Source organism: Aulonocara sp. 'chitande type north' Nkhata Bay, linkage group LG4, assembly GCF_057382095.1.
Source record: "Aulonocara sp. 'chitande type north' Nkhata Bay isolate Kocher_YH1m ecotype deep benthic linkage group LG4, A_spYH_male_GT1.1, whole genome shotgun sequence".
Lineage (NCBI taxonomy): Eukaryota > Metazoa > Chordata > Actinopteri > Cichliformes > Cichlidae > Aulonocara > Aulonocara sp. 'chitande type north' Nkhata Bay.
In genome coordinates, this window is record NC_141347.1 from 5,308,064 (window position 1) to 5,452,242 (window position 144,179).

The 144,179-nt window shown below is 44.1% G+C and overlaps 6 protein-coding genes across 13 annotated transcripts in view; 4 read left to right on the forward strand and 2 right to left on the reverse strand.

Moving 5' to 3' along the window:
• Nucleotides 1-2,869, forward strand: part of LOC147331819 (single-strand DNA endonuclease ASTE1-like) — a 26,882-nt gene extending 24,013 nt beyond the window's left edge. For all 4 annotated transcript variants that reach the window (XM_086288095.1, XM_086288097.1, XM_086288094.1 and 1 more), the window contains one exon: nt 1-2,869. This exon is cut by the window's left edge and continues 1,687 nt beyond it. The gene's annotated coding sequence lies outside the window, so the exon portion shown is untranslated.
• Nucleotides 2,870-14,293: 11,424 nt separating this feature from the next.
• hao1 (hydroxyacid oxidase (glycolate oxidase) 1) lies at nt 14,294-37,798 on the reverse strand. The gene is made up of 8 exons (XM_086288104.1): nt 37,605-37,798; nt 36,694-36,845; nt 29,637-29,907; nt 29,353-29,525; nt 27,453-27,544; nt 24,385-24,543; nt 24,212-24,281; nt 14,294-16,348 (listed from the first exon to the last, which is right to left on the reverse strand). Exons 1-8 carry the CDS (start codon nt 37,733-37,735, stop codon nt 16,281-16,283), a joined length of 1,116 nt encoding a protein of 371 aa, XP_086144230.1. The 5' UTR covers nt 37,736-37,798; the 3' UTR covers nt 14,294-16,280.
• Nucleotides 20,239-22,869, forward strand: LOC147331823 (uncharacterized). The gene is made up of 2 exons (XM_086288103.1): nt 20,239-20,417; nt 20,496-22,869. The coding sequence occupies exon 2, from the start codon at nt 20,751-20,753 to the stop codon at nt 22,539-22,541; it is 1,791 nt and encodes a 596-aa protein (XP_086144229.1). The 5' UTR covers nt 20,239-20,417; nt 20,496-20,750; the 3' UTR covers nt 22,542-22,869.
• Nucleotides 37,799-46,929: 9,131 nt separating the features above from the next.
• On the reverse strand, nt 46,930-107,429 carry smg1 (SMG1 nonsense mediated mRNA decay associated PI3K related kinase). Of its 5 annotated transcripts, none has more exons than XM_086288101.1 (64): nt 107,189-107,429; nt 104,986-105,134; nt 104,437-104,589; nt 103,859-103,995; nt 102,912-102,970; nt 100,436-100,649; nt 99,724-99,849; nt 99,548-99,620; nt 97,081-97,178; nt 96,303-96,476; nt 95,435-95,656; nt 94,898-94,999; nt 94,268-94,546; nt 92,646-92,776; nt 88,470-88,631; nt 88,194-88,312; nt 88,021-88,108; nt 87,802-87,903; nt 84,605-84,745; nt 84,128-84,354; nt 83,748-83,947; nt 82,827-82,988; nt 81,942-82,096; nt 81,695-81,828; nt 81,168-81,479; nt 80,762-80,903; nt 76,357-76,507; nt 75,998-76,118; nt 75,325-75,573; nt 72,252-72,403; nt 71,428-71,563; nt 70,001-70,145; nt 69,711-69,849; nt 68,879-69,097; nt 68,577-68,757; nt 67,396-67,557; nt 66,814-67,028; nt 66,525-66,679; nt 65,252-65,474; nt 63,500-63,746; nt 61,645-61,874; nt 61,286-61,531; nt 61,028-61,166; nt 60,560-60,669; nt 59,718-59,936; nt 59,130-59,323; nt 57,970-58,142; nt 56,835-57,114; nt 56,197-56,469; nt 54,944-55,178; nt 54,632-54,843; nt 54,377-54,533; nt 53,572-53,761; nt 52,978-53,258; nt 52,184-52,393; nt 51,801-51,938; nt 50,886-51,038; nt 50,621-50,800; nt 49,799-50,026; nt 49,398-49,609; nt 49,189-49,289; nt 48,875-49,048; nt 48,477-48,583; nt 46,930-48,135 (listed from the first exon to the last, which is right to left on the reverse strand). In XM_086288101.1, exons 1-64 carry the CDS (start codon nt 107,263-107,265, stop codon nt 48,058-48,060), a joined length of 10,953 nt encoding a protein of 3,650 aa, XP_086144227.1. In that variant the 5' UTR covers nt 107,266-107,429; the 3' UTR covers nt 46,930-48,057. The 5 variants fall into 5 exon arrangements, with proteins under 5 accessions (XP_086144227.1, XP_086144225.1, XP_086144226.1 ...); XM_086288099.1 differs by having other exon boundaries at nt 61,639-61,874; XM_086288100.1 differs by having other exon boundaries at nt 72,252-72,406.
• A 14,674-nt stretch (nt 107,430-122,103) lies between these two features.
• Nucleotides 122,104-124,318, forward strand: LOC147331825 (tripartite motif-containing protein 16-like). Its single transcript, XM_086290524.1, has one exon. The coding sequence runs from the start codon at nt 122,316-122,318 to the stop codon at nt 123,807-123,809; it is 1,494 nt and encodes a 497-aa protein (XP_086146650.1). The 5' UTR covers nt 122,104-122,315; the 3' UTR covers nt 123,810-124,318.
• A 6,449-nt stretch (nt 124,319-130,767) lies between these two features.
• Nucleotides 130,768-132,537, forward strand: LOC147331826 (endonuclease domain-containing 1 protein-like). The gene is made up of 3 exons (XM_086290465.1): nt 130,768-130,778; nt 131,088-131,370; nt 131,959-132,537. The coding sequence occupies exons 1-3, from the start codon at nt 130,768-130,770 to the stop codon at nt 132,535-132,537; spliced, it is 873 nt and encodes a 290-aa protein (XP_086146591.1).
• The last annotated feature ends 11,642 nt before the right edge of the window (nt 132,538-144,179 follow it).

The following is a 144,179-nucleotide window of genomic DNA, read 5'->3' on the forward strand; positions in this document are numbered from 1 at the left end:
AGTCTGGAAGTCCGCCATTTTGAATGTAAAATGATATTTTGGCACGTTTTAGTGTTTTCCAGGCATCGCTGGTTTACACATTCGCCTGCAAAGTGAGAGGTCACTGGTTAAATTCCATTTGGTTACTTCAGGAACTTTTTGGGGTTACTTCAGAAAGGGACATCTTCATCAAAGTCATGTTTGTGGTGGAATTTTGATCATTTACCACTGAACTTAAGATTTTCATCTCTAAAAATGTATTTTGTCCAGTCTGTCCCAAACTTCACATGTTTGATGACAGTCTGGCGACGACTACATGCCAATATCTGGTCACACATGGTGCCACAGTTCTCATATAACATTTTAATCAAGACTGTGATTGAAGTATTTCTTGCAAAACAATCATAACCAAACAAAACCTGTCCTGTACTGTAAATGAACAGTAGGACAAAAAGATTTCTAGTCATTACGGAAAGCAATGTTTTTGTTTACATCGTTGGAACGAGGAAAAATTCCCCCACCACAAAAACACAGAAATACTCATGAAAGCAACCTGTAGTGCAAACACGAGGGCTGAATTTATTACTTCCTGTGCTAGAAACCTGCTGATGTTCCTGATATGAATAGATCACCAGTCTTCCTTGTCTTTATCTTATCTCCTGTTGAGATGTTGCAGCAGAAAATGTTTTTAAAAGCATTAGTATGTCAGAAAGAAAGACCATTTTCTCCATGGGAGTGATAAACTCCTATATTTGTGGTTTATTGCACTGGGTAGCATCTTCATCTAAATCTACTGCTGGAAAAGGATGATGTCACCACTAAAGGTACAGTGCGTTCTCAGGGGGAGTAATGTAATGTTGAAAATGGCATTTCACTGTGACTGAAACACAAAAAGGAACCAGTCCCATCCCTACATACACAAGTGGGCATCCATAGCTGCGATTTATCAGGTGGGTGCAGTGTGTGTTGGCAGTGGACTCACTGTGCCTAAGCAGCCATGAATCATAGAGGACTTCATGCTCCTCCATCATAAATCCACTGGCACCTACCAGCCAGTCACTGTGGGTTTGTCATTGTAGAAAGCTGAACATACAACCTCTGCATAGAAGCACAGCTACAGTTAATATGTTAGCTCTGTATTTGTTCTAAAACCTTCTATCACTGTGTGGTGATGGATACTGGTTGGATATTTTTAGCTGCTTCAAATGTTGAGACAATCAGCTCCATTATCCATTTGCCGATTTTTTTAACACAGGTGAAACCAGTTACTCATTTCTAGTAAATCAGTTGCCTGAGAAATTTTCCCTGGAAGCCAAACTGTGGCAAAGAACGACCCTGAAGCTGGCTGACCTGAACAAAGTGCAGCAACACTTAATAATTACACAAGCACATGTAAATATGTCTACTGCGCTGTTGCATAATTTTGGTTAGGTTGCAAAGCATGACAATAATGTTAATATCATTTTTACCAACTTGTACGTGAAGTGGGGAAACTAATTATTAAATTGCACCGAAATAACAACAAAGAAAAGAAAACAAAGCTGCCTTACTGCACTAACAGAGAAAGTTAGAGCTTCATGAAATTTCCCCTCTTTTGTATTTGACCCTTCACCCTCAGTTTTTCCTGTTCTTCGCTATTAGAAGCTGACCGTTTAAACCTCTGAGTTGGATTGAAATGTCCTAGCTCGGCATGTCAGACGGAAGGAGAATCACAGCTGAAACTATATATCTTTTTTCCCTGCAGAGCCATAGAAATGATTGCACTGTAATGTTTTTAATAAACGTCTATGGCAGGGGTCGGCAACCCGCGGCTCCGGAGCCGTATGCGGCTCTTTAGTCTTTATTTTGCGGCTCCGGGTGGTTTGGGAAAATAAATTAGAAGTATTTAGCTGAAGTGTATTTTATTTGTGTTTATTTCTTTTTTTAACTTGTAGTTCTAAATTAGAAGATTATTGTGATATTGAAATATAAAAATACAATTATATTCTATTATTTTTTTTCATCGCTCATAATAAGCGTCACACTCGCAGAAGCCGGTGTACCCGCCGAAACGCCTGCATTTATCGAGACTTTCAAACCCAGGTAGGCCAATTATGGATCTTTGGATCCACATTATGTCAGCAGCTCCACCGTGAACTATGTTAAAAACAAACATGCTCACGCCTCACAGACGACAGCTTACAGTCCTGCGTAAACTGACTTCGTACAGCCCCGACCTGCTGTACACACACAGCCGGCTGTAGCTTTGCAGCTCACAGCCCGACACACACCAACACAACAGCAGAGAGAGCACAGACTTTCAGGCGGCGAGGCGTGATTGCGGGTGCCGCTCAGGTGCGTCGCCTCCCCTGCGGCGGCGCTGCAGACCACGCCCCGCCACACACATTAACCAGGTAAAATACATATTTAGGCAGAATTTTGCAAATATCTATTTTTCATTTTTTAGCAGCATAGTGCTTTTTTTTCCAAATATTTTTAAAAGTCGGTTCAAGGCTCCAAAAACACAAAGGCGATATAAGGGTGGCGACTCACAACAGTTTGTTTGCTGGATCATTTTAGTTCAGCTTTCCTTTTGTTATGTTTCTTTAAGAGTTCAAAATGTGTTAATTACATAAATAAAATGTAATTTTCTCTGTAGCACTTCATGGATTTCATAAGCAGCACACCTTAGTTGCTCTGTGGATTCTTTTAAAAAGCAGTTAAAAACTTTTCTTTTCAAACAAGCCTTTTGTTGATCTACATATTTTATATTCTTTACATTATGTACATTTGATCTTTTACATTGTGTATAATGTCTATTGATTGAATTGTTTATTTTAATATTTGTGTACAGCGCTTTGTGACTGCCTGTCTGTGAAAAGCGCTTAATAAATAAACTTTACTTACTTACTTTAGTTGTTCACACAAAGCATAAAAGTAAAAAACAATATATACAGTGTTATCTTCATTTTAGATGTCAAAAAGTATTTGCGGCTCCCAGCGTTTTCTTTTGCGTGGAAACCGGCTCCAAGTGGCTCTTTGGTTGTTAAAGGTTGCTGACCCCTGGTCTATGGCAAGTATGACAGAAGATTCTTAAATCATCTTAAAAAGGAAAGTCTCATTTTGCTCAACTGTTTCTGGAGGTCACAGCTCACGATTGAAATGGAAAACATTAAAGGAAGAAAGTGCACATTCTCTCATTTTTAAGGTTTGACATATAAGAACATAATAGAAATGATCTGGTCTTCACGAGCTCAGATGAACCACAAAGTGTGTGGAAACTAAGAACACCCCATGCTTCAGTAGCTTGTAGAAGCAGCAATAACTTTATCAGGTTCTTAAATCACTGTTGATAAGAATGTTGGCCTTCACTTCATTGAGGGTTTGAAGACATTGGTTCATGCACAGCTCTCTTAAGGCCCAACTGCAGCATTTCAATCAGGTTGAGGTCTGGATGTCGACTGGGCCGTTGCAACACCTTGGTTGTTTTTTTACATTTATCTTTTCACCTAGCCATTTGGTTGCAGATTTGCAGCAGAATGTGTTTGAGATCATTGTTTAATCAGAATCAGAATCAGAATCAGAATGGGTTTATTGCCAGATGTTGAGGTTTACAACATTAGGAAATTGCTGCGGTGCTTCAGTGCAAACAATAAGAATTAAAGTGCTATGTAGAAAGAAAGATATGTGCATGAGATATACATGTGATATATACATGAGAATAAGAATTATGAGTGCTACTTAGAAAGATATATACATGAGTGCAGGTGGTGATCAGTGCCAGACATGAAATGATGCAGTGACACAGCGTAGGGTCATGTGTTAGTGGCGGGGACAGTCATGTGGTTATTGTTCATGTGTCCAACAGCAGAGGGGAAGAAACTGTTCTTGTGGCGAGAGGTTCTGGTGCGAATGGACCGGAGCCTCCTGCCTGAGGGGAGCAGGTCAAACAGACTGTGTCCAGGGTGAGAAGGGTCAGCTGAGATCCGGGCTGCACGCCGCAGAGTCCTGGAGGTGTACAGGTCCTGCAGAGATGGGAGTCTGCAGCCAATCACCTTCTCAGCAGAGCGCACAACACGCTGCAGTCTCTGTTTGTCCCTGATAGTGGCTCCAGCGTACCACACGGTGATGGAGGAGGTGAGGATGGACTCGATGATTGCAGTGTAGAATTGCATCATCGTCCGTGTTGGCAGGTTGAATTTCTTCAGCTGCCTCAGGAAGTACATCCTCTGCTGGGCTTTCTTGATGACGGAGGTGATGGTGGGCTCCCACTTCAGGTCCTGGGTGATGGTGGTGCCCAGGAAGCGGAATGAGTCCACAGAGGTGATGGGGGTGTCAGTCAGGATGATGGGGGGGAGTGGGGCTGTGTGCTTCCTGAAGTCCACAATAATCTCCACTGTCTTCTGGGCATTCAGCACCAGGTTGTTGTGGCTGCACCAAGACACCAGACGTTCAACCTCCCTCCTGTAGGCAGACTCATCCCCGTCAGAGATGAGTCCAATGACGGTGGTGTCGTCTGCGAACTTGATTAGCTTGACAGACTGGTGGGTGGAGGTGCAGCAGTTGGTGTACAGGGAGAAGAGCAGAGGAGAAAGAACACAGCCCTGAGGGGAGCCGGTGCTGATGGTCCGGGAGTCCGAGACATTCTTTCCCAGCCTCACGTGCTGCTTCCTGTCCGTCAGGAAGTCAGTGATCCACCGGCAGATGGGATCAGGCACATTCATCTGGGAAAGCTTGCCTCGGAGATGGTCTGGAAGGATGGTGTTGAAGGCAGAGCTGAAGTCCACAAACAGGATCCTGGCGTAGGTTCCTGGGGAGTCCAGATGCTGCAGGATGAAGTGTAGGGCCATGTTGATGGCGTCGTCTACAGACCTGTTGGCTCTATATGCAAACTGCAGGGGGTCCAGGAGGGGGGCCGTGAGGGTCTTGAGATAGGAGAGAACCAGGCGCTCAAAAGACTTCATGACCACAGATGTCAGAGCCACGGGTCTGTAGTCATTTAGTCCAGTGATCCTAGGTTTCTTGGGGACAGGGATTATGGTAGAGGACTTGAAGCAGGCAGGCACGTGACATGCCTGCAGTGAGGAGTTGAAGATGCCAGAAAACACTGGGGCCAGCTCGTTTGCACAGTGTCTGAGGGTGGCAGGAGACACACCGTCTGGGCCGGGAGCTTTCCGAGCATTTAGACTCCTAAACTGCTTCCTCACATCTGCTTCATGAATATGAAGAGGTGGTCGGAGGAGGTGGTGTGAAATCCTCTTTTGTGTGGGGTGAGGGGGCGGGTGTTGCAGGTAAACAGTTTGAAGGTGGTGATGGCTCTATGGAGGGGGGAGAGGTGGGGGAATGAGTGTCCAAAGTGCCTCTATTGTTGGGGCCGTTGGAGGTGTGAAGGCTGCCTGATGGCTCGTCAAAACGACAGTAGAAGTCGTTAAGGGTGTTGGCTAAGAGCAAGTCATCAGTGGAGTGGGGGGTTTTAGGCTTGTAGTTTGTAATGTTCCTAAAACCTTTCCACACAGAGGCCGAGTCATTCTCTGAGATCTGCTGCTGCATCTTCTCAGAGTGCTGATGTTTGGCAATGTCCACTTCCTTAGTGAACCTGTACTTGGCCTCTCTGTAGCAGTCCCTGTCTCCGCTTCTGAACGCCTTACTCTTTTCCAGCCACAGCTTTTTGAGTTTAGGAGTAAACCAGGGTTTGTCATTGTTATAACTCACCCTGGTGCGTGATGGCACAATGCTGTCCTCACAGAAGTGGATGTAGGAGGTGACAGTGTCCGTAAACTCGTCCAAGCTGTTAGAAGCAGCCTTCATTGTGTCCCAGTCTGTGGTCTCCAAACACGTGCGAAGCTCCTCCACAGCCTCGTTGCTCCACAGTTTTTTGGTCCTCACGACAGGTTTGGAGAGCTTCAGCCTCTGTCTGTTATGTTGTTGTTCATCTGAGGTTGTGTGTACCCAATTTGAGCCAAGCTTTATCTGTCAGGCAGATGGCTTCACGTTTGATTCAAAAATACTTTGGTACACAAAGGAAAGGTCCTGTGGACTTGCTGTGGATGGTCCTTTCTAATTGTACTGTCATGAACATTAGCATGTAACATGCTAGCAGTGGCCTGAAGAGTCTGAGATGTAGCTCTTGGGTTTTGTGCAGTTTTCCTGAGTATTGCACAGTTTGATCTTTGGGCATATTTGCTGGGATGTTCACTACTGAGAAGATTAGCAACTGCACTGAATGTTTTCCACTTGACAATCATCTGTCTCTCTGTAAAATGATGGGCTTCTAATTGTTTGGCCTCATTATAGCCTCATAACTTTTCCTAGATTGATGGGAAGCAACCATTTCTTCTCAAAGATGATTGTTGATGTCTTTTCTAGTTGGCATTGTGTTAATGTAACGGGTGTATTAAAAAATAATTTATATTTCACCAAAGATCCATCCTGCAGTGTTATCTCGCTTTGTCAGTATTGGTTATGTATATGTGTTTATTTATATATGTTTATTTTTTGTATTTATATTTTGGGAGCTTTTATTTTGTTTGTGTGACCTTTGACTTCCCACGAAGTCACTTCCTGTAGCTGCGCGCTATTTTCCTCAGTCGCCTAGAGGCCCCGCTGAGGAAAGTTCTGGGAGAATAAATCCACCCAGCTGGCAAAGTGAGAGCTGACTCCTCTGGTCATTCGCACAACACAACGCAGAGAACTAATGGCAATAAGAGTTTAAGGCCAGACCGGCTACAGTGGTGCCGTGACCCGGATCCACATCACTTCAGACTTGCTCATCGTGGTTCGTGGAGACGCGATCAACATCAGTTTGGTCACCAGAGGTTGCTGTAATGGACAATGTAATGTAAGCTTTGAACACAAATCCCAAGCGTTCGAGGAAACACTTGCACCTTTTTTTTGGACTGTTGTTTACAAGGTAAATTTAATTCTGCTGTTTGCATTGTACATATGTTATAACAATGGATGATGAAAAAGTTTTAAGTGACGGGTTTAGCTTTGCCATGGGAAGAGGGAGGGTAATTGAGGGGTTGCCTAGTACACCTGTTCGTAGTGCAGGCTCCCCAGCTTTCTGTTCCACTCGCATACTTGGTTGCACATCTTCCAGTAAAGGTAACTCATTCTCAGACCCTTCAGCCACAGCAGACCCAGCATTAAATGACCTGATAACACATATAGCTCAACAGGTGGGGCAGACCATTAGGGATCAGTTGAAAAAGGAATGTGGGGAAAGGGATGACGGGGCCGCACAAGCTCAGAGCAGTGTAAGCCAGCCACCCAGCGAGCCCACTTACCTTAACCTGACTGGGGCAAAGCTAGTCCTGCAGTCAGATGTGAGAGAGCCTCCAGTCTTCAGAGGAGATGGGTCGGATAAACATACAGTCTGTGAGTGGGAGGAGCTGATGAGAATGTATGTCAAGAAGCGAGCAACACCCCTTCAGGAACAGTACCAAGAAATAATGTTCAAGTTGATGGGCAAAGCTAAGGACATTGTAAGAATAACTCTGAGAAGCACCCCATCGTTAAAACCTTGTGAGAATCCAAATGTTATATATGACATACTGAGGCAACATTTCAGTGACATGACATATTCGTGTATGCCTATGGCCGATTTCTACAGCACAGTTCCAGTGCCAGGAGAAACTCCTGTAGAATATTGGGTCAGACTGAATAAGGCAGTTGATGCAGCAGAGGAAAGCCTGAAGAGACTCGGACGGCACATGGAGGATCCCTGCCAGGAGGCAGCCATGATGATGAAGTACTGCCCTGATCCCACCCTTGCTGCTGTTTTCAAGTTCAAGGCACCAGATAAGTGGACAGCCAGTGAGATTCAGGAGCAGGTGAATCGGTACCAGCTTGAGATGAAAGAGCGTATGCTCCCCAGGTCTAAGTGTCTCACACCAGTTAAAGCCAACATCCAGACCCCTGCAGCTGATGGTCTAGCGACATCAATGCACCCGGGAGAAACACAGGTGCAGGCGGGATCAAATGAGACAGTAAAGGCCCCTTGTAATGACAGTTGCCTGAAATTACTAATCAGCCTTTTTGACCATGCTTTATCGCAGAATAACCAGGTTGCAGACAAGCAGCTTCCTCCAGGTCAGACCCGACCCAGATGTTGTAGAGTATGCCAGTCCCCTGAACATTCTACCCTTGTGCATTGTAGGCAGAAACACCTATGCCTTGCATGCTTTGAGCCAAACCATATTAAGAGAAACTGCCCTCGTCACTCACCGATTCAAAGGCACCCTGCCTCCCAACCTAATGACACCCAGCCTTTAAACTAGCTGGCCCGCATTTGGTGAGGGGATGTGTGGGCACAGATGTTGAAACCCTCGGCAGTGATGATGTTGAAAAGCATTACATTAAAGCATGTGCAGCCGCACCAGATGGTGTTAAGGTGGTAGTACAAAACACACAGAGAGTTGGCCCGTTTGACAAACTGTTTTACACTCCTGTCAGCATTAATAACAGACACCACATGCAGGGTATGCTTGACTCTGGTTCCATGGCGTGCACACTCAGTGAGCAAGCAGAACAAAGTATGCTGAGTGCGAATACACTGCCAGAACCCACTCCCCTGCCTCAAGAAATAGTGCTAGTAGGCTGTGGTGGCACACTTACCAAGCCCAAATGCATGTATGAAGTTGAAATGAAACTGTATGGAGAGACCTGTATTGTTCCCATCCTTGTAGTGCCAGGTCAACGTGATGATATAATCATTGGCACAAATGTCATCCGGTTTCTCATGCACCAGTTGAAAATAACCAATTGGCGCCTCGTGTCAGGTGGCGGTTGTCCCCCAGAGTGTGAGCAGTTTCTTGACCTCATGGCTAATTCATCCCGATGGAGAGGTGAAGAACTCCCAGACAAGATCGGCACAGTCAAGCTTCAGCAGTCAGTCACCTTGTTAGCAAGACAAGAGCATCTAGTCTGGGGCAAGCTGCCGAGTAATGTTTCTATGTCACCAGGGAGCACAGTGATTGTTGAAGCCACTTCATCAAAGTCCATGCCACGTAACATCATGGTTGGCTGCATCATAACGCCATTGTGGGGTGATAGGTGGGTTCCCATGAAGGTCACTAACCTGTTGGATAAACCAGTCACCCTGAAAAGAAACAGTAAGTTGGCTGACGTGTCCCCTTGTGTTGCTGTTGAGGATTTTGAAGTTTTCCAGGGCACCTGTCGACCCCAGAAATCTGTGCAGGAGGAAGAGAAGGATGATGCCCACCTCACTGATCTTAAACAGAGACTAAAACAGGTTGGGCTCAGCGAAATTGATATTGACCTGTGCCATGTTGGTCAAGGGGGGAAGGAGAAACTGGTTAAAATGCTTGAGAAGTACAATGACATTTTCTCCAAGCATGCACATGACTGTGGCAAGGCCGAAGGCTTTGTACACTGCATCAGGCTCACTGATGAGAGGCCATTCCGCCTTCCTTACCGCCGAGTCCCTCCAGCACATTATCAAAAGCTGCGACAAGTTTTGTCTGAAATGGAAGAACAGGAAATCATCAGAAGGTCCGTGAGCGAGTATGCCTCTCCACTGGTGTTAGTGTGGAAAAAGGATGGTAGTTTGAGAATCTGCACTGATTTCAGATGGCTGAATGCAAGGACCCTCAAAGATGCACACCCACTGCCACACCAGTCTGACTGCCTTGCTGCATTGGGTGGAAATACCTACTTCAGCACCATGGATCTGACCTCGGGATTTTATAACATCCCTATGGCAGAGGAAGACAAGAAATACACAGCATTTACAACCCCAATGGGATTGTTCGAGTACAACAGAATGCCCCAAGGACTCTGTAACAGCCCCGCCTCATTCATGCGAATGATGCTCAGTATTTTTGGGGATCTGAACTTCAGTAGTCTGCTGTGCTATCTCGACGATCTGCTTGTATTTGCTCGGACAGAAGAGGAGGCCTTGGAGCGGCTAGAGACTGTGTTTCAGCGCTTGCGCATCCATAACCTCAAACTAAGTCCTAAGAAATGCCACTTAATGAGGTCATCAGTCAAGTTTTTAGGCCACATTATAGATGGCAATGGAGTGGCTGTGGACCCAGCAAAGGTTGAGGTCATAGCAAAGATGACAAAGGCTGAATTGATGGAGGATGATGGCTGCACCCCGTCAGTTAAGAGGATTAAGTCATTCCTGGGGATGATATTCTACTATCAGCATTTCATCCCTAGCTGCTCCTCTATGGCCAAGCCTTTGTTTGCCCTCACTGCTGGACAGAAGAGGAGAGGGAGAGTTAAAACAGGCACCAATGCTGGTGTATACAGAAAACTGAAGCCCTCTGACTGGACAGATGAATGTGACGCAGCTCTGTCTAATCTGAAAGAGAAGCTGTTGAATTGTGTAGTCCTTACACATCCAGACTTTTCTTTGCCTTTGATATTGTCCATTGATGCTTCATTAGATGGGCTCGGTGCTGTATTGTCACAAATACCAGCTGGACAGCAGAAAGCTCGTCCAATTGCTTTTGCAAGTAAGACCCTGGGCAATTCACAGAAAAAGTACCCAGCCCACAGGCTAGAGTTTTTGGCATTGAAATGGAGTGTGTGTGAGAAGTTCAGTCACTGGCTAAGAGGTCATCCCTTTACAGTGTGGACAGATAACAACCCTCCCACCTACATCATGACAAAACCAAGGCTTGATGCTTGTGAGCAGCGTTGGGTGTCCAAGCTTGCTCCTTACACATTTGATCTGAAGCACATACCTGGTACCAAGAATGTCGTAGCTGATGCTCTCAGCAGAGACCCCTTTGCAACAACAGTCAGCCATAGGCTGATCACAGAGCAGTACAGTCACCTCCTTGCTGAATCTGAGAGTGTCAGTTCTGAGGGAATACAAAATGCATTCCGGTTGAAGGTCCAAGGTCAACACGTGGACACACCACCTTTCCACACCACAGGACTGCAGACGCCCTCGTCTCAGCCTGGGTGTGATGCTATGGATGTTAAGGCAATCCTGGATTTTCACAGTGAGTGGGATCTGGCTGCTGAAACAAGGGCTGTGGAACTGTTCCAGTCTGTTCAGGACCTAGTGTGGCCAGGACAGGAGTCATTTTCTGTGTCCACACTAGAGGAACTCCAGCATAGCCAGGAACTTGATCCCAGTATTTCAAAGATCTTACCATTTGTCACAAGGAGAAGGCGACCTTCCAGGCGTGAAAGGGCAGGATTTGATGTGAAAGCCATGGTGTTATTTAAACAGTGGGAAAGGCTTAGGATCCAAAATGGAGTCCTCTATCGGATCACAAAGGAGCCCCTGAGTAAACAAAGGAGACATCAGTTTGTTTTGCCTGACAGTCTCAGAGCAAAGGCACTGAATGGTGTCCATGATATTGCAGGACATCAGGGGCAAGCGAAGACTTTATATCTGGCAAGACAACGGTTCTTTTGGCCGAAGATGGAGTCTGATATAAAAGAGTATGTCAAATGCTGTCAAAGATGCATCCTGGCCAAAACACCAGAACCCTCTGCTCGAGCCCCACTTGAGAGCATCAGAACCTCCGCCCCTATGGAGCTGGTGTGTTTGGATTTTTGGAGTGCGGAGGATAGTAAGCAACGCTCAGTAGATGTTCTTGTCCTTACAGATCATTTCACTAAGCTAGCCCATGCCTTCCCTTGCACAAACCAGACTGCAAAGCAGGTGGCTAAGAAACTATGGGACCATGTTTTCTGTGTGTATGGGTTTCCTGAGCGGATTCACTCCGATCAGGGGGCAAATTTTGAAAGTGAGCTCTTGGCAGAACTGCTCAAGTTCTCAGGGGTCTCCAAATCCCATACTACGGCATACCATCCCATGGGCAATGGAGGGACTGAGAGGTTCAATAGGACACTTGGCAACCTGCTTAGGTCCTTGCCCCTCAGAGAAAAGAACAAGTGGCCTCAACAAATACAGAGTCTGACATTTGCATATAATGCAACTGTACATGAGACCACAGGTTTTGCCCCATTTCAGCTCATGTTTGGCCGCATTCCGAGGCTCCCCGTTGATGTGATGTTTAAACAGGTGCTCTGTGATCCTGTAGTTGTGGATCAAAAAAGTTATGTGAAAACACTCATGTCACATCTTCATGAGGCAGCTAAGATTGCCCAGACTCATGCCATCAAGGAACAAGACAAACAGGCAAAAGGATATAACAGAAAAGTAAAGGGCACTCATCTGAACATAGGAGACAGAGTACTCATTGCAAATAAGGGTGAAAGAGGAAAGAAGAAACTTGCTGACAAGTGGGATGCAACAGTGTACACAGTCAGAGACAGAAATCTGCAGACTCACACATACAAGTTGGAAGATGACAGAGGCAACATAAAGGTGGTACATCGCAACCTGGTTTTAAATATCAGCTTCCTGCCAGTAGTGACCGCTGAACTGTGTGACACTGGATCAGAGGGAGGGTCATGTGCGTCAGACCAGTTAGATTCCTTGGATGAGGAGACTGCAGAGGACAGGACCAGTGCTTGGATCAACTCAGATGATGATGAGAGTCAGGAGACCCTGAGTGAGGGACTCTCAGGATTGAGCAAGACAAGTCAACAAGCTCCAGAGGTGGTTGCAGGGGATTCAACCCAGTGTTCCCTGGTAGGAGAGGACTACCCAGACAGAGACACAGACTTGGACAGTTTGGTAGCAGAACCTGACTTGGACTCCCCGTCTGTGTTAGACACACTTTCAGAAACTGCACTCACTCACTCACATCCATCAGACACAGATCGTGATGCACACACCAAGCCCCTATCAGTAGTCCCTGTGCATGTCGCCGACACGCAGATGCCTCCAACGGATGTATGTCATGATGTGGGTCCACAAGGACAGCCACGGGCAGGCCCGGACAATGTTGTCATGACGCGAGCCGGCCGAGTTAGTAAAAGAGTTAATCGACTCATTGAGTCCATGGTTCAAAAGCCTTTTGGCTTTAAGCGTTTGGCAAATTCAGTTAGCAGAAGGTCTCAGTCTCTTCTTACGCTGTTTTAAGTAAACCCAGGTGTTTAGAGATCTTTCTGTATTTTGATTCTGAGGGACAGTATCATTATGGTACAATTAAATACATAGTGTGTTTTTAAGGTATTGATGTGTGTGGATGGCCGGGAATGTGTGTGGTGTAAATGGCATCACACTGATCTAAGAAAGGCTGAGGCCTGATCACCCTCATGCTCTTTCTGAACCTATCTGGTAGGTGGCTTATACAGCTGATACTAGAGCTTATAGCTCGGAGGTTTAAACCCGTGCCCAGGAACCATAAATTCTGTAGATTTGTCCCTGTGTTCCAATTAGATTGTTCACCTGACTGTTCTGGATTTTGGTGAAATCTAGGAGGGGTGGATGTAACGGGTGTATTAAAAAATAATTTATATTTCACCAAAGATCCATCCTGCAGTGTTATCTCGCTTTGTCAGTATTGGTTATGTATATGTGTTTATTTATATATGTTTATTTTCTGTACTTATATTTTGGGAGCTTTTATTTTGTTTGTGTGACCTTTGACTTCCCACGAAGTCACTTCCTGTAGCTGCGTGCTATTTTCCTCAGTCGCCTAGAGGCCCCGCTGAGGAGAGGTGTTCATGCAGAAGTCCAGTAAAGTGAAGTTGCTGTACTGTTTTGTTTTTATTTTAAACAGTCGCCTAGAGGCCCCGCTGAGGAGAGTTCTGGGAGAATAAATCCACCCAGCTGGCAAAGTGAGAGCTGACTCCTCTGGTCATTCGCACAACACAACGCAGAGAACTCTGTCAGTGCGCCCCAGGGTGGCTGTGGTTACAATGTAGCTGCCATCACCAGTGTGTGAATGTGTGTGTGAATGGGTGGATGACTGGATATGTAAAGCGCTTTGGGGTCCTTAAGGACTAGTAAAGCGCTATATAAATACAGGCCATTTACCAATAAGAGTTTAAGGCCAGACCGGCTACATTAACAAACAGCTTTCAGACCTGCAAGCTGACAAAGCTGCTTTCACAGCGGTGTGCACACCTACTGTTGTGAACACCTCTTAATCAAGTACATTTGATTAGTAGCACCTGGCTGCAACATATCTTCTAAATTCCTATTAAAGCAATAAAGGTGAACTCAGTTTTCAACACACTGTAAATTGCATTTTGGCGTAGCTTTTTAAAATAAATAATGACACAGTGTATCATATCAGTGTTATACATGATAACATGTGATATATGTATGTAATATGTAGTTCATCTGACGTTGTATTTACCTCATTTTAAGACCTGCTAAGAAACAGATTGTTTTTATGGTATTTTTTTTTACTATGACTACAAATAAGGATTTTAGCCATCTAGAGCATGGCAGAGTGAAAGATGGAAAACAGAACATAGAAAAAAAACAGAGGTTAATGTTATTTATTGTCTCAAAATATCTCAAAACACCCACAGATCAAACTGGAAGAGGACTTACACCCTGTAACAAAAGAAAAACGGCAGACGAATGAAAGAGAAAATCAGAGAGATAAAGGCTGAAAAAAGTAAGTATACCTCTGAAAACACTCTGTAAACTACACGTGATTGGACGTTCAACCCTGTTATTGCAGTCAGTGTTCGTAAAGACCATTTCAACGTGCAAAGCTGTCAGGTCAAAATTCCTCGCTACGTAACACGTCAGCCAAAACTGTCATGCGCGCCCCCACTGTTTCGTGAACTGTTCATGAAAAAAAAGTGTGACGCGGTAGCTCTGATTGCATTCAAATACTGTAGTAATTTTAAAAAAGAGAAACAACCTCTCTATAGGAGTTTATTAATAAGGTAATAACTTGGCATTTTTATTACTTGTCGTCCTTTCCAACATCTTGAGACAATGTTCCACATTTTGACTGGCTCTGCAGGACATGGCTGGCTTTTAACTAATGCAACATTGCAGTCAAGCAACGGTTCGGCAGTCCAGTGCTATGCTGAAAGTTACGAGTTACCAGAAAGTCACAAGTCAACATGGTGGGAAGTAGATAATTTTTTTCCCATTTCAATGCGGTGTGTGTGTGTGTGTGTGTGTGTGTGTGTGTGTGTGTGTGTGTGTGTGTGTGTGTGTGTGTGTGTGTGTGTGTGTGTGTGTGTGTGTGTGTGTGTGAGTATATAATGACTAATACATGAAATCATATAGGGAACAAAATTCAGCTTCCTGTTATTATTATTATTATTACTTGATTTGGAAACGTTTCATTTAAATATAATGTGTCTGACTGTTGCGCCACACAAACTCTGTGCTAGTTTGTTGGGGTCTGGTCGCCCTGGTCAGCCTGTACAGTCTGCTTAGTATTTGATATCAAACACCGATGTAGCTTAAAAGCAAATGCAGTTTCCACAAAGTGCTGCTCACGGAGTTCTGTTTTCCTTCGTTTCCCCATTTTAACAAATCAGCTGGTGTGTTACGGAATATGACATATTTTAAATATTGTCACAAACGAGAGGAAGCGTTGGTGAATATGTTTATTGAGACTGGGATATCTACACAACTGTGTGAGTCAGTTGCCTTCAAAAAGTTTAGCAATGCACCCGGTGCTGTAAGAGTTAATAGTCTTATTGGGGCCAAGATATATCTTTTACAGTTGCCTGCTATCAATGGTTGTTCATCTGCCCTCATTTTTTATTTTTTTAAAGAACCCATAGGTTCCCCTTAGGTGGGAATGTGAGTTGTCTGTCTCTGCGTGTTAGCCCTGCGACAGACTGGCGACCTGTCCAGGGTGCAGTATGGTAGCTGGAATCGCAACATACCCAAGGATGAGCAGAAGAGCATGACTGATATGATGAAACTGGGATTTTGTTGCACTTAATTATTGCAAACACAACTAAAACTATAACTGAAACTAATCAAAACTAAACTGAAACTAAGGATGTTCAAAAAAATAAAAACTGAACTAAGCTAGCAAACAATTGGTAAAAACTAATTAAAACTGATATAAAATTGAAAATCTGAAGTCAAACCTAAATAAAAACTCTTGATTTTCGACTTTGCTAACGAAACAACTTCATCCTTAAGTGTTTTTGACGGGGCTAGATGTGATGTGATTCGAATGTGTTTTTCTCAATTAAACAACATATTTATATTAACAATTCACAGTTAGATTTAATCTCAATATTGAGCGTTTCAGTTAAAAGATGCTAAATACAAGTTCATTACTCACAATCAGCTCCAGGGCTTGTCTTATGGGAGACTGTATGTCCAAAGATTTACGGCCCTGTATTTTGTATCAGTTTTTACATGCTCTAGTCAAAAGCACCACTTTAAAAACATTACCTTTTAACAGGAAACAGCACTTTGTTTTGACATCAAGAATTCATTTAGTGATTCATAAAAAAAATGATTCGTGTATTCTTCAGTTCTCTCACATCCTCGAGGTGAAGTCCATTCTCCTGACCAGGGACCTGCTTACTTCAGAAACTGAACGACAACCTGGACACAAACACACAAAACCATGTTTGTCAAATAGTCTCCAGTGATGACAAAGTCTGAAATCTGAACTGATGTAAATGTAACAAGACTCAATCAGGTTAAATATATTGATACAATAAAATAGCTTACTTCATCTTGTGTTTTCAAGATTGGAGGAACCAAATATTCTAGAATAATTTCTCCACTTTTAACAACATATCACAGTCTTTGACTTTAATGTTTTAGTTCTGTTAATTATACATTTCTAATCAGTTTGTTTTCATATTCCTTCTTACATCTCTCATTCCCAGCAGAAAAAAACCCTAATCAAAGTCATATTCTGAGGCTGACTGAGAGAAAGTCTCCGAGCTTTAAAGTATTTAAGGACTGGGCAGTGGGAATGTTCCACTTAATACTTCATTATGTTTTTTGTGGATTCTTCAGTTTAGAAAATTACATGGTGTCAAAATCCTGAAATGAAAAAAAAAAACATCAATACATATGAATGAAATTAATATAAAACAATTGCAGTAAAAAGGCACATGTAATGTAAAACTAGCTAAGCAGATCCACATAATAAAACAAATGTTAAAGCTTCTTAATAAAAAAAGATCTATTTGAGCTGCATCATCAACACATGCTGATCACAGAGCTCTACAATCAGAACAATCAGAGCTTTATATTCATGTTAGAACTTGGCTGAAGGTCGACAAATATCTTATCCATGGCGTAGAGACAGAGCCTCTGAGAGTCTTCACCTGGAACTCCATGCTACTGTTTTGGGATATTGTGGGTGAAAACCAGCAGGAGGCAGCAGAGACCTGAGCAACCCAGCAGGAGCGTTTGAGATTTGGCATACACAGGCCTCCTCAGTCTGTCATACGGGAGATATAGTAAAGATGGGCCTAATCTGGGCTGTCCTTTCTTTTAAATCCGTTTATTGAAGATTGTTTTTATCCTTGCATCCTTGTTTATGCATTTAGTCATAGACATTGGCAGCATAGAACATCTAATGATTGATTCCACAACAGTTCATTGTTGGCATGTAGTTTGCACAATTCATCTGTTTTTAGAGTCATTTTAACAACAGATAGGTAAGGCTGTCTTTGGCAACTTCGAAATATTAAAAAAAGGAAATATTTATAGCCAGAGGTGTTGCCAAATGAGCACCTGGGGAGTTCAACACTTTCATTTGGACAATGTCCACTGTCAACTTAATTTGCTTATTCTGTTGTCAGAGATATGAGGGGCGAGGGTCCAGCCTTGGCATGTACACACTGGTTCTTTTGAAGTGTAACTTTCCAGTAACATATAACACTTTAAATATTTTTTAAAGGTCTAAAGGGATTCCATCTGTGCTGGGTGTTTTTCCTGTGTTTAACGTCTCTGTGGCATTTGAATGTTCACTCACTGATTTCTGTCTAAGCGCTTTAGACCAGACTGTAATGTTTTTATCTGCAGTTCATTTATTGTCCTCTCATTCACTAATGATTTTATGCGCCATACCAAAGGCTTGGTTTTATGTGCCAGATGGGCTACAACTAAAAGTAACATCTGATTAATGGAGTAGTCAGATAGGAGAACTTTTTTATATGAACAACTGTTAATTCTGGGGACAAGAGAGTTCTAATTAAGGAAGTAACCTATAGGACTCCAGCTATTGTGTCTGGTTGAATGACAAAAGTATTTTCTCATTGTTGGGTTTTCTAGTCTCCGTATATCTTTAGTTCGGACATGAATTATTGGATAACCCGTCTGCTTTCCAGATGAGAAGAGTGTAAATCTATCACCACAAAGAGCTGCAATATAAAGAAACAAAGTGTTGTAAAGACTGGGGACCATACAGATTAACTAAAGTCAGGTTCATCAGTGAGCTTTGTATTATGATGAATCTCCCTGTGGGGTCTAAGATTTGGTTTTGTTTTAAATAAGTATTGCTACTCGCCTAGCATGTGATGAGATGTGTGCTAGAAAACACCTGACTTGGCCATGTTGTCCTTAGTAATTTTACTCACAAGTAAGTGTGTTTCTTGGATAAAGACTACTTTTGAGTGATACTGTTTGAGTCTTTTCATAACTTCTTTTAGTTTGATAAATTTCCTAAGGCCTCTTACATTCCAGGAGATTAGTTCAAGATTGGAGTCACTACTCATTCATTTTATGCCCTTAGTATCTTAACACTAACTGCCTTTTTGTCTCAACGGTAGTGGAAAAAGCTCTAATTACATCCTTTATTTCTTGATGCGATGTTACAACTTCCCGTAGTTCTAGACAGCTCTAGACAAACAAGCAACTGCTGGTCAGCCATCCAGATATAATGGGGGTTAACAAGAAGCAGAAGATCAGTTGTAGTAATCCCAGTGGACAGCAGATAGGAGGAGCATACTGGGAACAGAAGGCAGAACTGGAGCAGGTGTGTACAGTCCAAAGCAATCCAAGTGGTAATAGGAGCATTAGGAGCTTTAACCTCAGCAGATTCCAAGCACAACATCAGAGGTTTCTGTCCAGATGAGTGCAGTCCTATGAAAAGCTAACATACTCTGCAGAAATCTCAAACTCATAAGCCTGTGGTAGTGGACTCGAGCTTGAGGAATACTGGCATCGGACCAGGCAACATTGCTCACAATCTTCTACAGTTCACATGGTGAACCCTGTTCTTAGCTACTGGAGTGATACTGGTATGTTCTTTTGCTGTTGCAACCCAATGTGCTTGATAGATGCTCTTCTGGATACCTTGGTTGTAACGGGTGGTTATTTTTCTTAATATAGCTAATATACTTCCTGTGAGCTTTAAGCAGTCTGGCGATTCTCCTCTGACATCAGCAAGGTATTTCATCGATGTTGCATTATCAAGCAGTTGAACAGGTATACCTAATGAAGTGGCCGTGAATAAGTATATGGTTCACATAAACTAAATAATAGGGGTGCAACGATACACAAAATTCACGGTTCGGTTCGATACTTTGGTGTCACGGTTCGATATTTTTTCGATACAAAAAAAATGTTCATGCCTTTTTAATTTGTCATTTATTAAAATTATGAATATATATTTTAACTCAAAAGTACAGTTTTAAATTTAATATGGATTTATATGGACGCAAACGCGCGTTTGCGTCCATATAAAAAGCACTGTTTTTGTCCTAGAGTGGGATTTTCACGGCACATTCTGCACCACATCTCTGTGCGTTCATCATTTGTTTGAAGCCAGCTCACCTCCTGCAACCACTTTTCCGAGAATACGTGCTTCTTTTGTGGTTCGGACTCCTGACATTTGTTTGGAGGTGGAGGAACATCACAGTAATTGCTTAAAGGAGCTTCTTCGACATCTTTAAGAGTTCTAAACAAATGTCTGTCCTCCTCCAGAAAATCTTATGTACGCAAACACGCGTTGCAACTTCTTATCTTGTGTGTGTTTTTTATTTTGACAGCGAATGCGCACCTGCGGACCACTTATGTGCAGCCCTGGTTATTTAGCTCGTCATATTGCAGCCACAGAAATTCTTTTGTCCATGAAACCATAAAGCTGCACTTTCTTTTTGCCTTATAGTCTGATTTGTCATAACTTCTCCGTTTTGTGGTAAGCTTTTCTTTGGCTGTCACTTCTTCACCCTGACCTGTCTTATTTGGCTCAGCAGAACTAAAATATATATCCTGCTGCTTTTACACACGCACTCACATAAGCTCAGCGATTCTCTGCAGATCAACCTCTCACATGTTTAAGCTGCGGGAGATTTCACTTGTCATGTTTGCATAGTAAGCTAACAATTGATAATGTCACGGACCCGGTGCCGGGGACTCGGGGTTCGTGAACAGTGTGGACCTTTATTGTTATTAGTGTATTGGATGTATGTTTGCTGCACTGTGCTCTTGTGTTCCATGCTTGTGTGTGTGTGTGTGTGTGTGTGTGTGTGTGTGTGTGTGAGGCTGGAGGATGAAGGACAGCCACCTGCAGGCCTGATGGGTGTGGCCCTGCCAGCTGCTGGTCACGCCTAGCTTACCACACACCTGCTTCTGATCAGGATCGTCGGGGGAGCTACTTAACAGAGCGATGGAGCTTCCTCCGGTGCAGGATCGTTGAGTTAGACTCCATGTCAGTGTCTCTAGTGTTGTTAAAGTGTATGCCTGCCGGAGTTGGTGCCATAACGGCTGTGTCTGTGTTTTTCCCCAGGAGGACAGCGGAACACAGGACTGCAAGACACACGGGGTGTGTGAAGGCACAGGGGCAGAGAGCACGGGATACCAGCACTTGGGAGAAGACACGTCACGGGAGTCGAGGGAGCACTTTTGGAGATTTAATGTGTGGTGTACAATTACCTCACTGTAAATAAACCCACTGTTCATTCCATTAAGTCTGCGTTTTGGGTCCTTTCTCCTACATCCCCCACGGTCTGCCCTCCAGACCGTGACAGAACGATCCTGCCAGATGGACCCAGCGGACTTTTCGGAGAGGTTCAGGAGGGAGGTGACAGACAAAGTAAATCGTCTATGTGAACTGTGGCTGGAAGCGCACGCGGAGGGTTTACGTTGTGCTGTGGAGAAGCGGTTGCAGGAAACACTGACTTGTTTTCCCTGGGTGTTGGACAATCTTTTTCCGATTGTGGCGGATTTCCTGCTCAACACCCTTCACCTCCACTCTCCGATCCAGGCTGCCCCCCCACTCGGCCAGCCTGAGGTTCTTCAGCCTGATACGCCGGCCCCGACGTCTACCCGGAAACGGCGTTCGCGCCGCCGGCGTTCCTCACCGCAGCCGCCCTCCCGGACATCTCAAGAACCGGCTGTGGTGAGTAATAAGGACACTTTTTCATTTCTCACCCCATCTGCTTTTTTGTTTTCAGTGGATGGTGACACCGCTGACGCTGCTGCAAGCCGGCCAACAGTACAACTAGCGTGGCCTCATTCAGCAGTCTCCACGCCACTGGCGGCTTCACCATCTGCGGTTGTAGCGCCGTCATCATCCCATCCGCATGCAGTCACCCCTCGGCCATCTTCTTCACCGGCTCTACCTTCACCTTCCCCACCTGCGGACACCGCATCACCATCTTCGCCTCCGGATCATCCATCTGTGGCTGAAGCGCAGCCAGAGGTGCCCGCACGGCCAGCTGTTGAGCCCTGCGAGCCGGAGCAGGAGCCCGGAGAGCGGGAGGAGCTGCTCAGCGAAGCGGAGCAGGAGCTCAGGGAGCGGGAGGTGCCCGCACGGCCAGCCGTGCAGCCCTGCGAGCCGGAGCCCGGAGAGCGGGAGCAGCGGCTCGGCGAGCGGGAGCTCAGCATGCCCGAGCAGGGGCTCAGCGAGCGGGAGGAGCTCAGCATGCTCGAGCAGGAGCTCAGCGAGCGGGAGGAGCTCAGCATGCTCGAGCAGGAGCTCAGCGAGCCGGAGGAGCTCAGCATGCTCGAGCAGGAGCTCAGCGAGCCGGAGGAGCTCAGCGAGCCGGAGGAGCTCAGCGAGCCGGAGGAGCACAGCGAGCCGGAGGAGCACAGCGGGCCGGAGGAGCTCAGCGTGTCGGAGGAGCTCAGCGAGCTAATGCCGGAGGAGCACTGTGAGCCGGAGGAGCTCAGCGAGCTTATGCTGGAGGAGCTCAGCATGCCGAAGGAGCTCAGCGAGCGAGGGGAGCCCGCGTCGCCAGCTGTGGAACTCAGCGAGCCGGAGGAGCTCAGCGAGCCGGAGGAGCTCAGCGAGCGAGGGGAGCCCGCGTCGCCAGCTGTGGAACTCAGCGAGCCGGAGGAGCTCAGCGAGCCGGAGGAGCTCAGCGAGCCGGAGGAGCTCAGCGAGCGAGGGGAGCCCGCGTCGCCAGCTGTAGAGCTCAGCGAGCCGGAGGAGCTCGGCGAGCCGGAGGAGCTCGGCGAGCCGGAGGAGCACAGTGAGCCGGGGGAGCCCAGCGAGCTAATGCCGGAGGAGCACTGTGAGCCGGGGGAGCCCAGCGAGCTAATGCCGGAGGAGCACTGTGAGCTGGAGCAGCTCAGCGAGCCACCCACTGAGAAGCCCGCACTGCTGCTGGCGGACCTCAACGAGCCGGAGGGACCGGCGTTGCCAGCAGAGGAGCTCAGCGAGCCTGGTGAGCCCGCGCTGCCACCGGAGGAGCTCGGAGGTCCGGAGGGATCCGCTGAGCCAGAGCTGGAGCCCGGCCGCCACGTCCAGCAGCCCGGCCGCCACGTCCTGCAGCCCGGCCGCCACGTCCTGCAGCCCGGCCGGTACATCGAGAATCATGGGTTGTGCTGAGGCGGGAGCTACAATGCCGCCGCCACCGGACCCGTGGCAGGCCGCCGGAGGAGCAACGCCGCCGCCACCGGACCCGTGGCAGGCCACCAGAACCGTTCCACCGCGGCTGCCGGACCCATGGCCGCCCGCCGGAGCTCCTGCGTTTCCATCAAGGGGTTAGAGGTAGGCCACCTGAACTTTTTTGCCGCCACTGCCTAACCCGCAGCGGGTCCCGCTTGTTTTGCCGTCCTACAGGTCGGCCGCCAGAACTGTGTTTGCTGCCACTGGACCGGGGGATTGAACTGTTGAACTGTGTTTTTCTTTTGTTGCTTTGTGGTGGCTGTTTAGCGGAGTGGTCAGAGTGTCAGAGGAATTGGTGCACAAATTATCACCACTCACCAATCAGTGCTGTCGCTCTCTATACACAGTTCGCACGATTGCAAAGTGAAAGCAAAAAACAAGCCCAAATTCAAACGCGATTTCAATATGTCACATATTGACAGTGGCTCACCGATGCCAATGACATAATTACCCAGCTACATTTCTGAAAGAATGCAAAAGCATTGACATATATTTTTCCTTCCTACAATAGCCCGACGGGCAGGGCAAAGATAGATTTTGGTAGCCCGACTGGAAAAATCGCTAGCCCTGGGACGTCGGGCTAGCGATATTGCGAGCCCTGTATCTGATTGAGGAATCACTCATCTTTGGAAAAGAGAGTTTATTACAGAGAAATGTCTCTTTCCAAAATAAAAGCTATACTATACGCTTCTTCTGGGCTATATTCTCAGCAGCATATTAAACATATCAGGTCCCCATAAGGAGAATCCTGTGCTAACGGCTGTCTAAATGACTCGGGTAAAGTTTGTAGCATGGTGCTTGTTGTTTTTGTCTGCTTCCACTTGTCTTTGCACTAGGATGCTGTCGGAGTAAATGTGCAGTCATATTCGTTGTGTTCCCACTAGTGCTGTCAGCGTTAATCTGAAATGACGTTAACGCCACAACACAGCGAATCTCCGTTAACGAGCTACCGCGGATCGCCCCGTGCGTGGGGCTGGACGGCTAACACGTTAACGAGCTAACTGCGCTAACACACTAGCTCCCACCCATGTAATTGAGCATTGCATGGCACATCCGACATACTGTTTTACTTTAGTCCATGACGCGCTTACCTTCAGGGTCATACGTCACATGAAAACCAAAATAATTCCAAACGCCAGATCTGAATGAGGATGGGGGAGGTCCATGTTGCAAGGAGAGCTTAACTTCTGTCTGCTAGCTTGCCCTGCGCTCAGTGAATCTGCGTTCGACTACTCCGCCTAGGCTGCACTGTCGAGCGCAGATCCACTGAGCGCTCAACGCAGACAGCATAGTCAGAAGGAAAGTTGATAAAATAAATTAAAAATTTTGTATTGTTCGATACATATGCGTACCGAACCGAAAGCACTGTATCGAACGGTTCAATATCGATACGAGTATCGTTGCACCCCTACTAAATAACATACAATATAATTCCTTTTTAACAAATTAAGATAAATTGCTGCTTTCTGAAACCAAACCTTAACCCTAGTCTTCACTTTAACATACACAATGTGTTTTTTTTGTCCACATTTGTGTTTATATTCAACGGGTTTGTAAAAATAGTTTATAGGTGACTTTTCTGCAAAGTACATTTCCTGTGTTTTTGTTACCTGACAGGGCCATAGCCAGTCGCAGTTCATCTTTCAGAAGCTCCAGAAGCTCAATAACTCCTTGTTCCCCCTGGGCAGACATAGAAAATCAAGATGATGTTTTTATAAATAACCATCTTTATTTTGGAGCCCAAAAAATGTGATGGTGGAAAAAAGCTACTGAAGTGCTTCACCTGACAGGCAAGGCCCCACAGCACAGGTCGACCAATGAAAACAGCCTTTGCTCCCAGAGCTAAGGCCTTTAGGACGTCTGTCCCGCGTCTCACTCCTCCATCCATGTAGACTTCACATCGACCCTGCACTGCCCTCACCACCTCCTCCAAGGCATCTAGCTACACACACAAAACACACAGTGATCAACTACAATGACAATTATTAACTCAAATCATATCCTCAAATTCTAATGTATCAATGTTCCAAATGAATTTGGTATAGATGTTTAACATTTTGTTCAAGCACACGTCAAGAAATAACACTAGTGTTGACCTAAAAAGTAAACTAAATGTCTACAGGAACTAAAGTTAGCAAATACTGAAAACTCCGACAAGAATTCAATAAAACTTGAAAAGAAAAATAAAGACTTCTAAACTAAACAAAGAATTAATCTAAAGCAGGGGTGTCAAACTCAACCAAACAGTGGGCCAAAATTCAAAACTGGAACAAAGTCGTGGGCTAACGTTAATATTTATTGAAATATATTTATTCCTCCAGATATAAGAATGAATCTACAGCTCTAATAGTAACTTGTTTTGGCTTCGCGGGCCAAATGTTAATTAGGCTGCGGGCCAAATTTGGCCTGGGGGCCAGAGTTTGACACCTATGATCTAAAGCAACAACTTCACAAACATTAAACCAGATATCAAATAGAATAAAAGACAAATTGACTCCAATCCAGACGAAAACCAAAAGTACACGACACAAATTACAAACTAAATGAACTTTAACAAATAGTAAGGAAATCTGTGTTTGGTTGATTATTCATTGCAACCACGTTTCCTGGCAATAAACAGTCTTTCCAACAGTAAGATTCATTTGCCCTTAAATGTTGCCACATTCTTAAAGAAAATACATCGATGGGTTGAGCAGAGGACTTACGTCCTCTCATACACCCCTTCGTACATCAAATTACTTTTTGCACAGCCCATTGTTGCATTTGCCTGCATTGTTCTGTTCTGTCTGGTGTTGCACTGTCTTTGTTTTGTTTCTGTTGCAATTTTTGCACACTTGCACTTTATGTATTCCTGTGTTGATTGCCTGTTATATGTAGCACCGCGGTCTTTGAGGAACGTTGTCTCGCTTCACTGTATACTGTACCACTGCACATGGCTGAAATGACAAGCCACTTGACTTAAGTGACTTGACTTGTTTTGAGCTGCTGGTATCCCAAGTGCTGACAATTAAGAGTCTGGTTGGTGCCTGAGTGAGCATGTCAGCAGTCAGTTGGTGTCTGCTCCCATCATGCTAAGTTTGACTGATCTGGATAGGGCCTGTGCCAGAGGGCATTTTCAAGCTGCTGTTCCTAAAACAACCAAAAACCCCAAATTACAGCATTATTTGGAGTGCCCTAGTACCATCTTCAAATTGAAGGCCAAGTTGCATATAACAGGGGATGTCAGACACAGGCCATGAAGTGGGCGTCCCAAGATGACGACACCACAAGAATAACATTTCCTCTCCCTGTCAGCACTTAGGAAACATAAGCAACCTTCAACAGATTTGCAGTCAAGGTTTTCAGGACAATATGGTTGACTGCTCTCTACCCAGACAATCCAGAACAAACTGCACACAGCCAATGTCTGGTCTCTGCCAGGAGTCCTGCCATGACTGCCCTTCATCGTCAGGCCCATATTTCAGCGATGAGTCCAGATTCTGCCTATGGCAGGTGGACGTGGGTGGGTAGAAGTGTGGAGAAGACTTGTTGAATGCAATACTGAGGGCAACATGTTTTGGTGGAAAAGGTGTGATGATGTGGGGTGCTGTCTCCCATAAAGAGACAAGGCTTGTCATCATCTGAGGTGTTAGAAAGCACACCGTTTACATGTTGGTTATTTCTCTATAGTATTATGTTTCATCCACTGATAGTCTGTGAAAGCCATCTCTATACTGGAGCTCCTTCAATGCACGACCTGTGTTTGATGCCATGTGGTGAATGTTTATAATGTCTACTTTCTCCCATTACGGCTGCTGATAGCACACATCTTTTTCTTTTGCCCTTTTTACTGGATAGCTGTATTTCCTTGGTTAACTGCTCTGTGTGAATGCCAGAAGGTGAGTTCTGATGATGTCATGTAGATTAAATATTAGCACATGTATTTGTTCACTTGTGTATACACTAATCTTATGCTAAGGCACCATTCATGCTACTAAGCTAATTTATGCTAGTTTTAACCCTCCTGTGAGGTCATTGTTTACGTTACTGATACATTTGATTGCTGAATACAGTCCTGTTCTGTAATCTTATGTTTGTGTATAGAATATATGTCGCTTGCTTGCTGTACTGATTGTTTAGTTGTTTGTATTATTACTACAGACCACAGCAGAATCAAGCCAAACCTAACCAAGCTGCACCACTTTAGAGGACATGTCTCCTCTGTTCTGTGCCTGTCCTTGTCACGAGGCAGTCTCTATGCAAAGCGATATTAAGATGAGATTGACAATCCTTTATCTCCATAGTCTGGAACCAAACTCCAACCACGCTTGTGCCCACAGAGTGTGGTTTTATTAAAGACTACCTCCGGTGGAAAGGATGGAATGGTTTCCTGCAGTTCTGAATTTTATATGCAAGGCCACAAGAGAGTCACAAAATGATAACTACAACCAAAGCCCTCAAAGATAAATCACTTCCAAAACCAAAAGGAAACATGAACTCAAACTCAAAACGGTCACCGTAACACTGCACGCAGAGTAGGAAATGAGAGTCTTAAGAAAAGTAGATAAGATTTCATATTTAAACATATTTAAGACAATCCTGGGTTCAGCAGTCAGGTCCTTCTTCGGGAGCCCCAGTTTTATCCAAAACAATCATTTCAGGTCACCTCATGCATCTGTGAAGACACTTTTACTGGATGGACGCACCGAGTATAAAAACAGATTCAGGTTATACATTTTTAATATTATTATTATTATTATTATTATAAGATCAAACATTTAGGGCTGCTTAATGAAAACTTGTATTTGTCAGAGTTCAATTGCAATCCACCCAAAAACAGAAAAATTCAAATGCACACACACACACACAGACCGTGGCAGAAACCCCGTCCAGTTGCCGAGCTCCGTGATTGGACACCAGGATGCCACTGACACCACAGTTCACAGCCTTGGCAGCATCCTCACCTGACACACAAAATCAGAGAAATAACCTCAGGGTTTCTGTGTGATGAGCATATTCTGTATTTGAATACAGTTACTCTTGATAGCATTGTTTTCCTAGTACACCTGTGAGGAACCAGTGTGTATGTACCTCACCAAATGTCTGCGACTTTCATTTTCCTAATACTGCCAAAATATAACCACTGATGTGTGCAGCACTGGATGCTTTAAAGTCTACTTGAAAAGCATCTTAAGTCAAATTTATTTGTATACAACTATCCAGACAAGCCAACTCAGAGGGATAGAAAGGAGTATAAAGATACATGTATACAGGTCATGATATAAACCGTACAAAACTAATCAGAGAAATGGAAAAGTCTTGTTTCTTTTTTGCTTCTAATCGGAAGAGTTGTTTTCTGTGTTTGCAGATCTGCAGTAATATATATTTATTAGAGATTAGAGGTTATTTCTGCAACAACTTTGGTAAAAGTAATGTCAAAACAGTTTATTAAGAGAAGATCCAGTCCTCTGTAGCCAACTCTTAGTCTGCTCTCTGACATCTAACTTTTAGACCACAAAAAGGTGAACATGAGGGACCACCCACTAGAAATTAAATGGAATCAAATCAGTTTGCAGATGTGGTTCATTAATAGGCTACTTCCAATAATAAAACGTTTTGAGGCCTGATTTAAACGAAGTAAAACTCGATGATTTCAGGTTTTCAGAAAGTTTGTTCCACAGTTGATGACAAAAAAAAGACTAAATGATTTTTCTTTGTTTTTTTCTTGATTGGGGATATTTTGAAGGTCTGTTACTGCGAGTTCAGTACATAGTGTAAGTTACAATGGATGCTTTAGTATTACGCTGATTCAGTCCAAGTCCATTTAGTTCTTTTTAAACTAGTAGAAGAGTTTTAAAATACATCCATTGTGACATCAGATGCTAATGTATAGATTTGAAAACAGGACCAATGTTCTCAACATTTTTGAACCTGGTTGATTCAGCCCCCTGCATCTGAATAAGCTGTAGGAGATCTTTTGCTAAGACCCGTAAGACCTAAAAACCGTTTTATTTTCTATAAACGAGGGTAGGAGCTATGGTCCTGAGTTGATGATAAAATATAGAGTTGTGTGTCATCAGGACTCTGTGCCTGCCAGCCAAGTTCTTCCACACCACACTCACTTAATCTTGTGCGTTGGTGCACAGACATGTTGGAACACAAAGAGGCCATCCCCACACTGTTCCCACATAGTTCTAGGTATGTTCTAGGTATACTGAAGCATGAGTTCCCTTCACTGTAACTAAAGGGCTGAGCCAGCTCCTGAAAAAGAACCCCACACCAGAATCTTACGTCGGCACAGTGTAGTCAGACAAGTCTCCTGACCACATCCAGACTTGTCCATGGAATTGCCAGACGGACAAGCATGACGCGTCACTTCAGAGGACATGTCTGCACTGTTCGACAGTCTAGTGGCGGAGTGCCCCACAACACTGCACTTTGCACTTGCTCATGTAAGACTTAGATGCAGCTGCTTGGCCATGGAAACTGAGCTGAGAGCGACCCATTCTTTCACAAATGTTTGTAGAAGCTGCCTCCAGGTACCTGATTCCATGTGGCCATGGAAGTGACTGGAACACCTGGATGGGTGAGTGAACAGTTTTGGTAATATGGTGGATATATGAGTGAGATGGTGAGACTGTCATGATTCTCTTTCCTCACACTATGATCTGTAACTGTGTGTGTGTGTGTGTGTGTGTGTGTGTGTGTGTGTGTGTGTGTGTGTGTGTGTGTGTGTGTGTGTGTGTGTGTGTGTGTGTGTGTGTCCATCTACCATTTAATACTCCTTTTACAATCACAGGGAGGCGTGTGTGTTTTTTCAGCCACGTGATGTCATCCCAACAGATAGAAGGGTCTATGGCGTTTGCAACATAAACAGCCAGGCCACTGTCATTGCCGTAGTCTCCCTCGGAGAAAGCCAGGGAGGCTGTTGAGAAGTTAGCCATGCTGGAATCACACATGCACAAAGACACAGAGAGAAAGAAGAGTTCAGAGTTCGATGCTACAAAGGAACGTGGTGTAATTACACAGCCTGTACTGTTCTTTTTGTTTCCCTACCTCAGGTGTGGGGGCATCTTAAAGCGGTTGCGCACATCATCCAATCTCTTCCCTAGGTATGGTGTATCCACGGTAACAAAGATGGCTTTATAGCCCGCCTTCTCGGCCCGGCGCACCAACGACAGCGTGAGCTCCCTGTCTTTATAGATGTAGAGCTGCAGCCAGAGGACACCACCACTGCCCAGTGAGGTAGTCATTGCTGACATCACTTCCTCTATTGTTGAGGTGGCCCAGGAACTCAGCATCATCCCAGTTCCCATTGCTTTGCATGCTGTGAAGAAATGTTATATTACTGGTGACAATGGTCTTTTCCAAAGAAGTTTCAAAGGAGGTTATGGTAATACTTTAACTTAACTAACCCAACTCAGGTATTCAGTAAAGATCTCGCCCTCTCCCCTTCCTCACCTACCTAATAATTTTTCCATAGATCTGTCCAGTTGCCTTTTGCCCACTAGTCGTCTCTACAACTTAACTGAACCCAAATGAAAAGCTATGGAGAAATATTTCACTCACTCTCTTGCTTCCAGTATAATCCGCCCCTTTCCTCTCCTATTGGTGATGTTTTTTCTTTGTTGAACAGAGGCAAAGATAGATTTCTATGGCCTCAACAAAATCACAGTAAAGAACAAACTCCTAAACACCTCTAAACTCCTACAGGGGCATGTCATACGTGTGAAGTGTGAGGGTTGTGATGCCCCAAATGCAGAGGCTTTGAGGCAGTGTAAATTTAATCAAAGACTAGCCGCTTAGTAGGCTGACACAAAAAATGAAAAGATGAAAATAAATTAAACTTGAAAACTAACCTATGAGTAGGGAGCAATGGACCGAGAGACACGAGGGAAATGTCCTCATGTCAGGTTTTGGGTTTTTTTTTTTTAAATGATGTGTCACTGTTTATACAGTGATACTTAACACTGAATAATATATTAATCATGCAAAGACTATAATTATTTAGGATTAGAGAACAGAACAAGATAATTATCAGAACAAACTTATAGAAGACCTTGATAAAACTATTGCCATATTTTATAGATATATATGTTCTGACAACTGTAATTCCTTCATGTTCCTATGATTTTGAAAGCAATCACATGAATCCATCTTGTAAGTAATGTACTTACTTTTTCGGGGGTAGTATTTGTCTTCAATACAGAACTTTCGAATAATCGAAACAGCCACCGTGAACATGTAGCACACATGAGGCACAGCAGGGAAGAATGTACCTTTTTTATCTTAGTTCTGTTAATTAACTTTTAATCAGGACACAGTGTTTTTCTGTGTGCTGATGCTGTGTTCATGTCTTCAGCGTGCTGGAATATTCATGTTCCTCCCGTGGGGGGCACTCTTGAGTCACACAGAGAAAAAGTGAGTGAGAGTTTTGTCAGACAGAGAAATGGCCAGTGTTGGGACTAATGCGTTATTAAGTAACGCGCTACAGTAACTACGTTATTATTGTGGTAACGAGCACGGTAACTAGTTATTATGCCAAAATCAGGAACGCGTTAGTCGTTACTGGGATTTAGATAGGCTCGTTACTCATTACTTCGTGTGGTGGCTATCGCGGAGCTTCCACAGATTCAGTAACATTAGCAAGTGGTGGAGGCCAGCAGGTGGAGGAGGGAAAGGGAGGCAAGAGGAGAGACCCGAGGCGGGCGCTGGTCCGAGAGTGTCAGGTGAACTGAACTTCAGGTAAGAAGTTATGACCTGCAGTCTCTCTGGGTCAGATATGAACCAAGTTTAGGTGGAGTTTATTTTCGTTAGGCTGACTTTTTCGTGCTGCGTGCTAGCTAGCATGATAGAGTTTCTGTACAGCTGGGTGGGTGCTATGATGTTATTGATGTTGAACTTTATTTTGTTTATAAGGTTAATTATTAGAGTTGCCAACCGTTTCCTAAAAAACGGAATCGTCTCGTATTCAGAGAAAATATTACACGTTTCGTGTTGAGGTGAAAAGGAACAGTTTGTTCCGGACTTCAGCTACGATGAAAAAGACAAAGCTGGAGTTATTCTGTGTTTACGCTGCACAGCTGCCTCTTCTTCTCTCATTCTCTCCCCTCCCTCTCCCGTTACTGCTTCAATCATGAAACTGATCAATGATCAGCTGATCGGCTCTCTCGTTTGTTGATCGCCCACTTTGCGCCAGAAAGAGGAAACCAGCAGATGTCGCGCTAAACAACAGCAGCACGTTTAAGCTTGATCAGCTGTTGTTAGTAGAGATGGCACGATACCACTTTTTTATGTCCGATACCGATATCAAAAATTTTGATATCTGCCGATACCAATATGAATCCGATATAGTGTGTTTTTTAATCAATAAAACAGTTTTTTTTAATATCTTGCTGCTTTTTGTATGAGTTCATACTCAAGTTAAAAAAAAAAAACAATTCCACTCTCACATTCACACACTGGTGGAGGCAGCTACAGTTGTAGCCACAGCTGCCCTGGGGCAGACTGACAGAAGCCAGGCTGCCATATCGCGCCATCGGCCCCTCTGGCCATCACCAGTAGGCAACAGGTGAAGTGTCTTGCCCAAGGACACAACGACCGAGACTGTCCGAGCCGGGGCTCAAACCGGCAACCTTCCAATTACAAGACAAACTACCAACTCCTGAGCCACGATCGCACCTTAAAATACAGATATTTGGTTAAAATATCACTAATGCTGGAAAAAGGCTATCACCAAGGGATAGGGAAAAGAAGATCCTCCTACCCTGGACCAGTGGACACAGATTGTAGAGGAAATCTACATTATGGAAGAGGTGACACACCAAAGGAAGCTCAGCACGAAGAAAAAAGGACTAAATGGACGCTTTATAAACCAGAACAGCAACAAAAAATTCAGAACAACCGGAAAGGAAAATTTACCAATAAAACTAAACTGACAAAAAAGGCTCCTGACTCAGAGGATGAATCAAACCTGGCAAAGACTTTTCACTTGCTTGTTTAAGCAATTTTACTGGCAGATGGTCACAGAATAAATCTATGACAAATGCCAACGATAACACAGTAACAGACAAAACAATATTTTTGCACCAACAAGGTGATTCCCAAAGTTTCCCAAAGTATCTCAGTAGGAGTATGTCGGAGGAAATAACTGAACCCTGTGATCGACTAATAAAACAGTAAAATAAAAAGATGAGAAGGCAAAGAATCTTTGAATTGAAATTCTAATTTGAATGTTTTCACTCGGCTTGAATCTGTTATGAGAATGAGAACTTTTTAGCTGTTGTCTGTTTGAGGGCGACTTTGCTTCCACAGAACAATGAGAACAGTCAGGGGTTAAAGTGGGAGCCTGAGATCTGTGCAGTGTCTCACAACTCGCAGTGATGTGTAATGTGAGCTCCAGGACAGGCTGTGCAGGGTGTGACCAGCTGACCATTGTGGATTTACAAAACTGAATCCAACAAGATAGAAGCAGACATTTCACAAGCTGTCCTTTACAGCATGCTGTTTGTACCATCTTTATCCACTGGGGATAGCCCACTACCATCCTTATACTGTATACAGTTGTTATAAAGGTTGAATTAAGTGGGTTAATCTAAGTATTATCATCTTAAATGCTAAGTAACCTACTGCGTAACATAAGTCTGACCATAAGGAACAGCCTAACAGTGCTTTACTAGGAATTCACCTCAGTACAGCACAAAACTACCCAGTACTTTGATGCAACAAATTGTAGGATGTCTCACAATATGAAAATACATAATTTATGAAAATACCCCATATACAGATTCAATTTGTGATGAAACATTATGACATTAATCAAATCTTTAAATGTGCAGTTCTTCCCTTCAAATACTGTCATGGTCCTGGGTCGGTGACCCAGCGCTTTAAGTTTATTATTAGCATTTTCCAATTTATTATCATGATTATTATTATTGTTCGAGTTCTACGTGTTATATTCGGTCTGCCTCTGAGTCTGCGTCTGTATCTGTCTGTCTATGGTGTCACCCCGTCTGTTTGTTAATCTGTCTGTTTAGTTCAATGTCTTGTCTGGTTCCATGTGTCTGAGTTTCCTGTTTTATTGTGAAGGTCTCTGTCGTATGTGAGTGTGCTCAGATTACGTTTCCCCTGTCTCGTCAGCTGTGATTTCTCCCAGGTGTGTTCCCCTCCTGTCTCTCATCCCTTGATTACTGCCATCTGTGTATTTAAGCCCTGTGTTTCTCTGTGTCAGTGTCGCGTCGTACCCTCAACTTGCTGTGTGTTTGTAATGTCCTGTCCTCCAGCACCTCGGGTTGGAGTTTTGTTTTTGTAAGTTTTATTTCGTGAATCATTCCTCCAGCAGTAAAGCTGCATTTTCAGTTTATTCCCATCTCCAAGAGTCCTGCAATTTTGGGTCCACCACTTCTGCTTGCCTGCCACACAGCCAACCATGACAGAACGACGCGACCAGTACATGGACCCAGCGGACTCATCCCGGGAGCGCAATCTCGCCCGCGTCATGACCCTAATGAAGCGGATTTCCCACACAAAGGATACTTTTTTTTCTTTTTCTTTCTTTCTTTCTTTCTTTTTTTCTTTTCTTTTTCTTTTTTGTCTTTTTTCTTTTTCTCCTCCCTTTTCCTTTTTCCTTCTTCTCTTTTTTTTTATTCTTTCTTTCTTTTCTTCCTTTTCTCTTGTGATGATTTAAATTAAGCAGTGTTCACCGAGGTTTGTAATCATGTGGTACTCACTGGTTCTGGTTCGAAATTAACAGCAAGCAAAAGCACCGAAAACTATGACAAAACTAGTTCAAAATTGGCTCGAGAAGCAGTGCACGCATGCGTCAGTTTGACCGGATGTCCAAGTTGACACACGTTTAAGCTTGATCGGCTGTTGTTAGAATGTGTTTAATATTAATTTCTAGTATCAGCTGATGCTTGCTGGAGCCACAGCTGTAAAGCTGCTGGTCATGATATCGATTTGTATATCTGGTGAGAGGGAAACATGAAGATGAAACCAGGAGATGTCCTTACTGAATCATCAGAGCTGAACAGGTGATGGAGAAACAGGTTTACCTTTTAGGTGACATGAATGAGTTGAAGGGAAGTTATGAACTGTTTCTGAGAGACAAATAACACCAGGATCCTTTTCTAAGTAGCTGACAGCTGGTAACAGCTTTGTAAGAGGGGCACAAAGAAATACTTTTCTTTCTTATTCTCATTTAAAATGTCTAGCTTTAATAAATAATTATCTTACAACCAAAGTTTTTATCTGATGCAAAATGTATAGAAATCATACATATACCAACAAGACTGTACATCACTGTCACAAGAGCGTTTGTTTTCATTCAAAGGCTTTATGCCTTTTCCTTGAGTTTGCATAAATACATTAGTTGTGGCGCTTCTTAATGACGGTATCTTAGCTAACAACCCCAACTTATTCAACTTGTAATTGGCTAAAAATAACTTAGCTAACCGGTGAGAGGGACGTTGCTAGCTGGCAGTTTTATCAGTCAATGTTGAAATTTCCACATTCAGATACTTCAAATGCTTCAGGAGCTTTCAGCTCAGTGCATCATCCATCCATCCATCCATCTTCATCCGCTTTATCCGGGGCCGGGTCGCGGGGGCAGCAGCCTAAGCAAAGAGGCCCAGACCTCCCTCTCCCCAGCCACCTCCTCCAGCTTATCCGGGGGAACACCAAGGCGTTCCCAGGCCAGCCGAGAGATATAATCTCTCCAGCGTGTCCTGGGTCTGCCCCGGGGCCTCCTCCCGGTGGGACATGCCTGGAACACCTCACCCAGGAGGCGCCCAGGGGGCATCCTTGTCAGATGCCCGAACCACCTCAGCTGGCTCCTTTCGATGTGGAGCAGCAGCTGCTCTACTCTGAGCCCCTCCCGGATGGCCGAACTTCTCACCTTCTCACTTCTCAGTGCATCATCACCACGGAAATACACGGATACATCCGTAGACTTGAGACAGAATTCACAATGCGTTTTTGGGACTTTCAGGTGTATGGACCAATGTTTTCTTTTCTGATCAAACCAGAAAGCTTTAATGAGGAGCTGGGTTTGTCTCGCATTAACTGCCTGAACACAGAGGACATCGAAATGCAGCTGATTGAACTGAAAAGCTTGACACTGTGGGGGTCAAAGTTTGCAGAACTACAGATGCAGCTGGAATCCACAGCTGTGTGTGTTCATGGAGCTGCATGTTCACCTGCTGGACATCACTACTTGACAAGTTTAACTGTCTTCAGAACATTGCAGAGGCCTTATTGACAGTATTTGGCTCTACATATCTGTGTGAGCAGATTTTCTCTCACATGAAGAGTGTCCTCACGTAGCCGTCTGAATGCTGGACACTGGGAGACCTGTGTCTCTGAGTGGGAGACCAGAGATCACATTAACATGTGTGTCTCTGTATTAACAAACATGCCATATTGGCCCAGTTTATTTTTCTTGTCATTGTTGTGAGGAGACCATAAACAGCATTTTGCATTTTCTGTTTCAGTTCGATTGCTATTATGGATAAAATGTGTTTTTTCTTTTTTGGTTTCAAAATAGCTGAAAACTATTAGCTGACAGCTGCCAACATCTGCGAACAAATATAATGGTCTGAGTCAGGGGTCACCAACACGGTGCCCGCGGGCACCAGGTCGCCCAGCAGCAGCCGAATTTTGGGTCGATTTTGGGTCCACCACTTCTGCTTGCCTGCCACACAGCCAACCATGACGAAATACTACCTCTCATCTTCCTCTCTTAGCGTTCTCTGTCTCTGACTGCAGATACCTGCACGCATTTCTCCTCCTGAGTAATCCAGCGGCTGGACCTTCAGCGAGCATCACACTGTGCAGCAGATTGCACAGTTTGTGTGTTTGTTGTTGTTTGTTGAGCCAACAGAAACATTGCCACTTGTTTTATGATTGCTCCTCTTCTGTAGCACCAGATGCAGAAGTAATAACTTACAGACACCTGCACACTCTGGCTGATGTTGTCTCTACATAGCACAGCTGTACTGTGATAAAACGATCTGGGTTATTTTATCCATTCATTTTACCTGATTGGAAAACCGAGGCTACATTTTTTCCATTTTGTGTTCCCAGTTTTGTGCGTGTGTCTTTAGTGTGTGTTAACCTTTTGCTGTGGCTGTCTCTCCTTCAGGATGAGCCATCCTCTGCATTGCAGTGGCAGCGATGCAGAGCGGCATGCTGAGCTTCTCCCCCAGCACTGAGACAGACAGATCCACTGTAGACACGTCCCTCAGCACTCGAGGAACCAGATACCACCTACACACGTGTGTAATAGTGGAAGAGGTCATTCTACAGTTACACTTCTGCAGCTTCTTTTTACTTACAAAGATTCATTCACACTCTGATGTCCATTGAAAAACGGAGACAGACTGATTCTGAAAAGAAAACACGTTATTTCTTTTTTTTTTTGGAAGTGACATCAGAAACAGCAGCATGTGACATCACGTGATGGCGGAGCTTCAGTTCATCCTTTGTCATCCTTTTTTTTTTTTTTTTTTTTTTTTAAAAACAAAAAAAAAAACACGTTATTTCTACAACTGAAAGCTTTGGTAGAAGCACATCAATATATATATATATAGACAAAGTACTGGGCTGTTACATTTATCTGAATTACATATTACACAGCTGTTGAAAGCCATTAAGCTTCCAGCGCAGGAGGCTTGGAGCTCTGCAGGTTTGCAGTAGTGTGTTTGTAAAGGCAGCCTGCATGGCTAACTCCTGGATTTTATACACCTGTGGAAATGGCACAGAAAACACCTGGATCCAAAGATAAACAGGTGTGGTACTTATGTCCCTATAGTGTAATTCATTACACATTAAACGTACCTTTTAGCACATAAATAATGTAAAATGATAAAAAGACAAGCATCAGAGTCCAGAGCAGCTGCTGTGTGTAATTTCAGCTTTGGATTCAGGCTCCAACACGGTTTGTAGAAATTCTTACTCTGAATGTTCAGTTCAGTATTTTTGTATTACCACATCAACGACAGTGACCTTCACACGTCTGTGTTTTACCTGTTGAAGGCAGCCACATTGTCAGCCAGTGTCTTTTGCTCATCAGCTCCTGAGCGGTAGTAGTCATACACAGCTTTAGGAAGAGTTTTCCTGGCTTCCTCCTCAAAGTCCAACACACACACACGCTGCATTGTTTTTCACTTCGAACTACCAGAAAACTGAAAACTGCAGCCTCTCTGTGATTTGCAATAAACAGAACTAGTTTAATCATTAACCTGCCAGAGGTTTCACAAGCTGTGAGCCTTTCACGTCCTGACTCCTGTGCTTTACGTTTCTCTTCAGCCCTTATTGATGGCATCAGACACGACGCCTCCCTGAGCCTGATTGAGCAGAAGGTTTCTTCCTATTAAAGCCCAGTTTGTCCTTCCTGTGCTTTGATTGTTTTATTGTTGGGCTCGAGTGTTGTTGTGACTCTGTCCTATAGAAATAAATCATAAATGAATTAAACTCAGAGGAGTTTCTGCTTTGCTCTGTTTACACAAGATAAGACTGCAGCTGTGAGGATTCCACACCATCTGGGCCTGTGTGTTGCCAGATTAGAGTGTTGCCATGTCTAGTGCTGACTGCCTACGAACTTTGAAACTTCATGTGCCTTCTGTGAACTTTGAACCCAATGATGTTTTCATTAAAAACAGCAGAGAGGTGGTACTCTGTGGATACTTTGTGTCAAACCAGTGATTTATAAGGGTTAGCGTGTTTTGGGGGTTAAAAGCCACAGAAACTCAGTGTTTAGAAAGCAGCAGTTCTGATACTCCTGACATGTACGGGATCACTACAGGTTTTCTCTTAGGCAACGGTCGTCCTTCTCTCCTGGATCGGCTGGAGCTTTCTTTAGGAGTCTTCCCAGCTTTGGCAAAAGTCCAGGTGGGACAACTACATTTACTCAGGGCCTTCTTGATGTGCTGTTCTTCTGCCTCCCTTTTTGTATTTTCACCACTGAGCAGTGACAACATTTTCTCTTGATAGTCTTTCTGGTTTAGCAAAACTGTGCACATACCCTTGCCTGTCATTACCAAGTGATGTGAGTGCCTTCCTCTCCTCCATGCTGATGTTGGATGCTGGGGGCTTTGCATTGCTCTGCTTCCACTTTTGCAATATTGTTGCTGTTTCGAATTGCAGTTTCTGTGGCTGTGATCAGCTCCGATCAGATTTGTCTCTGCGTCACAGCAAAATTCAACCCTTTAGCAAGGATGTTTTTCTCTGCTTGGGTGAGCTGTGTGTCAGACAAATTCTTCACCCACTTGTCCACATCCATGGTGTGGCATCCTTCTCTCTTCTGGCCGCTGAGGACACTCGCCGTATTTGGCTGTGGTTTACGCTACATGCAGATGAACAGAATCAACTTTTGGGGATTAAATGATGCTTGTACTACTGAAAATCACTTTATCCTTAAAAACCACGTAAACAGACATGAAGAAGAATGTGTTTGTAACACTAACATTATGTTGTTACAAAAAGGACTAGATGTTACAGTCCCTGATAATGCATTGCTTTAGATGGAGAGACTCTTGAGGGATGGCTGTTATGAGGAAAGGCAGCACAGAAACTTTGCCAGCAGCACACATCGTTATGTGCCTCAACTTTCGGTCTTTTACCCAAGCTAATCTGCCATTTTTCTTCCTTGGTTAGGTTTAGGGATTACAGATCTGATCTAGATTATCATTTTAAATTTGGGACACATCGTCAGTAGTGGACCTTGGATTCATCGGATGTTTCGGCCATTATCACTAGACACCCTCATCCAAGGAGGCCCTGCCAGGGTTGATCAGGCCCTGGAGTGTCACTGGTTTATGTTAAAATGTTATTTCTCTTCTTCTTTCTTCTGTCTAGTTTTCTACAGTTTATTTTCTTCTATCTATTCACTGCAACTGAGAAATAATACTTACCTCTTTAGCATTTATGGAGCCTCACTTCTTCAAAGGGATAGAAAAGGTGACAGAGAGGAGTACGACAAAAGGGACACGATCAGAGAGAGCAGAGAGGAGAGCCGGAAGGGCGGCGCCCGACCTGGCTTCCCACACCTCCCAACCAGATTGGGCTGTACGCTCTACCTTCCCACTTTCACCCAGAAAAGGGAAGAAGAGCAGAGGGGAGTAGGGCGGAACATTTCTTTTCTCTCGCAGTTAGCTGACTGCCTTAGGTAATGTCAGCCCTTTTTAACCATAGCCAGTGACTGGTCCTCTGATCCCAATCTCTCTAAGCAGCTTTGCTGTTATGCTGGCAACAAAGCCCCTGCACCCCACTTCCACCGGGCGCACCTTGATCTTCCAGCCTCTGTCCTCTGCCTCAGCTGCCAAGTTGGCTTCTTACACTCAAACACTTCCTCAATTGCTTCCTCCCATGGTACCGTCAGCTCAATGATGTATGCAAGTTTTGGGGAGTTAGACCAAAGGACGAGGTCTGGTCACAGAGTTGTTGTTATGATCTCTGTGAGAAGAATTAGCCTCTGATCCAAGTTCACCTGCATCTGCCAATCCCTGGCAACCTTCAACGGGCCCAGGTCTGGGGTTGAGGGGCTCGTCCTCGGCTTGTCTCCTTCCCGGGCAAATGTTAATGAACACTGACGCTCCTCTTGGTTCGTGAAAGGCTGAGCGTTGATGGATTTTCTTTTGCACTCAACTTTCTCGGCTAGACACCTGAGAACCTAGTTGTGTCTCCATGTGTATCTGCCCTGAGTAAGGCTAGTCCTACAACCAACCAAGATGTGCTTGAGTGTTGCTGGGACTGTACACAGGGGGGAGGATGGGTCCTTTCCAAACCACAGCTGCGGATTTATTGGAGAAGGTAGCACATCGTATGTCACGCGGATGATGAAACTTAGTCTATTAGACTCCGAGCCCCAGATTTCACTCCATGAGAGTTTCCTCTTTTCCACACTCTCCCAATTCATCCAGCGACCATGTTTGGCCAGCGCTATGGCTCTGGCATGTCTGGCTGTTTCCTCCTGTCGACACACCTCCTACACCACCATTCTTCGACATTCGGTTACAGATGCCTGTTGCCACCGAGGTGTTACTGCGCCAAGACCAAATCCACCTCTGCCCTGTTGGATGTGACCCACCACGTCACGATGCCGAAGAGCAGGTTTGGCCCGTAGCACAGATGTGGCTGGGGTCCACTTCCTCCCCGTTGCTAGGGTGGGAGCAGTGCCTCCCACTACGGGGTCCCGGGAGTCCATGAGTGACATCTCAAGCCTCACATTTGCACATTTAAACTCTGCAACCAGGCTGGGGATAGGCAATGACAGTATCCCGTCGCTGTAGAGTCCAACGCTGCTGAGGCACTTGGGAAGTCCGAGCCACTTCTTAGCGTAGGAGCTCACTAGCCTCTCTAGTTGATTGGCGTGATTGAGTGAGACCTCGTACATTGTCAACGGCCACAGTAGTCTGGGTAATAACCCAAACTGGAAGCACCAGAGCTTCAGTTTCCCTGGGAGTGCAGTGTTGTTAATCCGCTTGAGGTCATCAGCCAAGTTCTGCCTTAATTGTTCTAGTTGCCACGTATCATTGAGGTCTGCATTATACCACCGTCCCAGGCTCTTTATGGGCTTCTCTAAGACTGTTGGAATTGGTTCTCCACTGATATAGAATTGCTTGACTGTCAGTTTTCCTTTTATGATGGAGATGCTGCAAGATTTACTTGGCTTAAACTCCATCCTTGCCCATTGTTTTCCAGGAGCTTCTGTAGGAATCACCTAGTACATGGTTTTGTTGTTGTAATGATGGTCATGTCATCCATGTAGGCCCTAATGGGAGGAAGATGCTGAAATAGTTGAAGGCCATCCACAAGATGTCTTGTGGGACTGACCCAAAGGCGTTGGCAAGGTCTAAAAAGACCACATGAAGGTCTCTTCGTTCTTTTTTGGCAGTTTGAATCTGGTGCCAGATGACGCTAGCATGCTCCAGACATCCCGAGAAGCCCCAGATGCCAGCCTTCTAAACTGATGTGTCAACATAGTTGTTTCTTTGCAGGAAAGCAGATAGTCTTTGGGCCAAATCACTGAAGAAGATCTTTCCCTGTACATTCAGCAGGCTGATCTGGCAAAACTGGCTGATGGATGAAGAGTTCTTCTCCTTAGGGATCAGAATACCTCCTGCTCTTCGCCAAGCCTTCTGCCACGCTACCTTCATCAGCTTCCACAGGTATTTGAGGACTCGTAGGGTGTTTTTATAGAGCCTGTATGAGATGCCATTAGGTCCTGGGGCCGATGCTGCTCTTGCCTTCTTCACTACCTTCTCCACTTCACTCCATGTAGGTGGTCTTATGTCCATTTGGTGTTCAGGTGCCTGGATGGGTGGCATATCAGTCGGAATGGTAACTGGCTCATGCCTCTGATCATAAGAGTAAGCTTTCCTCAGATGATCTTCCAGGTCTTTTATGGGCATTTTGAGGCACCCGCTCTGCTCTTCAACAAAAAGGCCCTTAACAAAGTTGTATGGGTTGCTGTAGAAAAGGGTCCTTGTCCGTTCTTTCTTCTTACGTTGTCGTCTGAGGTGTTCTGCTCTTCGCAGCTTAGTAAGTTGTTGCTTTATTTCCTCCTGCAGGGCAGTGAGTCCCTCCCTTTCTGTCTCATAGGCCCTCCTCCACTGTTGCCTCAGTTGTCTTCTAGAGGTGGGAATCACCATACACCCCACGATACGATATTATCACAATACTTAACTCACGATACTATATTATTGCGATTTTTTTTTTTTAATATATTTTTGCAATATTCTGGGTATTGCAATACAATATTTTGTGATTTATCACATATTTTTTCTACTGCAGATTTTGTCCATAAAGGTAAACTTTATCATTATTCATTTTATCTAATAATAAAGTCTCACACTCAGTCTTTCTCTCATGTCAGTCAGTCTTATTGCTGACAAAGTGAACGGTTTGTATAACAGTCTAGTAACCAACTTAACTGAACGTAACTATCTGGTACAATTATAGCTTAAAACAAAATATAATTTTACATTAAATAAAAAAGTTTTAAATTTAAATAAAATAAAACATGTCTTAAATTAAAATAAGTAAACTGTCCTGTTTGTTGCTGCCCTAAAAAGAGCTCCAGAGCGTGGTTTGCCACTGTGCTTCTATTGAAAAACCCAGTTATGCGCCGCACTCTCCCCAAGACCCTGGCTACTGCAGGCAGGTTTAAGGCTCATTGTGATGCCAGATTGAGCATATGGGCGAAACACTTCACATGCAGGTATCCCGCTAGCTGAGTGGCAATTGTCATATTAGAAGCATTGTCGGTGACAACCACCAGATTTTTGTCAGCAATCCCCCATTCCTGTGCTGCATTTTGCAGGAGATTTGCAATGTTCGCTCCGGTGTGACTTTCATGTAATGTTCGAGTTTGGAGAACGTAAGACAGCAGTTGCCAGTCCGCTGTGAGATAATGAGCTGTTATAGTCGCATATGAATCCACAGCCCGCGAGGTCCATGCGTCGCAAGTTAATGCAACCCTTTCTGCTGTGCTCAAACTGTCCTCAACTTTACGCTTCACATCTATGTAGAGATTGGGTACGGCTGTGTCCGCGAAAAAACGTTGTGATGGTATCACATACCTGGGTTCCAGCGTCTTCATCATGTAAGAAAAGCCCTCGTTTTCCACAATGTTGTAAGGACGCAGGTCTTTGCAGATGAAGTACGTGATAGATTGTGTTATTTTCTTAGCTCGCTCTGAATTGGGAGATAGCTTTGCTAAGCTAAGAGTGTCCAGCGTTGGTTGATTTTTCAGTGGAGCTGATTCAGAGCTAGCTTTCCCGTCCGCGGTTAATGCTATATTTGGATGGTGCCGTGTAAGATGGGCCCTCATGTTCGTAGTATTCCCAGAGTACTTTATTTTCATACGACACACCTTGCAAATCCCGTGTGTCATATCCATCTCATTTGTTCCATCCTTGTTAAAAAATCCAAAGTACGTCCAGACGTTTGATTTAAACGCAGATGGCGCTTTCCTGATCTCTTTTTCTTCCTCCATCTTTGTTTGATCAATTTTCCCATGTGCTGACCTAACCTCTGCTGACCTCACTAGAGAAAAAGCTCAACCGCACCATCTGGTGGACTGGAAGTTTTTGGAACAAAATATCGATGTCTGCTGTCCCTGTATCGATACATTATTGGCAAACAAAATATCGCGATACTACGCAGTATCGATTTTTTCCCCCACCCCTATTGTCTTCTCTCTTTCACTAATCTACCACTTTCCCGCTGTCTCCTAGACTTTAACTGGTTTAAATGGCCTTTAAACCAGTAACCTCTGAGAACTGTTTCTGCTATTAAAACAGTTTGTTTTGATAACCCTGAATGATTCTTGGTCACAACATTTGCGCCATCAGAGAAAGCTCATTTTACTCCACACACATTTGGAAAATCACAGTTTGAACATAAAAACCCAGAATAATTAGTATTTGAGATTGCTGCAGCAACAACATTAAAGAAAAATATCTTTTCATGTTGCTGTGTTTTCATTTGAAAATATAAAATGTTAATGTTTTTTATGTAAAACATAAAAACAACAAAGACGTTAAAGATGTTCTGATAAAATCTGTGAATGTCTCAATTCATTGGTGTTTCCATCTGAGAGTCTACAGGGTGAACACTGAAGTTGGGTTTTAGAAATACAAATGGCAACAGGACACGGGTTAACTTTGACCACACTAACGTCTAGTTTAAGGTGAGAGAAGTAAATGCATCACAGAAGCTAAAAGGAGCTGCTAATAAGACCCATGAGATGATTCACATCATCTAACAAGACTTCAACAGAACCTGGAACATTAAAGTTCACTTCCGGTCTGTGTGATGATTGTACTTTTATTACCTGAGCTAATGTGGATGCTGTAAAATCAGCCGGGCTGAAAAAACAAGTACACATTTGGACAAACTGTGCTGTAACTTCACATGTTGTGAAATCTTTGAGAAAAGAAAAACAGAGAAGTCATAAACTCCTTGATATGTTGACATCATGTCAGTAATGCACACAGACGTATGTTGGAAGGGTGAGCTTAACAGTTAAGATACAGTCGTCCTTACAGTCTGTACACACTTTGTCATAGATAATAAATAAAACCATAAATGTTAATCAAGTCATTTGATTTATTCTAAATTGGAAAATTTCATTGTTCTTGACAATGACAATAAATAAATAAATACTAAATACTAAAATACTATTTTCCAATTTATTCAATTTCCACCATTTTTGCGACTAACTGTTTCACTTCCAGGTGACTGTTGTTGTAAATGAAACTGGATTCATACTTCTGCTGTGCAGCTTACTGAGTGTCCTCTGATGGGCAGTGTGCAGTCACACAAAACAACAACTTAAATGTCCCCATAACCATGACTGGAGTTTGGAAATGTAAAGGACATTATACTGTAACTACTACTGTAAAATCATTGCTGTGACTTTAAGATCACAACCTGATTCCAAACAGTCTAACGTCAACATTCTGACCCCTGGAAACAGAATGAGATCACAGGATGGCAACAAAATGGACTTTAAAATGAGATCTACCCTAACAAAGAGTAAGTGCACCTAGGTAAGAACAAGCATCACTGCTGTGGAGTTTGTTTTACATACAGACTCGGAGCTGCTCGTCTCCTCTTGGCATTTTCTTATTTAACCATTGGTGACTTGGAACCTCAAAGTTTAGCAACAAAACACTTTGTTTCCTTTTTCCATCAAACATTTCTTTCAGTCATCTGCCATATCGCGCCATCGGCCAGTCTGTCCCAGGGCAGCTGTGGCTACAACCGCAGCTGCCTCCACCAGTGTGTGAATGTGAGAGTGAATGAATAGTGGAATTGTAAAGCGCTCTGAGGGTCTTGAAAAGCACTATATAAATGCAATCCATTATTATTATTATTATCTGTGTTTATCAGTGACTAATCTTTATTCAATAACCACAAAGTACACAAATACAAGATTAAATATTTTATTTTGCTTTATTGGTGGATCAGGGAGGAGTCCCAGCTCGGGGGTCGCACCGTGAGTTAGATGTTACTTGACCCACACTGGCTGCTGTGCGACCCTCTCGGGGATCCTCACTCTGGTACGATCCTCTACATGAGGTGGAGCGTTTATACTTCGGACTTTAATCCAAAAAAGGAAAATCGATTCAAACAAATAAAACGAGTGAAAGCCTTCCAGCGGGGCATGCAGCCTCCAGCTCCCTCCATCTTGTTACAAAAGCACTGGTTTAATTAAGAATCATAATATTGGAAATATTTCCAAACTAATTATATTGGAATAATAATTATAAAGAAGGCCCAACAGCGTCTCCAATTTCTAAGAATCCTCAGAAAATGGACCCGAAGGAGCTTCCGATCGTCTTCTACTGCTGCTCCACTGACAGTGTGCTCCACCTGTGGATGGGTCTCCTGCTCCAGCATCCTACGGGACCGTCCACACCCAGGACATCGGGTGTTTAAGCTGCTGCCGTCTGGCAGGATGTTCAGGCTGCTGAGGTCGCGGACAAACAGACTGAAGGGCGGCTTTTACATCAGGGTAACAGCCCTGATCAATGCAAACAGCTGAGCTGATTGAATACCTCCCTGGACTTTACTATTATTGTTATTGCCCACACAATAATAATGTGCAATAAACATTCACTCATTAAGTCATTTCATTTTTTTTTTTTTTTACTCGTACCTTTCTTGTGCTTAAAAAAAGTCCACTTCAAGTTACTGTGTTGTGCCGACGTGGGACAGTTTCCAATTTCCTTGTCTTATTGCACCATGTGTGACTGCATGACAATAACGAGCATCTTATCCTAATAACCTTTTTACTGTGGTTTAACACATTTTCTCACACAGGTCCATAAAAACCTTTCAAAAAGTTTACTTTTTGACAAAAAAGTAAACTTTGTCTTAAAATGACAACAGTACGACATTATGATTTAATATTCCATCATTTTAATTTCTGTCTCAAACATCTGATTCTTGCCATATTTTTATGATCCAATTTTGGGGGTTATATCAGAATTTTATGATATTCATAAAAATGAGGACTCCCATTAACTTTTATTACTTCCTTTAATACTTACTAAGTCATTATCATTTGACAGGGGGCCATAAATCACTGGTTTTGACATAAGGCGTCTAATATCACTGTCTCGCCTGGATGAGCTTCAGAAGAGCTGAAGAAATTCAGATGCAACAAACAGATCCGACCTGACTGTACAAAATCGAGCCCTCTGGTTGAAGACTTATCTGTGTCGTAGGTAAGTTAGCATCCCTACGTAGTTGAGCTGGGCGAGGATGGTCATTTCCAGCAGCATTAGCACCAGTCTAATCGTTCAGCCCCAGTTAGAAGTGTCACAGAAAACAGCACACCTCTCTGTTCCACGTTTATTTGGCATCCAACAAAATCCAATAAAAGCTTTAAGAATTAACATGTTTCACCATCACCAAAAACAACATTTCTCCCAATAAAAATGTAAAACTAGAAGGTCCAAAATCATAAAAAGCAAGCATTACGGCTTGGGGTGTAAGTACATGATGCAAGCAGCTCGAGACGGGCAAGTTGGAAAAAGGCAGAAATCTAATCCTACTGATAGTAAAGCACAACACAGATTAAAGATCCACACTGAAGAAAATCAAGCAGAGGTTTTCCCTTCAGCTGACTCACAGCCACCTGAAACTAACATGACAGGGTGTTTCAGCTGTAACCACAAAAAACAGAAAAGACCTCCTGAGAAAACAATTCTACTTCATCTTTTATTCGGTGAAATCTAACAGCACTTCAGAGTCAAGTTTGTTCTTTTTAACAACCAAAGCAAAGTTTGATTACTACGTTTCCACCGTGCTTGCAGCTGGATTGAAATAGAGTTTTTTAAACCCCCATTTCACTCCGTCCTCCCTCACAGTGTTACCCACTGGCTGCTCAGGATGATAATGCCAAAAGTTGAGAGAAAAACGCGTAGCCGTGTAAGCCATCTAACCGTCCACTGAGTTTGAGCCACAGTAAAGTCCCAGCCAGTGTGTCAGCTGTGTGCTCCGGAGGAAAACAGCTCACCTCTCGCTTCATCCCGCCCTCTGCTGGGCTCTGACGGCCACAAAAAGATGCAGTGATGTTTATAGGTACAACTTGACAGTCAGCAATGTAGGTGAGAGAGGGAAGGTATTTTCAAGTTGAGGGTGAGGTGGCTTTTGCCTTCCTTCCCTCCTTCCTCTCCTGGTGCCACCATGCCCACTCAGACCCCAAAAAGGAAGGCCGGTCAGCAGGCGCACCAAGTGCCGTGTTAGCCCAATCACCCATTGTTGGGGGGAGTGTGGTTGCAGCAATGCTACGAGGTTGCTGCCCCAGTTTGGGTACCCAGGGGTGCGGGAGGGTGGACTAAGCATCCACGTCCCATATTCTTCCCCTAGTATGGCCTGGTACTGCTGTGTTGACACCCAAGTCCCGCTGGACTCTGGTGGATCTCCAAGCCTTCGCTGGACCAGACATGAAGCAGCAGAGCGTTCACACCCATGCAGTCCAGCCCTCATACAGCTGGGCCAAGTTATCCATGTTGGTAGCCTCCTTGATAACAAAGTCCACCTGCAACCAAACCAGATGTGGTCAGTTTTAAATACAGACAACGTTATTGTTACGATATCTGACTCTTTCATAATGATTAGAATCTGCTCAGACGATCCGATTCCAGTCTTTGTTTAAAACTGGACTTTGCTGTGCTCAGACTCATGCAGACCACTGCTGCTGATGCTGCTGCATTACAAAGGCTTCAGACATCTGATAAATCCATGCGACTCTCACAGCAGCAGACATCGACTTCACACTGTGTCAGCACATTTTGTTTGTTTCTTTTAAACAACCTCTTCATCCTGTCACGAGGCTGCTTTGACATGCCTCCCTATTTTGGTTACAAAATGATGTGCTACCTGCTCGGAGACACTCATCCTCCTGTTGGGATCGATGTCTCGGCCCTCCAGTTTGGCTTTCACTCTCTTCCACACGCTGACCGCGTAGGAGTTCCTCTCTTGGACCGCTGAAATCGAACAAAGTGTTTGTTGAGATGAAGTCTCTAATGTTAATGTTTGTTCTGCACAGGAACCTGTGTAGACACTGGGATACAATTTCATTTGCTAAAGGTAGGTATGCACCAAGCCTACAACTCCTGCTGAACACAAGTACTGAGACTGTAATCCTCACTCTGAGAAAGGGAACGAATGCTCTTCTGACCTCAGACAGCTGCATACATATTACATATTTGTGAAACCTGCTGCTTTTTCAAAAGCCCCAGTTTCCAAAGATTGTGAGGAGAGTGAAGGAAGAGTACCTCGTCCTGTTTTGGGGTCTCGTACAGCCCTCTTGGGGCTGGAGTTGAGACCTTTACTGCTCACTAGAGTACTGGGCGGGGTATCGGTCGGGGTTCCCAGGTTGCGTGGGAGAGCCTTGCGTGCATTCTGGGACATCGAGTCTGGCTGGGTTTTCACCCCACTGCATCTGACAGCTAAATGAAAAACATAACAAATACACACACGTGTGTGTACGTGTCACATGTTCACTTGACAGGACGCACACTGACACCAGTGAAAACCCATTTTCCCCACCATAAGGTTTGTAGCATGCTACAACATCGGGAGGCTATACCTGCTGCAAAGCTCGACTGTGCTGCAGAAACAGGACTGGAGCACTCAGCGTCTCTGTCGGTCACCAGTGGGGAGGCAAAGCCCACCAGGCCGTTATAGACGCTGTTGGAATAAACGCATGCATGCATTAATAACGATTATTAATAATAATTAATACGATTTTTATGTGAAAATGAAAAAGATCACTTAGTGTGTGTGTGACCCAAGCACCTCTGGCTCTGTGAGTGCAGCTCTTTCAGAGTACTGGGGATTTCTTCCAGTAGTTCGAGCTGCTCCTGGCTGAGGTGCTGTCCACTGGCCTGGACAACAGTGAACAGCACTAACTGGATGTTGTCTTGCCAAGCTTTGTACTCCAACAGGAAGTGACGCACGCTGCCCTCGTATGTCACCTCTTCACCATCCGCCAGCGCTGCCTCCTCGTCCTGTACGACATAAGAACAGTGACGACTGCAGGTTCACAGCAGGATGCAGCAACGTGCAACACACGTGTGGACCATTTTTAAACCTTTGTGCTCGCTCATCTTCTACACTTATTCGAATGGCAAACACATAATAGTGGTGAAAACACCCCAGATTTTAAAATCAGCTGTGTGTGTGTGCCTCAGGTGTACCTTGGCCATGGCCCTCAGCAGGTGCTTGACGTCAGCTAAATGGCGGTTGTGATTAGAGAGAATCGTTTTGATCGAGTCCACCAGCAGCTGCAGTGTTTCTCCACAGGTTTCCAGCTGCTGCTCCCGTTCCTCCTGATTCCTCTGCTCCATGTTTAGCTCATCCTCCAGCTGCCTCTGGGCACAGCTGAGCCACTCCACACTGCCTATAGGCAGGTCTAGCACTGGACTCTGTAGCAATGGAAAGCACATCGCCGTCTTATCAAGTTTCTCCAAACTCACTGGGTGATCACTCAAAAAGGTGAGGGCAAAGAAGGACGCACATGGTGGCCATTGATAGAGAAACACAAAGAACAGGTTTCATACAAACATCTGTTAGACTGTGAAGATGAACTGTGAATGCAAACAGAAACATTTAGTCTCAGTAGGAACTCCAAGCGTTACATGTCAAAAGTGGGTTTGGAGTGGTTAATGTTCCGCTAGCACCTGTAAAGTCTGGTTGTCCAGACACCGACAGGAGAAAACTGACCCTCGCTCTGACCTCAGGAAATGTTTGTTTATTAACTCAGCTGGTTGTCTGACTGCATGCTGAGAGTTTTAATAAAAAAGTTTTAATAACTTCCTGAACTCGGTGTTTTTAAATGTATCACAGCCTGACAGACTCGCTAAGGGCCGGCTGGAACTAGGTTTCATATCCTACATGTGGAAATGAATGTTATTAAAGATGAAGGACTAATTATTTAAAATGTTATCAGTGCATGTGGTACAAAAACAAGGCTGCACCAGAAAAACTTGACAGAAATGTAGGTCAAAGGTCAAACCAACCAGTCTGTGCAGGAGCTGGAGTTCCAGTGCAGACACCGTGCTGCTAAACTGGGCAGCGTACGAACACGTCTGCTGGCAGCGCTTCAGCAGTTCAAACAGGGCTGCGTCCATGCTGAGAGCCTCGGGGGATCGGGTCCGAAGGCCTTCAAAGTTGAGGATCGTGGAGCACAGGAATGTGACCTGGAAAGGAAGAGTGGCAAAATTGGCATTTTGTCCAAATGTGGTGATCAGTGACAGCAGGAGGCGAACACAGCAGCGGCTGTACCTGGCTGGTGCGCTGGTTGTCTCTGGCCACCATGGCGCGTCTCTCTCTGATGGTCATCTCAAAGTCCTGCAGGACAGGCGCCAGTGCTGGGTTGGCTCCACCGGCCCACTTTAAACGCTGCTCGATGCTAGCCTCCAGCGACGCTAGCTTCTCCTGAAGACACCACCAACGTGAATCACAGGACAGGAAAAATGTTTCATACAACTCACAACCCTGATAACGATAAGCGGAAATATTATTACAAAGTCATAATGAAGCTCTGAGAGGAATACTTTGCACATACTGAGGTGGATGCACATGATCACAGGATCGTTTCCATGGTAAAGGAGGAAGAGAGGGCGGGTGCATGTGGGATACATAGACTGGTTTCCCATTACAACACAGTGTGCATGCTTGTCGTCATAGCAATGCGACATGAACGCTACAACAAAGGGGGCGTCGCTTGGTTAAAATCAGGCTTCAAACTTTCCTTTTTGTTAAAGTAGCATAAGTGAGCGTCTCACCAGACCCCCCTCCTGCGTTCTGAATGACACCTGACGCTATACACAGGGAGGCCCCTCCTGACACTGGCGTCACTTAGCCAGCCTGCAGGGGCTGGTGTAACAGCAGCTTCTGATGAGGGGCGTCCCCACAGTGAGACACTCACATCTGATACTCAGAGAACCTGGGTTACATACATAACCTTAAGTTAGCTTGAAGGACTTTTGGTTCGCCTGGCAACCCAGCAGGCTTTTCCTGAATTTCACTGACATGCCTTTCAGGTAATGTTTCTGAGCTGCTGCAGTTTAACTTTACTATGAGAGTTTCCTGTAGAAGTTCCTATGTTAAACACACTAAAGTATGTTTAAAAATGTCATTCTCCTAAAGTGGCCAGAAACTATTATGGTTTTGATCTGGGAATGAAGACAAACTCACCTGAATGGCAACGATGGCTGCTTCATCCTGACTCAGCTTATACAGCTTCTTCTTCATGTTGCTGAGGATCACAGAACGAGGAGGAATGCTGACACTTAAAGGCTGATTGCTGGGACCCAGAACATCCTCGTGCTGCCACTGAAAGAAACGCACCAATAAAAACAGTGGTATATTTGGACAATCACCAAATGACATGAAGTTACGTCAGAGATGATCCAGACATCATCATGATTCTAATACAGCTGACCAGAACTCGCCCCGTTCTTTGCAGCACTTTGTGTTAGCTTCACTGATCTTCAGCTTACACCGCAGGCGACTGGAAGTATTTTTTGTGATGTGAAAAGTGATCACAACTCCAAAAGCAGCACTACTGGTGCATGTACCTGGAACATAGCGATGTGCAGCTGGCTCCTCTGCAGGCTGGCCCTGGCAGCTTCCAGGTTGCTATCCAGCCTCCTCAGCAGGTCAACTTTTTTCCATGCTGTGTCATAGGACGACACCAGCACTGTGGCTCTGTTCAACAGCAGCTGGGAGACTCGACCTGACGTCAGCCCCTGCTCCACTGCCTTCTTACAGAGCTCGTCCAGAGAAACCTTTGGAGGAACACACATAGCAAAGGTTACTTTACGGTATTCTTTACAGTCTTTGAAAACTGGAACAATAAATGTGTATCCACTCTGCATTTACACTAAAACATTCAACATTTCACACACACAGCGTTTTTTGTAAATAAGGTTTTTCCACGGTGAGTAGAATCTGGTGAAAAATGAAGGATCCATTGTGGAAGAAGGTTGCAACATGAAAAATATTTGGAACAGGTGACACATGAGTATGAGATCCAGAAAGGGCGATGACTGTCCGACAGTCAGGGGGAGGCTTTGAAAGAACAGGTTATCAACTCAAACCCACTGATTACTCTGCAGCTGAGAGAGCGATACTTGTTTTTAAACAGGCTGAGTAAGGACTACCTGATGGGCAGCAACGATCAACAGATCAACCAACCTGAACTAGAACGCAGCCAACAGGTGATCAGCATTTCTAAAGACTCCTTTAAGATAGTTAAAATTCAATAATGAACACTCTTTTTTAACGTTGACATGGAGAACATGAAGAAGGTTGAAAAGAACGTTGAGAGAACAAAGATACTGAACACCACATAATTCCACACAGATCATACCTTGCTCTCTGCACCAAAGTCTTTTGCTTCCACCTGAGCGACAATGTCCACACCGAGGGCAGAGAGGGTGCTGCAGAGGGCCAGACTGAGGGCTTGGCTGGGCATACCCATAAGCATCTGCCGGACAAACTCAGCAGTGAAGGCCTTGATGGGACGAATCATCTGTTCCTCACTGACCACTGCTGCACCCGACCCAGTGCTGCCGGGCCGGCCGTACAGGGACTTCCCCAAACCAACAGGTCCATTTGTAGGTAACAGCTCCTCAGCTGGGGCGCAGGTACCTGCAAAGATTTGTCCCACAGTCATCAGACATGCCGCAAGAATATCTGGTTATTTAAACCACAGAGCTCACAACTACCTCGGAAAGCTATGTTCTCTCTTTCTATGCGAAACACTGAGCAGTCTGACTTTGTCAAAGTGCAAACATCCAGAAACACTTCATAGTGGAAGAAGGCTGTAGATTATGGCTAAACCAATATTTTAACAATGCTCAGCCCTCTCTATAGTGTCCATGGCATCAAGTGGGTGCTTTTAATAAAGTGCAACAACATGATAAGTTCATCCTCAGTCTGTGTGGCCGTGAAGAGCTCTTACCAGAAAGAGTCTGAGCAAACGAGGAACACAGCCTGAAGAAATCCCTGATGGTCTGCAGTCTCTTGATGAAGAACACTTCCTCCATCAGCTGACGCTGATTCAGGCTATCAAAGAAGTGGAGCTGTGTGGCTCGGGCCTCCCTCAGAACATCCACCTTTCTCCACAGGGGCGGCACCTCTAAAGAACTCAGCTAAGGATAATGCAGAGCAAAGTAATATTAGTCGCTCCAGGAAACAACGGTGTAAGAAACACAGACTAGTTCCTGAAGAGCAGGTTAGGACTGGATCAAGCTTATCCTGCACTGTGTTTCCACCTGCTGTCAGGATACAAAGTGCATTGTTGTTTGCTGTGCTGGTACACAACCATGCCTGTGTTGAGAATAACATGGAACCTGGCGGCCAATTATGGTACAGAATTGAACTCAATATTTAAAATAAACAAGCTATAAAATGCACCGTGAGTCATAAAAATATCCCGTTACAGACGTGACGAGGATTTCTGATGTCATTCTAGGTCTTTCACTGCATTGTTCTGCCCTCTGCAGCCCCTAATCTCTCTGCAGTGGCAGTGCAAGAGTGTACAGCTGTTGCTAATTGACCAGGTGTGGATAAACCTGAGGCGGGCTTTCATAAAGGCTCACTACTGTTTGTCTTAGTGGTACCAGTTATTTTGGCCAACTTGTTATGCGATTTAAAATAAAAGCTCTTCTCTGTGAAGTTCTGGTATCAGTCTCCATGTTTATGTCGCAGCTTTGGAGCCGGGTCGTAACATGCATTCACTGAATGTGCAGAAATGTAAGCTCTACCTTTTCAGTCAGCTGCCCAAAGGCCGTCTCCAGCTGAGTGAACATGCCATCAAAGGCAACCAACAACATTTGACCTGCAGACATCTTTGGTGTGTCCTGGCCCTGTCCATCCATGCTATGAGGCTGGATCAGTTCAGAGTACTGCACACGCAGCATTCTGACAAACAGACACACACAAAACAAACTTTAAGCATGCAGGTTAGCAGCAAGTTAAACAGCACTGTGTCCGCTAAAAATGCACGACAGGAACTCCACCTGGTGATGTGGAGGCAGTGGTTACGGCCGTTGTGGTCCAGGCCTGTGCCGGTTTGCAAACTATCGGCCAAACCTTGCAGGCCAAGACCATCAGAGCTCTGATCTACCAGCTGCTCCAGTTCTGCCAACATGGACTCCAGAGTCGGCTCTCCTTTGATCATACATCGCAGAGCCTCTGGAAAGATGATCTGACGGAAATTGGTGTTCAGCTCCTGCAATAAAAAGATGACAGGCCAGAGCAATGTCAGCAAAAAGACTTTACACGGCCTCAGCCTGTTCCTGCGCGGCTTCATAGTTTGCAGGTGGACCTACCTGTAAGCAGGTATACACAGCACTGGCCAGGTAAACAACCTGGGTGGTAGCTGAAGGTGGAGGGAGCTCCAGGTCATGAGTTAAAAGCGGGCAGCGTTGCAGCAGTGTTACAAGCCCATTGATGTTTCCAATCATACTGCATAGCTCCTCCAAAAACCACGCCCCATCCCGAGACGTCAGGTCCACGAGCTGCTCCCCAGCGCTGGTTGCTGCACCCTCCATCACCAGGTTGCGTCTACGGTCAATCAAACACAAGACAAAAGTGGGTTCACTGTGTCCACTGCAGCTTTTATCCACCCACTCAAACCCAACCACACCGAGGTTGGACTGATCTCATTTCCAACGCTGCCGAGGACCACATCGTTTTTTATTACGTCCCATTAAAGCCCCATAAGTAAAAATGGTGCACTGTCTTTTTCACATGACTGCATGCTGCTGAATAGACACTTCACGTTATGCACAGAGCACTTCTCGCCATGTGACCTTCTGCCCACTCTAATGTGTGAGATCAGTAACAGTAGCACGCCTGCTAGCTTCCATGGTTATTATCACAGGTGAGTTGGCCAAGTCTGACTAAAGAAAACAGAGTCCTACATGATCTGACCAGGACTCAGTCGTGCTGACAGCAAAGACAAATCGCCGAGAGCTGGATGAGGAGGCCTGCTTCCAGTCTGTAGAGCAGCCTGTGACAAGGCCAACAGGCTAGCAGATTGCTTCGGGATACAACCTTTAAAGCTCTGTGCCAATGCAACAACAGGCAGCAGGATGATTTTGTGGAGCGCTCGTGCAGGAATCACCTTCTTTAAAATGTAAATAATGATGGTGACCGACTTCAGACAGAAGAGGACCGCTAACATGAGTGACCATCACCATGTGGTTCAGATTAGGGCTCGTTTCTTTCCTCCTGCTTTATCTTACCAAAGATCTCTTTTCCAGAAACAAAGACTTTTTAAAATCTTTTCAGTCCTAACCAGTAGTTTGAACCTTAACCAGAGCTTTAAGTGGTCTTTCAGGGTTTTTAGTGCCGCTGAGTGGATTTCTTCAGATTACTGACTCAGAAACTCTGGTGTTAGGTTTGAGTTTTTCCCACCTACGTTTGGCTGCCTTCACTTACATCAGCATGTTTTTGGACCTCATACTACCAGATTCTTATTCATCTGTCTGTTGACCTACAGTACGGACACAATTAAACCCTCACAGACAGTCACAGGGACTGAAAACTGTGAGACACAGAATGAAAATGTGAATGAAACCTGCAGAGTGTGCAGAGGGCAGAGGTGATGATTGCAGCCAGGCTGAGAGAACCTGGCTCTCCATTCTCCCGCAGGAAAACTGTGATGCAGTGCTCAATCTCCTGCAGCTGCTCCTCACACGCTGCTACTGTGGTGCCCTCAGCCTTCAGCCGCTCTGCTTGGTGCACCACGCGCTCGTTGGTGTCAGCCACTTGGTGCTGCAGAGTCAATTCCACACTGGAAAGAAACTGGCAGGAGGCAGCAGAAGGTTGTGGAGCAAACAGCAACTCATATCTGGAAAGAGAGAGACACACATTTAGCTGGTATCGTGAGTTACACCATGAGGAGCAGAACATAAGCTTGGATGTGATTCATGGTGATGCTGCAACCTGTCCTGTCTCATGAACTGCAGGTATCTGCAGGTAACTCAGGTGAAGGGGCGCACAGGATGTTTGCCGAGTTGAAGAGAACTATCATAGGGGACATTTTTAGGTGTGTAACTTGGACCTGACGGTGGGTCTCAGGGGTGCTTCTTCACCAAAAACATTTTAGGGACTCTGCGAGGACTGGTCACCAGTAAGGCTGGTACCAGCTAAGCGACACATGCAGTCCTAGGGTTAACCAATGAAAATGAGAAAAGACAATGCGTGGCTCCTTACTGTCTGTAGATGTGCTGACAGTGATCTGCTGTCATGTCTCTCAGCAGCTCTTCCAACCAGGCCTTCCACTGATGGGCCCTGTGGAATACTAGGGTAGCCCGTGGGTACAGCAAAGCCACTGTGGCATAGCTGTGAAGCTGCTCCAGGGAGCTGCGGAGGGCTCCACGGCGCTGCTGCAGCAAGGTGCTCACCTCCGCCTCCAGGCTCTCACATTGGCTGATTAGGTGGGCCTGACCTGCATTTTGCAGGAAGGCTGTGGCTGGCACATAGCTGGGAGGGCCTGATGGGACAGCCAAGAACAAGAAAGCACAGCTCAGTACAATCAATGCATTTTTACTGAAAACTGAACCACAAGCAGTGTTGTTTAATCGTAGTGTTAAGCAGGGATAAATCATCAATATCACATAAATAATTAACATTGACCCTGACAGGCGGGCACACAGTTAACCATCCAGCTCTTCAAGAACAGTAAATGTTCACGATGACATCACTAGAGACAGAAACAGCGTCCGACAGAGTGAACCTGAAATGTGAGTTTGGAGAATCAATAATTGGATAAAGGGCCATGACACTCAACCAGTGGCTGTAGTTCCACTTCCACAGCACAATGTTCTCGTTCCCTCCTTTGTTCTATTTACAGAAACACTAACAGCAGGACAAAAGGCAGAACTCACACTTTACTGTACAGACAATACTCTTCCAAGACCTTCAATAATCCTGAAAAGAGTCGTATGAACATGTCCCTCCCACTGAAAACGCTACATGAAGGCAAACAATCACGTTCCTGGGATTTCCTGACCTGGACGATTGAGCTCGTATTCAGACAACCTGTGTCTGTTTCCACTGGGTGAGGGAGTCCAAACCAAGAAGTGGGACGCACAGGTGGAGCCCCAGGTGCACGCAGACTTCCTGTGTCATATGCAAGCTTATTGGCTGCTGACTACATATTAAAACGGGCTCCCTCCAATCAGGTCAGGAGCAACTCAAGAGCTGTGCAGTTATTGAACTAAATGTCAAATCATCCTATTTTCATTTTATATATTTTTAAGTAAAATATACCAAAGCAACACCCAGAAATATGTTGAAATACACAATATTCAGAAACCTGAGGAGAGTATTTTACACAGACACTGACCAAGATCGATAGGACTGCTGATGTCCTGCAGCAGGCTGGCGAGCTGTGTGGCCTCCAGGCTGGAGAATGCTGCCTGGTACTGGGAGATCCACTGGTCCAGTTCAGTCAGTTTGCCCTGAATGGCCTCCTGCACGGTCCGCTGTCGTGACTGCAGCTGGGTATGTTCAGAGTACCTGTGAGTAGGAGGGCTGGGTGAGTAAGAGTTCAGAATGAGGCGATGATGTTTGTGGATACAGTATTTCTGTTATCGTCCTGATCTCATCTATTCCAGCGGTGCTATTAAATTTCCTGCACGTAGCACTCGGCAGGCGTGCGCACAAAGAAGCCATCGCACACGCGGCTGCAGTTTCACATTCTCGCCACCAGCTCTCCGTTTCTCGGACTGAAACCCTGCTCGCACGGATCAGCTGAGTTTGAATGGTCGGAGCAGTGCAGAGGCTCAGCAGTAAATAATCCAGCTGTCAGCATCTCCACTGCTACACAGCAAACTGCTGATAGTTCACTCTGCACACTTTCAAATTGTAAACAAAGTTTCAAATAGTTTTTCTGTTGTTGCCACAGTATGACTGTTTATATAACTATGATCATCTATTCAAAGCGACCAATCGCTTTACGACCCCGTCCTCCTTTGGGCTCCGCCTCCAAACATTCAGCTGATTTGTGTTCACCGAGCTCGTCTGTTACAGATCTGCTTCCTGATACAACCGTCCCGCCTGCACCAGGAGAACACCCCTAAGAGTGGTCTCATTAACATGTGTGGTAACTGTTGAATACTTAACTCGAGTCTGTGTGTCGGCACTGCTGCAAATGAGCGTGCGATCTGAACCATGTATTTATTTTACAGAGTTACATTGTTCTTCATGTTCTGGTTGCTGTAACACATTCGTTTCCTTCCTTCAGGGGTAATAAAGCTTATCTTATGCTATAAGTGTGACCACAATGTTTCCAAGCAACAGCATCACCTAACTTTATCTATCAATGAATAATTTAAAAGCCACATTTCCTTATTTTGTTGTCTGTAGTGACTGTTTAAAAGACGATCAAATATCCAAACATGTTACAAACTTCAATGAATCCACCGGACGCACCTTTCAGTCTTTCAAATGTATATCCTTAAAGGCATGCATTTGAAAGAACATGAACAGTGTGCTGTGTCTGACCTTTGCTCCAGGGTGAAGATGTCGTGGTCAGGGTGGTTCTCTGCCCCCTCTAAGAAGGCGCTCTCCTCTTGTAGTTTAGCTTGGCGTTTCTCTCCTTGGCAGAGAAGCTCCTGCAGGACCAAGTACTCTTCTACGGCTTCTTCTACTTGTGGTAGGACCGCTAGCATTTCGTCACGATTCTTAAACCAGTTCACCTGCACGAGGCCCACACAGAACAATAACACATTAAAAATATGAAATGCAGGAAAGGATTCATTCTACAGCCTGCAGGGTTGTTAAAAACAAAGCCAACCCTACTCCTGCCTATTTAGACAATGTGAGCTGTAAGAGCAATAACTGTAGTGTCAGCGGTGGATTAACCTGGAATGACAGATAAAAGCCACTAAAATTCTCCTTCTTTACACTGTAACGCAGTCCTTATTTAACTTTCTCCCCTATTTATTGTTCTCACTGCCAGACAAAGTGAAGCAACATTGACAACTGCAATTAAAGAAACGGCTGCAACCATGGCAACCTGAGACACCACCACAGAACCGACTGGATTTGCTGATAAGGTGCTGTATGATTATTTGACATCTGTGAACTCACCTTGATCTCAGCCACCCTGGAGGAGAAGAGAGAGCGCGTGATGTCTCTCTCCATGTCCCGCTTGCTCTTTTTGCTGTCAGCCTGTTGGCCTCCCCCTCCGTACACTGCACCCGCAAATCCTACCTCTCCCCCCGAGGTCCAGTCCACCAGAGGGTCGTACACGAAGGCCTCCAGCAGGGTCAGTAAGGTCTCTCTGCCTCGTCGCATTATCTGAACCACCTAGAAACACACATCCCACTTGATTTTTTCCCCCCACGTGTATTTTGACTTCCATCCTGTCACAATAGCCGACAGCTCTAACATCTCCATGTTTCAGTGCATGGGAAATATCCCGAGGTACAAAACGTGCACTGGCTACATCCCTCTAACAAACAGCCTGTAAGCTGCAGCAAACTGTAAAAACAAACTGTCACTCCATCTACTGCTTAATTTTACCTTCATTATTCTAAACTGTGCAAAAAAAGCCACTCGTCTCAATATTTATCAATTACAGCCCAGTGGGAATACTTTCCAATCGTGACCCTCAGGGAAACAATCATCTCAGGCTCATGTGTTCATTTTATAAGCTCCAACATATTGAACACTTTGAACTTGGCTCTCGCTTCATCAGCAGCAAGAGATGAAGATCCTCATTCTAACAGCAGAGGTGGGCGGTGGTATGGTGTACCTGCCACGGGGCACACTGCGACTATGCTACGTGAAATTAGTCCAATCTGTTACAAGGTGTGTGAGAAATGCTACTGATGATAACATAGACGGGTGTGTTTTAGATACCCTTTCACAGATGGGTTGAGTTAACGCCTGTACAAATGGTTTTATATGCAGTGTGATGTGAGAGTAACCTGTTCACAGGACAGCCTGAAGATGCCCTCCACCCCAGTGACTCCCAGAGCCATCTCGATGTTGTGGGTCATCCTGAATGGGACCTTCTCTGGCACTCGCAGGCTTTTCCCTGGCAACACACACACACTTTGATACTGTGCACCCAGGAAAACGAGCAGGTCACCCACTACATGGAAAATCGATACTGTTCCACGCTAGCAGCCAAAAATAACCCCTCAGCTGGGTTTCCTCCAACATCTCAGTGTGTGATAAAGAGCTTTGAGTCTGATCATATTATGGGGGAGGAAAAGAGCTTTATTATATCTGCACAGAACAGGCTGACTAGCTGTGGTGAGCACTGTGTGAGTGGTGTTCACCTCTGTCCCTTTGCTTCTATCACATGCAGCACAATAGTTTTCTACCTTTTAATAAATGTGGTTCTAAACTATTCTCTTTAAAATGAATCGCAGCAACACAGTTAAACGCACCTTTTTCAAAGCATACGTTGTAGTCAATGTGCACCACCTCTCCAGTGGTCATGTCAATCAAAACGTTGTCAAGGTGACGGTCGCCAAGGCCAATAATGTATCCCACCATTGACATGACAGCAGTAGATCGGGCGTAGGACTGCAGACAGAGAAAAGGAAACAAAGAAACATCTGGATTACATTTCTGAGCATCTGTCCTTTTCTGAAACAGGAGACAAGGAAGAAGGTGAGAAACGCTTTGAATGCATCTCCTCGCACCTGAGTGACCCTCCACCACTCGCTCGGCGTGGTGCAAGAACACCAGAGCTCCTTGGACAGAAGGTTGGACGGCGTTGCTTCCATCAACTCTTTCAGAACCTCCTTCATAACGCTGAGAGGCCAGTCTCTCCGTGTCACATCCACACTCAGCCCCACTGCCTTTAGAGCCGGCCCGATGCGACTGTAGTACAGTTCACTGGGGCGGGGCACTGGAGGTATAGGCTGCTGTGGGAAGGAGTCCTGGGCCTGCTCAGAAAACAAAGTCACGTCACTAACCAGTAATACGGGCCCGAAACCAGAAAGCGCTCGCCGCCTGACCAGTGTTAAAGCCGTGTGTTACAGTGCAGACAAACCTCTACCTTCTGAGCCTGCTGCACAGCCTCCCTCTGCTGCCAGCGTTTGTAGAGGCCAAAGAGGGGCGTGGCACCGTCCACCCACTGGATCAGCCCTGAACGAGTTCCAAGCGGCGTGACAGAATAGTGTCGGGCATGGAAGTGTGGTTGCTCCTGCTGATTGATCTTGGTGAACATGGTGTTGACAATTGACAAGAACTGCATGATGCGCTCATCCAAATGCAAATCCTCCAGACCTGAGAGAAACTTCAGTCACTATTTCATCACAAAGGAAACTTTGACATTTTTCCCTTTGCTTTCTACGCACAACACACAGCTCACGAGCTCAGAGGGATCATTGGCGGTTCACATAAAAGCTTTTTAATGACGACTCTGTCTTGGTAAAATGACACTGTACAAACGATTTAGTATGAACACCCACAGAAAACGTTTGTGCTACTCTCAACTCACCCCCAGCTTCTGTCAGGTCTGCGTTTCTTTCTCACGTTCTGTATTTCACATGTACGTGCTGACTCGAAAAAACTCAATCGTGGATACAAATCTGGGCGACCCCGAGTTTACACACAGATGATGTACGTTGAATGTGACGCAGGAAACGAGCAACTAGAGAGCCTAACATCGGGTCAGCGGGTCGAATGATGAAACAAACAAAATATATATGAAAATAAAAAGAATTGGATTTCTTACAGACCTTTTTATAATAACAATCACTATAATGCCAAGTGTCAAAGGTGCTCTTGGGAGGACCCTGTCTCAAAGTGCTTGGACCCCATTTGTTAAAAATAAAATTAGGCATCTGTCACGCAGGCGTGGGGACCAACTGGCAAATATATAAATCAAAGGCTGCATTACCCAACCTTTGGTTAGCACTTGTTGCTGCTGGTTGTCACTAGTTAAAATTAGCTACACCAAAAACCTTGTGGCTGCCACAGTTACGACTTATTTGCTAACTATCGACTGTTAGCAAAACAAAGTACAATAAAAACTGGAAACAGAACCTTCGCCTTCAAAGTAAAAGCTGCGCCTCACTGCTACAGGAAACACTTTTTGGTTGGAATACCATCGTCACTATTTCGCTATAACGTTGCAGATAAAAGTCTTCCATGCAAATTGTGGGTGACCATGGCAACTGCCACGTTTTGTGGAGTACCACCATCTTTATGACCAGCTTCACCTTACAACTGGCCCCACCTCCAGCAGCCAGCTGGGGAATATTCATTTGTCCTGTTTAGTCACACAGCTTGCATTCAAACTGCGTCAAACACAGAAGATGTTCTCAGAAACTACAGACTCAACGGGTCGATGTGCCTCTCTCATACTTCATGTTCTAATGACTTTACTAACATTACTTTATCTGTTTCAAAGCACTCCTCTGCCCACTGAAAATCAACAAAAATGAGAACAACTAAGCTGTAGTGCCTCTTCACCTCACTGTACAATATCTTTTGTGCAATACTTTTGTAAATAGTCAACGGTGCAATAGACTCAATACTTGAAATGTGCAATTCACTTGTATTTTTATTCCTATTTATCCCCTTCGTATATTTTATTTATATTGTCTCTGTATGTATGTATGTATATATATATATATATATATATATATATAAATAATTCTGTAACTCTGTAACTTCTGTCGTTGCTGTGCTTTTTTGGAAATCGAATTTCCCAGAGGAACCCACCCGAGGGATTAATAAAGTTCTATCTAATCTAATCTAATCTAATAGCCAGGCTTCAGTTGTTCACAGAACACAACTGTCAATATTACCAACTGAATGCTAATGCAGTTTTTACGTTTCCTGTTCCCTGCAGCTTTAGGAGACTGTTTCCATCTACGACTGCTGCTGCGACCGAGTTTCCCCACCTTTAAAGAGGTACGGGTAGTTGTGTCCATCTGAGCCCAGGAAGAACAGTTTCTTTGGCTTGGTCTTGGTTGGCAGTATGGTGATGGTGTTCCCTACACTCTGTATGGTCACTGCATCTAATGCCGATGCCTCGCCAGGTAGAGCAATCTCTGTTGTAGTCATGGAAACCAGGCGGGGACTAATCTCGTCCAGATGCAGCAGATAGCTGGTTCTCTTCTGAGCACGCTGTTGCAGGCTCATCATGATCTGTCCAACACAGACAGCACATCAGTCAGGTTTGGAACAGCTACACAATATAAAACTATGGAAATATCAAGGATCCTACATCTGTGGAAGTGATGCATCTCAACATAACAGAATACATACACAGGTACATCTTCACAGGTGCTGGGGAAACAATTCCTGTGTATATTTAACACACACTGCACACAAATACACAGTTTGCTAAGGACAAAATGACACTCGGTGGATCATCAACCGTTTGAGAGCTGGATTTGAAATCACACGTAGTTGAAAGTGAAAACTGAATGTGCAGACTGAGTGGGCTCTCCTTCCAGACCTGAACCAGGACATCAGCGAGCTCGGGGGCAGAGTTTTTGGCAGAGTCAGACGCACCGATGGCCCAGAGGTTCTCAGTTGGACTCAGACCTGGGGAACATCAACGCCTTCATCTTCCAGGAACGTCACAGACACAATGGCCATGTGAGCTGCACACAGTCCTGGACCAGGAGGAGACCAGGGCCCTCTGCACCAGCACCAGGTTGACAAATGGTAAATGGCCTGTATTTATATAGCGCTTTTAATAGTCCCTAAGGACCCCAAAGCGCTTTACACACCCAGTCATCCACCCATTCACACACACATTCACACACTGGTGATGGAGCTACATTGTAGCCACAGCTGCCCTGGGCAGACTGACTGAAGCGAGGCTGCCGGACACTGGCGCCACCGGCCCCTCTGACCACCACCAGTAGGCAACGGGTGAAGTGCCTTGCCCAAGGACACAATGACCGAGACTGTCCGAGCCGGGGCTCGAACCGGCAACCTTCCGATTACAAGGCGAACTCCCAACTCTTGAGCCACGATCGCCCCAAAGGCAATGAGGAAATGATTTCACTAAGCTGCAAGCAGCATACGCTGTTACCACTCTATCACAGGTGCTCCCGTCCATGAAGGGAACACTGCACCTGTGGTGGGGTCGCAAGTTCTGATGTTTCTGCTGTGAACAGATTCCACTGAAGGATGTGAGGCCATTCCACCTGATCAGAAACGGTACCTGTAGCCCACTGGTTGGTATGTCATGCTGCAGGGCTCTGGCAGTACTACTCTCAGCCCCCCTCTAACAATGGAGCAAATACCAGGCCCTGGGTTAAAACCTTTTTATTGGCCTGTTTGAGTTTCCTGGTTTAACAGTCCATCTCTTGGCTTCCACAGTCCTGAGACTTGGCTGGGAGACAAAGCAAAGCCTTCTTACGATGACATGCTGGCCCGAACGTGCAGCAGGTGGGACGACACGTCACTATCAGCAGTGACACTAACAACACAAAACCGAGCTAAAGTCAGTGAGCAGGATGAGGTAAGCAACCACCACCACTGCATTTTTAAGGGTCGTCTTGTTGTCGCCTGTTCAGTGAACCTGTTGTCACACGCTGTTCATCAGTTTCTGCTCCCATTGCTATCCCTGCAGCTTACAGAACTTGAATAATTTGAAAATAAAACCATGGTCATCACTAACACAAAGCACATCATACCTGTTTGAAGGGAAGCCAGCTACTGGCTGGATTAGCCGGGTTTACGGGGTTTCTTAGACGCTCCAGGGCAGACGTGATGGCATCACCGTAGGTCTGCTGAAACCAGGATTCATGCGGCGTCTCTGCCGGAGCTGCTGTGATGCTGCACACATGATCCAGGGCAAAAACCACGGGACGCATCAGAGCAGAGTGCTTTTCACGCATTATGGCGATCTTTTCATCCCTGCAGATCAACAAATGGTATTGGGAGATCAGACAAGCCTAGTAAGAACTTTACTTTTCATTGAACACAGAAAAATACAGATCAGCAACTGACTGGTGACTGCCAGCACCAGCCCTCAGCCTCCTGAGACCTCCCACGCTGCTCGCCCAGCGGGGTGACGACAGTACCCCAAATCAGCCTTTTACAGCTGAGGGGTAATAGCTTTTCCACAGGCTGGTTTTCATCATGTCATCGCTGAACTTTTAAACCACCAGTAACAAATGATTAAGGTTCTACAGGTTCCACAACAGATGAGACCGGGAGCATTGAAGCAACTACAGGACATGGACTGTCAATGGAGTCCAGAGTTTTAGCACAAGAGGGTGGAGTTCAGATGTTCTTACCTTTGACGTGGATGACTCAGTTAGGGAAATACGAGAGAAACGTAAAGAAAGTACAGCTTACAACTAACCAGTGCAACCATAACCTGCAAGGTCCAGTAACGACTAGTGCACATCTACAAACCGATGCGGGATGAGCGGACTAGTTGTGCACTGGTGTGTTACATCACCATTCTTAATTCAAGGTGCTGAGGAATTCTAGGAGCGTACCATCTGTGTGATATCAACCAAGGTCTGAAAGATCGTGTTTTGGACCTGAAATGCTTCCTAAAACAGATGAAAGTCAGAAGGTTCCAGAATCTGTTTTGGGTCACGAGGAGTTAGGAAGGACGTCTAAGTGGTGTATGGTAGCAGCATTGTTCTACTCTGAACATTCAAAGTGCTTTTTACTACAAGCACACACTGACACTGAGGTGGACAGACTGGGCACCAACCTTCCAACTGGTAGAAAACCCTCCTGAGCCACAGCCATTTGGTATTAGTGGGTCTATTTCTGGTCACTCAAGAAAGCACTTTCCATAGTGAGACCTTTGCTTATTGTTGGCTCCATGGCACCAAATGAACTGTGGGCCAGCAGCGGTTAGCTTTGATTTGAGATGTTTTTTCAAACAACGATGTACACAGAAAAAAGCAGACCCTATCCTGAGGCTAAGGTCAAAGCAAGTCTCACCTGCGCAGTGTGTTATTGTTCTGCACTCTCTTGACCTCATCCTCCAGCTGCTGGATCTTGCGTAGGACGTGCATGTGCTGCTGTTGTAACACACCTAGCCACAGTTCATCCCACAGCAACGTGACTCTGCGCAGCTCACCCACCAGCTGCTGGACCTGGTCGGCACACACAAGTCAATCATTTGAGAAAATCACATTTCTTTTAACTGAACTTTAGCTGTAGTTGATTCAAGTAGAAACAGTATAGCCCCCCCCCCATACAAAACGTGTAACCGCGGTCAGCCTTCTACCTGCAGCACCATGCTAGGGTTGGCTAAAGACAGCTTCTCCACAATCTTGCTGTAACAGTCCTGCATCATGGCTTGGTCTTGACTTGAACAGGTCGCCAGCTCTTCTGATGATCTGCCTTGTTCATCACTCCCAAGCTGCTCCTCTTCATCCACACCTAGGTCCTCTCCTTGTATGCTCCCCAAGAAGGTAGGCAGAGCTGACGGCAGTTTGCTCCCTGTTTGCAAAATTAACCAATCGAGAGGAGAAGTCAGAAAAACGAGCACAGGGTGTCTGATGTCAGAGACTCCCTTTCAAACCATGCAGACTTGTTTCAGAATATTAAGTGTAACCTGCCAGATCACATTTATACCACCAAAATAAAACAAATGCATCTGGAGTAACAATACATTTACTGCATTAACTGCTAAGGATTTTTTATACAGTCTCCTATTTTGCTGACTTTATGTATTAGTCATTTCTTGCACATATGACTAATACCGAGTGAACAAGCAAAGTGAAATATTTGAGATATTAATGTAGAACTCTTTAAACAGCTGGAGAGAACATGGCTGCAACAAGAAAGAAAAGAAAAGTAAGCCTACCTGCATTCTGAGCTTCCCCTCCCAGGGAGAGTGAGCCTACAATGGCAGGGTAGAGGATGAGGTGTGGGGAGTCCTGGGCCACACGGCACAGCAGGCTGCATATGCTTTGTCGGATGTACGCCTCCGGATGGTTGAGACGCGAAAAAAGCTGTGGGATGATACCTAAAGACAACACGAAGAATCAGTACATGAAAAGCAACAAGTACATACTTTATGACTAGCTAAATGCTAAATGTTGAAAGTGTGGTCTTTTGGTACCCTTGGCTGACCGACATAAACAAGAGTTTACAGCAGGAGTCTCCAACTCCAGTCCTCGAGAGCTACTGTCCTGCAGCTTTTAGATGGATCCCTACTCCAACAGCTAAATCAGATGGTTGGATCTCCTCTTCAGCAGCCATCCAGTTTGGCAAACACCTGATAACAAGCCATTCATTTGATTCAGGCGTGTCAGAACAAGGATGCTTCTAAAAGCTGCAGCACGGTAGCTCTCGAGGACTGGGGCTGGACACCGCTGATTTACAGCACGGACCAAACATTGCCAGGTCTGCTCTAGAGTTCGGAGCTTGACCACAGAGATATTCTCATGTCCTTATTACTCGCAGAGTAACCCTAACCTATCACTGTGGCTGTTTTTATTCATTACATTATGTAAACCAGGCATCACTGGACAGAACATCAGTAACCTTTCAGCAGTCACTTGGTACCCTGGAGCCAACAGAGCACAGACTGCCCCCTGACCACATGAACAGCACACATTTCCACTAACTTAATTTCTCTTCTTCCCCCAGTGAACTCTGTGGATCAGACACCCTGTGCTTGTTTGCCAGTTCTGGCCGGGTTGGGAGACACGGTCAGAGACTTCAGGGCAAGAGACAGACCCCTGAGGGCATCAGGCTCTGAGGACCAGTGGCCTTCACATCATGATGAAGGTGTTTGTTACAAACGGACAAGACTGTTTGTCCACTGTGTTTGTTTTCATCTTCACATGCTCTTCTTTTCCATCTCATCTGCCCCTCACTGCCATCAATTTCCATCAGGGAATCGAGAGGTTTTCACTCCAGTGTTGGGAGCTCTTAATGTATGTAAGCTTCAACTATGAGTGAAAAACCCATCTATTATATCCATCACACTCACACACACACACACACACACACACACAGTAAACCTGCATTAGGACATACCCCTCCAGGGTGCCGTAGGAGTCGAAGCTAAGCCTAGCTCAAGCCCCTCTCTCAGTTCACCGGCATGCTTCACCAGAAGACGCAGGAGACGCAGCGTTGCCATGACAATTACGTCATCATTGCTCTGCTTGCTGCTGTGATATGAAAGCAGCACTTTGGGGTCATCTTCATCTACAGGGACCTAAAACCAAACACACACACAGAGTGAGGGAGTGAACCAAGCGCTGCACTTACATCTATGTCATGATCTTCACATGGCAGTCACTGTTTCACAGTCATCAGCTTTAGGAACTCAGCCTCACGTGTCCAGCATTGAGCTTGAGGAAGGTGAAATAGGCCTGGCAGGAGATGCGGTAGAGACCAAAGATACGGTCCACGACCAGTCTCCAAACTCGGATCAGACCATCTGTAACCTGCTGGCTGGCCTCCCCCAGCCAAGGGCACGAACTGGTGAGCTGCCGCCAAATCACGTCCACCATGTCATCCTCATCATCTTCCTGCTGCAGAGCCATTTCCTCATCCTGACATAAAGCAGAACATCAGGGTTGACACAGGCTGCAGAAAAGAATCCAAGAATATACAAACAATGACTGTTGAAAACACCAAGCGTGCACTGAATACAAGCTCGAACACAACAAAGCATGTGAGAAGAGTCCGGACAGAGGTCAGAAACATCAAAACACAGCAGTACAAGCCACAATGTGTAAGACGTCCCTGTTCAAGTACGTATACCTGTGCATGAGATCAGATCACTACATATGCCAGCAGCAGCCTACAGGAGCTGATGGCACCTCTGACAGACATGTACTGACCAAGCCTGTTACTGAAGTGTACTACGCAACTGCCATCGCCTCTTCAAGCAGTGAGCACAACTGCAGAAACTGACGCAATCGTCTTTTTTAAATAAACAGGTAAATGTGTCAAACACCATTACGGCCGTGGTCACAAGTCAGTATTTTAAAAACACAGATGCTGAGGTAGATGAAAGGGAAGCTGGCACATTGGAGACGGAGGCAAAGGTGGAGAGAAAACCCGAGCACAGGTCCACACGCCTCAGGCAGCAGCTGGTGTCCTCGCAGCGCTACTACGCCCAGTGTACTATATGTACGTGCTATCAGCTGTTCAGGACTTTACCTGGATACCAGTAGGTCGACACATGGCCTGTCCCAGAATACTGAAGATCATGTCCTTGTCTTCTTCACTTGTTGTTGCTGGCAGCAGCTCCTCTATCTCCTTCTTTTCCCCAGGAAGAAGAGGCAGTCCCTCCCCTTGGCTGAAGAGGAGAAGCTCCATTAAAAGTAATGTTTCCACTGTGTTGTTGGGCCACCGAAGACATTACGCAGACCAGTAGAGCATACACAACAGTGTGTGTGTGTGTGTGTGTGTGTGTGTGTGTGTGTGTGTGTGTGTGTGTGTCCACTAACCTGGCATTATCGACTACCTTCCTGCCCCAGCGGTAAGCCCAGCTGGCCAGGGCTGCCCAGGACTTTGCCACATCTGGAGCCAGACTGGTGGACAACTGATACAGCTGACCCAACACGAAGTCTGGCTCTCCAACACCCACATTGACTGTACAGGGAAGAACATTAACATCAAACACTTTAGAGGGTTGTGGATATTTCAGTATTCATCTGCAGGTACATGGTGTCTCATCATTTTGAGTAATTTGTCCTCCTGAGCCTGGGAAGCATGTTTAACTTCTAGTTATCTGGGATTAGTTGGACTGGAGAAAGAAAGTGTAACAAAACGATTCAGTGTTTTTTAGTTTAAAGATCTTAAGTGTTCATCATGTGCAGAAAAGCCAACATGTACTGCCGACATAAGAGGACAGAGTGTCAGGTTAATATGGACGTACACCTGTCAAAAGTTCAGACACACCGTCTCATTTAATGGTTTTTGTTATTTTCATGAGTAAGTAACATTTATTTCTATAGCACTTTTTAAAACAGGAAGTTGTTTCAAAGTGCTTCACATGGGAATAGAAAACATAAGACATTGTAGATTCTCACTGAAGCCATCAAAACTATGAACGAACACGTGGAAATATGTAGTGAACAAAAACGTGGGAAATAACTCCAAACATGTTTGATATTTCAGATTCTTTGCTTTGCTCTCTCGGCGTCTCCATGAGCTTCATGAGGTCGTCTCCTGAAATGGTTTCCAACAGTCTGGAAGGAGTTCAGAGATGCTGAGCACTTGTTGGTCCTTTGCCTTCACTCTGCGCTCCATCTCATCCCAAACCATCTCCACTGAGGTCAGGTGACTGTGGAGGCCAGGCTGTCTGGTCAGCACTGCATCACTCTCCTTCTTGGTCAGATAGCCCTGACACAGCCCGGAGGTGTGTTTGGGGTCATCGTCCTGTTGGAATTTAAACGATGGGATGGCGTGTGTCTGCAGGATGGTAGCCATGCTGGTTCAGTTTGCCTTCAATTTTGAATGAATCCCCAACAGTGTCACCACCACTGAACCCTGACAGGCACAGCTGTGAGCTGAAACCATGTCAGGTGACTACACCATGAAGCTCACTGAGAGCAGGGTTTGCAGCTCTGCCAACAAAGCAAACAGTGGCTACTAAAATATATTTATTAAGTTTTTCTTTGTCACATAACTCCATATATGCTGCTTCATATATTTGATGTCTTCAGTGTAGAAAGTCGTAACAATAAAGAAAAAACATTAAATGAGGAGGCGTGTCCACACTTGAGTGGTAGTATAGTAGACTGGGAAATTAAAGTGGTACATCCCAACTCTGCATTATTGAGAAGTCATTGATTTAGAGTTAAGAGGGGGACAATCAACATTACTGCAGCCCAGAGAAGTCCTGTGTGAATACATCAGGTTCCAATGGTACCTGAAATCTCAGCAGTGACTGATGGGATGGCCTGATCCTCCAGGGGCAGCTCCAGCAGAGCAGCAATGTTCCTGCTCAGAGCCGACATGCTGCCCAGAGCGCTGCATGCGTTCACTGCTGCAGATTTCTTTACCACCTACAAAAACATTAACAGCCTGAAAGCATGCATTTTAAAGATATATCCAAACAATCACATCTGCTATATTAGACATATTTTATTCTTTTCTAAAATGTGTCAAAGATGCTTCAAGAAGTCCTTTACCCTATTTTTTATGTTTTGGTTAAATATCTTTAACAGGACAATAAAGAAGGGGGGTCAGCACATGCCTCCATGGTGGATTACAACCTGGGCTTTTCACTTTCCTTATGGTATATGCAGCACCTGTCCACCCCAGCAACATAATCCGATCGCCTGCACCAACACTGAACACAATCTTCAGAATGCTGGAGATGAGTGCACTTTGTGGGCTGAATAAAGTGATCAGGGAAGCTGGCTCTGCAGCAACCTGGACACGTCAGAAGCTTCTGGTGGAGAAGACAATCAGCACCACCACAAGCTGTGCGTCTGCATATCTGGCTGTTTAACACAGACCTGGGTCAGCTTTCACTTACTTAGAGTTGAGTAACAGAGGAAATGTTGCTTCTCTTAACCAGGACAAATATCAGCTGAGCCAAAGCAGGTTAGAGGGTTAGGTCCCATCATTGGTCCGATTCTTACATTTAATGTTCTTGTGTTCTATTAACTTCACTGTACTGCTTTCACGTTAGGCACAGCTCTTTGCATACGTGATTATCATTACCAAATATTCCAAAAAGCAGTAAACCTGTTTGAGCTGAGGCGTCATGTCCTTCCAGTCGGCCAGCAACCATTTGCAGAGTGTCAGCAGCGAGCGGCAGGCGGCGCCTTCATTCTTCCCCAAATGGCAATAAGACAGAGCAGCTTTGCTCAGCATCTCCATGGCTGTCAGTGACTGACCTGCTGAGAAACAACCACTTAGAAAACAGAGCCTCAGGACCCTCATCAATGCTCTGCACATACACCTGGGTTTTTGTAAAATAGGGTTGAATTAGGATCTCTGGTTTCAGTGGCATTACTGCTAAACAGCTCGACAGGGACTTGAAGGGAGAAACTTCCATATTTGTTTTATAAGATGTCAAACTGTGTGTGCTTTTTAAATTATTCTGCTAAGTGGACTCACAGCATCTGTCGTAACTACAGTGCCACTGTCTGTTTTTCTGATGTATTGATAACTAATTATCATTATTATTGCTTCCAGCTGCTGGCAGCAAGGACAGAGGAAGGCTGGCAGACCCCAGGTCAGGTCTGCCAGGCTTTCTTCAGCAAAGAGAACCAGCTGATGACTGACTCAGAGCGCACACACGAGCAAACTCATCTCTGTAAAATTCAACTGGAGGAAAGACGTTTAATATAAATGCTATTCAAAGTAGCTGTGCATAATTTTACATTCATGAGAAGGTTATGAGTAATTTCTTCTCTCTAACTGAGAGCAGCAAACTCTTTTTCCAGGCTACATGATGGTCTTCTAAATTAGTGAGACTCAATTTTCTATCCAGCTTCCAAGTTATCTGCTTTTTAAGGCGTGCATCTGAGAATTATACCACGGAGTCAAGCACTTTTTCAGAGGAGCTACAGGGTCCAGAGCCGTACACAGTGAAGATGGAAGGGAAGTTAGAAAACTATCCTTGATGCAAAAAGACTTTAGGTTGAGATGCACACCCGTGTGGAGCATGCATAGGTTCATCGCATGCTCAGGCTGCCTTGAGATCCACTCATGATCGTATCCACTGCGTGGCTTGTCCACACAAACTGCTCCACAGTCGGGTAGCTCACCAGGCTAACCTGTCAGGTGGCTGCTGCAGAGCAAGGCGAAATGGAGATACCTGAGGATCTGGCTGCAACACCAGGCGTGAGCTGGGCAGATGAGACCCACAGACCATCACTACCACTTTCCTGTTGCTGGAGCCACATGGAGGATGTGAGGGTTTCTCCCCTGCTGGAGTTCATATGGGAGGAGATGCTACAAGAACAGGGAGGAGGTTTTAACGAGAATGAAGAGGAGTCGGCCGACTCACAGTTCCTGCTGCCTGACAACAAGGAGGTGGACTCCAACTCCCTGGCTAGCATCAGCTGGGCTGCAAAGCACTCAGCTACCAGCTAGGTTGATAAACCTGCAATGGCGTCTCCCCTGGATTTCAACATGCAAGATATGTGTAAGCACGCAGCTTACATATACAAAAATCAGTCCATCTATCATTTACCCAAAGTCATCTTCATCTTCATAGCCCCGTCCCTCCCCTGGAAGGAAGGCCGCTTCCTTACAGATAAGTGCTACAAAGCAGCTGCTCTGTCAACGAGAGCCCACAGTACCTCCTCTGTGCTAATGGCTCAGAGGACATGACAGCTAAACCAGACACCAGTGTGTGGGAAGAACTCTGCATCTTCACTGACCACGTCCTCCACGTCCTCTGCCTCCACAAATTAGTGGCTACTGGGAGAGCCACAGGCCTGGTGATTCTCCAGGAGCAGGCACGCTGGCTCAGGCTCACCAACCTCACAACTAAGGAAAAAGAGGAACTCCTTGTCAAGGAGTTCCTTGTTGACAAGATCAATGTCTCCGGTGCAGTCGTCAGAAGAACAGATAAAGAGATGGAGATGAGATGTGAGGAGAAAAGAGAGATGCTGGCTTTGAAACTGTGGCACCGTTTCAGGATCCCTAAAGTAGATAAGGTGCAGGGGCTCTCAAGAATCCACGGGCTGGGAAGCAGTCTTTGGGTGGATGTTACCATAGCCACCAGAGGGAAACCGATGCAAAGTTTTCCGTGTTGTTTTACAAGCACTTCTTCATGCACTCTGTATTAAAACTGTGCCGTTACGTGCATCCAGGCAGTTTGCCCACAGCGCTGTCACATTTTGTAAAACACATGAAAACATTAAACACGCTGAAAAACAGAGCAATGCTGTCGGCTATTACACAGCCCGCAGAGTCGCGTTTCCATGGCTGTGACCATGCAGACACCTCGCTCACTTCTCATGGAGGTAACGGGCCACCGGGACAGCATGTCTTACACACTTGACCACAAGAGGGCACCAACATGCTATCTGTGGCAAAGTGGTCAGAGGAAATACAAATGCCTGTTTGGTCAAGCGTGTAGGAGAGAAGCTCTCAAGAGCATCAGTCGTGCATTCAGTTCTCCCAGAACATACGAAGATCAATGTGCGGCTTAATCCCCGCATAGAACCGGCGCCTTTTAGCCGCCGTCTTTCGTCTCAGAGGAACAACAGCAGCTGGATACCTTGTGTCCAGTCTGTGCATTTATATGGACAGGACCTGGAGTTTTAGGTTGTCTGAGTAACCCTCTATAAATAAAGTGAGGGTATACTACACATCAGTGAATGATCACTGAATAATTCTTGAAAAATGAAATTTGTCATAAACTGCTGCAGAAACAGTTTTTACTAAATGAAAAGTGATGCAGACACAGAGTCAGCTGCCATCCTGATATCACAGCTCAGTAAACTGTCTCTGATGTGCGCTCCACATTTCTACCTTCACCTCAGAGTGAACACGCAGACGACCGAACGAAATCAGCTGTTCAGGAACCAAAACCTCAGTTTATGTTTAAGCACAAAGTTAGGCCAAGGTGCTGCTTGGACCCAGATCTCCCAGCTGTTTGCCCTTTCTAAATAATCACCTCACTGATTACAGTGAGGATTTTTCATCATATTACATTGATTTTAATCGTTTTGTTGGGTCTTCCTGGGTTTGGAGTGTGTGTGTGTGTGTGTGTGTGTGTGTGTGTGTGTGTTCGAGGTGAACAGGTCCTTTTTTCCCATCCAATGGAGTGTAAGGTAGAGTAATGAAGATGTTCCCTCACCTGCAGTTCTTAGGACTTTGGCTTTTTCTATCTCCACCTCTGGTCCCCATTTCTCCCCCAGGGTGCCTTCAAGATTAAGACGCCTGAAGGCCTTGCACAGGTGCTCTTCCTGCTCTTCTTCTTGTGTTTGTGTGTCACTGAACTGTCTGAGCAGGCGAGATGCCAGTGTAATGTTGCCTTTTTTACGGGCAAATTTGACAGCAGTCAGACAAAGCTCCATTAGGTGGCTATCGGTGGAGGAAGAGTAACCTAAGCAAGAATGAGGAGAAATGTTAGAGGTTTACATGGACAAATACATCCAGCATGTTTCCACGGCCCTTTGTCTATGCAGCACAGTGATCACGTTCAGCCCAGCAAAAAGTACGTCTGCAGCACAAAGCTGGATTTGGGACTTTGTAAAGTAAGGTCAGGTCCAACCAACTTCTTCTCCAATCCAAGCTCAGGCTATTTTGGGGACGAGCTGAGGTACCAGCTGGACAGCCTGACCGATCATCCAACCACTGTACCGCCTGGGTTAACCCTCAGAGATACAAAGTGGCTTCATTTCTTTCTTGGAAGAATTGCTCTGACAATTTATGAAGCACGCATAAATTGTTTTTTTCTTCTTCGATGCTGCTGAAACAAAACTGAGGTGTGATTAATTCTCTCAGAAACAACAGGACTCAATGGTTACCCTTAAGTTTGTGGAGGAGTTGTCTCTGAAATGTGCTGTATCTGAGGGCATGAAGGAACAGCTGGGCATCCTGCTGCTTACAAGAGTTGAGAGCCTCACTGCACAGAGGAATTACGCAGTCCTGTGAAGAACAAAGGGTGAAGATAAGCTACGTTTCTTTAAACTGGACAATTACAGTTCAAGCTGGTGCTCATTGCAGCTGCTTCGTCTGAAGTTAAAGCTAGAAACCTAGAAAGTGTGTGTGTGTGTGTGTGTGTGTGTGTGTGTGTGTGTGTGTGTGTGTGTGTGTGCGCGCCAAACTGACACTAAACAACTGTAAAGTCGTTTTTGATGCAAATGAAATGAGTTTATTTATGAACCTCTTGTCCAGTGAGAGCATTCTCCAGGGTGGCAGTAGAGTGGAGCTGCAGGGTGGGAAATGTGGGCAGGGTCTCAGAGAGGGTGAGGGTCGACAGGCGAAGGGGACCCAAGCAGATCCGTCCGGTCTGTTTCAAGCAACGCACCAACGTACTGCAACATCACATCACACGATTTGTTACCAGTCTGAAAATGGCACCGTGCTAAAAATAAGTAACACATTTTAAACATTAACATTTGGAAAGAAAACAGACAAGAGACCGTTTTCTGCAACGACTCCAGAATTAACCGACTTTTTCCTCCTTTTTGGCCCTGGAATGGAGGCTGTCGTTCAGTCTCACTTTACAGAATCAGGAAATGGACTGAACATACCAAGGATAGATGAGATTTACACTCTTAACCCCATTTCAGCCTAAAGAGTTCTTTCACACGAGCACAGAGGACAGTCTGTTGCTGTCAGTCTCTCCCTCCTACCTTGGACGTGCTGCTAAACATGCTCTCTTTTATCTAGAGGTTTAAAACGTCTCAGTTTTCACTGTCATGCAAAAGAATTAACAGAAGTTGGCATCAGAGCAATGACAAAGTAGCAGCACGAAAAAGATCTCTGAAGGAACCACATCCAGTTTATTCCAGCAACACCTGCCTTACCTATATACACATCAGTGTTTGCCAAGCCTGGTTGTTACTATATGACCTTATTCTTTCAGTCTGGAGTGTAAACCTACTGCTGCTGCTGACGAAAGAACCTAATTAATAACAACAATCATATACAACACACTAAAAATGTATATTAAGCAACAAAAGCAATGTTCAGTAAACCGTATGCGCTCAATGCTGGGAACACGCATGTTGGCCTAGATGAAAGAAGTGTGCACTATAGCGCAGAGTCGTTACACCTTGGAGGCAGGGCTGGACAGGGAGCACGAGTGAGACCACACAGTCTCCAGGAGAAGGGCTGGACTTTGGTTCCCTGCTGCTTCAGGTCAGGGAAAGGTCCCTGACCACCTGACTGCAAGTATGCAGCGAATGACAGTTTTCCTAGAACTGATTCCATTGTTCTACTGGGAAACTTGACGAAACTACAAGACCTAGATTGGCGTTGCATTGACGGATTTGCTATGACACTCAGGCAAAGAGAGGAGCTGAGCTGTTAACTGATCACGCCCTGCTGATGAGTTAGATCAGCTGCTGTGAGAGGAAACTGGACAGGCCCGGTGCGCCTAAATGGGACCCTCCAGAACAGAGACAACAGATCTGTGACAGAGGGTCGGTGCCCTGTCTGACAGACGGCCCAGTCCACAGCATCTTCCTTCCCAACCTTGGGTGTGGAAGAAGTTCAGTTCAAGACTTTTGGTCGGACTCTAAGCAATTCTGGCAAATTGTCAGGTGACTAAAAGCAATGCTCTACTCACACAGTGTAAATATAGTGTGGATGGGGTGATGCTGCCTTTAACTCATTCACTGCCAGCCATTGGCAGTGAATGAGTTAAACCCATCGACTCATTCACTGCAATTGACGGCTATAGACGTCAATGGCAGTGAATGAGTTAACTGGAGGCAGTGGAGGGAATAGTTGGAGCAGAGTCTGTGGATGAGGGCGGCTACTTGCTGATCATTAGGGGCGAGGTCATTGAGGCAGTCAAACTACTAGCTTGTAGGTAGTTGGGCTGTTGGGGGTGGATGAGTTCTTCATGGTCCTGGATGCTGTAGGGCTGCCTTGGTTGACACGCCTCTGCAACGCCGTGGAGATTCGGTTGTCTGCCATAGGATCGACTTGTTCCCAGTGGGTGCTACGGCTGCCCTCTGTCACGGATTCAGTTAATGATGAACGTTATTAAAGGGATCCAGCAGATCAGAGCACAAAGTCTCTCTTCATACAGATGACAAGTTGTTTATATCAGACCCTCGTTTGTTGTTGTTACTTTAAACATTTGGAGAAATATCTGGTTATGAAGTTAATATTCAAAATAATGAGTTAAGGCCCCGCCCTTCTGCATGCGAGGGACAAATTGGATCCAACTCTTTCAAGATTAGCCACAGAAAATCCAAGTGTTTAGGTCTATGATGTGATGTTAAGGATCTTTACAAGTCCAATGATCCACCTCTGCTATCATCAGTGGTTCTTCTAAAGAATGAGCCTCTTACTTTAGGAGGAACAAACAACTCTATCAACATGTGTTCGCATCCTAGATTTCTTTAAGTGTCCCCATTTTTTAACAAAACCTTTCTTGTCCAGTCGTAACAGCCAGAAATCAACATTCATATGGAATAAAAAGCAGCCAAAGATACGTAAAAACACACGTCACTTCCAAAATTCATATTATATATATTATTGGGTAGTAAATGTTAGAGTATTAATATTATTGTACTGGTGAAGAGGGATACCATCAGCCCCAGTTGGTAGTCACTGGAAGGAGCCTGAGTTGTGCGCACCTCCCCTGTAGCCTCACTGGGTTCCAAACATCCAGTCTCAGACCATATACTCAACCCAGGTGTAGAGCTGGGCGATAGAACGATAACGATATGTATCGCGATATAACTTTTACTCGATAGAGAAATTAAGCTATCGCGATAGACCTCGCCGCTCTTGTCCTCTTAAAAAAAAAAAAAGGTCAGCCAATCCAAATAAAGTAGCGCAGAGCTGAACCAATCACAGCCGCAGTGTCACGTCGCGTGACTTGTTACGTACAGCACAAGTGCCAAGCCGCACGTGTGTTTGTTTGGGAAGCAGCCAGCGGGTAATGGAGCCAGCGCGTAATGGAGGAAATGAGCGTGCCGACTAGAAAAATCAACCGAGCGTGACCGAAGAGAAAACAGATGATGGTTCCAACGCCGGAGAGATTGTCGAACGGAAGAGCCATAGAAGCTCCGTAGTGTGAAGGTATTTCGGCTATTTCAAGTCTGACAAAAAACAGAGTAGCGTGCACTGTAAATTGTGCCGAAAGCAAGTCTGGAAATACAATAAACTGGTGCATGCGTCACACTGTGCGCCACGTTATTGTTTCGGTGAAATGAATTTCTACAATACTGTTAATTCTACTCTCTGCAGTGTTTAAATGCTCACATATACACACAGTTACTGTCCCTCCACACATACGACTCTGTTCTGCTTCTGTGCCCCAGCTTTGTTTACTTTTTCCCACCGAGGCTTCTAGACTTCTGATTGGCCAACATTTCTGCACGGTTAGGAATCTAGCGCCACCTGCTGCTTTGGCATGTTCATAGCAGCGTTTTCCTTCATTTCTGCCTTTATGTGTGGACGGGATTATTTTTTAAAACGAAAACGGAAAATCTCCGTTTTCAAAAATACCCGTGTACGTGTGGACGTAGCCTCAGTCTCTGACTGGAAGCGCTAATTCGTCATTCGGCTTTTGTCAGACTAAAGTAACTGTTAAAACTGTTTGAAAAGCTCAGCTATACAACAAGGAGAGATTGAGAATTTCCTTTTAGTTCTCAGTTTATTTGATATTGACAAAAGTTAGTCAGTTTTGTCTGTTCTTCTGTAAAACAAACTAAGATTTATTTTTAGAATTAATATTTTGTTTCTAAGTGGAATTGACAATTTAGTCTGTTTTGTTTGTTCTATTTTGAAACTTAAACGCTTTAGCGGCTGCCTTTTGTGTAGTTTGCAATATTTGCCTTTATTTAGCTGAAAAAGTCTCATGTTCCTTAAGTACATCTACCCTGTTGAACTTATTATGGGAAATAAATATTTAAAAACAAGCTGCTGATTATTTCACATTTTACTTGTGAGCAACGGCACATTTAAATCTTACAAATATAGTTATTTGGCTGATATCGTGATAGATATCGTTATCGCCTGAAATGAAAAAAACATATCGTGATATGAAAAAATCTCATATCGCCCAGCTCTACCCAGGTGTAATTCATACAGTTAAAACTTGGAATCAGTTTAGAAGAGCCTTTAATCTTACTGGGTTGTGGTTATCTGCACCAATAACAAAAAGAAAATGTTCTAACGTTTGATGTCTGGCTGCAATCTGGGAGTCAATCACTGCACTTCTTGTATATAGAAAACAATGTATGCCTGCACACAGTGCACTGATAACATCCCAGAAACAGTGTCACACTTGTGTCCCTTTATAATAATATTTGGGTTTGTATTTATATCTCAATAATCATCTCTTTACATCTCTGTTTCTACGCTTTGTCTTACATGGCTGCTCGGTTTTCTGTTGTGTGTATGCTGCTACAGCCGTCAGAAAAGGCTTGAAACGCCCCGACTTTATCACAAAAATACTTTCTGAGCAAACTGAACAATAGAAAGCTAAAATGTGGCAGTTCTCCTATTAAGAAGGGTTTCATTACCCTAATGGGGTTTTTCCCCCTTGAAATCAGAGCTGGTACGGCATTTGACAATGATTGACCCATAAAAAATGAACTCACTCTGAGTTTGGTGCTGCTCTCTGATCCTGCTGCTCGCTGACTTTGGTCATTGCACTTACAGCGCTGCGAAGGAGCTGCACCTCGATAGCTCTCTGCAGCTCAGTTGGATCTGGACTCATTGAGGGCAGGAGCCTTTTCAGATCTAAATTTGAGCACAAAGAGTGTTAGAAATACTAGCAGCCACCAGTAGATGGGTCCCATGGTATAAATCTGACTTTCAGAAAAGCTGACCTTGAGGTCAAGGTCACTGAGATTCAAAATGTTCCAAGCCTTTTAGCAGATACCTGTGGTCTTACTTTGAAAATCCTACATTACATTCTGGGAAAAAATACCAGTTTTACTGCAAATGCACAACTCAGTCACAATCCAGACGTCTGTTAAGACTCGGGGCAGTAAGGACACTTACCCAGTTTGTCCTTACTGCCAGAAAGAGCGGTGTAATCCTCTCCAGGCAGCAGCTCCAGTTGAACCCCACATTCTGCTAGATCGCCCTCCTCAAAGTGACTCAAAGCATGGATGTAATTGAAATCTGTCTTCAGGTTGATGCTGACTGGATTGGTCGAGTTCTGTTTGAGGGTGCTGACAGTGGCCTGCCACTCCTTAACAGAAGCCCAGTCACAAAGTGCCACATAACACTGACAGGCTTTGTTGGCCAGAAAGTTCAGCACCTCTGGAGAGCACTCACTCGACTTCAGTAACACCGTCTTCCTGCTGTCACCTGTTGAAAATGACACCAAGCATCATAGCATCAGTGAAACTTAAAGGAAAGATGAAAAAACAAAGAAAGCATCAGAAAACACACGTTTCTAAGAGTCGGGTGATGCACAGCCTACCTGCAGTGGCTGTGTGCCTCACAGCTGTGCTACAGGAACAGTTAGAAAGCTAGCTGAACAAATAAACATGCTGCGATCTAAGGGGATGTTTGCTAGTTACCATTGCTACAGTGTTTTGGACTGCTTGTGTTGCTGGACAGTTTGAGCATGAAGGAGTCAGAGCCTTTGATGCTGCAGTCCATCCCTGTAACTGCAGACAGTTGGTCTTGATACTCCTGGGCTGCTTTCTCAAACCTGCACATACAAACATATGCACAGTTGATTACAGCAATGAAACTACATGAATCTATTACAAATGAGTATCTCAGTGAACCATGAGGATATTCGGTTAGTGTGCCAGTCCTTACCGTCCCTCAGCCTGCAGCGCAACCGATGACAACCAGCCCATACTCTTGCCTGAAGTTGAGGCACTCCAACTTGCCAAGCCCTGGATGGCCTCGGGACAATGCAACTCCAACAGAGCCTCCACAAGCAACACCACGGGCACCTCCAGCTCTGGACCCTTTAAAGTCCACAGATCCACAGTTCACCCAGACAGATGACACTATTTATTACCACAGTATTTGTAGGATGGTCAAATGATACACCGCCTAATCTAACACTCAGCATTTGCACAGACAAACAGAACTACTACAGCACTTATTCACAGCACTTCACTCGTTCCACATTTGGTCATGTTACAGCCTCTCGGCACTCATTTTTGGGCAGTTTCTCCCGTTGTTCTATGCAGAACCTCGGTGCACAGCCATTTTCACATCTGTTCAGTTCAGATCAAGTTTGAACTCTGGCTGGGACACTCTCTTGTTATCTTGGTTTGTGTGCCTAGGATTGTTGTCCTGTTGGAAGATGGGATGGTATTGACCAGGTAATAAGCGGTACCTGGTTTCCTCCAGACATGACCGAAGGGTCAGGTCAAAGAGTTCCTTTTGGTCAACTCTAGCGGAGCTGGCAGTTTAAGGTAGAACGCTATGTTAGATTTCTCAGATGTTAAATATGTCATCAGCAAACAGGAAGATGGTCAGTGAACTGAGGAGAAGGGTTGTGCAGCATGGTGACCTCAGCTAATTAAATCCAGTGGCTAGCATCCTAAGCCTCTGACAGCACTGCAGCTGTGTACTACATTCAGTGCTGATTACTGTAACATGACAAACAAGTGAAGTAATATGAATATTTTCACTGTATATACATCTCTACTACATCTAATACATAGAGGATATTCTACTAACACAGACCTGAGTGCCACTGTTTTTAATCTCTGCAAGCAGATCGAACCCATGGCGAATAGTTACTGCTGGCTGTCCAGACAGAAGACCAACTCTCATCAGTGCCAAGCGGATCCTCGTCAGCCAGTCCTGGCACGTCTGACGGTTCGTGTAGAAGAAAGTCCGAATTCCCTGAGGAGTGGCGAAGAAGGCATGCGTGATCATTTATACAAGCGACTGATTATTAATCAATCGAATAGAATAGAATTCAACTTTATTGTCATTGCACATGCACAGGTACAGGGCAACGAAATGCAGTTTGCATCCATCCAGAAGTGCTTTAGTGATATAGATATATTACAATATATATTAGCAATAATATAGATATGCAAGTATATTACAGAAATGGGTCTATTATGGTATGTTATAATGTACACGGTATGAAGTATGTTGTGAATAAGATAAGATAGAACTTTATTAATCCTCGGGTGGGTTCCTCTGGGAAATTCGATTTCCAAAAAAAGCACAGCACCGACAGAAGTTACAGTTACAATATGCTATAACTATAAGTATGTACAGGCTATGAACAGGATGAACAATGAATCGTCAATCGATCCAGGACACTAAATCCCAGACAGAAAATAGTTGTTTCAATTTTATTATGTGACATTATAGAGGAGGCTATATGTAAGGTTTAGCAGATTCAATCTTTGACTTAGCCAATCTGTCAGCAATGACAATCACTCCCTGGAGACAAAAGATTAAAAACGCCCTTCATACATTTTGTTTGCACTTATAAATTACTGATAAACTGTGACTCAGTATCTTTTTCCTTTATCACAAAACTCAAGGACACCTGTAGTAATGATAAAACTCTGAGGCTCTATCATCTCCTTTAGTGTCAAAATATTAAACTATTTCATTTTCAAGCCGTGGAGTTTGTCTGCGTACCTTTGGTGGAGCTGTCAGAGCATTAGCACAGCCCTCGTAGGCATTGTACATGAGCTTCTCCAGGTTCTCCAGGTACTGAAGCAGCAAAGTGAGGCGGAGCTGATTTAAGTGGTGACCATCACTGTCACTTCCACTGCCCGCCCAAGCTCCAACATCCTGCTCGGGGTTCAGACTCTGTGCAGCCAAGCTCCGGATCATACCTGCAACAAAGCAGAGAAAATGGTTTGTGTCTGAGAACTTTAGATGAACTGTCCCAGTTTTATTTCTTTACCAGACAGCATCTGTATGTATCTGAGAAACCTCTTCTGGAGGTTACAAAAAAGATCTTGAAAGTAAATGACAATTACTGTGAATGCAGTCACATGAACTCTTCACTTTACCTTCAATGGTCTGGAAGGTGTCCTGAGCTCGACCCAAAGGTGTTCGGAGTTTGGATAACACGGTGAACTGTGCAGCCTCCCACACTGCCCACTGCCATAGCAACACCTCTGTTTTCAGCAGTGCCCGTGTCACCACGTCTGGCTTGCTACCATCTGTACTTCCACGGCCATCCTGTTTCTCAAGGCGTTGGCAGCTGTAGTACAGGCGCTCCAGCCAGGAGTCCTTGCTGTAGTTACAGGACATGACCACCTTTATTCATCACAAGTCCTATCCTCCATAAAACCAAGCGTGCATCACAGATCTCCCTTACATTACGCAGACCTGACGTGAATCTCTCACTATAGTTGACTCAAAATCGTCATGATACACACATCTGTGTAAACCCACAGCATGACTACCAAAGATCAAAAATGACCATGAGACTGTAAAACAAAAGACATTCTCAGAGTTCTGTGCAGCTGTCACTGTGCCATTACCCTCCACGGTGCAGGACGCCATATAGGATGAAGCTAATAAGGTCACTGAAGTCCTGGGGGTGGAAAGTGCTGCTCGGAGCATGGCTCATGTGGTGGCGAATGGCCAGAGAGATCTTCCTCATTTCAGGATGGCTGTGGTTACTGTGAACAAGCAATATACACGCATATGTTGAGAACATGCATCCGATCTCCTGATGGGTCACAACTGCGGTTCAAATCTAACACCAACTGTCCCCTAACTATGACAGTGCTGATGAAAGCAATGCCGTTTGTGAGTGTGCAGCTCTGAGAGTCATAGATGAATAGTACAGATTGGTTAAAACACGGAGCTCCCTTTCATACGTTTAATCAAAACTATTTAATTTATTTGAAAAATGGCAGTCAGGCAGGATGCAACAACCTGCACTCACATTAGCTGTGAGACAGCGTTAGCCGAGCAGCTGGTTAATGAATTGGGACCTGCCGGGTTGTAGTTAGACTCAACTCAAGTAATAACTCTGTATAAGTAGTAGTCTGTAGTTATTAACCAGGACCACTTATTGTTCAGACTCGGTACAACCTTAGCTAATCATTAGCCAGACCCACACTCTACTACAGGGGTGGCCAACCAGTCACAATATACACACATTCTGCTCAGCCAGATTTATTGTAAATGTCACACACCAATATGATAATGACTCCTACAGTACTAAAACCACAGGCCAGTCATTTTCAACAATTGTGCGCACTGTCTCTCACACACAAACTCTCAGTTCAACCAAGTCCACAAACAAAAATATAATAATCTACAATAGCATTTACTTTTACAATGCATGTTGTTTAATGGGACTTCTGGCATTCCTTGCCTTGTATGTTGACCCAAACATTGACAGTATCTTAAGCGCAGCCCGTTTGACATTGGGGTATTTTTCCATTGGCATACTTTTCCAGAACTCAATGGTCCCTTCCCTTAAAGCAGGTTTCAATTGGTCCTCCTCACAAAGATCGATCATCTCCAACTCAGCCGCAGCTTTATCTGTGACTAGCGGGACTTTCAAACAGCCGGTCTCTGCATTCAATGGGTCGACGAGGAACGTAATCTGTGGCCTTTTCAATTGTAGATCATGGAACCGGGTCACAAAGCTTTCGTGCAAGTTTTCAATCAGCGTTGCATATCTGGCTCTTTGCTTACTCAGGGCAGCGCTGGTGACTTGCCCGCTTGGCTTTTAGCAGAGTGGGAAAATGCGTTAAATCTCCCTTTTGAATATGTGTCTTGAACAGCTTCAGTTTGTTGACAAACGCAAACACACTTTGCACCAGCTCAGGCAGCATTTTTAACTTACCCTGCAGGGTCAGGTTCAGTCTGTCCAAGTGACACAGCATGTCGACCAAAAAGGCCAGATCCATAATCCACTTGAGGTCCGAGAGCTCGGGATAGTCCTTGTCCTTCTTTTCCATAAACAGTTTCACGGCATCCAAAAGCTCAAAGAAGCGAGAGTGTACCTGGCCTTTTGACAGCCACCTCACAGTGCAGCGGCAGGTCACCTGGAAGCCCTTGGTCCAGCTCAGCGATGAGATTCTTGAATTGCCTGTGGTTAAGCGCATGTGTGCGGATATAGTTGACGATTTCCATCACAGGCTTCATGACGTTATCTAAATTCAATGATTTAGACACGAGTTGCTCCATGTGGATGATGCAGTGGAAATTCCAAAAGTCAGGAATAGTTCGGTCAGCTTTGCACAGCCCCACAAGCCCGTTCACAGATCCCATCATGGCTGGTGCTCCATCCGTGGCTATTGCAGTTCATTTCGTTATGGGCAGATTTGCTTTTTCTAATGCAGCCATCATGGTTTCTTTCACATCTATGCCACGGGTTCTGTCTTTTAATGGCACAATATCCAGGAGTTCTTTGATCACACAATCGTTTGACACAGACTATGCAAATATTGCCCACTGAGGCTTGTCTTGTATATCACAACTCTCATCCAATGCGACACTAAAATACTCACATGCTTGAAGGTCAGAGTGCAACTGTGTTTCAATAGCCGTGTTAATGTCCGATATTCTGTGTTCAACAGTGTGGCGGGACAGTTGGACGTCTGATACCACGCGTTTTAATTTGTCGTTTTCAGGAGACAAGATTTCAACAACGTCACTGAGGCATTTTTTAACAAACTCCCCTTCATCGTATGGCTTTTTAGCCCGTGCAATGTTCCAAGCCAGCTGATAGGATGCGAGCGTTATGGTCTCTGACCGCTTCGTAAATTTTTGGAAAAACTGTATGTGCTGACTTTTTACAAAGTGGCCGACTCGTGCTTGCGAAGTTCAGTCCCTTTTGGGTCGATGGTTCTGGTCGATGTTAGCATGGAGTGAGCTGAAGTGGCGCTGAAGATTTGAAGCTTTGAAATGCGCTAATGACATCTGACATATAAGGCAGAATGGCTTGCCATTGCGTTCAACAAAAAAATATAAACTCTCCCACTCTGTTAAAAACGTCCTGTGTTCATCTTCATATTTTCTTTTTGCTGTGTATTTTTTCCTTGCCATTTTAAGGGCAAACTTGCTCCTACTGGGAAACTTTGCGGTATTTTCATCTCACACACATGGCCATTTGATGAAAATACCGTATTGAACTCAAGCGAAGCGAACGTGCACATTTTAAAACAACAACACAAAAAAAACCCCAAAACACAAACTTTGATATGAACGTAAGAGCCGCATGAAACCAGGCAAAGAGCCGCATGCGGCTCGAGAGCCGCGGGTTGGCCACCCCTGCTCTACTAGATACAGGAAAACGAGCCAAAGTAACAGCAGGTTTATTGACTGCCTTTCATTAAAGTGGAGCTCAGAGAGTTTAGGCTCTGTATAGCCAGGAGCCAACAGCTGCTGTAGCACCAAATGCTTCATAGCTGGCCCAAGTCTGAACTTGGTGTTTTTTAGTGGTCACAGAGACGGATATATTCTGCTGTATGGCGAATACCACAGCTTTCATCCCAAAGGCAAATTATCCAAAACATTTCATCCTACTGAGCATGAGCCGACGTCAAGAACAAGACTGTGGAGCTTGTTAGTCTATCAGATGCTGGGTGATGCCTCTATATCACACCAGAGCAATCAGGAAGACATCCACTGCTAATAACAGCACATCAACCATGTATATGTCAAATCACGTGAATGAATCAAGTGTGCAGTGGTACAGCTGTGCAGCAAGTCTTACCTCAGAGCCACATCAAGAGGGATTGTCCTGAGAAGTTTACCATAAGCTTGCCTCACCCTCATGGCCGAGTGGACCAACTGCACTCTGCACACATCTGTACACCTAAGACACCCCCAACCCACAACACACAGACACACACACAGAGGCTTTAATACAAGAGAACAAACATTAGGCATCATATGCTTCCATATACGTGCAGGTCAGAAGCAAGCCGTTCACCTCTGCAGCAGCTCAGTAGACAGTGATGAAGAAAGGACCTGTAAAGTGTGGCAGGTCTGGAGGCAGATACCCTGATCTTCATTCAGAGCTGTCCACAGAAAACGAGGACAGCATTAAACATCCTGCTCAGTGGTGAAGCCTGTGTAAAGCACAATTCTGGAGTTTACTCTCACCGTTAGCCAGAATCCCTCTGCAGAACTTGTTGAAAGAGGGCAGGGAAAAGAGGGGGCTGTAGGTGTCCGACTTCTTCATCAGCAGAGAGATCTCCTGAGCCCAGGTGAGAAGCAGTTTCCTAACATACCAACATAAGACTGTTATAATAGCTGTATCCAATATGTTCAATCTGGTTTACAGTCATCGTTAGACAGCTAATGAGTCATTTAGCTAAACAGTGAACATTTAGTGATAAAACACTGAGCTGTGTTTGGTTAAAAATGGGGAGAGAGAACCTGGCCTCGGGGTAAAGATGCTCCCGGGACAGCAGACCTCCAAGAAGACTAAGCAGTGTGCTGAAATGCTTCTTAGTTGCCGTGGTTACAGTACTGATGACAGCACCATCAAACAGAGAGGGAGAAGACGACGATAAGCTGGATGAGATGAAGTGATCGTGCCTGCGAACAGAGACAGAGGAGGTCATCTGATTAGAGAAGCAGCCATAAAACAGGAACATCGAGAGACACTAAGCGTTCCTTCAGTTTGGTCTGGGAGCCAAACCTTCACACAGCTCACAGTTCACTCAAATAATCTTCAGTGACAGAGACAAACTTGACTTTCTTCATTCAGCTAGTTTTACAACACCACCCATATAATATTAATCAGGTTTGGGTTTCCACTGTTACTGTTAGAATGTCCCATGACAACCACTTGGACATCTGCTGCGTGTCCTCCAATGTGGTAACATTTCAACGCTTTAACTTGAAGAGTGGCCGTATAACGACACAGGCCCACCACAGCTGAAGCCTAAACTGCCACAGTAGACGTCCACACCAAACCTGGGTCACAGCCAAGAAACCAGTTGGTCTGAACAGGTAGGACGCTGCACCTGAGGGCCATTCATCCATCCATTTTATTCCGCTTATGCAGGGGCCGGGTCGCGGGGGCAGCAGCCTAAGCAAAGAGGCCCAGACCTCCCTCTCCCCAGCCACCTCCTCCAGCTTATCCGGGAGAACACCAAGGTGTTCCCAGGCCAGCCGAGAGATATAATCTCTCCAGCGTGTCCTGGGTCTGCCCCGGGGCCTCCTCCCGGTGGGACATGCCTGGAACACCTCACCCAGGAGGCGCCCAGGGGCCATCCTTGTCAGATGCCCGAACCACCTCAGCTGGCTCCTTTCGATGTGCAGGAGCAGCAGCTGCTCTACTCTGAGCCCCTCCCGAACTTCTCACCCTATCTCTAAGGGAGAGGCCAGCCACCCTTCGGAGGAAGCTCATTTCTGCCGCTTGTATCAGCAATCTCGTTCTTTCGGTCACTACCCACAGCTCGTGGCCATAGGTGAGGGTAGGGACGTAGATCGACCGGTAAACTGAGAGCTTCGCTTTTACACTCAGCTCCCTCTTCACCACGACGGACCGGTGCAGCAGCCGCATCACTGCAGCCGCAGCACCAATACGTCTGTCGATCTCTGGCTCCCTCCTCCCATCACTCGTGTACAAGACCCTGAGATACTTGAACTCCTCCACTTGGGGCAGGAACTCATCCCTGACCTGGAGTGGGCACTCCACCCTTTACCGGCTGAGAACCACGGCCTCAGATTTGGAGGTCTTGATTCTCATTCCCACCGCTTCACACTCGGCTGCAAACCGTTCCAGTGCGAGCTGGAGGCCATCACCTGATGAAGCCAACAGAACCACAATATCTGCAAAAAGCAGAGATGAGATTCTGAGACCACCGAAGTGAAAGCCCTCCGCCACTTGACTACACCTAGAAATTCTGTCCATGTCATGTCAACCAAGACAGCCTTACAACATCCAGAGCCTTCAGGAACTCGGGGCGGACCTCATCCACCCCAGGGGCTCTGCCACCAAGGAGTTGTTTAATTGCTTCAGTGACCTCGCCCCCAGAGATTGGCGGGTCATCCCCCTCATCCCCAGACTCTGCTTTTCCCACGGAAGATGTGCCAGTAGGATTGAGGAGATCCTCCTTCCACCGCCTGACGATTTCCTCAGTCGAAGTCAGCAGCACTCCACCCGCACTATACACAGTGCAGGTGGAACACTGCTTTCCCCTCCTGAGTCGCCTGAATCTCTTCGAGGCGGTCCGAAAGTCTTTTTCCATCGCTTCTCCGAACTCCTCCCACACAGCAAAAAACAAACAAACTGAGGGCCAGGCCACTTCATTGAGTTCATGTCTGGATAGTATTTACGTCCATGATGAAACTACACAGCAGCACTGGAAGCATCCAGAGATGCACAAGGAGACACTTGTACTAAGAAGGTGAGCAGAGTTCAAATCCAGCGAGGTTTCTAATTAGTTTGAAGAAGCAAAATAAAAGCAGAGTCAGAGGCGTTTGCAGATTTTTTCCTTTGGTTTCTTTTTCTGTGCGCCCTCTCAGTAGGATACATACACTGGTAATAACGAAGCTTGGATTTTCTCAAATGGCATTCTTCTGTAGCAACAATTTTTTAGAACAGCCACATCGTTCAGACGATGCAGAGAGCTACGAAACGAAACGTATCAGCCATACCTTCCGGCTGATGTCTTCGAGCGTATCATCCACCTTTTTCTTACTTGCAGATTGGACTACTGCAATTCATTGTATTATGGCCTAGATCATGCCACCATCCATCGTCTTCAGATGGTTCAAAATGCTGCTGCTCGCCTGCTAACCGGTACCAAACGGAGAGAGCATATAACCCCAATTTTAGCCTCTTTACACTGGCTCCCTGTCCCCTACAGGATCCAATTTAAACTCTTACTTTTTGTTTTTAAGTCACTTAACGCCCGAGCCCCCCCCTACTTGTCAGAGCTCCTCTCTGCCTATGCTCCAGGAAAACCCACGAGATCTAGTTCAAAACTATTGTTGTCCATTCCACGGACTAACCTCAAATCTCGTGGTGATAGATCCTTCTCTGTGGCAGGTCCCAGACTTTGGAATAGTCTCCCCTTTAATATTAGATCTGCTCAAACTCTTGAGCAATTTAAATCTTTACTAAAGACACACTTTTACGCTCTGGCTTTTAACACATTATGACCCAAGCATTTTGGATTTATCTGAATTAGTTAGTATTGTTTCAATTCTTCTATTTTATTGTTTCTATTGTTATTATTGTATTACACTGTAGTTTTTAATTTTATTGTTATTGTTAAGCACTTTGTGCAGCATCGGCTGTTGGAAATGTGCTATATAAATAAATCTGACCTTGACCTTGATCGTCCCTTTTCAGACAGACAAGTCAGTGGTTTCTGGGGGCATTTTACTCCTCCTCCAGAAGACTTAACACTAGAACAACCAAGGGGATATTCTAATGAACAGGTATATCTGTAACTGCTCGGGTGCCTCTGCACCATCCCTCTGCCCAGGGAGAGTGCGGCACAGCAGGACGCACGACGGATGTAATCCGTGACAATTCTGACCGCGTTGAGGAGGGAAACAAAGAGCTGTCATCGTGGTCGTCAGCGGAGCAGCACACTGGGCCGACGCGGGCTCTCCTGCTCATCATCCGAAAAACCATGAATGTCCAAGCCGATGCCCAACACAGCATCATCTGTGACCGTTAGCGTTCCTGCCTGGTTCCAGCTCATCTTCAGCTAACCCATCAACATATTCCATGTGGTCAGCCCAGCTAAATGCAGGGGCATCAACCAGACACTCCTTGTGTTCGGACTAGGACAAAGCTGGGGCCCCCGTCTTTCCAGGGTCGAGTACCGGAGCTGCAGACAAAACGCACAGGCTTCGGGCTCCGTCAGTGTTGTCCTAGTGTGGACAATCCTCAGGCAGATGGGCAGACATCGTAGCATTTGCTGTCGTGCAAAGAGAAACTGAACCTCTGAGGACAGGGTGGACAGTGCAGGCAGCACTAACTGCACGGTGGAGGCTAACACCAACACGGACAGTTAAGCCAACCTAACTAGGAGCAGCCCGACTCAGTGAGGTGTAAGAACTGAGGGTGACTGTGATGACGGGGGTATATGTGCAGGTGGGTCTTAAAGGCATGAACAAAGCTTCCTTCAGCCAGGACACGTGGGGGCGTGATATCTCACACTCGTGTGTTGTACTGAGTGAATCGACTGAAAGGGAGCTTCAGGATTCTTCAGGATAACGGCTCTAATTCAGCATTACTATGACGGTGAGCAGCAATCAGCAAAACAACTGCTTCTACTCATAATAACAGCAGTTACAGTTGGTGGTGGAAGATCTAGAAGGGAAGGATTTTGGTAAAAGGACTTGTAACGGTGGCATCTGTTACAGCACCTAGCCTGAGGAAAAGATGGCCTGTTCTTTCACAAGTGTGCACAAAGTCACACCGCATGTCTGCTTGGTTGATACACCTGTTGCAAGTGGACTGAAAACACCTGAATAAAAAGATTAAGAGGGGTGGCCCGTCCCTTTTGTAGTGCATGTCTGCATAACTGAGAATGCTGCAGTGGACAGCAGTGATTCTGTTCACAGTACATGTGGGTGTATTACCTGGTGCAGTGAGAGTACAGGGAGTAGAGTACGGTGTACTGGATAGCAGGGTAGTAGACAGCCAACTCAGAGTGGACCAGCATCAGATTGTGACTTAGAAGAGCAAAGACTGTCGGCGACAAGGCCCACATCTAGATAGAACACACAGAAAACCACTAATGAACCAAAAGAAGATGCGGACACAGACCATGGACTGAATCTTGTGGCGGTGCAAACATTGTCACATCGAAGTGCTGGGTCATACATTTGAAGAGGTGAAATCTTAAAAACGTGAAACAATTGCACGAGCGCTGCTGATTGGCTGAGGAAGAATAAAGTAGTCGTGGTAAACCAAGCCCCTCTGGGGTTGTTGGTGCCTCGATTCTGAAGTACAGTGTGTGTGTGGGGAGTGTGATTGTGTACTGTGTGCATTCCTGTGTGTCTCCATGTTGTGTGAGTGTGAGAGTATTTGTATGTATGTGTGCCTGAGGGTGGAAATGCATGCAGGCCAGGTGCTACACTCCACCTATCTTACAACATCTCAGGCTCCTTGTCCCTGCTGTGGTCCTCCTGGGGCTCTGGTGCTCTGGGGGGCTCTGGGGCCCGGGTGTCCTCCATGCCTGCTTTGTGTCCTGGGGGCAGGGCTGTTATTTATGCATATATTGGTTGTTGCTGTGGTTTCACTGTTTCTTTCCGTCAGCAGGTATTGACGCAGATTCTCACCGTTGTTTCCTCCTCCCCATCTTTCTCTCTCCCCTTCTGTTTAACTTTTTGCCCACTTTCTCTTCTTTCTTCTTTTCCATCCGCGGTCTAGTCCGTTAGGATTTTGATAACTCAAAATAAAAACACTAATAAACTAAATAAATAAAATATGACTATCAAGTGGTCCATTATTGGATTTGCTATAATGGTCCACTGGGGAAAGTAAATCTTTTGGGCATTTTTTGGCCTTAAGAGAACAACTCTGACAGACAGGCAAAAATACATTGTTGGCCTCCTATCTGCAGTACTGTGACATCATCCATCCATCCGCTTCTCCTTTTCAGGGTCGCGGGGGGCGCTGGAGTCTATCCCAGCTGTCATAGGGCGAGAGGCGGGGTACCCCCTGGACAGGTCGCCGGTCTGTCGCAGGGCTAACACACAGAGACAGACAGACAACCATTCACACTCACATTCACACCTTTGGGCAATTTGGATTAATCAATTAACCTATCCCCACAAGCTGCATGTCTTTGGACGGTGGGAGGAAGCCGGAGTACCCGGAGGGAACCCACGCAAACACGGGGAGAACATGCAAACTCCACACAGAAAGACCCCGGCCTGATGGTGGAATTGAACTCAGGACCTTCTTGCTGTGCGGCAACAGTGCTGACCACCGTGCTGCCCTACTGTGACACACTGTGTTAACTTTGTGAGTGTGACAGAATGAAACTGTGAGGAATATCAGCATGGCTGTCATGCAGACACTGAGTGATGAACCCAGCAATGACGCATGTCCCAAAATGCGTTACAGGAACATATCTTTAGATGTATTAATGAGTGTAAAGTTAATATGAACCTTTTACCCCACCAGTCACACCAAAGGAAGTACTGCGACATTATTACAGTGCTACTGTGATGTTTAACAATAGACAACGGCTCACCCCAATCAGAGAATTCTTGGTGTTGCCAATGGTGGTAAAGGTGCTGAGGTTGAAGATGATGGTGAACTGGGCTTTTTCTGGCGGTAGGGTGAGGGGAGCAAAAGCAGGGTGCTGGATATTAGGGCAGAGGGTCCCTGGTTCCAGGGGACCCAAAGTCTCCATCAAGCTGTTGAGACCACACGCCATCTCGCCCAACACCATTTTATAAGCTGCCTCCAGTGTTGGGATGTTTTTCAGGCTCAGCAGCGCCTGGTACACACCGTGGACAGCTGACATGACCTGTGCAGGGAGCACATGGACAGGGATTACACTCATCAACACAGAAAATCTTCAAATTATTTTCACTCACCCAACCTACGAATGAGCCAAGAACACACTGAGTCTATATAACTGACCTTCATGCATGTTCCTGCTCTGATATATATGCAACATGTTTTTCTTGGTAGAATCTTAGCTTGTTTCTAAGGTGAAGGCCTTTTGCATTAGCGAGCCACTTGGGTTCAGTACGTTGCCCGAGGATATTTGGTATGCAGACTGGAGCGGCCTTGGATTGAGCCGCCGGTGTATTAGATGTGTAAAATATATGCCAAGCCCATTAAGGTGGTACAGGAACACTGAGTGAAGCCAAACCTCTTTCTCTTGATGAAAGCGAAGCTTCAGCAGCTGGGAGTCTGGTGCCAACAGCTTCTCTACAAAGGACACGGGCAGCTTGGTGTTGACCTGGTCTACAATCTGAAAGGCAACATTAAAAAATTCCTCACACAACGTCAAAGTCAGGCTTGCTAATTGTTTAGACCGTCACAGAATTTTCCACAAGTTGTAGCAGTCCCAGATTTAACTTTAATCAAAGGTTTATCAGAATTGGACAATTTACAGCACTCGACAGCCAGACTGGTAACTGCCACAGAGGGGAGGGGGCACGGTAGGGACTAAGAATGTGTGGGGGTGGAGACAGGGGGCTGTTACAGGAAATCACAATGTTTAGTGCAGAAAAGGACAAAAACTGGTATCTGCAACACAGACTGTAAGAAAGCTGCCATCAGCTCAATTATAATCATAACAGGTCAAACTACAGCATCAGTGTAGACTTTGTCAGTCAGGCTGTGAGCATACAAATGAACACATCTTATTCTATGAGTACATATAAAACCCGTTAGGTGACTGTACCAGAGTGAGGAGATTGAGCACTGCCAGGTTGTAGTCTGGGCCACAGGCCTGGCAGCAGTCTAGCTGGTCTAGACCGTAGGCAAGGACAGCATCCATCAGCTGCCCACAGGGCTCTACACTGGCCAGCAGCACACCCACACACTCATTCCCTGCAGTCAGAACGGCCTCAGAGAACTGCACCTGCTTTGCCACAGTCACACAGGCCAGAACCCGGTTAAGAACCTTTGGAAAGATCAGGAAACAGAACAGTGACTAAAGTGATGAAGCCCAGACTGCGAACTTCACAGATTGTAATAATAAAACGTATTAGAGACCACAGAAACGTTTTGTAACCGATTTGAAGTGTAAAGAAATATTTGGCTTATCCTGTATACGCTGACTGCCTTGCTACAAATCTGCATCTTTCTTTTAACGATCAAATTCACACGTGAGAAAAGTTCAATGTGCAGAAAAAAAAGAATGAGCCTAAATGTCCACGAGGCTCAGTTACTCCGAGTTATGTAAAAAGAAGGTGCACTAAATTCTGATGTTCTGCTTGTTGTGGCTAAAATCAATATCTGTGTCCAACCTGTCATTATCCAACTACCACAGCACGTTGTGTGCACACTTCAGAGGAACGTCTTATTGACCAGCTGCTCCTCAGGCTTTCTTAGAACAAACTAAATACTACTGGAAAATAAGGCACTGTGGTCAATATAGTGTGTATTTAAGTACTTCATCAAAGGAAACCTGGAAGATGTGCTCCTTTTACCAACAGCACAATGTTCTCAATGCATTTTAACAGTAAGTTATTTCCAAACTGCGATCCACATTTGTCAGTGAGTGCTCTCCAGATCTCCTGTTTGGTTGTCAGAGGTGCAGCTCTTACGTCTGTCACGTAGACTTCAGTAATAGGAGGTCCTCTGAACGGGCTGAATCGCTCTCCGATGCTGCGGACCACTGTGCTGAAAACTCTCAGCAGGGCTGCCAACTTGGGCAACGACACTGAGGGAGGGGGGATATCTTCATCGAGCACCTCTCCTGAGACCACGTGGCTCAGATCCTAAAGAGAGCAAAGAGTCAGCCAAGCAGGAGACAAACATAGCCATTAGCTCTATGGGGCATCATTTAATTTATCTGGTAAGAGAATCCAATTTAATACCATCAAGGATCTTTGAGGGTTTCCAGTCTGAGCATAAACTGGACCCAAACACACTGGTTCCAGTTTGTTGCACATTTAAATAAAGCCTACTGAACAGTATAAGGTGCAGTGAAGTCTAGAGACTTAAATTTAGCTGATCTACAGCAGACCGCCCGTCAGGTCAGCACCGCAGCGAGTCCTTTCCCCGGGGTCTGAGCTTCAACATGGCTCATTCACCACAGAGGTTTGGGCTTTTTCCAACAGTACTTGTGCTCACTCTTTACCATACTTGCCAGTACTGAGCACGGCTGAAGACCTAACATACATCATTCAAGTACAAGTGGTCAGACCGAACTCCCAGGGAGGGATCTAACAAAGCAAACCAGTTCTGGAAGCAGCTCACAGGTGACACAGAGACCACCTGGGACACGGGCCGGGTTAAACTCAGTACTGCAGGTACCTGGCTGCTTCTCGTCACTGCACCTTCTAAATAAGTATAACTGGCTGAGAGGCTCGGTGACGTCACCTCGGCATATGCTTCCATATCCTCCAAGAACTGTCCCAGCAATGTGGTGGAGAAGGTCAGGTCGGCCACCCAAAACTGCTCCAGGCTCTGTAACCAGCCTAAGCACAGACAGGGAGAGCAGAGCTGCAGGTAAACGAGCTGAACTGGATTTGTGTTTACACATCAACCCACCCATCCAAACACATGACCCACCGCTCCTTCAAAACGTGCCGGGAGAATCACTGAGAACTTTCCAAGCCCAAAGAATATACAGCATGTACATCTTTAACAGTTTTATTCATAAAAAATGAATAAAAAGAACAAACTGTAGAGTTTAATGCTACTCTGGGCCATGAAGGACAGACCGTGTAAACTCATGAGGGCTGGAGAGACAGGGCGTGTGGCTGCTGCATTTTGCACAAGTCTAAGGCTGCGTTCACACTGCAGGCGAAAGCGCATCAAATCCGACTTTTCTGACCCTGTGCGACCATCTATCCCATCATGGTGACAGTGTGAACGGCACAAATCCGATATTTTCAAATCCGACATGGGTCACTTTCGTATGTGGTGCTGAATCCGATACATATCTGATGTTTCAGAAAGCGACTGCTGTTTGATGGTCATGTCGCATTAAATCCGTCTTTTACGTCACCGACACAAGACAGACGCCAATTATCAGCGCCGGAGAAGACATCGCGAACGCTTCCTGTCCGTCCAGTGAAACTGCTGGGAAGAGAGCGTTGGAGAAACGTAAACATTTTATTTGTACTGTATAATCTGCAGATTCTGACAGAAACCTGCAGCTATCCTTTGAAGCAGCGCTCCTCTAAAACAGCAATAATGATAGTTATAAAGTTAGTTTGTAAATAACAAAATAACTTTATAACTTAAAGCAAAATTGGGAAACGTAAAGTCCGAAGTCTTTATATTAAGGCCATCAGTCAAACAATAGTTTGTTCTGGGTCTAAACAGAGCGCGTTGTGTGTGACGTCTTCTTTTGCACATGCGGCCGCTTTGAGCGTTCACACTAGAGCGCGTTTGCTGTCGCATTTTATTTGTAGTGTGAACAAGCAGACGAAAAAATCGGATTTGATCAAATAATCGGAGTTGAGCATCAAGACCTGCAGAGTGAACGTAGCCGTAGTGTTTTCCCACTGATGTGTATTAAAACACTATTATAATAATCCAAGTCTAAATGTCACTCGTGATATTCCTCCAGCGGCAGCAGCAGGACTGGGGGACCTTGTTTTATCTCACAGGTGTGCCAATAACAAATCTCTTTTATTCAAATATATTTTTATAAGTTTCTTAACATCCATTTGTAAGGTTGGAGAGCTTTGCTGAATGCTTTGATGTTACTGCTGACGGAGCCGTGAGTCAGCAGCAGAACAGGTCTGCACTCATCGAGTGCTTTGAATAATTCAATTATAAAGACAGTCTCTACAACTTCTGATCATTTAACGCAGCACCATAGCATGCTGCTGTGTTAAACACTGTAAATGTGTTTCACCCACATTTGCAACTAAAAGCAGAGCTGCAATGCAAACATGTTTAGGAGCAGCTTCTGAACAACATCAAGCCCCCACAGCTGAGTTCAGTAAAAGACACAGCAGCGCTGTTTCTGTGATCACCACTGAAACCTTCACTTGGAAAACCTGACATGAAGACAATTAACCTCGAGCCTTCCATGAAGACAGAGTAAAGGTACATTTCTCATAAATTAGTTCAGATTGTGTATACATCTTATTTTATTTGACATAATTCATTAAAAGAGAGAAAAGAAAACGTTTTCCTGGAAGTAGCAGAAAAAAAATCTAAATCTGAATATAATGATCCTTCTGTGTTAACAGTCATTTTTGTTATGTGCACATAGAACTTAATGTTATGTTATTTATCCGTAACTATTGTTGCGATTCATTACAGTCTGTTTAAACTGTACTGTTTGCTGCACTGCGGCTGCTGAGAAACAGTACTTGGTCTCAGGCTGGGTAAATACGAAATGACAATGAACTCCTGAGTACTAACGATGCACTCACTTTGCAAATGAAAACACACAGCTCTCCTCTGCATAAGCTCAGGATTAGTATCAGTGACACTGGCCCTGTATGTACAGTATCACACAGCACTGGGAGTAGCTTTCCTTCTTAATGTGTCCATGAACGCAAACATTAAGGCTGTCATTTCTGGTCTCTGAATGTTTGCCTTCTTCTTTTAATCCAGGGTACTGGCCAAGTAGCACGCTTGGTCCGTACATTTAAACAGCTGCAATAGAATCTAAACTAGAGGTACAAAGGGGGTAGAAACCACTGCTCGGTGTTTCAGGGTGTGAGGCAGGAGGAATCCCAGTGGTGGCAGGGAAATGTGTGGACATGTTGCTCCCGTTTTCTCATGAACCTTTTCAATGCTCGTCCTTCCCACTGGGTTATAAATAAGCCTGCTGATGTCAAACAGCTGCAGAAGTACTGCCCGCTAACATGCGCTTACTGACCTGAGACTTGCTGGGTGAGTGCCTGCTTCTGTGTGTGGTCAATGTGCCAACCCACCAGGATGTCCACAGTGTCCTGTGAGACAGCAGAAGACATCAGGACAGTGGCTGGAAAGATCAGAGATGCTGTGATCTGAACACAGTGCACCTGTTGGTCTCAGCCATGGAACAATACTCACCCTGAAGTTGGTGCTGAAGACATGTGGGTAGCAGTGTGCCACCTGAAGAATACATTTGACACTTTGACAAAGCAGCTCTGGAGTGTCCACGTTTTCAAGGATGGACTGCAGATTGCTCATCACCATCTGAAACACACAGCAGGCCCCATCTACAGTACATCTCTGCAGGGCTTTGCTATACACGTCTATGTGATGTGAAAGTATGATATGGCAACTGGTTAAAAATTGACCAAAATATGATAAACATCCCTGATAGAACGTGTGTTTACTATGCAACAACACTGCACGGCTCTTTGAAGATTGTTACTGTAGCTACTGTCAAACTAAACTGCAGCTCTTAATTCAAACTGACTGAAAGCAATACCCACTGCCACGGCACTGGCTAACAGCAACCAACCTTATGCATGGTGTGAATTTCAGTGCAGGTGCTGTGAATAGTTTAACAGATTACTATCAATAAGCCTGAACAACACTCTCTCTGCAATACTTGCACTCCCTCTGCTGTTCCAGCACTAGTGTACACAGGCATGTAACATACACCTACATCTTACATCATCATCATCAGTAGTATAAATGCAGGCTAACTGGCCCTGGGTATCTGTAGCCTGAAGCTGTAACAGTGAATAGCTGCATGGTGCTGATGCAGAGACAGGTCAAAATGAACCGGACAGATAGAGTTGTACTCGTGAAAAGCATCAGGCCGTGTCTTTACCTGCATAATGTGAGAAAAGGCCTTCCTCTCCCCAGCAGCCTCCAAAGCGCGCTGTGCTGCCACCAGGTACAACAGCTTCACCTCATCACGACTGCTTGAATTGAACTTGACAAAGAGCCACTTGAAGATGCGCTCTGCCTCATAGCTGAGTACGGTGCACAGGATACCAAGGCAGGCTGCAGCATCCTGACGCAGCTCCCACAGCATCTTACTGCTAAAAACATCAACACAGGAAAAAAAACAACTTTAGAGCGGCCTGACTATTATTTCGATCGGCTTGGATGGACAGCGTCGGTGCACAGCCATGACTCTTCAACCCTGATCGCTCAGACTCGCCACGCAGGAAGCTCTAGGAAGAGTCCTGGTGGTTCCAAACTTGTTCCACATATGGATGATGGAGGCCACTGTGCTCCTTAGGACCTTCAGTGATGCAGAGACGTCCTCAGATCTATACACTCCTACCTCAGAGGTCTACAGAGCACTCCCTGGACTTCATGGCTGGGTTTGTGCCCCGACACTGTCAAATATGCGACCTTATATAGACAAGTGTGCACTTTTCCACATCATGTTCAATCAACTGAATTCACCTCAGATGAACTCCAACAGAGTTGAAGAATGATGTGACAGATGATCAGTGGAAACAAGAAGCACCTGAGCTACATTTTGAGGGTCATGGCAACAAAATAACAACCTCAAATATAACCTTCGTCATTATGGACCATTTCATTGAATATAGAGGTGAAAACTGAATGTAATTCATTTTGGAAAAAGGTTGTAACCTGACAAATATTTGAAACAAACTTCTGTAATAATTTATATTAAACAGTAGAAAAAAGAACAAGCACCAGCAGCTGACTTTAGATTGAATGCGCAGAGAGCACAGCCGGAGTCCTAATGATTAATGCAAACTTTAAAACTACATTTAAATGTACAGCCAGGATACATCGAAGGTCAACCTTTTTCCAACAGTGATACTCAGTCAGGTAACAGTTACAAAAGTCTACTGACTTCAACCTCACCAACAGTACATCTGAAACATTCTTATGATCCACTCCTCGCGCGACAGCTTCCTTGAGGCCTCGGGCTATCGTTAGCTTCATCTGTGTGGTCGTAGGAAACTAGCCTGGCTGCTAACACTGACCACAGAGTCTCTGATGAAGTGAACTGTAAGCTCATACAGGGATGAGGTTTTTCCACATGTTGTGGATTTCCTCCAATACTTGGGTTCGTAATACAAACGAGGCAACTTGACTTGTGTGAAGCGTTTTTGAGTCGAGTTTTGACCTATGAAGGAAACCATTGATAGATGTACGCTGTAATGGCCGCTATGATCTTTGTGGGGCTTTATCATGCGGCGTGCAGCAGCCTGCTCTAATGTTTGAGCACCTGATGGCTCTTTCCTGCTTCTCATTCCTATAATCATACTGTGTCACATGAGTCTTGCTTAACTGACAGGTTTGTTGCGTTGGCGTCTGTGGTGGGGACCGGTTAGCACAGTACGGTTCGCTGCTCCGTGTCCGATTTTTCCATGTTAGGAATAAATAGTAGGATTTAAGATGGCAGCAATGCATCTGCAAGGATGCCAGCTGCCGTTAAACACCAAAGAAGAAGAAGAAGCAGCAGCAGCAGCAGTCCCCGGTACCACAGCTGTGTCCAAATTCGGGGGCCGCATCCTTTGGAGACCGCATTTGTAAGCCGATTAAGTCACAGCGTGGCCCACCATATCCCAGAATTCATAGCGCGGCCCAGCTAATTCCAGTTCCCAACAATGGCGGCAGCTACTTAGTTTTAATATTACTCTTATTATTCTTTCTGGGCCGCAAAATGAACATTTAACATATTTTCAGAATGTAGCTGTGTAAACTTTTAATATCTGCTCAGTTTATCAAGACAACACATATTTTCAAAAGTGCGCCGACGTTTTCAGAGCCATCTGTTACCCACTAGCTCGATAGCTGACCGGGAGGTCAAGGGTCACTAGAGCCGGTGAAAACAGGGGATTCCCGGCACATCATTTTCAAACCCCCCGGAGTTCTTTCCCTACTCAGGTTAAACATGATATATGAGTCACTCAGATAACTTAAAAATGTTCTTGTTTGGCTTTGTTCAGTGTTTTATTTGTTCCTGAGTAAATCGGTTTGGCTGAGATTAAAGTTACAGTTTGCACACAGCTGATTAAACGGTTAACATTGAAAGTTTAATAAACTCTCATCTTGTCTTTATTGTTAGTTAGCACAGACCTTAAACACTTCCAGCTGTAAGCTAATGATAGTTATAGAAGAGCAGATGCTGCTGGTGCAACAAGCTGTACGTTTTACGCCCAATGGATGATGATCTGATTAGTCGCTTGTGGCAGCGCTACTGAGCAACAGTCTGAGTTTATGTGAATATTTTAATCTCCTTTCTATTTCTACAGCCCTGAGTTATTGAAACTTCCTGTACTGCCAATGAACCCACGCACCCAGCATCCTCTTACCTCTCATTTAAAATGTCATTCAGAGTGCTAAGGATGGTGTCCAATTGTTTGACCAGAGTCTGTGGAGACAAGACAGAAGTCATTAGGATTACACAGTCTCACTAGTTACTCACTGTTTATCGAACTACAGTCCCCTTTATGTATCAGTCACATCTAGCTAGCTCAGGCTCATATTATAGCAGCCTTCACATCAAAATATGTCTAAACAATCATGTTGCTAGGCAACTCAGTGCATGCCAGTAGTTGTTTTACGTTAAAACTAAAGCCCCCTGCAGCGCTGCAGGTAAAAGCAGTCATAATGTTTTTGTCCTTTGTTCTCACACACCTCAACATTCAGTATTTAATGAAAAAGCCCATTTTAGGAAAAGCCAGGAAAACTGAGACGATAGGGTTTTATCTTAACACAGTTACAGGCCCGAGGGTCAAAGTATTCATAAATACATGAGTACTAGAGCCTACGAAGGACCTTTAGGTAAATCAACAGTCCAAGCGGTCATAAGGTAGCTGGTCAGTTGGGGTGGCTGTAGCTCAGGCGGTAGAGCAGGTTACTGCTGATCTACTGATCGGAAGGTTGGTGGTTCAATTCCTGGCTTCCCCTAGTCTGCATGCCAAATATTCTTTGGCAAGATACTAACCCCAAACTGCTCTCTGATGCATCCATCGGAGTGTGAATGTGTGTGACTGTTAGCTAGAAAACACTTAGAAAAATGTGCTTTTGCGAATGGGTGAATGCACAAGTTGTATAAAGCACTTTGAGTGCTCAGAAGAGTAGAAAAGCGCTCTATAAGAACCAGTCCATTTACCCTCACAGTGTGTGCTGGGAGAAGTAAATATGTAAACACATCGTATAATGTATTCCAATACAGTTTGCTGCACCCTGTGAGTGTGACTATAGTGACGTTGCTGGCTATCACGGATTGAAACACCAGGAAAGTAATCTGACTGACCCCTCTGCTCTCGCCATGGCTGATGAATTCCTTCAGCTGTTTGATTGTAGCCAGCCTCCGGTCACGATCATCTTCCCTGGAGACTCGGCGCAGGAGGTTGGCCAGTCGAGACTCCTCTGAGTGAGCCATTCCTCTGTCTGCAACGACATCCCGACACTCCGAGTGAACACACATGATCCCGCTGCAGCTACACCAGTATATTAGAAAAAACTAAACTACAACCACAGCTGGAGTTCCTCAGCATCATTTCAGAAGTATATAGATGTAACTACTGCAGAAAACATGTTGGGAACATGCTCTTTAGACACAAGCTGTTAATTAGCTAGTCAGAGCCTAGTGTTCCCATGGAAACTGGGTAGGAACTGCAAGGAAACCTAAATTTAAGTCTTAATACCATTTCTCCACTTGTGTTAGAGTGGAAACTTCAGTTAACCAAACCTGGCATTACCTTTTTCCAACTGTCAGTGAATGACTCAGGCAAACCCGATCTGAACACAACGCGAGCTTATTTTTATAAGCCAACTCCTTTGAACCTGCGTTGAACGTGTGCTTCTGCATGCATTTGCTGCACCACTTACCCTGCGATTTCCTCATGTCCTTTGAAGCTAGAGCACGGTTTCCATGCTTAAAAGGAATCAAATCCGTTGTCAAGTCATCTGGCCTCAGCTCTTGCCCCAGCGACTTCCAATCAAACGTAGTATCACAGACACCTTGACCAGCTTCATATCCACCTAAGAGACATTTCATAGAAAGGCCAAGTACGCATAAGCTGCACTATTCAAATACAATGTGTGTTTGTCCATGTAAACAGCCTGTTTTACAACTTGGTTTAACCAACAAGTCAAAGAGGAGCTGACCTGCAGAAGGCTCACGACAGAAGATAAATCATTCTTTTCAACATTTCACTTTAATTAGAAATCTGCATCTTTGCTTCTTCGTTTGTCTTTAGACGGGTCAGTGACTAGAAATGAAAATCTGCAGTTAACATGAATGATGGGAGTTTAACTTGAAATTTTGACCCTGAAACTGGAAAATGTTGAAAGTGGGGCAAAAAGCTTCCTTTTTGGGTTATTTTCAGCCAAAGTCTAAGTAAGAAGTAAGAGTTTCAGCTTAACCACAGGCCTCACCCTCTTCCTGATGGGTATCTGCAGCAGCATAGACATTACTGGGCACTGCTGGCTGTTCAGGGCAACTGGAGGCCAACACGTCGTACAGTGGTCCTGAACCAAACTCTCTAGACTTCACCTCGTCCTGGCTGGATGACACACTGTTAACTCTACGGATAAAACAAACACAGACAAAAGAAAAAGACCACCAATGTCACAGCTGACTCTTGATCTAACTCTGAACTCATCCCATTACTACCAGTTTAATACTAATGAATGTCACAGTTCAACTGGAAAGTTTCAGTGCGTGACTAATGAAACTTTCAACTGTAATGACACCACAGGTTGGAGCGTATGAGCTACAGGTGTACTTCAGTGATTCAAGCAAGTGCCACTGCTCAGCAGTTCTTTTTGTCTGGGAGTCGATCATTGCTAAAGCATGACCTACAGAAACATGTCACCATCTGTAAGCAGGGGTACAGCTTTTACACTGTGTGCTCCTTCTCTCTGCCCAATCACAGGTGGTGAGTGTTCTGTACAGGTAAACATCAAACTAGTCTCCAGATGAGTCGGTGTAAAGTAAAGATAAACCACGAGGGACTGCATGAAAAGCATTTGGTGCATATTCCAACTTATTGGGCAACTTTAAGGGTAAACAGTCTATTGCATTTTTAATACAGCAGAGGGAACAACTGCATTAATCACATGGTATAATACTTACATCACATCATGGCATACTGTTAATCAGAAAGAATACAAACAAAAATAATCAACACAAACTTCATCATTTCGCTATTGCATCCTCTCACAAAACATGAAGTGTTGCTTCGACATTACTGGTTGACTCTAAGCCTTGAAGCTTGCAGTATTAGTGCCAGCTTAAACGCCATCGTTTAATCATTAACAGCAACATTTAAATCTCACTTAGCCAACTAACCAGAAAAAGTCACTAAGGATGGCAAATGAAGCAAGACACCAAACAAAATAAAAACACACTAAAGCAGGAAGTAAAAATAAACTATTTAGCTGGCAATTCTGTGCATGAGGTGCAATGCTGCTCGGTAACAAGGCCTACATGGTAACTGCACTGGTTCTTATATTACAGTGTTTTACTCTACTGGAGCACTCGAGGTGCTTTATACAGCATGCCTCATTCACACACAGATACTCCGATGAATGCATCAGAGAGCAACTTGTGGTTAGTATGTTGCACGAGGATTAATTTGGCATGCAACCTGGAGTAACTGGGATGAAACCACCAACCACCCAGTTAGGCGATGACCTGGTCTACCTGAACTACAGCCACGCCAGAAATGAAAGGCTAACATTAGATTAGTTTAATGCCCAAGAAAGAACTGATGAACAGACTGTCATTTTTGTTGTCATACTACTTTAATCGTTTAGAAATTCTTTGCAAACAGATGCAAATCAGGCCTACCCCCACCCCTACTAAAACAGGAGCAATAACCTGCTGCTGAGCCCAGTCTGCAGTCTTCATTTAGCGTGTGACTACAACAACAGGCACCTGACGCTGTTCACACGTCTCACACACACCCAAAATACCCTGGGTCGACACGGGAGTATGGAAACATGGATCCCGTCTCTTACAGAAAGCTGCAGTGAGCCGCATTTCAAAACTAAGCGAGGCCTTCGGGCAGCTGCCACGCTCACAGCCAGCAATGACATCTCCTCTTTTACTCATTGCCCAGTTAGTTATTATAACGCCAACAGGTTAAAAAACCAACACCATCGTACACCTCTCTGTGAAGAAGCTGTAAAAAACGTATCCGGAAGTTATCTGAGGAGTTGATAACATTGCTTTGGGTAGTCTTTCCCATTAGCTAACCATATGTAGCCAGCGCGAAGACCCACAGCTCACAAACACTTTGAGCTACCATGTGTTTCATTTTAAATATCGCTCATCAGTAAAATACATAAAAGATCAGTATTATTTTTTCAACTGGCGTGCTTTTGTACCAAAGCCTCACAGTTGATTAGCCATTAGCGTTAGCTTGTTAGCAGCGACAGTCCACGACACAGGCTCGTCACAAGCAAGCCCTACGTTTACCGTGGGTGAGTCTATACTGCGTAAACAAGATGGTTTTCAAGACAGTGCAGTTACGGTCTGTTAGTATTAAGCGTTTAAGCACAAACAAACAGTGCTTCCCTTCCATGTGGCCCCAGCTGAACACAACAGCGAGCCGTAGGCCCACAGAGCACCAACCTGGACTGCCAGTCGTTCCAGTGTGGCCGCAGTTTGTGGGCGCCGCTGAGCCGAGACCCTGTGGCTTTACGGCTCATTACCTTTTAGAGCGCTGCATGACCTACTGTCAGCGGTAACTTATCTCTCCGCAACGTTACTTTTCTCTATTATGCTTTATCAAACCTCACAAATAGGTTAGCAACTTCTTGTTACAGCTAGCTTACGGCACTCCTTCTTCTTTATGTTTTTTTGGCAGTTGTCAAACCAAAGAACGTGCATTACCGCCACCTATCCGGATTCTAAGACAATTACCCAAAATTCTTAGGACCAAATTCATTTGCCTGAATAAATGACAATATTACATTATTGGATACGTTTGCAGAAAGTCTCGTACACTTGAATCTGTGTCTACGCCACATGTTTATTCTTTGGCTATTTGGCGTATTATTTAAACTGTGATCAAAGCTGAGCGATGATATAAGTGACACATCTCTCCTGTTTCTTCTGTATCCATAATCCTAAGCAAAGGAATTTACTACTACTAATAATATCTTTATTGTCAAAAAAATCTGATGCAAAACTGATGCAACCCTATGACTGCAAACATCTTTAAAGGCCTTAAATATGTCTGTAAAAATACAACAGCAAATAAATAAATAAATAGAGTAGAAGGTCTATAACTATGCATAAAAGTCTCGAAAAAGTAACCTTAAAAATGTCTGACAAAAATTTGTACTTCTGTGTGCTTGCTGGTGGTACTTTGTAACCATAAACCCTTCTACAAGCCCTGAGTCATAACCTATGCCCTAATGCAGTGGTTCCAGCTTCATATGCGCATTCACTGAAACCCTCTTTAGTGAAAAATAAAATGTGATTTTTTTTACTGGTGCACAAAATGAGCCATGCACGTCATGGCGGAGGCTCTGCCGAACCCCTGAGACTGAGTCACTGAACCCCTAGGGTTCGATCGAACCCAGGTTAAGAACCACTGCCCTAATGTGACAAGGACTGCCATAGAAATGTAACAACAAAAATTGTTGGGTTGCCACAGCCTGTGATTGGCTTGTTCCATTTCTCTTATGCATTTCTAGCTATTTTTTTAAAATTACATTTTATTCATTATTATTCAAATCAAATCAAAATTCACGTTTACTTTGATAGGGCTAAAACCAATAATAAAGTTACAGACCGTGCTTATATCAAACATGTGTATACTTACTGCACTTGATGCATTTTAACCATATATAATATATATTACAGAATATGCAGAAACGCCTGCATACGTGTAAAGAAATGGCTTTGATTTTGCCACCCCATTTGATTTCCATGCCACCAGAAGAAAGTTTCTCTAGATCCGTCTTACAGTACAAAGCACCTTAAGGTGATTGTTGTTGTAATTTTGTGATATATAAATAAAATTTAATTGAAAAAAATGGATTTTGTTTGTAAATATTCTAGAAAACCCTAACGAATGTTATTAGCTCACTATTCGCCTTGTACCGTTGCCCCACCCTGGAGCCAAGCCCCATGAGAGGGTGCCCGAGGGCGAGCGTCTGGTGGCCGGGCCTTAGTCCATGGTGCCTGGCAAGGCACAGCCCAAAAAAGGGACAAGGGCACATGTTCCTGCTGGCCCACCACCTGCAGGAGGTGCAGTAGGGTCGGGTGCATTGTGAGCCCAGCAGCTGCTAGGAGTGGAGATCCTGGCGGACCGATTCCCGGTGCCCCTGGTGAGAAGCAGCGGGCTTGGGTGGGTATCCTTGCTGCCTGTATGTTGGAGTTTCTTCCAGTGGATGAGAGGGTTCATTCCCTGTACCTCTGGGTCCTGGGTCCTGTTCATTGTCTGCGCTTATCCGCCGAGTGGTGGTTCAGAGTACCCAGCCTTCTTGGAGTCCCTGGGTGGGGTACTGGAGGGTGCTCCGCCTGGGGACTCTGTTGTCCTACTGGGAGATTTCAATGCTCACATGGGCAACGACAGCGAGACCTGGAGGGGCGTGATTGGGAGGAACGGCCTCCCGGATCTGAACCGGAGTGGTGTTTTATTGTTGTCTTAGAAATGAACTTTTACAGCATGATTGGAATATTGTATATGAACAAAAAGAAGTTAATAAAGCTTATGAAGCATTTTTATGAACATTACTTGAGAAAAACTGTCCAGTAATTGAGATTAATAGGAAACACAACTATGCTGGAAGACCATGGATGACTAAAGGACTACAAAATGCCAGCAAAAATAAACAAGAATACCCTATATATACCTATAAGCTCAATGTTTTTAAGAGCAGTGGAAGAGAAAGAGATTTATGACATAGTTAGAGGACTTAAGAACAAAACCAGTACAGACTGGAATGATATTGATATGGTAACAGTAAAGACAGTTATTGATGGTGTTGTAAAACCATTAAAATATATATTCAACTTGTCTTTTCAAAAATGAGTTTTTCCACAAAAAATGAAAGTTGCTAAAGTTATTCCCATTTACAAAACAGGTGAAAAGTATCATTTTACAAACTATAGACCAGTGTCAATACTCTCCCAGTTCTCTAAGATACTGGAAAAACTTTTCATAAAAAGATTTGACAGTTTTGTGGAAAAATATGAATTACTGACAGATAGTCAGTTTGGGTTCAGAAACAACAGATCAACAGCTTTGGCACTGATAGATTTAATGGAAGAGATAACGGAATGTATGGATAATAAGAGGTGTGCGCTCGGAGTTTTCTTAGATCTAAAGAAGGCGTTTGATACTGTTAATCATGAAATTCTATTAAAAAAATGGAAAGGTGTGGTTTTAAGGGGAGTGGTTTTGGAATGGTTAAAAAGCTATGTAGGGAATAGGCAACAATATGTACAAATCTAATTTGATGCATATTGCTTGTGGAGTAGCTCAAGGTTCAGTACTGGGTAGTAGTTAAAAAAATGATCAAATTATAGCAGAGAAATGTGTAGGAAAGGCAGCTTTGAGAACATGCCCTGCTGGATCTGCAGCTCCACTGCACAGACATCGATTAAACCTGCCTAATAACACACATGCAATGAAAATCAGCTTCTTATCTTTCATCAGTGTTACATAGTGTAAATTTAACACACTTAAAGCCTGAAGTTGAGGAATAACTCAGGGGAGTTTCATGACAATAGAGTGACTTTTGTGAAAAGGAAAAAGATAAGCCAGTGATTAAAAGCCTAAAGTAGTTTTAGAATAGTGAACTGGAAGTGCTCTCGTGCTGATTGAGCAAAAGAAGTGATTACGGTAAAAATAAAAATAATTTAATCATGTGGTAATGTTTAAATATGCATTTCTCTTGTCAAGGCAACTTCTTGAGATATGACTCAGTATGCAAATGAGTTGAATGAGTGGTGACAAAAAAAAAGAAGGATTGAAGTTTCCTGTCGGGCCGTGTGAGTGCAAAGAAACATGTCTGTGACTGCGTGAGCAGAATTGCTTGGTAAAATATATAATGGTAACATACAGGATAATTAAATAGAGTGGTCAGGTCTGTGACTAAGTGCAGTCGTGCAGATCTGAAGAAGAAGTTTCTAATTTAGTGATGACACATTGTTATAACGTGTTTAGAAAGTGCTTAATGGGAATATTACTGTTGTGCAAACTGCGCGGCTTTTAACAAGATGTTCTGTGTATTTCGCAGGTGAAATTATATCAGTTGACCTCAGACTGTCAGGACGCTGAAGAACCGAGGCCAACCACTGAGATATGAGGTGGGGAAAATTAATTAACAAATGAATGAGCTCATGTTGCTGAGGGTGGAGAATCTGATTATTTGCGTGGGAGTCTCCACTATCAGCAATATCTGGTGTGAATGCGTGTGAGTGAATGTGTGACTGAACTGTGATGGACTGATGATGTGGACTAAAGTTTTGACTGACTTGACACTGAGACCAAGACTGGACCAAGGTTAGGATGAATAAATGTTGACAAACAATTCACCATGTCGGGAAGAGAAGGGTGGATGCTTTACTTTGCTATGTTTTGCTTTGCCAAGAGCAGGAGGAGAAGAGAGACCAGAAGGGAAGAGTGTAGTTTCACATGAGGGTGGAGCTGCAGACTTAACCCTGGGGCTGCTAACTTTGGGTTGCTGATGTTTGCTTTAAGGAAATTCTGTTTTATTGACTGGGCTTAGATTATGGTATCACATTATATTGTTGGGAAAATGCCAAATGCTAAAGGGGAGAAAATTTCTGATATTACTCAGATTACCATTAACAAAAGCAGGCCACTGTATAAGTCAGTTAAATTTTATAGAGTGAAATAGTCAGAACCAAAGCAATATTTAGGAGTTATATAGGGGATTGGTAGACTTTTCACATTAAGAATAGAGTTATGGGGGACTTCCGGTGTCATGGTGGCGAGAGTAGCAGCATAAACAGGAGCTCCTGCATCGATAGCTAAAATAATCCGCAATTCAAGAATACAATTCATTAAAAGCGACTTTCCCTTCAAGAATAATGAGCGGAGATAAAAATAAGAAGGGACGAGCCCCGGGCCAAAGCTTAGAAACGCGACTTGAGAGTAAGACATATGAAACACGCTCCGAGCAAGAGGGCGAGAAGATGGCGGCGGTGGCCGCAACATCAGCGCTAGGCCCCCTCAGACAACTGGTGAGTGAAGAAGTGGCGGAGGGCATGCAAGACCTTAAGGCAGAGATGAAGAAGGAGCTATCGCTCGTGAGAACAAGTTTAAAAGAGGACATGAAAGCCCAAATGAGCAAGTTAACACACGAGATAAATCAACAGGTTACCGCCGCCACAAGCAGGATCGAGGAGGTGGGGAAACGTCTGGAAGAAATGGAAAGAAACATGGTAGGGAAGGAGAAATGGGACATTGGAGTGAGGGATGCCATTGTTACATTACATTACACCGGTTTTAGAATCGCTGCATTGGCTCCCCGTGTGTTTCAGGATCGATTTTAAAGTTCTTTTATTGGTTTTTAAATGTCTTAATGGTCTTGGGCCTTCTTATCTCTCAGATCTGCTTTTACCATACGAACCCTCGCGGACCCTGAGGTCCTCTGGTACTGGCCTTTTGATTGTCCCTAAAGTCAGGACACATACTCACGGAGAGGCAGCGTTTCAGTGGTATGGTCCTCGTCTGTGGAACAGCCTGCCGGAGGAGCTCAGGGCCGCAGAGAACGTACATGTTTTTAAGAACAGGCTCAAGACCCACCTTTTTAATTTAGCTTTTACTTAGCGTTTATTAATTTTTTATGCTTATTTATTCTATCCTGTTATTCTATTATTAATTTAGGCTTTACCTAATATTTATTGATTTTATTCTTATTCATTTTTTAATCTTCTTACTCTATTTATATTTATATTTATATTGTATCCTGTTCTTATTTATTTTATCATTTTACCCTGTATATATCGTATTGCGTCATATCTCCAGTGTTTCCTCGGAGGGCGCTCTCTGCACCGGGGCTGTTATTGACCGTGGCTGCTGGGTCTCTGGGGTCCTCTCAGCCTGGCTGGGGGGCTCCTTGGCCTCCCTCCTGCTGTGTGCCCAGCCTGGAGGCTGCGGTCTGTGACCGGCTCCCGGTGCAGACGGCTCCCTGTGATAGTGTTTCCTCACTTGGCCCAGCCCAATTTTTACTCTTTAAGTGTGTTCGTGTGTGTGTGTGTGTGTGTGTGTGTGTGGGGGGGGGGATATGTGTGTATTCACATCATTTATGTTAATGAGAGTGTGGGGAGTGAGTTGGAGGGTGGGGTGGGCTGTTTTTAACTATGTAAAGCACTTTGTGCTACATTGTTTTTTGTATGAAAAGTGCTTTATAAATAAAGATTGATTGATTGATTGATTGTTCAGCTGCTGGATAACCAGAGGCAGCTCCAAGAGAAGGTTACGGATTTGGAGGGGCGCTCACGCCGTAATAACATACGGATATATGGCCTCCCTGAGAACATAGAAGGCACCTCCATGCTAAGGTATGATGATATCGGAGTTGGGGGACGGTGTGGACTTGGGCAGCGAGAAGAACCTAGGGATAGAGAGAGCTCACCGGGCGCTGGGAGTGCAGCCGCTGCCGGGGGCGCCCCCTCGATCAACAGTGGTGCGCTTCTTAAAGTTCAATATTAAAGAACAAATCCTACGCGCTGCATGGAAGAAGCCGGTATATATAAAGGAGAAACGGATTTTCTTTGATCACGACTATGCCGAAAACATACAAATGAAGAGAAAAGAGTATGGCCCGGTTAAAAAAGTACTTAAAGAAAACGCCATCCGGTTCCAGACCCCGCTTGCTAAAATGCGGGTTCATTTTGACTCGGGAATGGTCCTATACAATAGCGCGGAGGAAGCTGCGGCGGATCTAAGAAGACGCGGATACACGGTGGGACCGGTGGCCACAAGAAAGCCCAAAGGCATTACGGCGGAGATGATCAGCAGTATCCTACCGACAAGCGTGGTTGGGCCGCGGCGCGCCGGGAATACAGCTGATCTACGCGGGAGCGCACGGGAAAAGCTGAAGGTTTTCCAGCACACGGAGGACGTCGGTACGGAGGAGTAACACCTGTGCCCCACCCACCCCGTTTCGCTGTTAAGAAGAACATAAGACCAACGGAACAACAGGTGCGCCGGGCTGCTGATCATTACAGGGGGGTATATGGTTGGATGGCCTCCTCCCCTGGCTGTGATGGAATATGGCACGTCGATCCCCCTTTGATCATAGAGTGGTGAGGGTCCGATGCAGGTGACTCACATGTTTTTTGTTTTTTAGTTTCCCTTTTTCTTTTAAAATAGGGAACGAGAGGGGCCCCACACTGTGGCATTTCCCCCAGACTGAGAGGAGAGAAAAAAAACCTCTCTTATGGAAGACCTGGTTTATTTGGTTAAGACAAGTTCTGTCTTTGTTCATGTGTGTTTATTATGTGTTCTGAGGGCTGGGAGTATTGTTATGTTGGTGCGGGAAAATAAGTTGGAAATACATAGAACATATGCGGTATTATAAGGTATTGTCTTTGAATGTAAATGGTATAAAGAATCCCATTAAGAGGAGTAAGATAGTTTCAAAGCTAAAAAGGGAAAAAATTGATATTGCATTTCTACAAGAAACGCATCTATCAAAGGAAGAACATGAGAAGTGGAAGAGAATGGGATTCAAAAATATCTATTATGCCTCACATAGATCTGGCAAAAAAAGAGGAGTGGCCATTCTGATACCGAACAAGGTTGGTTTTGAGTTTACTGGAGAACATAAAGATAAAGAGGGAAGATTTGTGTTGGTGAAAGGGAAAATGGAACAGGAAGACGTCACGCTGTGTAATATATATGCACCCCCTGGTAGTAGTACAGGGTTCTTTAAGGAGATATTCAGTCTTATTGCCGCAGAAAGTGTTGGCACATGTATATGTGCAGGAGATTTTAATTTACTTCTCCATCCAAAATGGGATACAACTAGCCAAGACCGGAGGGGAACTAAATTAGAGAAACAAGTAAAAACAATGTTGGGGCTTATAGATATATGGAGATATTTACACAAACATGAACGCAAATTTACATTTTATTCAGCGAGACATGATATGTACTCGAGGATTGATTATTTCCTTACTTTTAGTAAAGATCTCCACAGAGTGAAGGATTGTATAATAGGACAAAGAGATTTATCTGATCATTCGGGACTAACGATGAAGATTGGGTTTAAAGCTAGCCCCAAAAACACCTTATGGAGGCTTAACACAGGTCTGTTAAATAATGACTTGTTTAAAAGAGAAATGGGACAGGAGTTAAAAACATATTTAGAACTCAATGACAATGGAACAGTTAATCCTACGATTTTATGGGATGCGGCTAAGGCATACCTTAGGGGTAAAATTATTGCAAAATGTGCAGTCCTAAAGAAGGTGAGAGCAAAAAAGCTGTCAGATTTGCAGGAAAATTTGGGAAAATTGGAACAATTGCACACCGTTACAAGGTGCCCCCAGGTATTGGAGCAGATGAGGCTGGTTAAACAGGAGAGCCACAAAATTTTAAGTGAGGAAATTGAAAAAAAATAAAAATATAATAGACAACGGTGGTATGAGTATATCTCTGTCATACCAAAAGCAGGGAAGGATAAAACTGACCCCAGAGGTTATAGACCTATTAGCGTGTTAAATATAGACTATAAACTATTTGCCGCGATTTTGGCTAGGAGGTTGAGTACATTGATGCCCATGCTGGAGGATCAAACAGGCTTCATTGGTAACAGACAAACACACGATAATATCAGAAGGGCCATTCATATTATTGACCAGATACTTAAAGGGAAAACTGGAACAGTTCTCATTGGGCTTGATGCGGAAAAGGCATACGATACAGTCGGGTGGGAATTTCTGCTTCATGTGTTGAAGAGATTTGGGCTATGTGACAGGTTTATTCAGTGTATAAGAATGATTTATATGTCTCCAACAGCGAGGATCAAAGTTAATGGAAGCCTCTCAAATTGGATAACACTACAACGTGGCTGCAGGCAGGGCTGCCCGTTGAGCCCGCTGCTCTTTAACCTTTTCATTGAGCCGTTGGCTCAATGCATCAGAGAAGATACTCGATTGGAGGGGGTTACAACAGGGAATGTGGAAAATAAAATTTGCTTGTATGCAGACGATGTGCTGGTAGCGCTAGGAAACCCGGAAGAGGGAATTCCTCTGCTTATGGAAACACTGGAAGAATATGGCAGACTGTCTGGTTAGAGACTGAACATTCAAAAAACTCAAATCTTGACATTCTTCTTTAACCCCTCAAGACAATTGGTAGCAAGATATAGATTCGGATGGCATCAATCTCAAATGGAGTATTTGGGGATCCTGCTGAGAAAAGACCTTGCATTGTTATATGAAGTTAATTATAATCGGGTGAACAAGAAGATATATGAAGATCTGGAGAGGTGGTTCTGCGCCTCCTCGATCTAGGCAGCAGAGTTAGAGTGATAAAGATAAATATCCTCCCAAAGCTGCTATATTTGTTTGCAGCACTTCCAGTTGAGGTTCCAGCAAAACAATTTAGGGAGTGGGATATGCATTGCTCAAGATTCATATGGGGAAATAAAAGGCCGAGAGTGAGATATGCAACATTGCAGCTGCCTGGTAAGCGGGGGGGGGGGGCATGGCTCTACCGTGCTTTGAGGATTACTATCTGGCAGCCCAGATCAGACCTCTAGTGTGCTGGTGTAACTCTAAGTTTGAGGCAAAATGGAAGCACATTGAGCTTTCTTTGATGGATTTCCCAATACAGTCTGTTCTGGGGTCCCTTGAGAGTTTGCCACAGGCATATCAGATGCAAAATTTCTGTGTAAGTTTTTCCCTGAAAAAATGGGCGGATGTGATTAAAAATTTTGGTCTTAATAGGGAAATAGCTGGGATGGCCAGCGTATCTCCCACGCTTCCTTCCAACATTGTTAGACCATAAATTCAGGGAGTGGTCCAGGCATGGAATCACTGCAATCTGTAAGATGGGGAGCTGATCAATTTTGAGGACGTGTCAGATTTACGAGATCGGCAGGGAAGATTTTTATCGTTACCTGCAGGTTCGGAGCTTCTTCCGGAAGGAAATTAGAATGCTTGACGCAGATGCTAGTGGGGTGATCCGAATATTTATGGATGCTTATGGTGAGAACATTATAAGAGGTACTATAGGCAAAATATACAGAAGTTTTACAGCCATGAAAAAGACCTCAACAAGATATGTCAGTCATCGATGGGAAAAAGAAGCAGGTATAACTATCTCAGAGGGAGATTGGTTGCGGATGTGGAAGAATGTGTTGTCTACCACAAATTCTTTAACATGGCGAGATTTTGGATGGAAGAATTTAATTAGATTCTTCATCACACCAAAGCAGAAATCCGAAATAAGTGGTTCAGGCGCTTCATGCTGGAGGGAGTGCGGGGAGGTCGCTGCAGGTTGCTTCCATGTCTTCTGGTCATGCCCTAAACTGAAGACCTTTTGGGAGGAGATTAAACAAATGGTGATGGATGTGCTGGAAGTAACACTGGACTTCTCCTTTAGTACCATGTACCTTGGGAATATCCCTGAGGATATAAATAACAGAGACTCATACTTACTGAAAATAGTTATGGTTGCATGCAAAAAGGCAATTACTAAGTGTTGGTTACAGACAAGCCCCCCCACACGGAAGCTGGTCATAGACATTATTAACACAATTCATCATATGGAACTGATTACCCTCTCACTGCGGCTACAGAAGGAGAAAGGAGAGAGACTTTGGGAACGATGGGATCGTTATACGTCAAGAGACTAGAAACTGATACCTCTGTGATGCAGAGGGACAGCTACGAATTTGTTTGAATGGAACATGCACCTGTGTAATATGTAGTATGTGTAAGTAAAACAAGGCGTTGTGTATTTTGGAATATGTGAACATATGTGACTGTGTTGGTTTCCCTTGCCCTCTTTAGTTCTGTATGTAAAATAAGATGAAAATCAATAAAGAGAAAGTATTAATAAAAAGAATAGAGTTATGGAATAACAAACACTGGTCCAGGGGACCGAGGGTTTTTCCCTTTAAAACAGTAAATTATTAAAAGAGCACAATCGGTAAGGGTATGTGATACGAGGTGGTACTGGAGGGAAACAGGAGCAAAGTAAGGAAAGTAAAACACATTTTGGTTAGCTCTGATAAAGTCAAAATTAAAAGAAGTACCATGACATGCAGAGGATCGAGGTGAAATTAAAAAGGTATGGAAATTTTGTATGAAGCACATGACTGATAACTGTTTTAAGTTTTGTTTCTTATAACACAGATTGGATCATAAGTGGGGAAAACTGAGTTTCAAATGTGAAGTTCAGGTTAACACACAGGTTTGTTTCTAGGCAGTTCCGAGGATGCAGGCTCTGGATGGAGCCAGGAGTTCAAAAGATTTAACATGATACTTAAACTGATTTTATTCCTTAACACAGGTTTGCAGGCAAATATACTCGAGAGGAGAATTGCTGAGGTGTTCTGAGAAATAATATGATTAACCTTTTTCTTTTCTTTTAATTTCCTAATTGTGGTTTTGTTCGACACATGGAAATGTGTCAAAAAGGGTGAGTTTTAGGTCTAATGTGGAACAATGGATTATATGATCATTTTATGACTTTTTGTGTGTTTGATAATTTAAGTATGGTAAAACTTAGGCAGAAATCATTATTTTCATGTTTAAACCAAAGGATTAGAATAAGCTGAATCCTTTTTAGAAGATAAAATGCCGGTGTTCATAGGAAGCTGAATACCACACTCAAGGGGAAACTGTGGGGCGGCAGCTTGAATAAAACATATCCTTTGGTGAAGGGAGGGAAGATGTTAGGATTGAAAATGTTTGATTTCTTTTGGATTTCTAGAATAAGCGTTTATTATCATTTTTCATACACACATTGCAATTGTGCTCATAGGAGTTCCCACTCAGTCTTGTGAAGGTCATAAGCTTTGTTCAGTGTGACTGTCTGGATTGAAATATCGTAGGAAAGGGATTTAGAGTGCTTAGGGGTGAATGCAAACATGCTTACAGACACAGACATGACGTGGACCTATTTCTAGGGTAGAGGTGAGACATATGTTGCTTGTAACTGCATTTGTGCCTGTAAAAATAACAGTTTTGTACAAGACGTGCTCGAGATGTTCCAGAGATAAGGGTGAAGAGAGCAATGACAGAAAACAACTGGAGCGGAGGCGGGGAAATTGTCTCTTTAAGTGTGTTAAAGGTTATCAAAAAAGGAACTGTGGCGACTGTCGCTAACTGTAACTTTTTGCATGTTAGGTATCTGCTTGAAGCAAAAAGGGGCGTAAACCCTGATAGACAAAAACCATTTGAAGTGTGCTTTCTAGTGGAGATCTATGCTGATATGGTGATGGTGTATATCTTCCCCTGGGTGTGTCGAATAAAATTAAAAGCGTCGGTTACACACATAAAGAACATGGAGATTAAATACATATAAAGGATAGAGCCCAGAACATGATAGTTTGAACTAACTTAGGACAATTTAGATAACAATTGATGAACATATTAGAATATTGAGGCGTAGCAGAGAGAGGTGTTTTCGTTTTCTGTCCTTTACAGAAGAAGGAGCAGATTCCAGAACCACAGCAAAACTACGAAGGGGTTGGCGAGAATCCAGGAAGGATCAGTCTGAACGGATCAGGCCAAGAGAGAGGGACACGGATGTGACCCAAAAGAAGCAGAGAGAAACCTCTCAGAAGAGCAGTTGTTTAGATTGCAAAGAAGATCAAAAACTTGTTACACAGAGGTTATAATGTGAGCATAAAGTAATGAAGAGTAATGAGAGGGACTTTAGTAATAGTTTGTAGGATTTTTATGTTATGTAAGTTGCCCAAAAACAGTGTAAAGGCCGGATATGCGCTACCCGTTAAAGGGGGTGAAGAAAGCAGGAGTAAATTTTTGAAAGAGGAAACAGGTTAACTCTATAGAGGCTGTTTCCAAAGAGTGACAAAAGTGATGTAGGACCTTTTACCAGAAAAAGCTAATTATATCTGTTTTTAGTTCACAGTAGTTATTGAGGTAGTCAGTTAATTAGGTTAACTAATAAAATTAGTTAAAAAGGGGGTATGTCACGAAATAAATATATATTCTTAGTGCTTATTTTCTGATTATATTGTTTTATGTATTTTAATAAGAGAGGCCTTTGGAAACCAAGCCCAGACGAGACAAAAACTAGGTCAGAGGGTGACAGGTCGCCCTGGCAACAGACTTTAGAAAGGGGAAGTTTAGTGCAGAGCTGTAGAGGAAATCAGACACAAAAAGAAAGAGGAACTGAGTGTGTGTGACGTGCTGCAGAAATATAACCATGCTGGCTGAATGCAGTAGTCTTTGTGTGTTCAGGCCTCCAGAAATGTAAAATAAAGATAATTTTTTAAACTTTGACCACTCTGAGTCCAATCTTTTTCTGCCGCCAAAGGAATTCAAAAGAACTGAATTTAATGCTACTATCTTGAACCGAAAATCCAAACAAAATAATAACAATTGTCTTTTCTATTGTTTATTGCACAAATAAAACATTGTACCAAAAAATATGTCCGTAAAAATTCCCAAAGCCCAATTATATTTAGGTTTATAAGTCCTTCAGTATATAGGCTCTCAGGAAGAGATACAGATTCATCTGCTGTGCTTGGTGGAAGTAAGAAGTTCTCTGACGTTATAAGGCAACACAAGCTGAAAACGGCTTCATCACAGGTATAAGGTCCTCTCTGTTGGCCTTCTTGCTTACAAGCATCCACTGCCTCCCGAGAAACCTCTTTCAGATGATCCTGTCCTCCAATGAGATGAGGGATGGTGTACATGAGAATCGGACGCCCACTTGGAGCAACTGCATTTCTGCTTCTGCGTATTATGTGGGTGTTCCACATATGTGCAACTTGCTGCAGCTCTTCCTATTAAATATTAAAAATTAAAAATCTCATATCAGTAAAAGAACACATTTCTCTGGGCTCAACATGTTACCCAAAAGCACCACACAGTGACAGTCAGAAAAACAGAGTTTATCAAAAATACTCAACAACAAGAATAACAGTGGTAGACACGTGATACTGTGGAAAATTTTAAGTAATTATTAAACGTGAATTGTTTTAGACATTTTATGTTTCTGGCCAGTGAAATATGCATTTTTTTCACATCCTGAACGCAGTGATAATAATAGGGATGGTGCATGGTGGGTGTTAAAGCAAACTTTTTATTCTCTCTCCGTGTCTCTCTTTCTCTCTAACACACACACACACACACACACACACACACACACACACACACACACACACACACACACACACACACACACACACACACACACACACACACACAATGACTCATTCAAAGAATATAAACATGGTTACATACCTCGATGACGTTCAGGCATGTAAACAATATGAGCTGCTTGTCCAAAAAACATCCAGAAAAGCAGTCATGGTCTTTTAGTTCCTGGAGACGATTTATCCAGTGCTGAGCATGATGTCGTCTCAGAAAGGCCCACCAGCTTTCAATACGCTGATTGTGATTGCTGGACCCAGTAATAAAACAGTTTCTGACGTTCGGATCCATAGTCCAGCGCAAGAATCGTTGCATCTCGGCCATTATGACATTTTCTGTTCCCAAATCAGAGCGAATCCTAACAGGTGTTCCCATCCTCTTTTCAACTTCTGCTATGAAATAGCCAGCAATGACTTTGGGATCATTGTTTGTTGAATAGGCATGAAGCCAAATCATAACTCTTGAAAAACCACCAATAGCTCCATTTATACAGATTCCAAAAGGCTTCAGTTTGCCATAGGAGTCAATATGCCACATGAAATTTGGTCCAGGATTTGTTATATACATCGCATAAGGGCCAAGATATTTCAGTAAATGTCTCACAGTACTCTGCGTGACAACATAACCTGCCTGAATGCAGTTCAGGTGGTGTAGTTTGTATCCATGGAGCCTCCCGTGTTCCTCCAGTTGATCAATAAGAAATCGTGCCACCTCAATCGGATCGGACTCATTCTTTCTCCTGTACAGTCCCATGCGTTTTAGGTTTCTTCTAAGTGTCCGCATGCTTATCACAATACTGTCCAAACTGCTCAATAACAGCAAAATCTCCCCATGCCTCAATCCAAGCATAAAATAGAACTTAATTCATTCCAATAAATGAGCCATTTTCTCGCACTCTGATCTGCACTGTCACCCACTTCACTGTTTTATGGTAATATATCATGTTCGAACAATACAATATGTTATAACGTGAAAACTTTATACGTTCGTACAATATAATATTTATATTGTATGAACGTGATATTATGTTGTTCAAACGTGAAAAGTATCTTGTTAGAACAATAAACTTTTCACGTTATAACGTGATATACTTCTATTTTTCTTTTCTTCTGTACCTTCTTCATGCTCACATAAAGAGGAGGGACTTTGCGCTTCCTTTGTACCTTTGTGTTAATTGTGCGCTGTTAAGAGACCAACCCTGGCTGGATTACTTAAGCTAACTTTCAGATTTCCAGACCGTCAAACTTCTGCAGTTTTATATCATCCAGCAAGAAGACTTGTGAGTTTGACCTGCTTAATATCCACGCAGAATAAAGCTTTCCTGTGTTCTTCCAACCGACGTTGAGTGTTTGAAAAGAGTTGGATTATTGAGGCGACAACGAGCTAAATTGCATTTAGCGTCCCGGAAATGGCGCAGCGAGAAAACCAGGTGAACCGAGACAAACTCTGCTGCTCGATCTGTTTGGATCTCCTGAAGGAGCCGGTGACTATTCCCTGTGGACACAGCTACTGTATGAACTGTGTTAAAAGCTACTGGGATGAAGAGGATCAGAAGGAAACCCACAGCTGTCCTCAGTGCAGACAGACCTTCACACCGAGGCCTGCTCTGGTGAGAAACACCGTGATAGCAGATTTAGTGGAGGAAACAAAGAAGACTGGACTCCAAGCTGCTAAAGCTGATCTCTGTCATGCTGAACATGAAGATGTGAGCTGTGACGTCTGCACTGAGACAAAGCTGAAAGCTGTCAAGTCCTGTCTGCAGTGTCTGGCCTCTTACTGTGAGCAGCACCTCCAGCCTCACTATGAATCCTCTGCCTTTAAGAAACACAAGCTGGTGGACCCCTCCCAGCAGCTCCAGGAGATCATGTGCCCTCGCCACAATGAGGTGATGAAGATCTTCTGCCGCACTGATCAGCAGTGTATCTGTTATCTGTGCTCCATGGATGAACATAAAGGCCACGACACAGTTTCCACTGCAGCAGAGATGAGCGAGAAGCAGACAGAGCTCAAAGAGAGACAGCAGAACATCGAGAGGAAAATTAAAGAGAAAGAGAAAAGTGTGAAGGTCCTGCAGCAGGAGATCTCTGAGCTGAGGAGGAGAAAAACTGAGCTGGAGCAGCTCTCTCACACAGAGGACCCCACCCAGTTTCTACACAACTACACCTTGCTGTCACGTCTCAGTGAAGCTCCAGACTCAGCCAGAATCAATATTCATCCTGAGAGCTACACCGAGGATGTGGCAGCAGCTGTGTCAGAGTCCAGAGAGAAACTGCAGTCCAGTGTTGAATGGACCATAACTGCTGTTGAAGAAACTCAAAGGGATGTTTATCAGGCAGAGTCAGAGCCCAAGACCAGAGCTGAATTCCTAAAATATAAATGTGAAATCACATTTAACCCAAACACAGCACACCAGCGTGTTGTGCTTGGGCCTGGCTTAAAAGCAAAATATAGTCATACTCAGACAATCAGGCGCTATGATCACACTGACAGATTCACTGACTGGCCTCAGGTGTTGAGCAGAGAGAGTTTCACAGGACCTTGTTACTGGGAGGTGGAGTGGAGCGGGGATGATGTCTTTATAGCATTAGCTTACAGCAGTGTAAGCAGATCAGGAAAAGAGAGTGCTTTTGGAAACAACAGTTCATGGGCGCTGGAGTGTTTCAGTGGCGGTTATACATTCAGACATTCAGGCAGCAGGACTTTCATTAAAGGTCCACAGTCCTCGAGAATTGGAGTGTTCCTGAATAAGGGTTTAGATAATTACATTTTTCTGTCCTTCTACAGCGTCTCTGAAAGCACTCGAACCATGACTCTTCTCCACAGAGTCAAGACTAGGTGCCCACTCCTGGTTGGGCTCGGTGTATACGGTGGTAGCGCTGAAATCTGTGAGATTTTATGTTAAAACGATAAAATTCATAAAATCATTCTCTTATGCAACAAAAAGTAAAGAAGCTTCATGAACAAGATAGTCACTTATTTGAAGGTAAAATGTCTTTGTTTTATACTTTTTCATGTTATAAGTAGTGGATTAGTAAAAACTGGCAAATGATAATTCATCAGTTCAATCTTAGAAAATAGCACATTTTGTACAATAAAGCTTCATTTCTCTAAACATACTAAAGCATATTTTTAAGTCTTTTCTGATTCGTGTCAGACTTCTGATAATTGAAGATGATCACAAAATTCCTGGATATTTTTGTTTGCATTTCATTTCTATATTGTATGTAACAGATTAGATTGTAAAACATCTCAAAAATAAAACTTAATGTCATGTGATGCCATAACAGCTTCCTGTCTGCTGATGTTGTTTAGTGTGGATTATGTTTTTGGGGGGAATATTTCATCCATGGAGCGTGAGGTAAATAGTTTCAAAACAGTGTTTTAGTTTAAATAACTTTTATTTGATTGTCTCGTATGGCCAGTGTTTTATTGTCTAGCAAATCAGTAGCAAAGGCAGTGTTTCTAAAACCTCTAGAAATTATGAGACAACAAAAAAGTATTTATCATAAAATCCAGTAAATAGGAGAAAACTAACAGCAGGACCTGTGGAGAGTGTGGGTGTTTTTCTTTCCTACCTGATACAGAGTTTACTGGTTTTACTCAAAATTATTTAGTTTCCAGTTTCAATAAAGTTTTCTCCATTTGTCTGGTGCGGTGCTGAAAACATGCTTCAGAGATTTTGGTCCATATTGACATGATGGTGTCACAGAGTTTGTCAGCTGCACAACTCTGATGTGAATCTTCATTTTACCACATCATAAAGGTGCTCTATTGTACTGAGATCAGGTGACTGTGGAGTCCATGTGAGTGCAGTGTTAAGAAATAGAGAGATATTTTTAATGTGTATCTGCTCATTAGATTGTTTTATGTACTTTAATAATGGAGGCTTGTAGAGCAAGGCCACTTTTGACTCACAAGCTAAGTGCTCAGCCAGACTGAAAAACAGGAAGTTTTAGTGCACAGCCATATTAATAGATAAGACACAGAAAAGAGGAACTTTTCCATATAAGCAATGTTTGAGACTGTGTGACGTGTAAAGTGCAGAAATAACACCATATAAGACACACTTGGAGCTAAAAATGTTAGAGATCCTGCAACTGGCATTTGAGCTGTGCAGGGGTCTCTCTCTTCCAGAAGATGATTGAATAAAAAGAAATATAAAATGTTTTGACCACTATGAGTCTGTTTTCTCTGTTCTATCACGGGGACAAAAGAATCGGGGTTAATATTTGGTGTTTCCGCCCGGTTCTTCGTGTGACAGAGAGAACAAATGTGGCCGAAGGTTGGATCTGATATGAGGCGAACAGAAGACCGGTCTAAAAAGATTTAAAGGTACAGGCACAAACCTGTTCAAAAAGCAAATTTGTGCAGATTGGATGAATTCTAAATTATCTGTTCACTGAGTGATGATCTTAACTACTAAATTGGCTCAGTAGTGGTAAAACTAAATTCTTGAGAATAAAGTGAAGTTTTGAAGTAAGGATAATGAAACCTTGAGAATGACAGTACTGAGTTAAAGGTCATATGGTATTTTATGGTAAAAGAGACCAATGTGTGTTTAGGATAACACAGGATCATAGGTTATTGGTCAGTTTATGGTTTAATAAGTGTCAAACTCACGGGGTTCGAGAACCTCCTACCCCTCTGAGACGTTGGAAGGGGGCTCCGGCGTGGGCATACTGCAGGTGGCACCTGCCAAGAGTTGTGGGCTTGGTTTTAAAAATAGCCAATGATTGACAGGATCATTTTAGGAGACACTTATTTGTGAGTAAAAAGAGTAATTCCGGACGTGGAAGTCTGATGAGAAGGGCACCTAGAACTGGGCAAGGTGTCTAAGTGGCTCAGGATTTCAGAGAATCGAGTCAGTTGTGATTTTGAGTTCTAATGGAAAGTTGATTTTAAAGGAAAATCAATGTCGATCATTTTGAAGTAATTCTGAAGATATTACTAGATGTGCTGTGACACAAGTGAAGAATCAGTTGTGTACATGGGGATACACAATTGTGTTGATATTGATGGATCGGCTGCGATCCATCTGATAAGTTAATGCTGGGTGCACTGAGACAAGAAACTGTTTTAAATCCTCACGGGCTGCAGTGAGATACATGTGCTGAAGATTACTGGACCCATAGAGGTCCATTTGATGAAGTTCTTGGGCAGATAAATGACAGAAACAGTTTTTGAATCTTGTGAGAATTTTGAAGCACTGAGACTGAGTTTTCTCCGTGCTTGGTGCGCTGTGAGGACTTATATCACAGTTATAAGTCCAAAGTTTTATGCCCTGGAGGCCAAGAGTTGTGTGTAGAGAAGAACATGACTCAGAAAAGGACACTTATGGTCATATTTTGTCTAATTTGGGGAGAATTGTCCCATATGTGTTTATTTCTCTTCCCTTTTAAGAGGACATACGCAGTTACTGGCTGCAGTGTACTTCCTCTTTCTGATTTTAAATACTTTTTTGCCCCACTGTAATCTTTAACTTGTTTACAGATTAAGTTGTGTTATTAGCAGGGCTAAAAATAAACTGGATAATGCTGAAGTCTGACAGATTCAATGATATACACAATACACCACAGTGAGCAAGGTTTCTTTAATAACCACATAGATCACTGAAGCTTTCCTAATCCTAATAAAACACACACAGCCATGCTGAATTTACTGTATTATTATAATATTAACACATATCATGTTTAATGGTCAGTTCACTAAATGACACCACCCTCCACAAATGTGACCCCGATGATGCATATTTGTTGACCGTACAGCAAGTAAGCCATGACACACATGAGGCCGAACTGGACACATATGAGGACAGGAAAGAAAAGAACAGACAGCTTCACATGAAGTTCCAACGCAGTTTAATTTCCAGCTGATGATGATCACAAATTCTTCTTCCTTTCACAGCTGCTGCATCCAGCCCGGGTGCTTCAAACCGTCCTCCTAAATTAAAGTCTTGTTTTTGACTGAAACTTTATGCTGCCTCATTAGTTCTTAAAGAGCATCAGGATGTGTGATGGAAATATCTCTGTAGTGACATCACTTTAAACTGACCTCAGCCTCCAGCCATGCATGAGCAGCATTTAATCAGTTCATTTTCTTACTGAGTAGATACTGTGCCTACTGTGAGTTCACAGGCAAATGTGGTCAAAAGTAGATCAGACGTTTTCAGTTTTTCCATTCACATATCAACCCGAATCAACTGGCTTCTTTGTCTATTTATCTGTCATGTAAGCAAAGCAGCTGACTACACTCAGTAGAATGATCAGTCCTTTGTGTTTACTGGATGAACTTTAAAGGCGTTCTTTTCTCATGATGATTTGATTTTAATAACATTTTTCAACCCCATGACTTTGTTATAAGACTGACACGGATTAAAACAAATTTCTGGAGCCCCCTAGCCCCTACTAGGGGGCTCTCTAAATGGTGGGGAGGTTGTTATATCTTTGCCCTGGTGGGTTCCAGAGTGTGGGGGTGCCTACTGGGGTCAGTGGGGGAGCTGGCCCCAGGGAGGGGCTGCTTGCCCCTCCCTTTCTTCCCTCCCCATCCTCAGCTGCCTCCCTATTCCCGCTCTACCACACCCACCCACACACGCAGGGCTTGGGGTGCAGGCATGTCACCAGGGTGCAGGGGAGGCACTCCCCCTCTGTCCCCTTCTGGCCGCCTCTGCCTCAATTTTATTCTGCAACCTAGACATCCACATTACTCACACTCTCACATAACACATACATATAGGGCCTTGGGGGTGGGCACGTTTTACAGCATCCAGAGGATGGTCGTGTACTCCAACCCACCTCTGGCGCTGGTGCCCTACCCTCAATTTTAAATGAATTTAGACACTAAGGGTTTTCAGGAGGAGCCGTGCTGCTCTCTGAGAGGAAGCTAGTACCATGCTCTCCTGAGTTTTAAATGCACTTTAGAACAGCACACAGCAACACTACATATGAGCGGGCGTAGGGAGGTTTGAGGTCTTCACTCACCCCGGTTCTGTTAGCCGTCAGGGCTGGGGGGCTGGGAGGAGGTGCTGGCCGTCAGACTGGGGTCTGGGATGCGGGGCCTCCCTGCTACTGCAGATAAGGAGGTGGTCGGCTTGCCTCCACCCCAGAGAGAAGGGTTACATGTCCTGGGTCTAGGTGCGGCTTGCCCCTCTGAGGGCGGGGGTACCATGACCTGGGATATAGAGTATGTTTGGGGAGTGTGACTGTCTGTGCAGTGTCTATTTGTGTCTGTCTACACGTTGGGTGAGTGCCGAGTATTTGGTTGTGTATATGGGGGTGGGAATGCACGTCTGTGTCTATATGTCAGGTTGGGTCTTAGACTCAACCTCTCTGGGAACATCTCAGGCCCTCTAAAGTACGGAGGCCTGTCTCCCCTCACCACACTCCCTGCCGGTGGCTGATGCCCTCAGACGTTGGTGTGTTGGTGGTCCTTGTCGTCTGGGGCTGGGCGCTCATGTATGTACCGGCTCACTCCTGGTGGCCGATTGGCGGGGCCGGGCGCCTGTGGCCCGGCTGGGCTCCTTCCGGGGGGTGGGGTGCCCTCAGGCCTCTGGCCTCTGGGCCTGAAGCTTGGTCCTCTCTGGCACAGCTGGCTGCCGGCAGAGCCCGCGGGCACGCCACTGCAACCCCCTCTGGCCTCTGCTCCGCAGCTGCTGGGTGACCTCTCCTTTGGGGCTCTACTCAGCTCTTCCCAGGAGGGTGGCACGGTCCCCCCCCCCCTTTGGTGGTCCTCCTCAGGTCCTTGTACTCTGGGGCCTCTGGATATCTGGGGCCTGGATCTCCTCCATACCTGCTTCATGCCCTGGGGGACGGGGCTGTGGCCCCCCACACTCCCTAGCAGATCATTACATGGAGAAACCTTTGGAATGCAAGCATGCTGATCCACACAGGTATGCACACAGGTGTTCACAGACGCGGACTACAGCTTTCTTGGCTGCTGCCTCAAAGCACATTGTGCGCTGTCTATCTTGCGTGCTGCACAATATCGTTTATTATTTAGTATCTACTGATATCTACTGCTAGCTAGTTTACTGTGATGGTGCTTTTTTTTATTATGTTGCTCTTTGTTGTTTGCTTTCTCTTCTGTTTTTTTTCTCCATACAGGTGACCCAGGTGTTTTGTTTGTTTGTTTTCTTTCTTCCCCCCTTCTCACCGTCTCTTCTCCCCTTTGGTTTTCTTTCTCTCCCTCTCTTTCTTTCATTCTTTCTCCCTGTCCTATCCCCCAGTCATGTCTGTCCCGTTTGTAGCAACTGAAAATAAAATAAATTCATAATTATAATAAAGGTCAATCAAATGGACCAATATGGCAAGGCCATGATGATCCACTTGGTAAAATAAATCCGCTTGGCATCTTTCTTGGCCTTAAGACAACAATTCTGATGCTAAAGATCCAAACGGGACACAAAAAATAAATAAATAAATAAATAAAATAAAATAAAACAAATTTCTTTTGCTCAAGTAAAAAAAAACAACAAAAAACAGGTTTTAGATAAAAATCATGTTGAACCTCATTACCTCATCATTAGCGTTCAGTGTCATCAGTGTAATCAATCATAATCATTAATGGTGGAACAAACAACACATAACTTGAATTTATTTATGTGTGGTATCTTTAGGATTAGGATTCAACTTTATTGTCATTACACATGTATAAATACAATGTAACGAAATACAGTTTGCATCTAATTAGAAGTGCAATCAGAGAAATTCTACAGTTAAGTTAAGCAAATATACAGATGTACTACGGCCTAATGTATGGATATACTGATATATACAGATAAGAGTAGTATAAATGGGGCAATAGTTATGAACAGATTATGTACAGAGAGACCAAATATACAGTACATATGTACAGATATAGAGATGATCGGTATAGCATACAGATGTTCTATATTGCTATACAGATGGGCAGATATAGAGATGTACTATGAACAAATATACAGATTTGCTAAATATATACAGATGTGCTGGTGTGTGGTAACAGATCTACAGAGTCCTATGAGTATATCTACAGCAGTGGAAGCGTAGCGCTCTGAGCAGACTATAACAGGGAACAGTGTACGCACTATACCAGAGACTATACTATGTCAGTGTCCTAAACTATAGCAGTAAACAAGTAACCATTTATTGTAAAATAATTTTTATAAAAGAACAAACTGAATAATTTATTTATAGAAACAGAAGGCGTTCATTAAAACTTAAAAAATTGAAAAATTAACTATAGAAAGATAAAAATACATCTCAGGGTTAAGAAATTGTTGTCTTTTCCATTAGTTTCTTCTTTAGTTGCATTTTACTTGATATGACACTTTAAACTGTATAGTAGACTGTATATATTAAGTAAGTAAGTAAGTAAGTAAAATTTTATTTATATAGCAACTTTCAAGATATAAAATCACAAAGTGCTTCACAAGACCCAACAATGAAAAAAAAACAAGCAAAGTTAATAGAAAGCAGATTTAAAACATTTGTTTTTAACTCATTTTTAAAAGAGATCACAGAGTCTCAAATCGAAAGAAGGAAGAGAGAAAAGTTCCAGAGTCTGGAGGCCACTGAACAGGAGGCTCTGTCTCCGTTTGTTTTCAGCTGAGTATGGGGCCCCACACACACTCATTCACTCACTCAGGTCGTGTGCATGCAAATAAGAAAACGTTTGAATAGGCGCAGGTCACCACACTGTCACCTGAGTTTAGGTTTATGTAAAATCCGCATGTATTTTATTAGTTCATTTTCTTATTCAGCAGATATGATTTGCTTAATACAATAAGCAGCCAGATAGAAAAAAAATGTTGTTTATATATATTTATGCGTGTGTGTTTCAAAAGTCTGAATGCTTTCTGCATTCAGTTGCAACCAGGTGCAACTATGTGTCAGAGGTCAGTACTAGTTCGCTGGGCGTACAGTTAAAATGGTTTGCGTATTCTTTAAGATTGTATGTAAAACATTATGTTACAATGCGTACAAAGGACACTGTCATAAATTTATAGACACTGTAGGATAAAAACTTTGGATAATCAAGTGCCCTGTCCTTTGTTAAACAGCAGCCTGTGTTTGGTATCTATTTGCATTAGTACCAGCCACCATCACTGCCACCACCCAGAGGCTGACAGTATTTAACTCCAACCCTCATTTTCAGGAGAAAGGTTCAGTCTACCTTCTACTTTGCTGTGAGAGCTGTCTCAAAGGAAGGATGGGTTTTTTTCATCACTGTTAAGTTTTTTCAGTGTTCTCTTCTATGGAAAGATCACTACTGACTTTAAACCATGCATTGAATTTTTCTACGCAGAAACGATACCACAGGGCATCAGTGGAGACGGCTACCAGGCATTATGTCAGTACTATGAAAGTCAATACCACTTTGCCACCCTGTATGACAGAAACCGTCGTATACCATTGTTCTCTGCGTATATACTCAGTCGTGGAGAGGGATCTAGGCCCAAAAATACAAACTGGATGATTGAACCACGGGTAAGCTATGAAAAATATCACTGTGTGATGTTCAAAGACAGTCATTTGAACTGCTCTCTTTTGACTGATACGGTTTATTTTAAAAATGGTTTTCTTAGAGAGGATGAAGAACAATAGTTACAATGTGAAGGAATCGCTCGTTTGGATTTTAACTGTTTGTTGAAGTGTGTATTCTCTGCATTTTACTGCCACATTGTTCTCCATCACCTCAAACAATATGCAACACATTTAAAGCAGTTATTTTCCTCCTGCCTGTCCTGCCTTAGATATTGTCATACTATACCACATATAATGTAATAACTTAAATAACACAAATATAACTGAATAAATAACAGGACAAGATAAAGAAGAAAACATACACAAAATTAGATGATCTTTAATAAAACGATGGTTAAAAAAGTCTGTAGGATTTTATTTGCTCTCTCACATTTCAAAATGACATGACTGTGCAGTATGACAGTACGCTCTCAGTGTTACACATTCCCACAAACTCACACTGAAAGACTATTTGCACACACAGTATGAAGAATGATAAATAATCTTTGTAGCTTCTAAAGAAATAAAAAGTCTGTCTTTGTTGTCATTCAGCTGGTATCAGACAAAGTCAACACAGGAATGAAGTACCAAAAACATCCTGACCAAAATGTGAAGAACAGCCAGGCAGTCGATCAAGACTATAGAAACTCTGGTTATAGCAGAGGCCACCTCGCCCCCAGTGGTCACCAACAGACAGAAGAAGACAAAGAGGCTACCTTCACCCTGACAAATATTGTTCCTCAAATGGAAAAGTTCAATAACGGCCCCTGGAACAATCTGGAAGATAGGATGGCAGAAAGACTTAAAGTCTGCACATCAAAAATGTATGTTATCACTGGAGTCATGCCTTATGAGAAAGATGAACCCAAGATCAACAACAGGGTGACTGTTCCTGAGTACTTTTGGACTGCTTACTGCTGCCCAACGTTCACAGCTGGACTGCAGAATTACTTTCCTACTTTTGCTGCAGTGGGAAGAAATGATCCCAACAGTAAAGATGACATTGTGAAAAAAAACACAGAAGATGGCCATGATGTGATGGAGATGTCCTTGGAGGACCTGGAGGAGATCCTGCAAAAAAGGCTAAAGATGCCTAAAATGAGTCTCTTTAAAAATGAATGTAAGGAATAAAAGTCTTTTTTCCTTTTGGTTGAACTAAAAAAATCAAATACTTAAATGTGTTAAGATAAAAGTGAAATAAATGAAATGAAATAAAGAATAATAAATAAAACTGTAATGTTTTTATCATTAAGTTAAGACAAAATTATATTTTAGAAACATAACATATCTGAGTTTCTTCAAAAAAATGAAAACATCGTACAGCCTTGTGCTGCAGGACGGGTTAAATAATACATTTGTAAAAAACTACCTATTTTCCTTTATTTTCATAAAGTATAATATTTTATTATATTTTTCACATTATATAGAGATGAAGTGATTAAATTTTGGTGGTGAAAGAATGCTCTTTGGAGGGTTTACACTCAATAAATATTCAAAAGGATAATTTAATGAGATGATGATGTTTACATCCAGGGGCGATTTTAGCCCATTTTTGGTGCTTCAGCACCCCCAAAGATTTCTTACTTTTTTGACAATATTTGCTGTTTGTGGGACACACTACTAAAATATAAAAAGCATACAGTACGTAATTGAGATGGAACATTTTAACAACAGAAATAGATAACCCCCCCCCTCCCAAAATGGTTTGTTCCAGCTCTTCCCTACTCCGGCTCTGGTGCCCCAGACGCAGCAGAGCGGAGGTGGAAGCTCCTGCCTTAAAAGAGGACATATTAGCTGCATTTATTGGCTCAAAATGTGGTCATAAATATTTTGTACTTGTAAATCGGTTTTGTATGTGTAAAAAAAAAATTGTGTGTGGACTTAGCCAAAAAAACCCTGCAAGTTACAAGTACGGATTTTGACCCTATTTTTCTTCCTTTCATCTGATTGGTCAATGTCATGTCAATCACAAACGTAACAATCCAATCAGAGAACAGATGGGTTTGGCTGTCGGACAGATGTCAGTTTGGCTTATATTTTATAAGTTATATTTTATTGTGTTGTGGTTTGCAGTGTTTTGTGTTGTTTCACTTTCATTTGTTTAAAAGGAAAAAGCTGAAAATTTAAGTAGTTAAAAGTTGAAATGTGTTTTTGTATTTTAGAATTTATTTATTACATTTTATGTGGAGTGAATACATAAAAAGTATATTTACAGTGTCCCTTAGAGACAAAGCACGTACAAACTCCAAAACACAACAGAAGTGCTCCAGGATGCTAGGGGCTGTGTTGAGCTTTTGTTACCTAGTGGCTACACAAGCCAGGAAGTACCAACAATCGGACTGGGGATGTGGTAGTAACAGATTAATGAAGTTTTTTTTTTTTAATTATTTGAATATATATATGAGTGTTTGTGTATTAATACATGTTTCATCTCTAGGGGCCCCCATAAATATTTATATATAAACATATATAAAGAAAACCACGTTTCTTTTTACATTACCAATTCCTTTTGTGCATAATTTTATATTGTTGTTGATAATTAATTAATTACAGCAACAAAACAACCTGAAGAGCCGGTTCGGAGCCGAAAGATCCAGTTCTTTTTAGTGAGCCGAGCCGAAAGAGCCAGTTCTCTAAAAAGAGCCGTAAATCCCATCACTAATACTTTCCCTATTTCAGTAGTGGCTGGGCCGGAGAGAAGGGAGGAGCGGCTACAGCGGAGGGTTGGAGCAGAGTGCACTGCAAAGTGCCGAACCTCAAAGTTAAAAAAGCTAAAATTGACCATCCTGAGTCTTGTCAGGTCCTTCAGGGTTACAGTCACAAGCCCAGAGTTCTTTTTTATCATTTTCAATTCTGTGATTAACCCCTGTGCCACTGATCCTGCTGCAACAGTCACAATGGTGTGGTGTCTCTTTAATGTAACATAAGTCAGAGGTTTATGATGTCATTAGAAGTGTTGGGCAAGTTATTTTGAAAAAGTAATTAATTATAGTTACTAGTTACTTCTTCAAAAAAGTAACTGGGTTACAACATTCTAAAAGTAATTAATTACTTGAAAAATAACTATTACGTTATGTTACTTTACGTTACTCTAAAAAAATGCTTAACTCTGTAGGGTCCAGGGTATAATTGCACTCAAAAAACAGATTCAGGTCCTTCTTTCAAAGAACACATACAAATTTTGTTAGTTGTTCATAAATGTAATTAAAAAATACCAAATTAATTTGATTTTCTTTGTGTAAATTTAAAATTATTCTGAACCAGCTGATTCTGAACACAAAATGAATGAGTTTGTTGGGGCACTGGGGGTAGGGGGAGTACATTTTTGCACTTGCGCATTTGTAAACTCAAAAAAAAAATTCAAGCCCCTCTTTAAGCTTAAACATTTTTTTTTCTCACTCAACGCAAATGTAGCACTCCAGCATTACTGCAATTATTATTCGTGTGGTAAATGTTGAGCTAGTTAATAGGTATGCCCTCGTTGTCATCTGTTGTGATTTTATTTTGAAAGGATGCTTCCTGTTATGCTGAAGAGTGCACGCGAGAGTTCAATAATAAAAACTAAGTGTTGTTCCGGTGAAAAGCCGATGCCCCACGTGTGATTATTCCTCCGTCTAGACAATATAAGTATCTTCAATATTCATGCAGATTCCGCTGGAAGACCCGTCTCTGCTAACAGGTTATGGGCCCAGGAAAACATTGAAGCTACGCCAGGGGAAAGTTTACCACCAGAAAAGTCGCAAAGTACAGCGTGTTCGGTGAGGGCTAGCGTGCTAAGTTAGCACCATGAATAAGCGTGCTGGTGAACCCAGTGGCCGATGGGCAAGGTTGGTTTTTGATGGAGATGAGAAGAATTATGAACTGTGGGAGACAAAATTTTTGGGACATCTTAGATTACAAGGTCTAAAAGACACAATATTGAAAAGTGATGACGACGATGAGGACGACGAAGATAAGAATGCCCAGGCCTATGCAGAGTTAATACAGTTCCTGGATGATAAGAGTTTGTCGCTCGTGATGAGAGAAGCTGCCGATGATGGACGCGAGGCACTGAAAATTTTAAGAGACTATTATGCAGGAAAAGGTAAACCAAGAATTATCAGCCTTTATACCGAACTGACTTCTCTGAAGAAAGCAAGCAGTGAGAGCGTCACGGAGTACATCATACGCGCAGAGACATTTATTACAGCCCTGAGAAATGCTGGAGAGACACTTAGTGATGGTCTGCTTGTAGCGATGGTGTTAAAAGGTTTACCAGAAACATTTAAACCTTTTTCCGTTCACATTACGCAAAGTGAATCAGAAATCAAGTTTGCGGAATTTAAAACGAAACTCCGCAGCTATGAGGACACTGAGAAAATGCGCTTAATGGAACAAGAGGATAACATCATGAAGGCGAGAGTGCAACCCAGCGTGAGACCCGCAGCAGCTGCTAATGACCACAGGAGAGACATGTCAGACATAGTCTGTTTTAAGTGTGGCCAACGGGGACACAAGGCCAGAGCATGCCACTACAGACAGTGGTGCGGTCACTGTAGGAGCAACACCCGTCGAGAGTCGACTTGCAGGAGACGACAACGGAATGATGAAGCACGCATAGCCTCGGAGGAGGGCGACAATGCAGAGAGCGACGACACCTATGTCTTCCGGATGAGCGATGACTACGCGGCACCTCAACAGCCACAAGACATCAGGACCAAAGGCCTAATGGTGGATACTGGCGCAACATCACACATCCTGAATGATAAAACAGCGTTCAAGAAATTTGATGACGACTTCCAGCCGGGAACGCACTGTGTGGAATTAGCTGATGGCACCAGGTGTAAAGGAGTGGCTGAAGGCAGAGGAGATGCAGAGGTGTGCTTGATAGACAGCAGAGGGAGACAGTGTAAAACAACACTGAAAGACGCCCTATGCATTCCCTCATTTCCACAGAATATCTTCTCTGTGAGAGCGGCCACCACGAACGGAGCCACTATCATCTTTAAGAAAGGAAGGAACGTCCTTCAACACAGAGACGGTACAAAGTTTCACATCCATGAGCACAACAGACTTTATTACCTTGAGACTGTAAGTGAGTACGATGATAAGTGTAATAATTGTTTTGATGTGCAGACATGGCATGAAATTTTGGGACATTGCAATCATAGTGACATTCTGAAGCTACAAAATGTGGTTGAAGGTATGAAAATCAAAGGGAAAACTGACAAAGAAAGTTTGAACTGTGAGGTGTGTATTCAGGGAAAATTTGTCCAGACTAGGAATAGAAACCCTGACAGAAGAGCTGAGAAACCTCTCGAGCTGGTACATACGGATCTAGCAGGGCCGATAGATCCAGAATCACGAGATGGACACAGATATGCATTATTGTTTACCGATGACTTTTCCGGTGCAGTATTTGTATATTTTCTCAAAAACAAAAGTGAAAAAATGCAGCAACTGAAATCTTTTTGGCCGATACAGCCCCACTCGGGAAGGTAAAGTGTATCAGGTCAGACAACGGCACAGAGTTCATGGCAAAGAGTTACCAGGTATTGTTAAACAAACATGGAATAAGACATGAAACTTCAGCCCCATATTCCCCTCACCAGAATGGTACAGCAGAACGTGGCTGGAGAACACTTTTTGATATGGGGAGGTGCATGCTTATTGAGAGTGCCATACCAAAGGAATTATGGACGTATGCAGTTCAAACAGCGGCTATCGTGAGAAACAGATGCTTTAACAACCGGACAGGGCAGACACCTTACTTTTTGCTGACTGGGCGGAAGCCCAATCTATCCAGAATGCGAAAGTTTGGGTGTGAGTGTTATGCTTACAAGCAAAACAAGGGTAAGCTGGATTCTAAGTGTACAAAAGGGATTTTTGTAGGCTACGACAAAAACAGTCCAGCATACAAGGTTTATTTCCCAGACAGCGCTAAAGTGCAAAAGTTTAGGCTGGTTAAGTTTGTAACCAAACACAATGAGGAAAAGCAAACACAAACTGATACAACATCTGAGGATGAGGACATACAGGTGAGGGAGAGACCAAACGTGAACAGGGAAAGCCCCAGTACCAGTTCACAGGAACCAGGTACTGACAACCAACCAGAAGTGAACAGTCAGATGCCACTTAGTGATGAGACTGAAAACTCCAGAAGGTATCCTTCTAGAACAAGAAAGAAACCAGATTATCTAAATGAATATGAGTCAGGAGAAGACATTGATGATCAAGTGCTGACTAACATAGACTACTGTTACAGACTGATAAGTAACTCACCCGTGACATTCAGTGAAGCTGCAAGGTCACCCAACTCTAGAGAGTGGAAAGCAGCTATGGATGAGGAAATGCAATCCTTAAAAGAGAACAACACCTTTACCCTAACAATCTTACCTGAGGGAAAGAAAGCAGTGGGGGGTAGATGGGTATATGTGAAGAAAAACAGTGGTGATGGATCAGAAAAATATAAAGCACGGTACATAGCTAAAGGTTACAACCAGTGTTTTGGGATAGACTATGATGAAACTTTTTCTCCGACTGCTAACCTGACAAGCATAAGAGTATTGATGCAGTGTGCAATACAAGAAAACCTGATTTTGCATCAGATGGATGTAAAAACCGCATACTTGCATGCACCAATAGATTTTGAAGTGTATGTTGAGCAGCCAGAAGGCTATGAAGTAAAAGGAAAAACAGATGAGAAACTGGTCTACAAGCTGGAAAAGTCACTTTATGGGCTTAAACAGTCAGGCCGAAACTGGAACAGGACATTACATGACTATTTGATAGAGAACGGTTTCATGCAGAGTCCTGTAGATCATTGTGTTTACACAAGGAAAACAGGAAAAGAAAAAGTGATCATGATCATATGGGTTGATGATATTATTATTGCAGCCAGTGATGAAAGGGTTTTGAAAACTGTGAAGGGAATGCTAACTGCAAGATTCAAAATGAAAGATATGGAGAAACTCAAACATTTTCTTGGTATTGATTTTGAGCAAACCCAAGATTGTGTAAAAATGTTACAAGAGAGATATGCAGAGAACATACTGGAAAGATTTCAAATGCAAGACTGTAAACCAAGATCAACTCCTTGTGAACAAAGGTTGAACTACAATGATGATGCTGAGAAAATGAACAATGTCAGAATGTACAGAGAGGCAGTAGGTAGCCTTATTTACTTGACCTCTTGCACACGACCAGATTTGAGTTTTGTTGTAAGTAAGCTGTCACAGCACTTCAAAGAACCAGCTGTGGAACATTGGACTACTGTGAAACATGTTCTAAGGTACCTGAAACAATCAAAAGACAAGACATTGTGCTACAGGAAAAGTGACAAAGATTTGAGAGTACAAGGTCACAGTGACTCAGACTGGGCTGCGGATGTGACTGACAGGAGGAGTACTACAGGTTACTGCGTAAGCCTGAATGAAGGAGGTACTTTGGTGTCATGGCGAACAAAGAAGCAGCCAACTGTTGCCTTGTCAACTTGTGAAGCAGAGTACATAGCTTTGGCAGCAACAACACAAGAATGTTTGTACTTGACACAACTGTTGCAAAGCATGTATGAGCATCAAAAGAGACCGCCAAAGATTTTTGAGGACAATCAAGGGACTATTGCATTGGCAAAGAATCCTGTTAACAGACAGAGGTGTAAGCATATCGATATCAAATATCATTTTGTGAGATCAACAGTTAATGCTGGAAATTTGATATTGGAGTATTGTCCGACAGGTCTGATGGTGGCCGATGTTATGACAAAGCCAGCAACAAAGGGGAAGTTATTGAAGTTTGAGAAATATATGTTTGGAGTGTAAACAAATAGTAAAGAAAAACTGTTTCTTTTGGAATGCATGTAAAGCTGACAACGTGAGTGCAAGTGGGGGTGTTGAGCTAGTTAATAGGTATGCCCTGTTGTCATCTGTTGTGATTTTATTTTGAAAGGATGCTTCCTGTTATGCTGAAGAGTGCACGCGAGAGTTCAATAATAAAAACTAAGTGTTGTTCCGGTGAAAAGCCGATGCCCCACGTGTGATTATTCCTCCGTCTAGACAATATAAGTATCTTCAATATTCATGCAGATTCCGCTGGAAGACCCGTCTCTGCTAACAGTAAACAAACTCCAAAACACTTGCAAATTCCAAAACACAACGGAAGTGCTCCAGGACGCTAGGGACAGTGTTGAGCTTTTGTTACCTAGTAACTACACAAGTCAGGAAGGACCAATGACCGGATTTGGGCTGTATCCCAATTCAGGCCGATTACGTCACAGCGGCGCGACGAAGGCTGTCCCAGTTCAAAGGCTGCTCGAAATGCGGCCCTCAAATGCGTCCTTCATTTCCCTGAATTTTAAGGATGTGGCGGTGTAGCCTTCATGGCCCAACATATCCCAGATTTCATAGCGCGGCTGTGCGTGTGGATAATTTTGCCGAAAAAAACGGCGGAAGCGAAGCCGCCGAAGAGTAAACTTTCAGAAGCAAGTACTGAATATTATGTCACTTATTTATGTGCAAATGTTTAATAATGAAGAACATTAAAACATTACTGTTGGCCACATGTCGGCAGAGTTATGTGACGTTAGCGATGTTTGTACTAACTTGGTTTTAAAGCCTTTACTTTTAAATATACGGCGTTCAATAGTTGACTTTAATCTCACAGAGATGTGATGATTTTGTGGATAATTAAAGTCAGTCATATATCCACAAACACAAAAGTCAGTGATGCTGCTCGGTTTGCAGTCCTGAACATCACGGCACAAGCAGCAATGGCGTGTCCAGCGGGGTGGCCTGGGGGGGCACAGGCCACCCCCCCAACCAGACTGGCCACCCCAAAGGCAAAACAATAAAATTCAATCAAATATCAAATGTCCGATTATGTTTTCACGGTGACGCTCAGATATCCGAGTGTAAGTGAATGCAGCATCGGCTTCTGCGCTATGTGCATCACGTTAGCAAAGGTAGGAGAGCCAAGCACGAAAGACGTCACTGCAGGAAACAATTTTTCGGTGAAAGAAAATGAGGACAGAATAAATGTCCCGGTAAGTAATATTAAGTTTGTTGAGTTTAGTAAACTTCGGCGAAATTAGAATACCAAGGAAAAAATAACACTTAAAGAATTATTGCAGCCGTGGAATATTTCAGACAGTATGCTACAGAGGGGAGCTAACATAAGAGTTATGAGTTATAAGATATAATCCAAGTCGTAACATTGCTGTATGGAGCTGCAGATTTGGTTGCAGGTTAACATAGCTGGACTGGCCATCGGGCATACCGGGCATATGCCCGGTGACTTATTTTTTATTTTTTTTGTAATGGCATGAACAATGAGAGGTGGTGGATTGGCCAGATGCAGGTCGATGTGTAGAAATAACTCAGTTGTTTGGTGGTGGCTATGGCGGGGCTTCCACAGAGGCAACAGGTGGATGAGGGAAGGGGAGGCAGGAGGAGAGCCCCGAGGCAGCCGCCAGTCCGAGTGTCAGGTGAACTGAACTTCAGGTAAGAAGTTATGACCTGCAGTCTATCTGGGTCAGATATAAACCAAGTTTAGGTGGAGTTTATTTTCATGTTGCTGACTTTTTACTGTCAGTTGCAATAACTCATACTGCGTTTTAGCCAGCTGGGTGGGTGCTATGATGTTACTGATAGTGAACTTTATTTTATTCATAAGGTTAGTTAGTAGAGTTGCCAACGGCTCCTTAAAAAAATGGAATGGTCCCTCAATCAGAGAAAATATTACGCGTTTCGTGTTGAGCTGAGAAGAGACGCAGTTTGTCCCGAACTTTAGCTAGAATGGGAAAAGACACAAAGCTGGATTTATTCTGTCTTTATGCTGCACAGCTGCCTCTTCTTCTCTCATTCTCTCCCCTCCCTCTCCTGTTTCTACTTCAATCATGAAACTGATCAATGATCAGCTGATCGGCTTTTCTCTCTTGTTTATTTATCGCCCACTTTGCGCCAGAAAGAGGAAACCAGCGGATGTCGCGCTAAACAACAGCAGCACGTTTAAGCTTGATCAGCTGTTGTTAGAATTTATTTAATATTAATTTCTAGTATCAGCTGATGTTTGCTGGAGCCACAGCTGTAAAGCTGCTGGTCATGATGTCTGTTTAGATATGTGGTGAGAGGGAAACATGAAGATGAAACCAGGAGATGTCCTTACTGAATCATCAGAGCTGAACAGGTGATGGAGAAACAGGTTTACCTTTTAGGTGACAGGAATGAGTTGAAGTTATGAACTGTTTCTGAGAGACAAATAACACCAGGATCCTTTTTTATGTAGCTGACAGCTGGTAACTGTGCAGGGGCAGGTCTAGCAAAGTGTTGCCAGGGGGGCCAGGTAGGGCATTAACAGGGAAAGGGGGGCACAAAGAAATACTTTTCTTTCTTATTCTCATTTAAAATATCTCGCTTTTATTAAATAATTATCTAAATCTTACAACCAAAGTTTTTAGCTGATGTAAAATGTATAGAAATCATACATATACCAACAAGACTGTACATCACTGTCACCACAGGGTTTGTTTTCAGTCAAAGTCTTTATGGCTTTACTACCTGGTGGGTCGGTCTGTAGTCAAAATGCCCGATTTTTTGTCCCAGTCCAGCCCTGCAGGTTAATACTGGCAGTGTCACCATGCCAGCTGACTGTATTTCATCATCAGCCAGTGTTGTTCTTTATCAATATTACCAAAGTTTACCATAAGGCAGCATAGAAAGTATTTACTTGCTTTCAGGTTTTATTCAAATGTTAGTCTTTTCAGTTGTTTCCCCACTTTTTTCCTGTTTCAAAATCAAACACCAGTTTGTGAGAAGATTATCTTCTTTTTTTAACAGGCAGATAAAGTTTTGCATTGGCATTGGCTAATTTGTCAATTGTTTGTTACAAATGTTCGTATTTTAATATTCAAAAATGTTTTTGCCCAAAACATATGTGCAGTATATGTCAGTAAAAATACTATGCAAATATTGCTGTCCTTGAATGCTGAGTAAACACTGACAAAGCACTGATTGTATCTCTTGTACTTTATCAACGCAGTATCTAAAAACTTTGCACCGTAGTGGTTAAAATCTCATTCTAATAAGAGTTAAAAGTGCATTCGGTTATTAGGTTTACAGGGTTATTGAATTATGGTTAACAGTTGGTAGAATTTTTTTTTAAACATTATCTGCCAATTAAATCTGCCACCCTTCTCCAAATCTGTGCCCCTACCTGGCCCCCCCAACAAAAATTTTCTAGACATGCCACTGACAAGCAGGATTCACTGCACTGTTAATGTTAGCTGTGTTATATTGCTGCCTCTGTTCGGTGGTGTTGAGCCAAACGGACTTTAACGTGTGTTTGAACGAGCTGACGGTTCACTCGTTAAGCTGAAAGAAAGATGCTTTAATCACAGCAGTCACACATGTGTCCACTGCACCATCTGGGAACTGTTTTTGTTTAGTCAAGTCAAGTCAAGCTTATTTATAAAGCACATCTAAAAACAACCAAGGCTGACCAAAGTGCTGTACAATAAAATACAAATATAAAATACAATAAAACACAACTACATAAAACACCTCACTGATAAAACAGTAAGTTAAACCTTGCTAAAAGCCAATGAGAAGAGGTGAGTTTTAAGAGCAGTTTTAAAAGTTCGTAGGCTTGTGGAGAATCTGATGTGAGGAGGTAAACTGTTCCACAGTCTGGGTGCAGCCACAGCAAAAGCCCTCTCTCCCCTAGTCTTTAATCTGTACCTGGGAACATCTAAAAGCATCAGGTTTGCTGACCTCAAAGATCTCCTGGGGCGGTAAATGCTAAGAAGCTCTGCCAGGTACTGTATATAGCCTCTGTAGAAATTATCCACACCCTCACTTATCTTAACTGCACTACTGTATACAGGGAGTGCAGAATTATTAGGCAAATGAGTATTTTGTCCACATCATCCTCTTCATGCATGTTGTCTTACTCCAAGCTGTATAGGCTCGAAAGCCTACTACCAATTAAGCATATTAGGTGATGTGCATCTCTGTAATGAGAAGGGGTGTGGTCTAATGACATCAACACCCTATATCAGGTGTGCATAATTATTAGGCAACGTCCTTTCCTTTGGCAAAATGGGTCAAAAGAAGGACTTGACAGGCTCAGAAAAGTCAAAAATAGTGAGATATCTTGCAGAGGGATGCAGCAGTCTCAAAATTGCAAAGCTTCTGAAGCGTGATCATCGAACAATCAAGCGTTTCATTCAAAATAGTCAACAGGGTCGCAAGAAGCGTGTGGAGAAACCAAGGCGCAAAATAACTGCCCATGAACTGAGAAAAGTCAAGCGTGCAGCTGCCAAGATGCCACTTGCCACCAGTTTGGCCATATTTCAGAGCTGCAACATCACTGGAGTGCCCAAAAGCACAAGGTGTGCAATACTCAGAGACATGGCCAAGGTAAGAAAGGCTGAAAGACGACCACCACTGAACAAGACACACAAGCTGAAACGTCAAGACTGGGCCAAGAAATATCTCAAGACTGGTTTTTCTAAGGTTTTATGGACTGATGAAATGAGAGTGAGTCTTGATGGGCCAGATGGATGGGCCCGTGGCTGGATTGGTAAAGGGCAGAGAGCTCCAGTCCGACTCAGACGCCAGCAAGGTGGAGGTGGAGTACTGGTTTGGGCTGGTATCACCAAAGATGAGCTTGTGGGGCCTTTTCGGGTTGAGGATGGAGTCAAGCTCAACTCCCAGTCCTACTGCCAGTTTCTGGAAGACACCTTCTTCAAGCAGTGGTACAGGAAGAAGTCTGCATCCTTCAAGAAAAACATGATTTTC

Coding starts and splice junctions, on each gene's coding strand:
- LOC147331823 (XM_086288103.1), top strand. CDS start 20,751: ATGGACCCAGCGGACTTTTCGGAGAGGTTCAGGAGGGAGGTGACAGAC.
- hao1 (XM_086288104.1), bottom strand. CDS start 37,735: ATGCAGCGTGTGTGTGTGTTGGACTTTGAGGAGGAAGCCAGGAAAACT. Junction 29,526..29,636: donor AAGATGCCCCCACACCTGAG/GTAGGGAAACAA, acceptor GTGTGATTCCAG/CATGGCTAACTTCTCAACAG. Junction 24,544..27,452: donor TGGACGGGGTTTCTGCCACG/GTCTGTGTGTGT, acceptor TTGTGTGTGTAG/CTAGATGCCTTGGAGGAGGT.
- smg1 (XM_086288098.1), bottom strand. CDS start 107,265: ATGAGCCGTAAAGCCACAGGGTCTCGGCTCAGCGGCGCCCACAAACTG. Junction 96,477..97,080: donor ATATGGAAGCATATGCCGAG/GTGACGTCACCG, acceptor TGCTCTCTTTAG/GATCTGAGCCACGTGGTCTC. Junction 58,143..59,129: donor ATCTTCACCCTGGAGCAAAG/GTCAGACACAGC, acceptor TCCTACTCACAG/GTACTCTGAACATACCCAGC.
- LOC147331825 (XM_086290524.1), top strand. CDS start 122,316: ATGGCGCAGCGAGAAAACCAGGTGAACCGAGACAAACTCTGCTGCTCG.
- LOC147331826 (XM_086290465.1), top strand. Junction 131,371..131,958: donor ACTGGATGATTGAACCACGG/GTAAGCTATGAA, acceptor GTTGTCATTCAG/CTGGTATCAGACAAAGTCAA.